The sequence below is a fragment of the Chiloscyllium punctatum genome, chromosome 14, assembly GCF_047496795.1.
Source record: "Chiloscyllium punctatum isolate Juve2018m chromosome 14, sChiPun1.3, whole genome shotgun sequence".
NCBI classification, from domain to species: domain Eukaryota; kingdom Metazoa; phylum Chordata; class Chondrichthyes; order Orectolobiformes; family Hemiscylliidae; genus Chiloscyllium; species Chiloscyllium punctatum.
The window spans coordinates 91,169,807-91,313,985 of record NC_092752.1 but is presented as its reverse complement, the minus strand read 5'-3'; the positions used below and the strand labels follow the sequence as shown (position 1 = coordinate 91,313,985).

Here is a 144,179-nt window from a genome sequence, read left to right as displayed (position 1 = left end):
AGGCTGGCGATGGTGTTGAACGGGTGGTGAGGGTCAGGCTGTGGGCGATGTGTGGTGGGGCATTGAGGTTTATTCTGGAGGTGGTGTTGGACAGCAATTAATGTCAGGTTGTGGGCGGTGTGTGGATGGCCGTGAGGGTCAGGTGGAGGCAGTGTTGTGCGGTGGTGGAGATCAGTTGGGGGGCAGTGAGTGGGTGTTGGTGAGTGTCAGGCTGGGGACGGTGTGTGGACAGAGGTGAGATTCAGGCTGGGTGAGGTGTGTGGACAGTAGTGAGGGTCAGGCTGTGGTGGTGTGTGTGCGTCAGTGAGGGTTAGGTTTAGGGCAGTGTTGGATGAGAGTGAGGTTCATGCTGGAGGCGGTGTGCGGACGGCAGTGAGGGTCAGACTGGAGGCGGAGTTGGACAGTGGTGTGGGTCAATCTGGGGGTGGTGTGAATGGCGGTGAGTATCAGGCTGGAGTGGTGTGTGGACGGTAGTGGGGTCAGGCTGGGGGTGGTGTTGGACGGTGGTGAGGGTCAGGCTGGGGGCAGTGTGTGGGTGGTGGTGAGGGTCAGACTGGGGCGGTGGGTGGATGGCGGTGAGGGCAAGGCTGGGGGCATTGTTTGGACAGGGGTGAGGGTCAGACAATGGGAGGTGTTGGACGGTGGTGGGGGTCAGGCTGGGGGCGGTGAGTGGGCTAGGGTGAGGATCAGGAAAGGAGCGGTGGTGGACAGAAGTGAGAGACAGGGTGGGGGCGTTGTGTGGGTGGTGGTGAGGGTCAGTTTGGGGGTGGTGTTTGGACGGCAGTGAGGGTCAGGCTGGGGGCAGTGTGTGGGCGGTGGTGAGGGTCAGGCTGGGGATGGTGTTAAATGGTGTTGAGAGTCAGGTTAGCAGCGGTGAGGGTCAGGCTGGGGGCAGTGTTGTACAGCAGTGACAGTCAGGCTGGGGCGGTGTTGGATGGAGGTGTGGGTCAGGCTGGGGGCGTTGTGTGGACAGCGGTGAGTGTCAGGCTGGGGCGATGTGTGTGCAGTTGTGAGGGTCAGGCTGGGAGTGGTGTGTGTTTGTGGTGAGGTTCAGGCTGGGGGCGGTGTTGGATGGCAGTGGGGGTCAGTCTTGGGGCGGTGTGTGGATGGCGGTGAGGGTCGGGCTGGGAGCAGTGTGTGGATGGTGGTGAGGGTCAGGCTGCCGGCGGTGTGTGGGCAGAGGTGAGGGTCAGGCTGGGGGTGGTGTGTGCATGGCGGTGAGGTTCAGGCTGGGGGCGGTGTTGGATGGGGGTGGGGGTCAGTCTCTTGGCGGTGTGTGAATAGTGGTGTTGGTTGGGCTGGGGGCAGTGTTAGATGGCAGTGAGGGTCAGGCTGGGGGCGGAGTGTGGATGGCAGTGGGTGTCAGGCTAGCGGTGGTGTGTGAATGGTTGTGAGGGTCAGGCTGGGGGCTGTGTATGGATGGTGGTGAGGGTCATGCTGGGGCGGTGTGTGGACAGGGGTGAGGGCCAGGCTAGGGGCAGTATTGAATTGTGTAAATGGTCAGGCTGGGGGTGCAGTGTTGGACGGTGTTAGGGGGCAGGCTGGCGGCGGTGCTGGATGGCAGTGAGGGTCAGGTTGCCGGCGGTGGGTGGACAGTTGTGAGGGCCAGACTGCGGGAGGTGTGTGGAAGGTGCTGAAGACAAGTCTGGGGTCGGTGTGTGGATGACAGGGAGGGCAGAGTTGGAGGTGGCGTGCGGTAGTGGTGAGGGTTAGACTGGGGGCGGAATTGGACGGTGTTGAGGGTCAGGCTGGGATCGGTGTTGGGCAGTGCTGGGGGTCAGGCTGGGGTGGTGATTGGACATCAGTGAGGGTCAGGCTGGAGGCGGTGTGTGGACAGCAGTGAGTGTCCGGCTGGGGACAGTGTGTGGACGGCGGTGAGGGCCAGGCTGGGGGTGGTATTGAATGGTGGTGTTGGTCAGGCTGGGGGTGCAGTGATGGAAGGTGGTGGGAGGCAGGCTGGGGGTGGTTTGCTGAGGGCCTGTGAGGTTCATGCTGGGGACGGTGTTGGAGGGCAGTGAGGGTCAGTTTGGGGGCAGTGCATGGACAGCGGTGAAGGGCCAGGCTGGGGGAGGTGTGTGGAAGGTGGTGAGGGCAAGGCTGGGGGAGGTGTGTTGATGGCAGTGAGGGCAAAGTTGGGGGCGGTGTGGGGCAGCCGTGAGGGTCAGACTGAGGGCGGTGTTCGCAGTGGTGATGGTTAGGTTGGGGCGGTGTTGTGCGGTGTTGGGGGTCGTGCTGATGCTGTGAGTGGGCATCGATGAGGGTCAGGTTGGTGTTGGCGTGTAGATGGTGGCAAGGTTAAGGCTGTGGGCAGTGTGTGGATGACAGTGAGGGTCAGGCTGGGGCGGTGTGTGGACACCAGGGAATGTCAGGCTGGGGATGGTGTGTGGGCGGCAGTGAGGGTCAGGCTGGGGGCGGTGGTGAGAGTCAGGTTGGTGCAGTGTTGGACACGGTGAGGATCAGGCTATGTGGGAGAGGGTCAGGTTAAGTGCAGTGAGAGACAGGATGGGGCGGTGAAGGTCAGGCTGGGTGCAGCGTGTGGACGGTGGTGGCGTTCATGTTGGGGGTCCTGTGTGGACGGCAGTGAGGGTCAGGCTGAGGGCGGTGTGTGGACTGTGTTTGGGGTCAGGCTGGGGGCGGTTTGTGGGTGGTGGTGAGGGTCAGGCTGGAGGCGGTGAGGGTCAGGCTGGGGGCGGTGTTGGATGGCGGTGAGGGTCAAGCAGGGGGTGGTGTTGGACGGAGGGGAGGGTCAGGTTGGGGGCAGTGTGTGGACGGCAGTGTGGGTCAGGTGGGAGGAATTCCTGGACTGTGGTTCGGGCCAGGCTGGGGGCGATGTGTGGATGGCAGTGATGGTCCAGCTGGGGGCAGTGTGTGGATAGCGGTGGGGGTCAGGATGGTAGTGGTGTTGAACGGTGGTGAAGGTCAGTCTGCTGGCGGTGTTGGATAGTGGTGAGGGTCAGGCTGGGGTGTGTGGGTGGATGGCGGTGAGTGTCAGGCAGTGGGCGGTGTGTGGACGGCGTTGAGGGTCAGGATGGGTGTGGTCTGTGGATGGCAGTAGGGGTCAGGCTGGGGGCAGAGTGTAGACAGCAGTGGGTGTCAGGCTGTGGGCGGTGGGTTGGGCGGCAGTAAGGGTCAGGCTGAGGTTGGTGTGTGTATGGCGGTGGGGTTCATGCTGGGGTCGGTGTGTGGTTGGCGGTGGGTGTCAGCCTAAGGGCGGTGTGTGGATGGCGGTGGGGTTCATGCTTGACGCGGTGTGTTCAATGTCAATGAGCGTCAGGCTGGGGGTGGTGTGTGGACGGTGGTGACGGTCAGGCTGGGGTGGTGGTGGATAGCGGTGAGAGTCAGGATGGGGACGGTGTGTGGGCGGCAGTCAGGGTCAGACTGGGGGCAGTATGTGGATGGTAGTGAGGGGCAGTATGGGGGTTTCATATCGACGGTGGTGAGGATCAGGCTAGGGACGGTGTGTGGGCGGCAGTGAGGGTGAGGCTGGGGGCGATGTGTGGATGGCAGTGAGAGTCAGTTTGGGGGCGACGTGTGGACAGCTGTGAGGGTCAAGCTGGGGGCGGTGTTTGGACTGCACTGATGGTCAGGGTGTGTGCAGTGTTGGATGGCATTGAGGGTCAGGCTTGGGACGGTGTTTGGATGGCAGTGAGGGTCAGGGTGTGTGCAGTGCTGGATGTCATTGAGGGTCAGGCTGGGGTAGTGTGTGGACAGTGTGGGATTCAGGCTGGGGACGATGGGTGGACGGTTGTGGGAGTCAGCCTGGGGTCAGTTGGTGGACGGCGGTGAGAGTCAAGCTGTGAGCGATGTGTTCGACGTCGATGAGGGTCATGCTGGGGATGGTGCGTGGACATCAGTGAGTCTCAGGCTGGGGGTGGTGTGTGGACGGTGGTGAGGGTCAGGCTGGGGGTGGTGTGTGGAGGGAGGTGGTTGTCAGGCTGGGGGCGGTGGTTCATGGTGGTGAGGGTCACACTGTGGACGGTGTGTTTGACATCGATGACGGTCAGGCTGGGGGCAGCATGTGAACAGCGGTGAGGGTCAGGCTAGGGGCGGTGTGTAGACAGCGGTGAGGGTCAGGCAGGGTGCAGTGGGTGGACGGCAGTGAGGGTCGGGGTGGGTGCGGTGTGGGAACAGCGGTGATAGTCAGGCTGGGTCAGTGTTGGATGGTGTTGAGGGTCAGACTAGCGGCAGTGTGTGGATGGCGGTGGAATTCAGGCTAGGATTGGTGTGTGGACGGTGGTGCGCATCAGGCTGGGAGCGATGTTTGGACGGCATTGATGGTCAGTCTGGGGACGATGTGTGGATGGTGGTGAGGGTCAGGCTGTGGGCGGTGTGTGTGCGTTGGTGAGGTTCAGGCAGTGTGCGGTGTGTGTGCGGTGGTGCAGTTCAGGCTGGGGTGGTGTGGGAATAGCGATGAGGGTCAGGCTAAGGACGGTATGTGGGCAGAATTGAGGGTCCGGCTGGGGCGATATTGGATGGCGGTGAGCGTCAGTGTGGGGGTGGTTGGTGGACTGCAGTGAGGGTCAGGCTGGAGGCGCTGTGTTCGACATCAATGAGGGTCTGTCTGGGGGTGATGTGTTGACAGCAATGAGTGTCAGGCTGGTGGCGGTGAGGTTCAGGCTGGCTGTGGTGTTGGGCAGCGGTGGGGTCAGGCTGGGTGTGGTGTGTGGCTGGTGGTGAAGATCAGGCTGGGGTCAGTGTGTGAATGACATTGAGGGTCAGGCTGGGGGCTTTGTGTGGACGGTGGTGAGTGTCAGGCTGGGGGTGGTGTGTGGACGGCTGTGAGGGGCAGGCTGAGGGCGGTGTTGGATGGTGGTGAGGGTCAATTTTGGGTCCGTGTGTGGGCGGCAGTGAAGGTCAAGCTGGCAGCAGTGAGGGTCAGGCTGGGAACGCTGTTGGACGGTGGTGTGGGACAGGCTGGTAGCGGTGTGTGGACTGCAGAGAGGGTCAGACTGGGGTGGTGCTGGACGGCCGTGAGAGTCAGGCTGGGGACGGCGTGTGGATGGCAGTGAGGGTCAGGCTGGGGCCGGTGTGTGGACAGTGGTGATGGTCAGGCTTGGGGTTGTGTGTGGTCGGTGGTGAGGGTCAGGCAAGGGGCGGTATGTGGGCGGCAGTGAGGGACAGGCTTGCACGGTATCGGATGGCGGTGAGGGTCAGGTTTGTTGCAGTGTTTGACTGCAGTGGGCGTCAGCCTGGGGGCAGTTTGTGGACGGTGGTGAGAGTTAGGCTTTGAGTGGTGTGTTCAATGTCGATGAGGGTCAGTCTGGGGATGGTGCATGGGCGATGGTCGGGGTCAGGCTGGGAGAGCTGTGTGGACGGTGGTGAGGGTCAGTCTGGGGATGGCATGTGGATGGCAGTGAGGGTCAGGATGGGGTGGTGTGCGGATGGCAGTGAGGGACAGGCTGGGGGTGGTGTGTGGACGGTGGTGAGGGTCAGGCTGCGGACGGCGTGTTTGACGTCATGATGGTCAGGCTGGTGGTGGTGTGTGGATGGTGGAGAGGGTCAGGCTGTGGTCATTGTTGGACGGCAGTGAGGGTCAGGCTGGGGGCGGTGCATTCGATATCAATGAGGGTCAGTCTGGGAACGGTGTGTGGACGATGGTGAGGGTCAGGCTGGGTGCGGTGTGTTGGAGGTGGTGAGGTTCAGGCTGGGGGTCGTGTGTGCGTGGCGGTGAGAGTCAGGCTGGGGGTGGTGTGTGCACGGCAGTAAGGGACATTTTGGGTGTGGTGAGTGTGTGCCGGTGACAGTTCAGCTGGCGGGCTTGTGTGGGCGGCGGTGAGGGTCAGGCTGGAGACAATGTGTGGAGGACGGTGAGGGTCAGGCTGGGTGCGGTATGTCGATGAAGAGGAGGGTCAGGCTGGGGACGGTGTGTGGCCGGTGGTGACAGTCAGGCTGCGGGTGGTGTGTGGGCGGAGGTGACGGTCAGGCTTGCTGCGGTGTATGGATGGCAGTGAGGTTCAGCTTGGGGGCAGTGTGTGGACAGCAGTGAGGGTTCAGCTAGGGGCGGTGAGATGACGGCAGTGAGGGTCAGTCTGGATGCAGTGTGTGGATGTCAGTGAGGGTCAGTCTGGGTGCGGTGTATGGACGGCAGTGAGGATCAGTCTGGGTCAAATGTGCAGATGGCGGTGAGGGTCCAGCTGGGGACGGATTGTGGTTGGCGGTGAGGGTCAGTTTGGGAGCGGTGTGCGGATGGCATTAGGGCCAAGCTGTGGGCGGTGTGCAGGGAGCATTGAGGCACCGGCTGTGGCAGTATTGAATGGTGGTGAGGGTTAGGCTGCGTGCGGTGTGTGGACGACGATGACGGTCAGGCATGGGTCAGTTAGAATGGCAGTGAGCGTCAAGCTGTGGGTAGCATGTGGACAGCAGTGAGCATCAGGCTGTGGGCAATGTGTGGGTGGAGGTGAGGATCCAACTGGGGGCGATGTTTGGGCATTGATGAAGATCAGGCTGGGGCTGTTGTGTAGACGGTGGTGAGTGTCAGGCTTGTGGTGGTGTGTGGACGGTGGTGAGGGTAAGTATGGGCCAGTGCTGGACGGCAGTGAGTGTCAGTCTGGGGACGGTGTGTGGACGGCATTGAGGGTAGGCTGGGAGCGGTGTGTGGATGGCAGTGATGGTCAGGTTGTGGATGGCGTGTGGACGGCGGTGAGGATCAGACTGAGTCCGGTGTTTGGATGGCAGTGAGGGTCAGGCTGGAGGCGGTGTGTGGACGGCAGTGAGGGTCAGGCTGGGTGCAGTGTGTGGGCAGTGCTGAGGGTCAGCTAGGGACGGTGTGTGGTCGGCGGTGAGGAGCAGGCTGGGGGTAGTGTGTGTATGGCAGTGAGGATAAGGCTAGGGGCGGTGTGTGGGTGATGATGAGGGACAGGCTTTAGGTGGCGTGTGGTCGGCAGTGAGTGTCAGGCTGGGGTTGGTGTGTGGACGGCGGTGAGGGTTTCGTCAAGGGCCGTGTGTGCGTGGTGGTGAGGGTCAGGCTGGGGCGGTGAGGGTCAGGCATGTGGCAGTGTTGGACGGCGGTGGGGTTCAGGCCAGCTCAGTTGGTTGACAGTGTTGGGGGTCAGGCTGGGGGCGGTTGTTGGACAGCGGTGCTGGTCAGAATGTGAGTGGTGTTTTTGACGTCGATGAGGATCAGTTTGTGGGTGGTGTGTGGACGGAGGTGAGGGACAGGCTGGGGCAGTGTGTGGCCTGCGGTAGGGGTAAGGCTGTGGGTGGAGTATGTTTGGAGGGGATGGTCAGGCTGGAGTCGGTGGGGGAACGACGATGGGGGTTAGGCTGGGGGTGGTATTGGATGGCGGTGAAAATCAGTTTTGTGGCAGTTTTGGATGGCAGTGGGGGTCAGGCTGGGGGCGGTTGGTGCATGGCAGTTTGGGTCGATTGGGGGCGGTTCATGGACGGTGGTGAGGGCCAGGCTGCAAGTGGTGTGTGTGCACAGTAATGAGGGTCAGGCTGGGGTTATTGGTGGACGGCGGTGAGGGTCAGGCTGGGGTCGGTGTGTGGATGGTAGTGAGTGTCAGGCTCGGGGCAGTGTGTGGATGGCAGTGAGGGTCAGGCTGGGGGCAGTGTGTGGATGGCAGTGAGGGTCAGGCTGAGGGCGGTTTGTGGATTGTAGTGCGGGTCAGGATCGGGGCAGTGTGTGGATGGCAGTGAGGGTCAGGCTGGGGGCAGTGTGTGGTCGGCGGTGAGGGTCAGGCTGCGAAGGTGTTGGACGGCGGTGAGGATCAGGCTGGGTAAGGTGTGTGGGCGGTGGTGAAAATCAACTAGTGATGGTGTGTGGACGGTGGTGAGGGGCAGGCTAGGGGTGGTGTGTGGACGGCGGTGAAGATAAGGCTTGGGGTGGTTTGTGGGTGGTGGTGAGGGTCAGGCTGGGAAGGTGTTGAACGGCGGTGAGGTACAGGCTGGGGCAGTGCTGGACGGTGGTGAGGGTTAGCCTTATGGCAGTGTTGGACGGTGTTCAGGCTGGGCCAGTTGGTGGATGGTGGTGGGGGTGAGGCTGGAGGCGGTTGGTGCACGGCGGTTTGGGTCAGGCTGGGGACGGTTCGTGGACGGCGGTGAGGGTCAGGCTGCAGGTGGTGTGTTTGCACGGTAATGAGGGTCAGGTTGGTGTTATTGGTGGACGGCGGTGAGGGTCAGGCTGAGTGCAGTGTGTTCGATGTCAATGAGGGTCAGTCTAGGGACAGTGTGTGGGCAATGGTGAGGGTCAGGCTGGGGGCGGTGTGTGGATGGTAGTGAGTGCCAGTCTGGGGGTGGTGTGTGGATGGTGGTGAGTGTCAGGCTGGTGACAGTGTATTTGACATCAATGACGGTGAGGCTGGGAGTGGGGTGTAGGTGACAGTGTGGGTCAGGCTGGGGCTGTATTGAGCGGCGGTGAGGTTTAGCATTGTGGCAGTGTTGGATGGTGGTGGGGTTCAGGCCGGGGCGGGTAGTGGAAGGTGGTGGGGGTGAGGATGGGGGTGGTTGTTGGACGGCGGTTAGGATCAGGCAGTGGACAGTGTGTTTGATGTCGATGACGGTCAGGCTGGCGTTGGTGTGTGGATGGTGGTGAGTGTCAGGCTGTGGTCATTGGTGGACGGCGGTGAGGGTCAGGCTGGGGGCAGTATGTTTGATGTCAATGATGGTCAGGCTGGGGTTGGTGAATGGACGGTGGTGAGTGTCAGGCTGAGGTCATTGGTGCAACGTGGTGAGGGTCAGGCTGGGGGCGGTCTGTGGATGGCGGTGTCAGGCAGGGGGCGGTGTTGGACGGTGCTGTAAGTCAGATTTGTGGCAGTGTTGGACAGCAGTGGGGGTCAGGTTGGGGGCGGTTTGTGCACGGCGGTGATGGGTCGGCCTTGGGGCGATTGGTGGATGGCGGTGAGGATCAGGCTGCAGGTGGTGTGTCTGCATGGCGATGAGGGTCAGGCTGAGGTCACTGGTGGATGGCGGTGAGAGTCAGGCTGGGGTTGATGTGTTGATGGCAGTGAGGGTCATGCTGGGGGAGGTGTGTGGATGGCAGTGAGGGTCAGGCTGGGGGCGGTGTGTGGACGGCGGTGGGGGTCAGGCTGGGGCAGTTTTGGGTGGCGGTGAGGGTCAGGCTTATGGCAGTGTTGGACGGCGGTTAGGTTCAGGTCAGGGCAGTTGGTGTACAGCGGTGGGGGTGAGACTGGGGGCGGTTGTTGGATGGCGGTGAGGGTCAGGCTGTGGGCAGTGTGTTTGATGTCGATAATGGTCAGGCTGCGTTTGGTGTGTGGACAGTGAAGAGTGTCAGGCTGGGGTCATTGGTGGACGGCGGTGAGGGTCAGGCTGGGGGTGGTGTGTGGATGGCAGTGAGGATCAGGCTGCAGGTAGCGTGTGGACAGTGGTGAGGGTCAGGCTGTGTGCGGTGTTTGGATGGCAGTGAGGGTCAGGCTGGGGGCGCTGCGTGAACGGCGATGAGTGTCAGGCTGTGGGTGGTTTGTGGATGGTGCTGAGTGTCAGGTTGGGGGTCATTGGTAGATGGCGGTGAGGGTCAGGCTAGGGGCTGTGTGGATGGTAGTGAGGGTCAGACTCGTGGCGGTGTGTGGATGGCGGTGATGGACAGGCTGTGTGCGGTGTGTGGGTAGTGGTGAGCGTCAGCTAGGGACGGCGTGTGTACGGCAGTGAGGGTCAGGCTGGGGGCGGCGTGTGGCCAGTAGTGAGGGTCAGGCTTTAGGTGGTGTGTGGTCGTCGGTGTGGGTCAGGCTGGGGGTGGTGTGTGAACGGCGGTGAGGGTCTAGCTAGGGGCGGTGTGTGCACGACGGTGAGGGTCAGGCTGGGGCGGTACTGGGCGGCGGTGAAGGTCAAGCTGCAGGTGGTGTGTGTGCACGGTGATGAGGGTGAGGCGGGCGTCATTGGGGGACGGTGGTGAAGGTCAGGCTGCGGTGGGTGTGTGAATGGCAGTGAGGGAAAGGCTGGCGACGGTGTTGGACTATGGTGAGGGTCAGGCTGCTGGCGGAGTGTGGACGGTGGTGGGGGTCAGGCTGAGGACAGAATGGACTGCGATGGGGATTAGGCTAGGCAATGATTTCGTGGAGGGGAGGGTCAGGCTGAGGGCAGTGTGTGAACGACGGTGGGGGTCAGGCTGGAGGCGGTCTGTGGACGGCAGTGAGAGTCAGGCAGGGGGCTGTATTGGACGGGGTGAGGGTCAGATTTGTGGCAGAATTGGATGGCAGTGGGTGTCAGGCAGGGCACGGTTGGTGGACGGTGGTGAGGGTCAGTCTGGGGTGGTATTGGGCGGCGGTGAAGGTCAGGCTGGGGTGTAATTGGACGGCAGTGAGGGTCAGGCTGGTGCGGTTTGGGCGGCGGTGAAGGTCAAGCTGCAGGTGGTGTGTGTGCATGGTGATAAGGGTGAGGCTGGGGTCATTGGGGAACGGTGGTGAAGGTCAGGTTGGGGTCGGTGTGTGAATGGCAGTGACGGTCAGACTGGGGATGGTGTGTGGACGATGGTGAGTGTCAGGCTGGGGGCGGTGTGTGGATGGTGGTGAGGATCAGGCTGTGGGCAGTGTGTTTGACGTTGATGACGGTCAGTTTGGGAACAGTGTGTGGGCGGTGGTGATGGTCAGGCTGGGTGCGGTGTCTGGGCAGTGGTGATGGTCAGGCTGGGTGCGGTATGTGGTCGGCGGTGGGGGCCAGGCTGGGGGTGGTGTGTGGATGGCAGTGAGAATAAGGCTAGGGGCAGTGTGGTGGCGGCGGTATGGGTCAGACTGGGAAGTTGTTGGACAGCGGTGAGGGACAGGCTTGTGGCAGTGTGTGGTCGGCGGTGAGGGCCAGGCTGGCGAGGTGTTGGATGGCGGTGAGAGTCATGCTGGGGACGGTGTGTGGACGGCAGTGAGGGTCAGGCTGGGGGCAGTGTGTGGATGGCAGTGAAGGCCAGTCTGGGTGCGGTGTGTGGATGACAGTGAGGGTTAGGCTGGGTGCAGTGAGTGTGGATGGCAGTGAGGGACAGACCGGTGGTAGTGCTTGGACGTCAGTGATGGCCAGGCTGGGTGCGGTGTGTGGATGACAGTGAGGGTAAGGCTGGGGCAGTGCTGGATGGAGGTGAGTGTCAGTATGGGGGCGGCATGTGGGTGGCACTGATGGTCAGGATGGGGGCGGTTTGCAGATGGCAGTGAGGGTCAGGCTGTGGGTGGCCTCTGAACGGCGGTGAGCAGCAGGCGGGGGCGGTATGTGGGTGGCTGTGAGGGTCAGGCTGGGGCGGTATTGGATGGTGAAGATTAGCCTTGTGGCAGTGTTGGATGGCAGTGGGGTTCAGGCCGAAGCGATTGGTGGACGGCGATGGGGGTGAGGCTGGGGTGGTGGATGGATGGCGGTGAGTGTCAGGCTGTGGACAGTGTGTTTGATGTCAATGACGGTCAGGCTGGGGGTGGTGTGTGGACAGTGGAGAGGGTCAGGTTGGGATCATTGGTGGACAGCGGTGATGGTCAGGCTGGGGGCAGTGTGGTCGACGTCAATGAGGGTCAGTCTGGGGATGGTATGTTTGCAATGGTGAGGGTCAGACGGGGGGACGTGTGTGGGCAGTGGTGGGGGTCAGGCTGGGGCAGTGCTGGATGGCGGTGAGAGTCAGTCTGGAGATGGCGTGTGGACGGCATTGAGTGGAAGGCTGGGGGCAGTGTGCGGATGGCAGTGAGGGTCAAGCTGTAGGTGCTCTGTGTGGACAGCGGTGAGCGTCAGCCTGTGTGCGGTGTTTGGATGGCAGTGAGGGTCAGGCTGGGGGTGGTGCATGAATGATGGCGAGGGTCAGGCTTGGGTCATTGGTGGACGGTGGTGAGGGTCAGGCTGGGGTCAGTGTGTGGATGGCAGTGAGGATAAGGCTAGGGGCGGTGTGTGGACGGCAGTGAGGGTCAAGCTGGGAAGGTGTTGGATGGCGGTGAGGGACAGGCTGGTGGCGGTGTGCAGATGGCAGTGAGGGTCAGGCTGTGGGTGGCAAGTGGATGGCGGTGAGCGTCAGGCTGGGGATGGCGTGTGGACAGCGGTGAGGGTCAGGCTGGGAAGGTGTTGGACGGCGGTGAGGGACAGGCTTGGTGCGGTGTGTGGGCAGTGTTGTGGGTCAGCTAGGGATGGTGTGTGGTCAGCCTTGAGGGGCAGCCTGGGGGTGGTTTGTGGATGGCAGTGAGGATAATGCTAGGGTCGGTGTGTGAATGGCAGTGAGGGTCAGGCTGGGAAGGTGTTGGACGGCGGAGAGGGACAGGCTGGTGGCGGGTGTGTACGTTGGTGAGGGTCAGGCTGGTGCTGGTGTGCGGATGGCAGTGAGGGTCAGGCTTGGGGCGGAGTGCGGATGGTAGTGAGGGTCAGGTTGTGGGCGGCATTTGGATGGCGGTGAGCATCAGGTTATGCGCTGCGTGTGGGCGGTGGTAAGGGTCAGGCTTTAGGCGGTCTATGGTCGGTGGTGAGGGTCAGACTGGGGGCAGTGCGGACAGCAGTGAGCTTCAGGCTGGGAGCGCTGTTGGACTGAGGTGAGGGTAAGGCTGTGGGCACTGTGTGTTCAGAGGGGATGGTCAGGCTGGGGTCGATGTATGAACGACGATGGGGTCAGGCTGGGGGCAGTCTGTGGACGGCAGTAAGGTTCAGGCAGGGGGCAGTAATGGATGGCAGTGAGGGTCACTTTTGTGGCAGTGTTGGACAGCAGTGGGCTTCAGGCTGTGGGCGGTTGGTGGACGGCGGTGGGGGTCGGACTGGGGCTGTGTTGGGCGGTGCTGAGGGTCAGGTTGTGGCGTTATTGGACGGCGGTGAGGGTGAAGCTGCAGGTGGTATGTGTGCACGGTGATGAGGGTCAGGCTGGGTTCGGTGTGTGGATGGCAGTGAGGGTCAGGATGTGAGCGGTGTGTGGATGGCAGTGAGGGTCAGGCTGGCAGCAGTAAGTGGATGGCGGTGAGGGTCAGGCTGTGTGCGGAGTGTGTGCCGAGGTGAGGGTCAGGATGGGGCGGTGCAGGATGGCGGTGAGAGTCAGTCTGGGGAAAGCATGTGGATGGCATTGACGGTCAGGATGCGAACGGTGTGCGGATGGCAGTGAGGGTCAGGCTGTGGGCGGCGTGTGGACGGTGGTGAGCTTCAGGCTGTGGACAGGGTGGGGACAGCAGTGAGCATCAGGCTGGGGGCGGTGTTTGGATGGTAGTGAGGGTCAGGCTGGCGGCGATGTGTGGATGGTGGTGAGGATCAGGCTGGTTGTGGTATGTGGGCAGTGGTGAGAGTCAGCGAGGGATAGTGTGTGGTCAGCGGTGGGGGGCAGGATGGGGGTGGTGTGTTGATGGAGGTGAGGATAAGGTAAGGGGTGGTGTGTGGGTGGCAGTGTAGGTCAGGCTGGGAAGGTGTTGGACGGCGGTCAGGGACAGGCTGGTGGCGATGCATGGTCGGCGGTGAGGGCCAGGCTGGGGCGGTGCTGGACAACGGTAAGAGTTAGCCTGGGGACGGTGTGTGGACGGCAGTGAGGGTCAGGCTGGAGGCGGTGTGCGGATGGCAGTGAGGAACAGGCTGGGAGTGGGAGTGGTATGTGGGCAGTGGTGATGGTCAGGCTGGGGATGGTGTGTCGACGGTGGTGAGTGTTAGGCTGGGGGCGGTGTGTAGACAGTGGTGAGGATCAGGCTAGGGGTGGTTTGCAGTTGGCGATGAGTCAGGCTGGGGCAGTGTGTGGACAGCAGTGAGGGTCAGTCTGGGTGTGGTGTGCGGACGGCAGTAAGAGTCAGTCTGGGTGCCGTATGTCGATGGCAGTGAGGGTCAGTCTGGATGTAGTGTGAGGACGGCAGTGAGTGTCAGGCTTGGGGCAGATATGGAAGGCAATGAGGGTCAGGCTTGTGTCATTGTTGGACGGCGGTGAGCGTCAGGCTGGGGGCTGTGTGTGGTCGGCGGTGAGGGTCAGGCTAGGGGCGGTGTGTGGTCGGCGGTGAGGGTCAGGCTGGGAGCGGTGTGTGGACAGCAGTGAGCGTCAGGCTGGTGGCGGTGAGTGAGCGGCATTGAGAGTCAGGCTAGGGGTGGTTTATGCTCGGCGGCGAGGGTTAGGCTGGGGGCGGTGTGTGGACGGTGGTGAGCGTCAGGCTGGGAGTGGTGTGTGGATGGCAGAGAGGGTCAATCTGGGGACGGTGCGTGGGCAAGGGTGAGGGTCAGGCTGTAGTCGGTGGTGAGGGTCAGGATGGGGGTGTTGTGTCGGCGGTGGTGAGGATCAGGTTTGTTGCAGTGTTGGACGGAGGTGTGTGTCAGGCTGGGGGAGGTTGGTGGATGGCGGTGGGTATCAAGCTTGCGGTGGTTGCTGGACAGGTGTGAGGGTAGGCTGGTGGTGGTGTGTTGATGGTGGTGAGTATCAGGTTGTGGGCGGTGTGTTGACGGTGGTGAGCGTCAGGCTGGCGGTGGTGTGTTGATGGTGGTGAGCGTCAGGCTGGCGGTGGTGTGTTGATGGTTGTGAGTGTCAGGCTGGGGGCACTGTGTGGACAGCGGTGAGGGTCATTCTGGGAGCATTGCATGGGCGGCGGTGAGGGTCAGGCTGGGGGTGGTGTGCGCACAGTGGTGAGGGTAAGGCTGGGCAGGAATGGAGGGCAGTGAGGGTCAGGCTTGTTGCAGTGTTGGATGGCAGTTGGGGTCAGTATGGGAGCAGTGTCTGGGAGGCGGTGGGGGTCAGGCTTTGGCAGTTGGTGGATGGCATGAGGGTCATGCTGGGGGTGGTGTGTACTACGTCGATGAGGGTCAGGCTTGCAGTGGTGTGTGGATGGTGGTGAGGGTCAGGCTGGGATCATTCATAGACGGCAGTGAGCGTCAGGCTTGGTGCGGTGTCTGAACGGCAGTGAGGGGCAGGCTGGGGGTGGTGTGTGGATGGTGAAGAGGGCCAGGCTTGAGTCAGTGTTGGACGGCCAAGAGCGACAGGCTAGGTGCGGTGTGTGGGCAGAGGGGAGTGTCAGGCTGATGGCGGTGTGTGGGGGGAGGGGAGGGTCAGGCGGGCGGCAGTGACGTTCAGGCTGGGGGCCATGTTGGATGGCGGTGGGGTTCAGGCTGGGGACGGTGTGTGGATGGTGGTGAGGGTCAGGCTGGGGTCAGTGAGTGTACGACGGTGTAGGTTAAGGTTTAGGGCTTTGTGTGGACGGCCGTGAGGTTCAGGTGATGGGGGAGGTGTGGATGACAGTCAGTGTCAGGCTGGGGGTAGTGTGTAGATGGCAATGAGGGTCAGGCTGGGTACGGTGTATGGATGGCAGTGAGGGTCAGGCTGGGGGCGATGTGTGGATGACTGTCAGGGGGAGGCTGGGGGTGGTATGTGGATGGCAGTGAGGGTCAGGCTGGGTACAGTATGTGGATGACAGTGAGGGTCAGGCTGGGGGCGATGTGTGGATGACTGTCAGGGGGAGGCTGGGGGTGGTGTGTGAATGGCAGTGAGGGTCAGGCTGGGTACAGTATGTGGATGACAGTGAGGGTCAGGCTGGGGGCGGTGTGTGGATGGCAGTGAGGGTCAGGCTGGGGGCAGTGTGTTTTCTGAAGTGAGGGTCAGGCTGGGTGTGGTGTGTGGACGCCAGTGAGGGTCAGGCTTCGGTCGGAGTGTGGAAGGCAATGAGGGTCAGGCTTGTGTCATTGTTGGATGGCGGTGAGCGTCAGGCTAGGGGCGGTGTGTGGTTGGCGGTGAGGGTCAGGCTGGGAGCAGTGTGTGGACAGCAGTGGGAGTCAGGCTGGGGAAGGTGTGTGGATGGTAGTGAGCGTCAGGCTGGGAGTGGTGCGTGGACGGCGGTGGGGGTCAGTCTGGGGACGGTGTATGGACAGCGATGAGGGTCAGTCTGGGGACGGCGTGTCGGCGATGGTGAGTGTCAGGCTGTGGTTGGTATTAAGGGTCAGGATGGGGGTGGTGAGTGTCAGGCTGTGGCGGTATGGACGGCGGTGAGGGTCGGGTTTGTGGCACTGTTGGACAGTGGTGTGGGTCAGGCTGGGGGAGGTTGGTGGATGTCAGTTGGGGTCAAGCTGCGGGCAGTAGTTGGATAGCGGTGAGGTTCAGGCTGCAGCAGTTGGGGGATGGCGGTGATTGTCAGTCTGGAGACGGTGTGTGGGCGAGGGTGACCGTCAGGCTGGAGGCGGTGGTGAGGGTCAGGAGAGGGGTGATGTGAGGGCGGCGGTGAGGGACAGTATGGGGTGGAATGGACGGTGGTGAGGGTCAGGCTTGATGCAGTGTTGGATGGTAAGTGCAGGTCAGGCTGGGGAGGTTAGTGGACGGTGGTGGGTGTCAAGCGTGAGGCGGTTCGTGGACGGCGGTGAAGGTCAGGCTGGGGGCGGTGTGTTTGAAGTCGATGAGGGACAGGCTGGTGGTGGTGCGTTGGTGGTGGTGAGGGTCAGGCTGGAGATGGTGTGTTGATGGCTGTGAGGGGGCAGTGCATAGGCAGCGGTGAGTGTCAGGCTGGGGGTGTTGTGTACGCGGTGGTGAGGGTCAGGCTGGACGTGGTGTGTGGACGATGTAGAGCAACAGGCTGGGGGCGGTGTGCGGAGGGGAGGGTGAGGCCTGGGGCAGTGTGTGGGCGGCGGTGAGGTTCAGGCTGGGGGTGATGTTGGATGGCGGTGTTGGTCAGGCTGGAGGCGGAGTGTGTTCAGAGCGGAGGATCAGGTTGTGGTTGGTGTTAGAACGATGGTGGGAGTCAGGCTCGAGGTGGTGTGTGGATAGTGGTGAGGGTTAGGCTGGGGGCGGTGTTTCGACAGCGGTGACGGTCAGGCAGGGGGCGGTGTTGGATGGCGGTGATGGTCAATTTGTTGTCAGTGTGTGGGCAGTGGTGAGGGTCAGGCTGGGGGCTGCATTTGGACATCAGTCAGGGTCAGGCTGGGGGCGGTGTGTTTAATGTCAATGTGGGTCAGGCTGGGGATGGTGTGTGGCCGGTGGTGAGAGTCAGGCTGGGGGCGGTGTGTGGGCGGTGGTGAGGGTCAGTCTGGGTACGATGTGCGGATGGCAGTGAGGGTCAGTCTGCGGGTGGTGTGTGGATGGCGTGAGGGTGAAGCTGGGGGCAGTGAATCATCAGCAGTGAGGGTCAGGCTTGTGTCAGTGTTGGATGGCGGTGAACGTCAGGCTGGGGGCGGTGTGTGGTTGGCAGTGAGGGTCAGGCTAGTGGCGGTGTGTGGTCGGCGGTGAGGGTCAGGCTGGGAGCAGTACGTGGACAGCAGTGGGAGTCAGGCTGGGGATGGTGTGTGGGAGATGGTGAGGGTCAGACTCGGGAGGTGGTGAGGTTCAGGAGGGTGGTGGTGAGGGTCAGGCTGTGGCAGTATGGACGGCGCTGAGGGTCAGGCTTGTGGCAGTGTTGAACGGTGATGCGTCTTAGGTGGGAGAGGTTGGTGGACGACAGTAGGTGTCACGCTGGGGGCAGATGGTGGATGGCGGTGAGGGTCAGGCTGGGTGCAGTTGGTGGACGGCGGTGACTGTGAGGCTCGGGTCAGTGTGTTCGAAGTCGATGAGGGTCAAGCTGAGGGTGGTGTGTGGATGGTGGTGAGGGTCTGGCTGGAGGTGGTGTGTAGATGGCAGTGAGAGTCAGGCTGGGGGCAGTGTCTGGACAGCGGTGAGGGTCATTCTGGAACATTGCATGGGTGGCAGTGAGGGTCAGGCTGGGGGCGTTGTGTGGTAGTTGGTGAGGGTCAGGATGTGTGCTACTTTTGGACGTCAGTCAGAGTTAGGCTGGGGGGTGTTCGACGTCAATGAGGGTCAGTGTGCAGATGGTGTGTGGGCGGTGGTGAAGGTCAGTCTGGGAATGGTGTGTGGGTGATGTCTGTCAGGCTGGGGGTGGTGTGTGGGCGGTGGTGAGGGTCAGGCTGGGGGTGGTGCTTGGGCGGTGGTGAGGGTCAGGCTGGGGGTGGTGTTGAGGGTCAGGCTTGGGATGGTGTGTGGGCGATATTGAGGGTCAGGCTATTGGTGATGTTTGACGGCGGTGTGAAGGTGGAGTGTGGATGGCAGTGAGGATCAGGCTGTGGGCGGCGTGTGGATGGCAGTGAGGATCACGATGGGGGCGGCATGTGGACGGCGGTGAGGGTCAGGCTGGAGGGTGGTGAGTGGACGACAATGAGGGCCAGGCATGGGTCAGTGTTGGACAGCGTTGAGCATCAGGTTGTGGCCGGAGTGTGTGCGGCACTGAAGGTCAGGCTGGGGATTGTGTGATGATCGCGCTGAGGATAAGGCTAGGGGCAGTGTGTGGGCGGCGGAGAGGGTAAGGCTGGGTGTGGTTTGAGGACAGCGGTGAAGATAAGGCTGGGGCGGTGTGTAGGCAGCAGTGAGGTTCAGGCTGGGGGCAGTGTGCGGACGGTGGTGAGGGTAAGGCTGGGACATTAATGGCGGGCAGTGAGGGTCAGGCTTGTTGCATTGTTGGATGGCGGTGGGGGTCAGTAAGGGGGCGGTGTGTGGGCGGCGGTGGGGGTCAGGCTGGGGCGGTTGGTGGATGGCATGAGGGTCAGGCTGGGGTGGTGTGTACTACGTCGATGAGGGTCAGGCTTGCAGTGGTGTGTGGTGGTGAGGGTCAGGCTGGGGTCATTCATGGACAGCAGTGAGTTTCAGGCTTGGTGCGGTGTCTGAACGGCAGTGAGGGACAGGCTGGGGGTGGTGTGTGGATGGTGAAGAGGGACAGGCTTGAGTCACTGTTGGAAGGCCGAGAGCGACAGGCTAGGTGCGGTGTGTGGGCAGAGGGGAGTGTCAGGCTGATGGCAGTGTGTGGGGGGAGGGGACGGTCAGGATGGGGGCAGTGTGCGGGCGGCAGTGAGGTTCAGGCTCAGGGCTGCGTTGGGCGGTGGTGGGGTTCAGGCTGGGGGCGGAGTGTTTTGGAAGGGAGGGTCAGGCTTTGTTCAGTGTGTGAACGGCGGTGGGGGTCAGTCTGGGGACAGTGTGTGGATGGGGCTGATGGTCAGGCTGGGGTCAGTGTGTGTACGACGGTGTAGGTTAAGGTTGAGGGCTTTGTGTGGGCGGCCGTGAGGATCAGGCTCGGGGCAGTGTGTGGATGACAGTCAGTGTCTGGCTCGGGGTAGTGTGTGGATGGCAGTGATGGTCAGGTTGGGTACGGTGTGTGGATGTCAGTGAGGGTCAGGCTGGGTGCAGTGTGTGGATGACTGTCAGGGGCAGTCTGGGGGTGGTGTGTGGATGGCAGTGAGGGTCAGGCTGGGGAGTGTGTGGATGGCAGTGAGGGTCAGGCTGGGGGTGGTGTGTTGTCAGCAGTGAGGTTCAGGCTGGGTGTGGTGTGTGGACGGGTCAGGCTTGGGGAGGAGTATGGAAGGCAATGAGGGTCAGGTTTGTGTCATTGTTGGACGGCGGTGAGGGTCAGGCTAGGGACGGTGTGTTGTTGGCGGTGAGGGTCAGGCTGGGAGCAGTGTGTGGACAGCAGTGGGAGACAGGCTGGGGAAGGTGTGTGGACGGTGGTGAGCGTCAGGCTGGGAGTGGTGCATGGACGGCTTTGGGGTCAGTCTGGGGACGGTGTATGGTCGGCGATGAGGGTCAGTCTGGGGACGGTGTGTCGGCGATGGTGAGGGTCGGGCTGGGGGAGGTTGGTGGATGACAGTGGGGTTCAAGCTGCGGGCAGTTGGTGGATGGCGGTGATTGTCAGGCTGGGGGCGGTGTGTGGGCGAGGGTGACCGTCAGGCTGGAAGCGGTGGTGAGGGTCAGTATAGGGTCGATGAGTGTGGGCGGTGGTGAGGGACAGGATGGGGCGGAATGGACTGCGGTGAGAGTCAGGCTTGATGCAGTGTTGGACGGAGGTGCGGGTCGGGCTGGGGAAGGTGTGTGGATGGTGGTGAGCATTCAGGCTGGGAGTGGTGCGTGGACGGTGGTGGGGGTCAGTCTGGGGACGGTGTATGGACGGAGATGAGGGTCAGTCAAGGGACAGAGTGTCGGCGATGGTGCGGGTCAGGCTGGGGGAGGTTGGTGGATGACAGTGGGGTTCAAGCTGCGGGCAGTTGGTGGACGGCAGTGAGTTTCAGGCTGGGGCAGTTGGTGGATGGCAGTGATTGTCAGGCTGGGCGCGGTGTGTTCGAAGTCGATGAGGGTCAGGCTGGGGATGGTGTGTGGATGGTGTTGAGGGTCTGGCTGGAGGTGGTGAATAGATGGCACTGAGTGTCAGGCTGGGGGTGTTGTGTGGACGGCAGTGAGGGTCAGGTTAGCGGCGGTGTGTGGACTGCAATGAGGGTCAGGCTTGGGTCAGTGTTGGACAGCGGTGAGCGTCAGGCCTGGGGCGATGTGTGAGCGGCGTTAAGAGTCAGGCCTGGGGCGGTGTGTGGACGGTGGTAAGCGTCAGGCTGGTAGTGGTGTGTGGATGGTGGTGAGGATCAGTCTGGGGACAGTGTGTGGGCGAGAGTGCCCGTCAGACTGGAGGCGGTGGTGAGGGTCAGGATAGGGGCGATGTGTCAGCGGCGGTGAGGGACAGGATGGGGTGAAATGGACGGCGGTGAGTGTCAGGCTTGATGTAGTGTTGGACGGAGGTGCGGATCAGGGTGGGGGACAAGCTGAGGCCGGTTGGTGTACAGCGGTGAAGGTCAGGCTGGGAGCGGTGTGTTCGAAGTTGATGAGGGACAGGCTGGTGGTGGTGTGTTGGTGGTGGTGAGGGTCAGGCTGGAGGTGGTGTGTTGATGGCAGTTAGGGGCAGTGTGTGGATGGCAGTGAAGGTCTTTCTGGGGGCAGTGCATAGGCGGCGGTTAGGGTCAGGCTGGGGGTGTTGTGTACTCGGTGGTGAAGGTCAGGCTGGACGTGGTGTGTGGACGATGTAGAGCGACAGGCTGGGGGCGGTGTGTGCGGAGGGGAGGGTGAGGCCTGGGGCAGTGTGTGGGCGGCGGTGAGGTTCAGGCTGGGGGTGATGTTGGATGGCAGTGTGGGCCAGGCTGGGGGTGGAGTGTGTTCGGAGCGGAGGATCAGGTTGTGGTTGGTGTTAGAACGATGGTGGGGGTCAGGCTGGTGGTTGCATGTGGACGGCAGTGAAGGTCATTCTGGGGGCAGTACATAGGCGGCGGTGAGGGTCAGGCTTTCGATGACATATGTTATTGCATTTCTCCCATTTCCTTCATCTCCGTCCTGGAGACATCGGAAGGGAAAGGTAATCTAATCGTGACTGTGATTGGTGAAAATCACTTTTTATGGCCCATTCTTATTATGTTCTTTCTTTGTCTCTTTGCAGCATTGTCTGGGAATTGTTGGTGCACTAAGGCTGCAGTATGTTTGAAAGTGTAGTTTGGAATTGCCCTGTTGTTAGTTGTGAGATTACTTTATGGCTCATGCCCCCGGACTGTCTCACATTTAGCATTCATGCTCGCTGTGTCTGAAAATGCATTTGGTTTTCCAGTTTTGTTTGTGTTCCGTGTTAAATGCTTCCTGTTTTTCGATTCGCTCAATACATTACGAATTAACAGGGTTTCTGAGGTAACTTCCAGCTGCAAAAATCCTCAACTGAGAATCTGGGAAAATTTCCCAGAGTATGGTCAGTCGGAGCAAAAGTAAGGAAGTCGTTCGTTTCTGTAGTGTTTCACAATACTACCTTTCCCGCGAGCAGTCGAACAGACTAAATGATTGTGCCACAGATTGCAACGGCAATCTCTGCTAAAAAGTGATCCTTTAAAGCCGTTATAAGCAACACAAAGTTATTGGGGTACACCGCGTGGAAACAGATACTTCGGTATATCTCGTCCATGCTCAGCACATAGCCAAAATTAAACAAGTCCCATTAAACAACGAGCTAATGGAAACAGAAAGGTGAAAGGGAGAATGGCTTCAACTTTCAGTGCTGGATGCCACTGAGCCCCAGCAAGGACGGCATAGGCTTGTTTCTGTGGTGTAGTGGTCATCACGTTCGCCTTACACGCGCGAAAGGTCCCCAGCCCGAAACTGGGCAGAAACTGCTTTGTTGTTCAACTGCAGCCTTTTACATGGACAAGAACGGAGCTTTCTTGCTTGCTTTCCAATCTGCAAACCTGCCTTCGAGTTTGCTTGAACAAATCTGCTCTCGTAGTGAAATGTAATGCAACTCCATTTAATTACTGTGCAAAGCATTGTAAAGTTTTTCTCCAACCTGGTTCTGATCATATGCCATTCTGTTTGACAGTGTCGTAACCCCTTTCTGATCCTTCCATGAAAAGCATTATCGCATTTGCATTCCTTGCGCAGGCGGCCCGGTTCAAAGACAGGGAAGAAGCTGATGCGCTGCTGTCACAGTGCACCACGGATTCCTCAACTAGTCTGTCCTTCAAATGTATCCCGAAGTCGTCTCTGAAAGACCTCATTTAGAAGCTGTCTGTCGTTATTCAACGTGCGAGAATTGGCACCTGAGGTCCTGAATCATGTTATGGAGCAGCTCGCACGTTAGTGGCTCATTCAATCAGCAACAGCAATGAAAAAGATTACACTCTCAGAGGAACCTTTAGACTTTCACCAGAGCTGCAACTGCCTCACTTCCCCACTTGCCCTACCCGTTTACATTTTCCTGCTCCTCAGTGACTTAAAGAAAACCAAATGGATGCCATGTCATTCTTTAGCCTCTCTGTCGATTCCTCCGTTTCAGTTCCAACGTGGCTTAGATCTCGGGGCGCACCGTAATACGAGCGACGCCATGAAAGCACCCCTGTTACCTCAGTGTGATTACATGCCAGTTGTTTGAAAAAAATGTCTGTCTTATTGTAACCCACCCAAACACTTTTCCCGATCATATTTCTTCACATTTATTGCTGACTAATACACATATCCCTGAACACAATGTGCAATTTAGCATGGCCAGCTCACCTAATCTACACATTTTTGGATTATGGGAGGACACCACAGCAAAGTCACATATACTTGTGGAGAACGTGCAAAGTCCCCACAGTCAACCAAGGAGGGAATCAAACCGATGCCCCTGGCGCTGTAAGGCTAACCACTGAGGTAACATGTAATCTTATGCAATAGGTAAAATCAGTGAAAGATACGAAAAAACAAGTTACAAATGAATACTTTCCGATATTGTCAAAGCATGTCAATCTTGCATTCAATACGAATAGGTGTATTGAAAACAAAAAAAAATCCCGGCAATTCATGAATGAACAATAATTAAAAATTGAATTTGATCAAAGGTCATAACAATATTTAGATTATTTGCAATTTTTAATTACAAATGTAGGTAATTAGCTGACTAATGAATAATTGGAAGTGGCATATATTTACTTAACGCCGAAGAAAGCGACTTGTTTTTCCCCTTGTTACACAGCAGAATAACAATGTGTGTGTGTAATCTAAATGTTTGAATCAAGCTCTTTCGAACAAAATAACTGATGACTTATGATCACTTAGCCTTGTCACCTTTAAGACCACAACATTCTCAAATATTTTCCAGGAATTTACAACCAGAAGAACTAATTAATTTCTGTTCATAGGAACCCAAAGAGAATAAGTAGCGGATACTGGGAATTAGTGAGTCTAAGCAAGCAGTCAACTGAAGACAACATCCCTTCATTCCAAAAATGTTCAAAATTTAAAAAATCAAAATTTATTGCTATTGTTGAATGAAAGAGTAAAGAGATGCTAATTCTTTTTCATTTATTTTTGTTGCATGAAACATCCGTAAGTCGTATTATTATTACAAACGCAATAAATGTGAGCATTGAAATCAAATATAATTAATTCAATTCAACTATGTTTCAACAGGTAAAATAAAAATTGATATTTACAATGATTGAGAGATTTTGCACTGAAATATCTTTACAGTGGTTCATGTACTGTGCCGTAAATCCACAGTTGTGCAACCTACTAGATTGAATAATTATTATTTTTTATGAAATAAATCAGCAACAATTTAATTATTAAAGTCTGTCAATGCATTAAAGAATAATGAAAAATCTCTTTTTGCAAGTGATTTAGCAATGTCTGGAACTGAACTGGAATTAGTTCAGTGAAAAGTAATTACATTTTCGTGAATTTTAACGCTGAGATTACCGTGATCATTCAAATGAGCAAACATCAAATATTTGCAATGACGTTGGATGGGAAGTCATTGGTTCCTTTCTGTGGCAGGTGACCTGAAAAATAAAGGCATTTTCATACTGTACTATTAGTACTCAGAAATAATGGATTTAATCTAAATGTGAATCTCACTATACATGTTCAAAATACTTTTTTTATAAATAATTGTGGTATTATTGTAATGGCAATGACTTGATAATGAATGCTGTCTTTTGATGCATTAAAATAATTCAATATTTCAAAAGCACTTTGCTGTGATGTCGATTGTATATTCATTAAGATTAATATTAAGTATTGGCAACAAATCGTTTTGAAAACTTTTATTAATGAATTTAAGAATAATGAGGTATCTCCTCTTCCTATTCCACTGAGTAATGTTCAGAAATGAAGAGAAATATTGCAGTACAAAGTAACTGGTGTTCTCTGAATTTCAATGGCGGACAAGATTGTGATCTTTCAAATGAGCAAAAGTCAGATATTTACAAATGATGTTGCAATTGCAATTATTGGTCTTTTGTGGGTGTATTGGCCTTATCAAACAGGTTTTAATATTGTAGCAGTCACGCTAAGAAATATGGAAGATATTAAAGGCACATGGTGCTTGTTATAAAGCCTAAATTAAAGTATTGCGTAATTATTGTAATTGATAATTGTTTCTAAAATCCTGATAGATAAATTGACTTAATATTTTGAATGCACTTTGCTCTGATGTCGATTGTTTATTCATTAAGATTAATAAACTGAAAATTAGAATATAAAACGTGGCTTTAATAATTAAAAAATCTCAGTAACAATTGAACATAGTTCAACATTTTTTTGGTCAGTTCATGTCTATTTTATTAATGTAACTTTAATCACGATAAATGTTTAGATAAATGTCAGAACTAGGAAGAAAATAATTAGGCCGGGGAAGTGAACACAACATCGAGTTAATGACATTTGGTACAGGAAGTCATTTTGTAGCAAATGACTAATAATTGTGTGATTATTGTTCATTGACAACTAATGTTGGAAGAAAATAAAACTATCTCAAAATGAAATTAAAATGAATATCATTTTGCAGGTCACATGATTTGAAAAACGGAAATTGCCAGTTCATGTGACATTTGAGCTGAAGAATCGTCCTTCTCCCCACCACCCCCCCCCCCCCCACACCCACGTGTAGTCTTTTCAATAATTTAAAATTTAGTATAAATTGAACTAAATAACAAATGGATGTACCTACATTGTTATCTTGCACACAAAAAAAGTTTTAAAAAACATGAAAATGATAATGCTCTGCAAGTAATAATTTCACAGATAATAAGTCTTTGTATTGAATTTAAATGTCCCCATAACTCTGAGTGATTTCCCCTGACAAGGAATGAAGACTGAGGAGATAGGCAGAACTTAGGCAAGGAGGCGAATCTAGGAAGGGAGGTCCATGACACACTGTAAAGTGTACAGTAAAAAGCAGTATTTTTACACACTTTCTGTATTACAATATCCACATGCAATGTGGTTACAGTCCTTCCCTCCTTATACAAACACCCGATCCTTAGAACACCTAATCTCAGATGGACATCGTTATGGATAGCCCCAAATTTCTATTGTTTCATGGTGTTTTACAGGTGCTATAATCTCCAGGCCTTGGGATCTCTCTGTGCGTTTTATTTCCTCAGATTACAAAATTAATTCTGCAGTCCTTTGGGCCTCTCACTCTGCCTTATTTCCGATTCTCAAGAATATGTAATTAGAAACATTTTAAATGTTCTGAGCAACTTTAAAATAGTAACTATTTCTGACAATCAACCCCTGTCTGTTTCCCTAAGAGCAACTGTGGAAGTTAGCTGAGCTCTATCCTGCAGTTGGTGTTTATTCATTCACTGGGACAATCATTCTTTCATTAATGAAAGTCGGGGTTGGTCATTTTTCTGTTTGCTGGAATTCTCTTATCACTATCTGGAATATGACTGTCTGGAATGCCATACTTATGGACTTGGAGTACAATTGTACAAAATGTTCTTTTTTTTTACTTAAGACTGAAACAGACTGTTAGTCTTATTTATCTCCCCTCCACCATTTTGTGTTTTAATTCCAAGGCAGGCTGCTCAGGGCATCCCTACAGCAGCAAATCAATAAGGATTTCAGCACTAAAATACATTCGCTACCATTAGGAAACAGTACCATGCAATATGCTTACGTCACTGAGATTTAATTCCACACTTAAAGCCGACTATACTGATTTGATCAATGATTAAATATTAGATATAAGTAACAATTAGTGTTAAAACTGGTCACTGTAAACTCAAAACGATTAGAAATGTCATATTACTATCCGTAACATGTAGAATTCATAATTAGTTATTGGAGTCTAAAACAATCAGACGTATCTTCATTTGTAAGACCGAATATTAATCCAATGATTTCTGTGAACATTCAAATGAGAAGATATCAGATATTTCCTGTCAGTGTTCGATGAGGAATCATTGCTTGGTTTGTGTTGGTGTTGACTTGGAATAAAAGATCCATTTTCTTTGTAAAATTGGCACTACGAAATAATGATTTAAATTGAAATGCGAATCTCATGATATTTGTTACAAAACCTCAACTGAATTACTGTGTGATTGTTGGACTAACAATGAATTAGAACACTGACACATTAAGTGATTCAATATTTCCAAACTGGTTTGCTGTGATATTGATTACATAATAATTAGTATCAGTGAACTGAGCATTAGAATGCTGGCATGATGTTTTGGAAAATGCATTCGATATGCAGTCATTATTGATCATTCAACATTCTCAGAAATCTTGTAATCTGTACTTGCTGTCTCAGCTTTTCTTCTGTAGAAATAAAATATATAATCCATGCAACTTTTCATGTCATCAATATTCAGACATTTATGTCAGCATTACAAAGAAAATAACTCGACAAGGAACATGGGTATCATAGCAAAAAATAGTCAACATCATTTATAGAGGATATTTTTAAGCATTGTCTCTGAGTGAATACATGAAAAAGTTTAATGGGGATCTGTTACAATGTACTGAGCCGCAATTACATTTTTATCATGATGACTGGGGGGAACCTATCAGAAAACTCGCCTATATTTAAAAACATGTTACTATCAGCATCCTTAGTCATAAATAATGAAGTATGATTAATGGCGTGGGAAAGATGTGTGTAAATTATGAGAAGTTATCTCTTGCATATATTTGGGATGGTGTGAAAGTGTGATGTTTGCTGTGGTTATTCATTTTGAGAACAATACAATAATGGCAAAAGTTTTGCACTGAATAGTAATTAGGTGTCCTTGAATACCATCGTGTGGCTTTCTGTGCAGTGATTAATTTATTTCAAGAGCTTTGAAATATTTTCCATGATTTGTAAAATGATTAATAATTTTGTGACAAACAAACACATGTGGTCATGAGCTGGATTTAAAGAATCCAATGTGTTAGTGTGAAAACCCTTCATTATTGACATTTCCAAGAGAGGTGTATAATGCTCAGGCACTGGCTGGAAGTCAAGGTGCAAGAAAATCTGATTCATCCTGGAGCCGTTTGATTCTAGCTGCTGTTTGATTGAGTTTGATTGATTTTGTATTTGTCCTGATTTCTCTGCCTGTAGGTGAATTTAGAACATCCAATTTCTGTCCAAGAGTCACTTCACATCACTGGAGAGTAAAAATATAATTCACATATTGTGATAACAATGACTTTTCAATTAAAGTTTGTGTTTTAACAAACAAAACGATTTGATGTTTTCCGGGAATTTATACTGATATTAATTAGATATTTATTAAGATAGATAAACTGAGAATTATAATCTAGTTGCAGAATTGTTGAATTTTTAAACCACAGACTTAAGAGTTTTATTTTTTGAATGATTTGGAGGCGCCAGTGTTGGACTGGGCTGCACAAAGTTATAAATCAAACACCAGCAGGTTATTAACCAACATGTTTACTTTGAAGAACTAGCTTTCAGGCTCGTTCATCAGGTGGTTGAAAGAGCAGCGCTCCGATTTCCAGTGCTTCCAAATAAACATGTTGGACTATAGCCTGGTGTTGTGTGATTTTTAACTTTGTTTTTTGGAAGGAATGTTTTCTTTATTCAAATATACAGGCTGTTCAAGAATTCTATCTCGCCTTTCGTGATTTTCTTTTAGAGACCACTCATGTATAATTCATACAATTTGCACTGTAATCAGTAATTCAAATTTCCATCAGATCTGAGCTGAAAATGAGGACTAATTAATGAGGACTTCCATGAATGGAAAGCACAATAAATTCACTTTACAGGGGCAAGATTCATATTTGATCTGAATAAGCAAAGAAACATTTTGAATGGAAAATATCTGAAAATGTTTACATTTAAATTTGAACGAAGTCAAATTACTTCTTTTTGAAATACATGGCCTGAAAACCTGTTTGAAAACATGAACAAATCAGGTCTATCAACATGTCTTGCTGTCAATGTCCTCGGCCAATTGTCATAAAGAATAAATACCACTTTCAGCAACAAGTATCATGTGTAATTACTGAAGTGAAAAGTAAGAGGATAGCTCTTGTATTTATTGGCACGAATGACAACCAGATGTTTACTGTGGTTCTTGCACTCAGTAACAATAAGATCAAGACCAATGGCTGTTAGAATCATTGGCCACTCGTAACGAAGAATAAACACTGCTTTGAGCAACAAGTATCATGGATAATTACTGAACAGAAATTTCAGAGGACACCCATTTTATTTATTTGCTGGAATGATGACCAGATGCTTATTGTGGTTATTAATCTCAGGAACAGTAAGACAATTACTCAGATTATTTCCTGAACAGTAATTAGATGGTCATGAAGACCATTGTGTGGCTTTATGTATCGTGCTTTGTGTGAGCATTGATTTCAATAACATTGTGATGGTATACAAGTGTGCAGTGGAGGTCAGTTGGCCATGCTAAATTGACCATGATGCATGGATGTTTCAGGTTAGGTGCATTATGTTTTGTTAGAGTGGTGCTGGAAAAGCACAGCAGTTCAGGCAGCATCCGAGGAGCAGTAAAATTGACGTTTCGGGCAAAAGCCCTTCATTAGGAATACAGCCTGTATTCCTGATGAAGGGATTTTGCCCGAAACATTGATTTTCTTAAAGTTAACAAAAGCTTTTAAGTTTAGTAAGGTACACTGAAGCCATCATGCATGAAGTGAGATAAGTGAGAGAGAGGGAGATAAATTAAATGTTCAAATGAAAACACGCCAATAGATTCACAGCATATCAATCTTGCATTGAATTTGAATAGGTGAATGGAAAATAAAAATAAATTCCAGACAATTCATGAATGACTTATAATTAGAACTGTAATTTGATCAAAGCAATACCAGTATTTAGATGAATTGCAATATTTAGTTGCAAATGTAGGTTATCAGCTGACCAATGAATAACATTAAGTTGCATTTGGTTATTTTGCTAAAGAGGAATTTCGACTGTTAATATTTTCCTCTTTATAATACCGGAGAATAAGGATTTATGTGCTTTAAATGTTTAAACTAGATTCCTTTAAACAGTAAATCAAATAATGATTACCATATCTTAGACTCTTCCAACTTTAATATTGCAACATCGTCAACTATTTTTCCAAGGAATGTAGAATCAGCAGAATTAGATGCATCAGTTTATTAGTAAACTGAAGAAAATAAATAGGAAATATGGTGATGATTGAAATGCAGAAAAGATTGAAGAATATTATTCTTGATGAAGGGCTTTTGTCCGAAACGTCGATTTCAAAGCTACTAGGATGCTGCCTGAACTGCAATGCTCTTCCAGCACCACTAATCCAGAATCTGGTGTCCAGCATCTGCAGTCATTATTTTTACCTTGAAGAATATCTAATGTTGTTGTGAAAAGCAGTTCAATCTATACTCAGATATTTTCTAAAGAAATTTCCGAGCTGCTCTGACACATCTCCGCTGAAGGTGGAAATTGAAATCATTCCTCCTGATCTTGTCGTAGAGACACTATCAGAGCTCCACAAATACCCGTCATAACGTTACCATCCTGGAAGCGCAGGTGTATAGTCGAATGCTTACGGCGGCAACTCAAATGAAAATTAATCAGATGTTTCTTGTAATTATTTGAATGGGAATTAATTGGTATTTCCTGTGTGTAATGAACTGACATAACGAATTAGTAATTTACAGTAATGATGTAACAAAGCAATAATTAAATATGAATCTCGTGATTATTCATGATAAGAAAAAACCTAATCATTTGATCAGTGTACACTGATGAACGAAACTCAATCAATCAAATAGTTCCATATGTTCAATGCTGTTTGTCACAGAATGAAAATAAAATTAATATGCATTTGCAACATAAATGATTAGGAAAATAAATGAATTAGTCACTCAATGCGGTTACTCATCTGAAGACAACTTCCCTTCTTTCCAGAAATGTTCAACTTCCCAAAATTTAAAATGTACTGTGACTATTTCATGAAACAATAAAGACATGTTAGTTCCTTTTGTTGTACTTCAAACAGTCACAAAAATTTAAATGATTTTGTTCCATGAAAAGTGATTAACTTGTATTGTGTTTATAAATACAGTAAATGTTAACATTGAAGTTAAACATAATTAACTCACTTCAATTCTTTCCAGGGTTACAATAAAAATTGATATGCACAATGCCCACTGCAAAATCTTTATTTAATTTATGAGCCATAATTTCGTAGTCATACCCTGAACTATATTGAGCAATGATTAGATAATAGCAACAATTGAAATGTCAAAATTATATCATTTTATTTCAGAATGCCGACGAAATATCAGTTAATTATTTCACTGTGCAATACGGAGAAACGACCAGGAGTTTTTCTAATGAAAAGTAATTACAGTTCTCTGAATGCTTCAGGCTGAGATTACCACGATCATTCAAATGAGCAATCATCAGATATTTACAACGAGGCATCGAATGGGAAGTCATTGGTTCCATTATGGGAACATTCGCCTGAACAGTAAATTGATTTTTATGTTGTAGTGTTTGTACTAAGAAACAATTGATGCAATTAAAATGCGAATCGCACTATATTTGTTAGAAAGACTAACTCCAATAATTGTGCAATAATTGTCATGGCAGTGACTGGAAAATTACGTTGTAATCTAAAAACATTATTCAATATTTAAAAGCACTTTGTTGTGATGATGATTGTATATTCATTAAGATCGTAAACTGAGAAAGTCGCTAGCTTTATGATTCACAAAAATGAGCCATTCAGTGATTATTCAGCAGAATTGCTTTTGGTTCAAAAATGCAGGATTACAAGAATTACATGTTTCCATCCATTGGTTTGCTTATTGAGATGTAGCTTTAACTTACAACTTTTTTGTACATGAGCAATGTTTAGACATTCATGTCAGACGTAGGAAGTAAATAAGTAGATAGTGAAAGTGCATATTGCAGTGAACATAAGATACAGGGATCTTCCATAATTTTGTGATTATTGCAAATCGACAAATAACTCGGCAGTAAAAAATAATTCGAAATCAACGTGGAAAGCGGTTTTTTTATAAGAAATTGAATGAAATCCTTATACGTTGCACTTGGTTTGAAAACACATGAGTCACAAAAACAACAGTCAGAAATAAAATCAAGGTCATAAAAAGCATCGTTTTAAGACAATAAGACCCTTATGAAGAGTATTCTGCTCAACAGTAATTCGAGGACCTTGAACATCTTCATGTCGTTCTTGCAGAGAAAACTCTTTCATTGTGCATAAAGAGTAAATATCGTAAATATTTTGACATTTGTATCAGAACTAGGAAGAAAATGAGAAGCAATTCACATGATTGTTTTCGTGAAAGAAACTCAAAATAAATTAAATGTACAGTTCCACCTTTCAGTATTTTCTCTGAATAAGCAGATAAAGGTTTTTAATGCGCAAAATCCACATGTTTTCACCTACAGTTGTACTCCGCCGAAATTAAATTATTTTATTTTGCGATACTTCAACTGGAACCTTGATTGGCAAGCTGCTAGATATGTTGATGTTACCATCCTCGGTCATTTGTAATAAAGCATGGTTATTGGTTTTAGCTAAATATTTTGTGTGCAATTACTGAAGCAAAATGTAATAAATCAAATGCATTTATTGGATGGAACTTGTCACCAAATGTTTATTGTGGCTCTTGTTCTCAGGAACGATAAGATACTGACTCCGGTTTTTCTCCTGAGTAGTAATTAGATGACCAGGAAGACATTTGTGTGGCTGGAAGTGCCCTGTTGTGTGAGCATTGATTCCACTTACATTGAGATATTTTGCTTATACAGGAAGGAATTAATAATCGCGTTAAGGTTCTTAATTAAAGTCATATTTTCTTTTTAAAAATTATGAGAATTCCTTTGTGAAACAATGATTTAGAGAAGCCGGAGTTGGACTGCGGTGAGCAAAGTTAAAAATCACATGACACAAGGTTATAGTCCAACAGGTTTATTGGGAATCCCTAACTTTCAAGGTGCTGCCTCTTCATCAGGCGACCTTCATCTCTTCATCTGCTCGGCCAAGAGAATAAGGATTGGTGTACGTGAGGTGTTGAAATGCACAATAGTGATGTGTTAAATGTTTATTGAAACTCTTCTGCAGAATTAAGTTCACAGAATAAATAATATTTGAACAGTCTTGAGCTGACTGGAAGTAAAATCTTGTTGCCCACCATATGGATAACACTTGGATGTATTTTGATTAAATAAAATGATTTTCATTAGTTAGATACTTTAAAATGTTAAAAACTGCGGCGTTCTCAAATCAGAAATTTAGATATAATTTAATGTGATACATACTTTTATTAATGACCTGAAGATAATAAATTGCAGATTGAGAGATTATTGGAATGAACAACAGACAGAAGCAGATGCAAAACTGAATTGAAAATCAATTCAAACTCTGCCTAGATATTTTCTAATCACCATTCTAAACTGCTCTGGCGTATCTCTGTTGGAGATGGGAACTGAAACCACACCTCCTAGTCTCATAGGAGTGACACTACTAGAGATCCACAAGTGTCTTTCATTATGTTCCTAACAAAAAAGGGTGGGATTATAATCAATTGCGGTTACTCAAATGAAAACTAATCAGTATTCATTCCGATAATTGGGCTGGGAATTAATTCGACTGTTTCTGTGTGTAATGGACTGAGAATGAAATGGTAATTTACAATAATGATGGTACTAAGCACATATGCTCTTATTTTAAAATTAAAATCATGGACATTGAAAGGAAGATAAATACACATATCTTGCGCTTATTGCAAATTCATGAAAAATACAACTGCGGAATTATGTTTAAAGCAGTTTTTTTCTTATAATGAAAAGATAACTAGAATGATTAGCAGCAGGATGTAGTCGCAAAAAAGAAATCATTCAACGTGACTATTCAGCTGCAGGCAGCTCCCCTTCCTTACACTAATGTATAACTTCCAACAATTCAAAATTTACTCTGAGAAAGAAAAGAACATATGCATGTAAATTCTTTTGTCTTGTTGACAAAAAAGTCACAAATTTGAAATTGTTTTCAGCTTTAAAATATTTAACTACTACTGTGATCAGAAATACAATAACTCTTCACGTTGAAGAAAAATATAATCAAATTAAATCAAAATACACATCGATATTCACAATAATTGGGAGAGTGAACACAACAATATCTTTCCAACAGTTAATGTACTGAGCCATAATTCCACTGTTTTGCCCCTTACTGGAATGATCAATTATTAGATATTAGCAATAACTAAATTATTAATATGCTGTCAGTGACCTGAATATTAATGAGAAATCTCACCTTGCTGTTTGAATGAGCAATTTGTCGAAATAAACAGTAATTATTAGTGAAATGTCTGAGATATCTCTTAATCGATGAGGCTGTGATTACTTTGATTGTTGAAACGAGTAGCATTCAGATACTTATAATGAGCATTGGCTGGAAATCAATGCTTTTTGGTGTAGACCTGAAAGATTTTGTTATTGTAGTATAGGCAGTAAGAATTAATGGATCAAATGTGCATCTCACCTTACTGAATATTTTCAAGTTTTCTAACAGGTTTCTGGTCCAATCTTCAGTTTAACAAGGGTAATTTTGGGTCAGCACATTAGTAACTGCAAACATTTTCGAAACCTCTCCATCAAATTTATTTATCTGATAATTCAGAACAAATATCAAAAAAACTCTTTTAATTTAACTCACTATATTTTTAGATTGTAGTCAAGTTCGTTCTCGACTTATTTCCTTTCTATTTCTGACACCACTGGCTAAATATTAATTAGATTAAATGTCATATGAGTTAGACGTTAGTTTTCTCTCAAAGATCTGTGCAGCACAGGAATTGGTCATTTGCCTCAAACGTTGTGCTGAACGTAATGCAAAAGAAACTCATCCCTTCTGCCTACTCTTGGTCCATATCCTTCTAAATTATCGAAATGAACATTAAAGAGCCTTAATGTATCTGCCTCCACCACCAACCCTGGAAGTTCATTCCAGACATCTACCACTCTCTGTGTAAAAACAAATTGCCCCTTACGTGCCCCTTGAACTTTCCCCTAACCTTAAACGTGTGTCATATAGTTTTTGACGCTTCAACTCTGGGAAAAACTTTCTGACCGTCAACCCTATCGACGATTCTCATGATTGTACAGATATTCATCAAGTCTTTCCCCAGTCTCCGCCACTCCACAAAAAAGCAATCTGAGTTTTTCTCGCCTCTCCGAATCCAGGAAGCATCCTGGTAAATGCCCTCTGTACCCTCTCCAAAGCCTCCATTCCCGTCCTGTAATGTGGCGAACAAAAGTTAATACAATACTTCAAGTATGCCTTAACCAAAGTCTTATAAAGTTACAACATGACTCCCTGACTCTTGTAACCAGTTTCCTAACCAATAAAGGCAAGCATTCCATTTGCCTTCGTAAACAGCTAATTACTTGCATGGTCACTTTCAGGGAGCCATGGCCTTGAACACCAAGATTCCTTTGAATAATAAAGCTGTGAGGGTGCTGCCATTAACTATCTACTTTTCCTTAACATTTGAGCTTCCAAAGTGAAACACCTCACACTTGTTATGGATTAATCTTCACCTTTAATTTCTCTGCCCAGAGCTGCAATTTATTTCTTTTCCTGCTGCATTATTTGGCAACCCTCGACATTGTCCCCAACTGCACTGAACGCTATATCATCTGCAAACTTATTAATTCCCCAATTAGATTTTAATCCATTTCACTTCTATATAATTGTATCGCAAACAGAAGGGTTCCAGTACAGATCCCTGTGGAAAAAAGACAGAAAATGAGGGAAATACAGAATTTTTGAAGAAATGAGGTTTTTTCAATGACAGAACTATTCTGATGAATAATCTTCTATGGTGTGATTTTTGTTTTTAAATTAACCCAATGTTTTAATTCTCAGTTTTCTGATCTTAATAAATATCCAGTACACACTGCTTTGATAATATTGAATCATTTTAAGTTTTGATTTCTAACATTAATTATTATTTGATTGTTATTTCAATTCTCACACCATCATGAGATTCACATTTTAGTTGAATCCATTATTTCTTAGTGCCAGTATCATAATGAAATATTGACATTCTTTTCAGGTCAACACACCTGCAATCAACCAAAGTTTTCTCATCCAACACTCATTCTAACTATCTCATTCTCTTTGATTTGAATTCTCGTATTAATGGAAGGATCATTAATCAGTCTTATCAATTAAGAGATGGCTAATTATTTTTCACAAAAATATTTCATTTTTTCCCCAATATATTGCACAATTACATTGCAATAAGGGTTTTCTCATTTTTCTTAGATTTGTTATCAGCCATTTTAAAACTAATTATTGTCAATATCGAACCAGTAATCATTGCTGAAATCCAATATCTACAGCTGTCAATGTGGAGCTATGGCTCAATACATCAACTGACGTAAACAATATTGCACTCTGCAATCTCTTAATCTTGGCAAAAATAATTTTAAGTGTGGAAGCTTAGCTGGATTGAATTGATTGTGAGCAAAAGTGCAGTCTGAAGAAAGGTCACTGGCCTAAAAGTATTTCCACTGATTTCTCCCCACAGAGGCTGCCAGACCTGGTGAGTTATTTTCCAGCAATTACTGATTTGTTTGTGATTTTCAGCATCCACAGTTTTTTTTACATTCTCATATTGATTATATTGCACTTCAGTTCTAACATTTCTACATTTCTGATTATTACAATAAGAGCTAAGTATTTTTCATGTTAAGCATTATTTAAATTTCACGAGTTTCTTGTGTAAATAAACCAGAATTAACAAATGTTTGTTCTATGCATTTACGATAAATCTTGAATTCTTCGCCATAACAATTTTTTGAAAATGAAGGAAGTTGTCTTTCGCTGAGTAGCCACATTGAATAACTAATGCTTTATTTCCAATTCATGTGCATTACAAAGCAGGTTAATTTTTATTTATGTAGATGAATAACTGCTTCAAACATATTGACTTACTTGATTCGCATGAGATTTATGTTTACTTAAGACCATTGTTGCTTCGTTCCTTCAATATTAGAAATTACTAATTCCTTTTATTGGCCCATTACACGCTGGAACTGTCTAATACAATCCTAGTCCAATTATAATAATAAATATCTGAGTAGTTTTCCCTGTGAATAAACACACTAAATATCTGATTATAGTCCTGCCCTTCCTGCAGGGGAATATTATGGAGGACTCTGGTAATGTCTGTACTAGTAGACCCGGGGCATGGGTTCAATTCCCACATTCAACAGAGATGTGTCAAAACACCTCACAGTTTATTAGAAAATATCTAAGTGTCGACTGAATTGCTTTTCAACCAACATTGTCTCAACTTGTAACTGTTGTTCATTATAATGATCACAACATCTTGAATTTATTTGCGTCACATCACTGATTAAAGTATGAATGTTATGACGATGCTTCTAAATACCTCTCAACTTTTAATAACTTTGCAGTCTTAAAGATTCTACGGTGTAAATAATATTTAAGGTGAGGGGGAAAGATTTAAAAGGGGTCTGAAGGCAACTTTTCCACACAATGTGTTTCACATATTGGGATGAGCTGTGACAGGAAGGGCAGTGACTGGTACACTTACAACGACTAAAAGACTTTTGGACAGTTTATTGGAGAGAAAACGTTCAAAGGGGTTTGGGACAAACACAGTGAAATGGGACTAGTTTAGTTTAGGAAACCTGGCCGGAATGCCACGTTAGGCTGAATGGCCTGTTTCCGTGCTGTATCAGACTAGCATTCTACAATTCAAAATTCACTGTGATTGGTAAAGGCAACAACAAACGGGTGGTAATTCTATTCTGTGTCCATAAAAAAGTGACATGAATTTTAAATAATTTTGTCATATGAAATAGTTCGCTCTTATTGTGATTAGAAATACAATGAATGTGAGGATTGAAGTGAAATATAATTAAATCAATTCAACTGTGTTTCCATGGTTAAAATAAAAATTGATATTCACAATCATTGTGAGTTTGTACATTGCAATATCTTCACATTACTGCATGTACTGTGTCATTATTACGCATTTATACCCCCTACTGAACTGAACAATAATTAGATATTAGCAACACTGAGATTTTCGAAAATCTATCAGTACACTTAGAAGAAGGAGAAATTTAATTTTGCTACATAACTGTGCAATATGGAGGCATGAACAGCAATTATTGCAGTGAAATGTAATTACAGTTCTCTGAATTCATAAGTCTAAGATTACTGTGATTATTCAAATGATCAAAAGTCACTTTTCAAAACGTGTTAAATGCAAAATGATTGGTTCCATTGTGGGATAGTTGACCTGAAAACAATAGCATTGTTGCAATGGATTAAAATAAATTATGGATTAAAATAATATATGAATCTGACGATACACGTTAGAAAGACAAACAAATTATTCCGCAATTATTATAAGGATAATGAATTCCTAATAAATGTTGTATTCTGAACAAATAAATTCACTCAATATTTTAAAAGCACTTTGCTCTAGTGTTGATTAGACATACATTAAGGTCGGTAAACTGAAGACTGAAATATAATAACTAGATTGATGGATTGAGGACAATAAATGAGCCATTCAATAGTTATTGAAAAGAATTTATTTTTTTTTATCAAAATGCAGACAAAACAGAAGTAATGTATTTCATTCAATTAGTTTACTTGTAGAAGCATATGTTTTTAATTTATGTAATTTTATTCTGATCGATGTTCAAACATTTGTGTCTGAATTAGGAAGAAAATGAAAACATAATGAAAATTAATATCAGAGTGACCAAAGGATACAATCCGTGACATTTGATAGAAAAAGGTATTTGCATTATCTCATGACTATTTAATGTTAATAAATAATTAACTCCTCAGGTACTGAAGCAGTCCAAGTCCAACTAAAAAAAGATCTGGTCAATATCCAGGCTTGGGCTGACACGGGGCAAGTAACATATATGCCACACAAATGCAGGCTATCACGTATAAGAAATAACCTAACCACCATCCCTTGACATTCGATGGTGTTACTATGACTGAACACCCACTATCAACATTATCCGGTGGATAATCCCCATTGATCAGGAACTGAATTGGTCTCACCACGTAAACACAGTGGCTTCAAGAGTAATTAAACTCCTGGCCCCTGAAATCTTGTCCAAACGCTACCAGGCACAAGTCAGAAGTGTGATGGAATACTCCCCACTTGCCTGGATGAGTGCAGCCCTAACAATAACTTAAGAAACTTGATACCATCCGGAATAAAGCAGCCCGCTTGATTGGCAATGCTGCAACTGAGCATCACTGGTGGTGAGGGTGGATGGTTGTGGATGTCCTACCTGCAATCTCTGCCTCTTCTTATTAACAAAGATAAAAGAATCTTACATTGCTCAACTTTCTCATCAAAACCGAGTACAGCATTCACCCCACCCCTCTTTTATACCAACCAGCAGCATTTCCACCACCAATAGCAGCTCCTCTTAAATTATTTTGTCAGTAACTTGTAATTAACTACAACTGAAAATGTATTGCTAGAAAAGCGCAGCAGGTCAGGTAGCATCAAAGGAGCAGGAGAATCGACGTTTCGGGTATGAGCCGAAGGTCCTGAAGAAGCAGTGAACGACATTTTGAAATGATCTTTCTGAACATAATATAGATCAGGTTAAAACTGAAGTCGGTGTCTTACACAACTTGCTGCAAGGACACAGACAGTAGAATCTGAGGTGATCATGAGGATGTGGAGGTGAATGTGGGAGACAAGCTGGGACTGTATTGGATTAGTCACGGTGAGAGGGAACAAATGCTGGATGCAGGGTTTCAGCAGCTGATGGACTGACGCTCAGGTGAGCCATCGGAAACTGAGCAAGTGACCACCATCTAATAGGACAGAGAAACTGATCCATCAGCCTGAAACTGAGTGACCACGTGGCTGCCAGTGACTCCAACACAAGTGAATGGAAACATTGCTCAGAGCCTGTTTGTGTAACATTCAACACAACCAGGAAATGGAAAGTGAATAATTAGCTGAAAACAAGGCCACTGCTCTGTTAGAGTCAAAATCATTCAATGTTCAGTTATTGAATATTACTGACTCTCAGAATATTCGAACCTGCAGAATCACAGTAAAAGGGGAAAGTAAACAACATTCTTGGCAAAAACATAATGAACCAACTGCTTGTATAAAAACAGCTCAGAACAAAGGTGCTGAATCCTCCACAAACTGACAAACACAGGTACCATCAGTTTAGAGATAGACAATGAAATTCTTCAGAAAAACCCTTCCTTGCTGATGGTGTGTGGGAGAAACCATTCTCAGTGAGAACTGCCACTTATTTGCTTTGAAAAGAATCTCTGTTTCCCCTCAGAAAAGCAGGTGTGTCGCTCACTTACAGACTGACTTACAGACAAAGGAAACCTAATCTGAGACTCGCAGGTTAATTAAGCTATTAGTGACAGTCCATTGCACACAACAGATTCTCGTGAAACCAACAATGCAATGAAAAAGGTGAATTACTCTTTATAATCTTGCAGCCTCTTTCAATCAAATAATCCCAGTCAACTTCTAAACATTTTCAAACTATTAATATCAATGTATACATATTTATTTCCTTTCCTAATTTGCTCCACAGAATATATCTGTCTATTCTCTTCAAAATATATTTTAAATGGTCAATCCATAATCACAATTCATTTCGAATTATTCTTAGTGCAAAACAACTTGTAAACTAAAATTGTTTTCACGTCAATAATGACATTGGAAACTTTGTTATGTAGTTCAACCATATTTCCAAATATTGTTTACGTTCATTATTGAAGTGAAGCTAAAATTAAAGTCCATTTATTTTCTCTGATATCCTTCCATTACTTTATTCCCTAATAACAATGCCCATGTGTAATAGGTGACAAACTTTAAAATAAAATTGAATTTTCAATGCAAGATCTAGAACAACTAATCACATATTATTCAGTTCATTCATTGTCGTTGATTATGAGGGTCATTTTCACGGTATGATCACATTAAATTCACTTAAATAATCACAGTACAATTCTCACCTCTATAGATATGTCGAGTGAATGTCAAATTATTCTTATTTCAAGTAAAACCAAATTTACATTTTGATCTGTTTTATTCCAGGAATGACAGAATATCTTACATTATTATGGGAAACAGGAACAAGTGAAGGTGGTGATCCTCAGAAGTGAGGCCTTAAAGCCAAAGGGCCAGGTGTTAGTTACATTGGGGGAGGTACCTAGTGACCCGCTCTCCTCAGAAGGCAGTGAGGATGGTGACACTGACTGGAATGGGTTAGATGACAAAGCGCACACGTATGAACAGAAGGACGGCAATGGGTGGGATCATCCACTGCCCTGTAAGGACCAGAAGGCCATGTCATTGGCACCACTGGGCATCGAAGCTCAACTTGGACTGACCGTAGGGAGCAACAAAGGGAACTGACAGAAACCAAACAGTTCACCCGCTGAATGACAGATGTTGGTGAGTTAACATCCAGCCTGATAGAGAAATGGTAATAATGGGCCTTATTGGGAGAATATGGATGAATTAGTTGAGGTACAGTCTCACCGATGATGGTGTCAGGCCAAAATCTCTCAGGCCAAGATACCCTGACATGTACATCAGAACCTGTCCCTGCGATGAGAATATGGGGGTGTGAGCTGGTTCCCCCCACTGCACAGCCGATCAGTTGCTCCAGGCATATACAGACATTATAGGGACACACTGGGGAGGGGACAGGATGAATGGGCTAAAATAACCTTGCTGGCTCAGGGACACAAGGGTTATATTGAAGATCACACAGAGACGAAGTCTGAGGTGGGTAAGGACCACAGGGGATTACCAAACCACAAACTGTGATGATGATATCAGTTTGTTGTTTTTAAACTAGGACCCCATTTAACTGTAATTATATACATGGGACTCCCAGTGGGAGATCCTTCTGACCACCTTCTGAAGTGGACCATGAGAGCTGAGGCAATCTCAGAAACACAGGGGAATAGCTGCAGTACAGGGAGGGTAACCAGACTGGCAATGTTACAAGTGAAGAAGGAAAGGGCACATAGCAAAGGAACGTAGGCAGAGAGAGGGAGATAGATGTTCACATTGTGTGTGTGCATGTGTTCACTTAGGCACATGAATATTCATTGATGATGTGATTGCGAACCAGCAGAACAAATATTAATAAAAAGGAGTATCTATATCAATAACGGATATGGATTTGCCCCTTACCACCTCAATTACTAAAATGAGAGCAGTTGGAGAGGGAATCGAGGAAGCTGGATGAAATAAACCTCTCCTGACGCAGATCACGGATATGGCAAAACACATTCAGATATGGGTGTGGGAAACTGAGAAAGGGACCACTCTGGGAGTTGTCAGTTTATAACAGATCGGAGCAACTATTGATATAGAGACACAAACTGTAATATGGGAACAACCTGGACATGCTTGGGACAGGAAGCAAAGGAGAGGCGACATCTCGAGAGTAGTTACCTTGCAGGGAGACTGGAACAGTCAGAGAATCTGGGGAGTTATAGCTAGGACCCAAACAGCAGTGTGGATAACTCAAACAGGAATGTGGGTTATTACCTGTAGATACTGTAAAGATTGAGGCCCCTCTCACTCCCCACTCAAACAGGATCCCATTAAAGCTGAGGAGGCAGTAATTGTGACAGTATCAGATTGACGGAACCAGGGAATAATCAGACCGACAGTATCCCAGACTAACGCCGGTCAGCTCATCCCACCTCACTATTGAGTATACCTCCCTCAGTAACCGCCACTAAAGGGTATCCTACATTAGCGAACCACACCACTGTATTTAATGGATTTAAATCGCAACAGGATATAGTGTCAGCCCTTGATATTGTGAATGGGTTTTACCTATGGTCCATACCTGTGCACCTGGAATCCCAGAATAAGGTGGCGTTTACTGGCTGAGGAAAACAGTACACCTGGATCCAGTTACCTCAGGGATCCCACAATATTCCACTATATCCCACCGATATATGGCTGATGGAGTTAGTCACATTGATGTTACCAACACCTCATTACCTCAGTTGGTGTGAAAGAACATATCCAGATATTAAACAGAATATAGGGTCAGGTCAGGCAGGCCGGGCTTAAAATTAACCCACAGAGAGTGGGAAGGTAGGGAGAGATATACCTGGGACATCACATCAGGGAGATCAAATCAGGAAGGGAGAGTGGACAATCCCAGTGGAACGACAGACCATGATTTCAAAACTATTCACCTCCACACCATGAAGGGGGTAAGGCAAACTTTACGATTGTTTAATTACTGTGGGAAGTTTGTGGAGAATTCTCCAGAATTGGCAGAACCATCACCAGCCCTGACAGAAGCATTGACATTAGTCAGGGAGTCAGCATATACACAGACAGTCAGCATGCCTTTGGTATTGTTCATGGCCATGTGTTGGCCTGTGCTCGGTGAGGGTACATCATCATGTCTGGGGGCCACATAGAGCACGAAGTACAGGTCAGAGAGTTAGTGGGAGCAGCTAACTATCCCAGTGAAGCAGCAATAATGAAGATCAGAGCTCACAGGGTCGTAGAAACCCCACACCAACGGGGCAGTAGCTATGTGGGTAAGGCGAGTGAAATACTGACTGAAACAGGGCAGACATTTGGGGACGTGGTAGTGGCAGTAGCTGCAGAAGTGAGTAAGAGAAGTTTAAAGACCTTCGCAGATAGAGCCCCACAATTGAGAATAATTTCATCAATAGGCTTATAATTCTAGATTTGTACTGAAATCAAAATTCCACATCTGCTGTGATGGGATTTGAATCAGTGTCCCCAGAATATTACCTGGGTCTCTGGATTAACAGTTCGGCAACGATACCATGGGGCTGTTACCGAGCTACAAAGGGGCAGTTTTAAGGGTGGAAACCAAATCCTTGATCAAACTGGTAGAAATTAAGGAGAGCTGATAGAATGGAGGAGAATTGGAGGAAATGGGGGAAGAGAATGACCAAGTTTAGGTTCAAGGCAGCTGAAACTAAAGCCACCAACAGGGAGGAGAATAAAAGAAGAAACACTCACACAGCTGGAATTGGTTAAATGCAGATACCTCAGGGAGGTGTGGAACTATGCAGGGAGGACAGGGTAGGTTAAAAAGCAGTGAACCACATTTTGAAATGATCTTTCTGAACATAATATCGATTAGGTTAAAACTGAAGTCGGTGTCTTACACAACTTGCTGCAAGGACACAGACAGTAGAATCTGAGGTGATCATGAGGATGTGGAGGTGAATGTGGGAGACAAGCTGGGACTGTGTTGGATTAGTCACGGTGAGAGGGAACAAATGGTGGATGCAGGGTTTCAGCAGATGATGGACTGACGCTCAGGTGAGCCATCGGAAACTGAGCAAGTGACCACCATCTAATAGGACAGAGAAACTGATCCATCAGCCTGAAACTGAGTGACCACGTGGCTGTCAGTGACTCCAACACAAGTGAATGGAAACATTGCTCAGAGCCTGTTTCTGTAACATTCAACAAAACCAGGAAATGGAAAGTGAATAATGAGCTGAAAACAAGGCCACTGCTCTGTTAGAGTCTAGGCCTTTCAATGTTCATTTATTGAACATTATTGACAAACAGAATATTCTAACCTGCAGAATCACAGTAAAAGGGGAAAGTAAACAACATTTTTGGCAAAGACAGAATCAACCAACTGCTTGTATAAAAACAGCTCAGAACAAAGGGCTGAATCCTCCACAAACTGACAAACACAGATACCATCAGTTTAGAGATAGACAATGAAATTCTTCAGAAAAACCCTTCCTTGCTGATGGTGTGTGGGAGAAACCATTCTCAGTGAGAACTGCCACTTATTTCCTTTGGAAAGAATCTCTGTTTCCCCTCAGAAAAGCAGGTGTGTCGCTCACTTACAGACTGACTTACAGACAAAGGAAACCTGTTCAGGGACTCGCAGGTTAATAAGCTATTAGTGACAGTCCATTGCACACAACAAGAGGTTAGACCACGACGGATTCTCGTCAAACCAACAATGCAATGAAAAAGGTGAATTAGTTTTTATAATCATGCAGCCTCTCTCAATCAAATAATCCTAGTCAACTTCTAGACATTTTAAAACTATTATTACCAATGTATTCATATTTATTTCCTTTCCTAATTTTCCTCCAAAAAATATATCAGACTATTCTCTTCAAAATATATTTTAAATGGTCAATTCATAATCACAATTCATTTCCAATTATTCTTAGAGCAAAACAACTTGCAAACTAAGATAGTTTTCATGTCAATAATGACACTGGACACTTTGTTATGTAGTTCAACGATATTTCCAAATATTGTTTTGGTTCATTATTGCAGTGAAGCTGAAATTAAAGTATATTTATTTTCTCTGATATCCTTCCATTACTTTATTCCCTAATAACAATGCCCATGGTGTAATGGGTGACAAGCATTAAATAAATTGAATTTTCATTGCAAGAACTGGAACAAATAATCACATATTATTCATTTCATTCATTGTCGTTGATTATCAGGATTATTTTCATTGTATGATCACGTTAAATTCACTTAAATAACCACAGTACAATTCTAAATTCTATAGATGTGTCAAGTGAATGTCAAATTATTCTTATTCAAGTAAAACCAAATTCACATTTTGTTCTGTTTGAATCCAGGAATGACAGGATGTGTTACATTATTATGGGAAACAGGAACAAGTGCAGGTGGTGGCTCTCAGACTTGAGGCCTTAAAGCCAAAGGGTCAGGTGGGAGTTACAGTGGGGGAGGTACCTAGTGCCCCACTCTCCTCAGAAGGCAGTGAGGATTTTGACACTGACTGGAACGGGTGAGATGGTGAAGCGCCCACGTGTGGACAGAGGGATGGCAATGGGTGGGATGACCCACCGCCCTGTAAGGCCCAGAAGGCCATGTCTATGGCATCGCTGGGCATCAAAGCTCAAACTTGGACAGACAGGAGGGAGCAACAAAGGGAACTGACAGAAACTAAACCTGAACAGTGCACCCGCTGAACGACAGATGTTGGTGAGTTAACACCCATCTTGATAGAGAAATGGTAATAATGGGCCTTATTGGGAGAATATGGATGAATTAGTTGAGGTACAGTCTGACGGATGACGAAATCAGGTCAAGATCTTTCAGGCCAAGGTTCCCTGAAGTGTACAGCAGACATGTCCCTGCAATAAGAGGGTGAAGGTGCGAGCTGGATCCCCCCGTGCACCAAGATTATCCTGGGTCAGTGACTCCAGGCATTTACAGATATTACAGGGACACACCAGGGAGGGGACAGACTGACTGGGCTAAAATAACCTTGGTGACTCAGGGACCCAAGGGTAATATCGAGGATCGTACAGAGACGAAGTCTGAGGTGTGTAAGGACCACGGGAGATTACCAAACCCCAGCCTGTGATGATGAAATCGGTTTGATGTATTTAATGGATGACATGCGACCCTATTTAACTGTAATTATAAACTTGGGACTCCCAGCGGGACATAATTCTAACCACATTCTGATTTGGGCCATGAGAACGGAGGCAAACGCAGAAACACAGGGGAATAGCTGCTGTACAGGGAGGGTAACCAGACCAGCAATGTTTCAAGTGAAGAAGGAAAGGGCACATAGCCAAGGAACGTAGGCGGAGAGAGGGAGATAGATGTTCACAATCTGTGTGGCCTGTGTTCACGTAAGCACATGCATAGCCCATGTATATTAATTTATGCTGTGTTTGCTGTATTAATAAATATTAATACAGGAGCACCCATATCAGTTACCATTATGGATTTGCCCCCACCCTCTCAATTACTAAAATGAGAACAGTTGGAGAGGGAATCGAGGAAGCTGGATGAAATAAACCTGTCCTAATGCAGATCACCGATATGGCAAAACATATTCAGATATGGGAGTGTGAAACTGATGAAGGGACCATTCTGGGAGTTGCCAGTTTAGAACAGTTCAGAGCAACTATTGATGTAGAGACACAAAGTGTAACATGGGAACAACCTGGCCAGGCCCGGGACAGGAAGCAAAGGAGAGGTGACATCTCCAGAATAGTTACCTTGCAGGGAAACTGAAACAGTCAGGGAATCTGGCGAGTTATAGCTAGGACCCACTCAGCGGTGTGAGTAACTCAAACAGGAATGTGGGTTATTATCTGTAGGTCCTGTAAAGATCGAGGGCCCTCTCTCTCCCGACACAAACAGAATCCCATCAAAGCTGGGGCTGAGGAGGCAGTAATTGTGACAGTGATAGATTGACAGAAGCAGGGAATAGTCAGACCGACAGTATCCCAGGCTCTTTCACAGAAGCCCAACACCAACAGGGCAGTGAGTATGTGGGTAAGGCAGGTAAAATACTGATAGAAACAGTGCAGATATTTGGAGACGTGGCAGTAGCATTAGCTGCAGAAGCGAGAAAGGAAAGTTTGAAGACATGCCCAGAAATAGTCCCACAACAGGCGAAGCAGGAATGGGAAAAGGGTGGGGCAGTAATAGGACAAGACAGAGTCTGGATGAACCAGCAGTGCCACTACACTGTATAAGACAAACATTATTAAAAACATAGCATGGGCTGGCCCATATCGGGCAGGATACAATGCAACATCAGATGACCCACTACAGGGGTGGCCTGGAACAGGGAGAGATACAGCAAGGTTTTGGTGAAGGGGTGTAGAATGTACATAGTATGAGCCAAGGAAAACAATCAGGATAAAATAGAGGCAGTGGCAGCGACTCAGGGGCTCATGGGAACAAATACTGATCGACTTTACCCACACCCCCATCCCAATCCCAGGGAAGGAAATCCTGCTGGGTCATAATAAATAGGCTTACTCAGTGGGTGGAAGCATTCACCTGCAGATTCTGACCAAGGGAACGTAGTTAAACAGCTATTTTGTTTGTCCTCTTTAATACTGAACAGAAATCCCATCCCCATCCCACCCCCAGAGCTCAGGGACAGTAGAAGGAATGAAGCAGACACTGAAAGCTTGTCTGACTAAAGCCCTGACAGAGACAGGCCGGGATGGGTTAGTGTACTCCCCTACATCCTAATGAAACGAAGGTTCAGTATATTTAGAAATATATTCATAAATTTATAAATATTTTTGTAAATATATTTATAAATCTATAAATACCTAACGCCTGTTAGGTATTTCTGCATTTTTAAATTTTTGTTTCAAAGTGTTGTGCTTTTGACCTGTGTTCAGGTTTCGATGTATTTGTAAAACAAATGGTCCCAATTCAGCAATAATTTTAAGCTTAGAAAGAACACAAAACCAGTTTTATTTATTCATTCTTGACATCCTTTGTTGCCTACTGTCGCATTAATTGCCGATCCTTAAAGGTCTGGATAAGGTGACAGTGAGATGCCATCGAGAACTGCTGTCATCCTTGGGGTATAGACAAACCTACATTGCTGTCAAGCAATTCCAGGACTTTCACCCAGTGACATCCAAGTCAGGATATTGTGCAACTTGGAAGGGAACTCAGAGGATGATGTCCCCATGGTCTGGCTCCCATTGTCCTTCCAGGTGGGAGAGATTATAGTTTCGTGAATTGCTTTTGAAGGAGTGTGGGGAAGTTGCTGCAATGCATCGTGTTTTTCATACAAACTACTACCACTGTCCATCAATGATGAGTGAAGTGTTTCTAGCAGGTGGCTGATGGAGTAAGATTCACAGACCGTGCAGTGCATAAGGAAGCCATTTGACCATTGTGTCTGCGTCAGCTGTCACCCAGTGCAATCTCCTACCTCCTCTCTATTAATCCGTACATTGCTCACTGTAAAGAAACAGTCTAATTCCCTGAGTGAATTACTTGATTCATGTACCCAGATTATAGGGTCTGCTTTGTGTTGGATGGAGTTGAGTTTCTTTAGTGTTTTGGAGCTGCACTCATTTAGGAAATATTCCATCACATTCCTGACTCATGTCTTGCGAATAGTGCAAAGGCACTGAGGAAAACTGTTAGGTTGCAATTGAACATGTTTGTTTGAAATCATAAACTTCCTGTGACTGTGTGCTTCCATCCACTTTACCTGACGAAGGAGCAGCACGATGAAAACTTGTGACTTCAAATAAACCCGTTGGATTATAATCTGCTATTGTCTGTCTTTTAACATTGTCCAGCCCTGACCAACACTGGCATCTCCACAATCAGACTTTGTGGAGTCACTGCAGATTTCCGAGCCTCTGACCCCTTGTAATGACAGATTTGAGATGGCTGGTCTGGTTCATGTTTCGGATGATGAAAACAACAAGATGTTGACAGTGGATGACTCCATGATGACAATACCATTGAATGTCAATGCGAGACGATTAGATTCTCTCCTGTAATAGATGAACATTGCCTGGCAATTAAGCGCAATCAGTCCCAGGTTGAATCTTGTGAAGATCTTGCTCCACATAGACATAGACCATTTCGGTGACTGAAGAGTAGTAAATTGTACTGGGCATTGTACAATGATCAGAAAATGCCCCCATTCCCAACCTCCTGATGTTGACAAGGTCATTGATGAAGCAGCTGAAGATGTTTAGGTCTAAGACACCATCCTAAGGGATGCGTGCAGTGATGTTGCAGGGCTGAGATGATTGGACTCCAGTAACCACAATTATGAGGCTTCGTGTTAAGGATGGTTCCAACTATTGACCCTAATTGCAATTTTGCTCCTTGATGCAATACTCCAACCAGTGCTGCCTTTATATCACAGGCAGTTACTTCCCAGCTCTCTCCCAGTGTGACAAAACTGCTGTGCAGTGAGTTGAGATCAGTTTGAACCCAGTCTGGCAATGTGCATACTTTCCTGCAGTCAGAGGAATGTGAAGTCATTCTCGGCTGTGACAAGTCAGTGAATACCCAGTTCAGATAAGAAGACAAGTCTCTCCCATATTCCTCGCGTTTCCAGGATTTCCCACCTTTGTCAGTGCATTTTGGTTCTGATAACACTGAATCATTGTCCACGTGACCGCTCTCTGCCCAATGGGAACAATGATTTTTCTCTGCATGTTCAAAATTCAGGTTACTATAAACTGGCTGACTGTCAGATTCTAATCTGCTGTTTGGTTTGCAGTTGGGAAACACAAACCAAATCATAGAATCCCTATGTGCAGAAGGAGGTCACTCTTCCCGTAAGGTTTGCACCAACCCATTGAACAACATCCCAAACAGACCCACAGTCCCCTACCCTCTTCCCATAACCCTGAATTTCCCCCTGGCTAATCCACCTCACCTGCCCATCTTTGGACTGCGGGAGGAAACCCACACAGACACTGGGAGAATGTGCAAACTCCACACAGAAAATGGTGGGTGGAATCGAACTGGGATTCCTGGTGCTGTGAGGTAGTATTGCAAACTGCTGATGCAGTAACCCCTAAATTCTGCTAATATCCCATGCAGTTTGTTAATCAGATATCAGAAATACCATCAAAAGAATGTGGGAGAACATACAAAAGCTCAAAGTCATGTTGTGAAATGGAGCTGAATGAAACTGGAAATGTCTGGGGCTGGTTGGAGCAGGAAGTCCTCCTGAAAGCTCCTGTATTGTCATTAAAACCCCGCCCACCCATTCAATCCCATTGGCTGGAAGACCAACGACACCCCTCATGCACTCCCAATGGCCGGAGGACCAGCTCCATCGTCGTTCGCTCCCATTGGATGGAGGACCTGCCACATCCCTTCGGTCCTACCACCACACCACACATTCACTCCCAAAGCCTGGAGGACTTCGACTATAACCTGGTGTTGTGTGATTTTTAACTTAAATTGAAGTTTGTCAGGTACCTGGGTGAGCTATGTGGGGTGGGGTTGTTTTGACCATAAACTGACTTACGTAAAAACAAGGACTGCAGTTGCTGGAAACCAGAGTCTAGATTAGAGTGGTGCTGGATAAGCACAGCAGGTCAGGCAGCATCTGAGCAGCAGGAAAATCGATGTTTCGGGCAAAAGCTCTTCATATGGAATACAGGCAGGGTGCCTGCAGAATGGAGAGATAAATGAGAGGGGGGTGTGGTGGGGAGAAAGTAGCATAGAGGATAATAGGTGAATGGAGGTGGAATTGGAGGTGATTGGTCAGAGAGGAGGGTGAAGTGGATAGGTGAAAAAGAAATAGGCAGGTAGGACAGGTCATGAGGGCAGTGCTGAGCTGGAAGGTTGGAGGTGGGGTGAGGTGGGGGAAGGGGAAATGAGGAAACTTGTGAAATGTACATTGATATCATGGGGTTGACGTGTTCCGAGGTGGAAAATGAACCGTTCTTCCTCCAGGCATATGGTGGTGAGGGAGTGGTGGTGGAGGAGGCCCAGGACCTCCATGTCCTTGGCAGAGTGGGAGGGGGAGCTAAAATGTTGGGCCACAAGGCGGTGGGGTTCATTGGTGTGGGTGTCCCGGAGATGTTGCCTAAAGCACTCTGCTTGGAGGCATCCAGTCTTCCCAAAGTAGAGGAGACCACATCGGCAGCAACGGATACAATAAATGATATTGGTGGATGTGCAAGTGAAACTTTGATGGATTTGGAAGGCTCCTTTGGGGCATTAGATGGAGGTGAGGAGGGTGGTGTTGGCGCAGGTTTTGCAATTACTGCTGTGGCAGGAGAAGGTGCCAGGAAGGGAGCATGGGTTGTTGGCGGGCGTGGACCTGACTAGGTAGTCAGTGAGGGAACGGTATTTGCGGAAAGTGGAAATGGATGGTGAGGGAAATATATCCCTGGTGGTGGGGTCCATTTTGAGGTGGCACAAATGTCTTCGGATGATGTGGTTTTTTGCGAAGGTTGGTAGGGGGGAGGGTGAGCACCAGGGGGGCTCTGTCCTTGTTACGGTTGGAGGGTTGGGGTGTGAGGGCGGAGGTGCAGGATGTGGATGAGGTGCGTTGGAGGGCATCTTTAACCACGTGGGAAGGGAAATTGTGGTCTCTAAAGAAGGAGGCCCATCTAGTGTGTTCTGTGGTGGAACTGGCCCTCCTGGGAGTAGATATGGCAGAGGCAGAGGAATTGGGAATACAGGATGGCAGTTTTGCTGGAGGGAGGGTGGGAAGAGGTGTAATCCAGGTAGCTGTGGGAGTCGGTGTGTTTGTAAAAATTGTCAGTGACAAGTTGGTCGTCATTAATGGAGATGGAGAGGTGCAGGAAGGGGAGGGATGTGTCAGAGATCGTCCAGGTGAATTTAAGGTTGGGGTGGAATATGTTGGTGAAGGTGATGAACTGCTCAACCTCCTCGAGGGAGCACGAGGTGGCACCAATGCAGTCATCAATATAATGGAGGAAAAGGTGGTGAGTGGTGCCAGTGTAACTACGGAAGATGGACTGTTCTACGTAGCCAACAAAGAGACAGGCATAGCTGGGCCCCATACATGCCCCTATGGCTACCCCTTTCGTCAGGAGAGTGGGTGGATCCGAGGGAGAAATTGTGAAGTGTGAAGAACAGTTAAGCCAACCGAATGAGTGTAAGTGAAAGGGTACTGTTGGGGACATCGGGAGAGTAAGAAATGGAGGGCTTGGAGGCCCTAGTCATGGTGGATAGAGGTGTAGATGGATTGAATATCCATGGTGAAGATGAGGCGTTGTGGGCTGGGGAAACGTAAGTTTTGGAGGAGGTGAAGGGCGTGGGTTGTGTCTCGAATATATGTGGGGAGTTCCTGGACTGGGGGGATAGGACAGTTTCAAGGTAGATGGAGATATGTTCGGTGGGGCAGGAGCATGCTGAGACAATGGGTCGGCCAGGATGGTCAGGCTTGTGGATCTTGGGAAGGAGGTAGAATCAGGCAGTGTGGCGTTCCCGGACAATGAGGTTAGAAGCTGTGGGTGGGAGATCTCCTGAGCTGATAAGGTTGTGTATGTTCTGGGAGATGACGGTTTGGTGATGGGGAGTGGGTCATGGTCGAGGGGGCAGTAGGAACATGTATCTTCAAGTTGGAGTCTGGCTTCAGTAGTGTAGAGGTCAGTGCAACAAACTACCACTGCACCCCCTTTATCTGCTGGTTTGATGGTGAGGTTTGGATTGGACTAGTGAGTGTGGAGGATGAGAGTTGTGAGGGCGAGAGGTTGGAGTGGGGGAGGGGGTAGACAGGTTGAGGCGGGTTAATGTCTCGGCAGCAGTTGGAAATGAAGAGATCAAGAACAGGTAATTGGTCAGCACGCAGTTTCCAGGTGGATGGAGTGTGTTGGAGGCCGGCAAAGGAGTCCTCGGAAGGTGGGCGGGAGTCCTGATTGTAAAAGTGAGATCGGAGGTGGCGGAAGAAGTTTTTGACATCACGGCATGTATTAAATTCATTGATGCATGAGGTGCTATTGTCATGGAGATAATCCTGATAGACAGCGACCATTCAAAGCCATAAACCACAGAGTACTTTTTCCAGTCACACTGACATTTGAAATATTGATTCACTGATGGAATGCACATCTTTCCTTCCACATGAAAAGGCCAATGATATTCAGATTGGCACAAGAATTAAGATCAGATGTAAGGTTTTGAGACAGCGGGGGAGATGAGCAAGTGTTTCTGCTGACTCTATTCACTGGAAATATGCAGAACATGCTGCCTATTATGGTGGTGCAATGATTGATAAAAACAATTATATCAGATTTGAGTGAAATAAACTTGTAGAGTGTAGGGGACATATGGGGAATGAGAATATGGGATTCTGCGAAAGAGAGCCAGATTGGATTTGATTGGTCTCTTTTTGTGTTACAATGCATTTTATTTGGACTTGCTTAACTTGCTCTGGTCACTTGCCTTCAGGGGTTAAATTATCATGGAGATAAATCTGCTCAGTGTTCCTACTCAGACCAACACAGGCTGTCTTTCCACAGCAGGAGATGATGTTTATTGCTTTATGCTGGGTTGTTGGGGGGGGGGTGGGGGTGGGGGGGGGGGGGTGGGGGTGGGGGGTCCCCAGTTAGGGTACAAAGAACTGAACACCTGCTCCAGGGTGATCTAACCAGGATTGTTAATATCTCAGAACATTTAGACCCACACCAATACATGAAATGCTTTCTGACAGACTGAGGAAATAAACTATGTTCCTTCCACATACAGCAGGGCAATGATATCCATATCCTGGTACTTGGAGTGACTGCACAATGTCTGTTTGGGACTTACAAACCCTTCCCATTTCATAGAGACATGCCTTGGACTGTCCCATTCCTGGAAAGGGCTGTGTGACAGGATTCAGACAAAACCACATACAGCTCTGACAGTCACTGTTTATCAGTGTCAAAAAGTGTGGTGCTGGAAAAGCACAGCAAGTCAGACAGCATGTGAGGAGCAGGAGAATCGACGTTTCAGGCATAAACCCATCATCAGGAATGTGGGGAGGAGGGTCCCACGGTGGCTAAGAAATAATTGGGTTGCGGGGTTTATTGGAACCTAATTATCAAAAGGTTTTCAACAGGAAACAGCAGCATTCAGACTGGGCAGTAACACACCTACACGGTGTGTGTAACAGTCTGCCAGCATTTATCTGAAATGGCAAAACACTCGTCAGCCACACCAGGGAGATACTGTGGAAATATGGGGAATGTCAGAAGGGAATTCTTTACCTATCCCACCTGGAAACGGGCCAAACCAGTCAGACTGGGGGGATGCTGTTCACTTGCTCTGTGTGTATGTGTGTGTGTGTGTTTGTGTGTGTGTGTGGGGGGGGGGGGAGAGATTCACTCAAGCATCCATCCTGCTGAGACACCAGTCAATTTACTGATAGCCACAGTTGAAGGATGTTTTTCCTCTTTTTCACGCCAAGTAATGAACAATGGTTTTGGCAGTTATAATGTTAATAAAGTTTTGTATGTGGAGAACTTAGATTTGGAAATGTTCATAAAATCGTTGAACATGTACAGATTCAGACTGGGTACAGATGTTTATTTCCCTTTATTCATTCACAGGATGAGGTTGTCGCTAGCCCGGCAGCATTTACTGCCCATCCCTATTTATCCAGGGGGCAGGTAAGAGTCGACCACATTGCTGTGGGTCTGAAGTCACAATGTAGGCCAGACCAGGTAAGGATGGCAGCTTCCTTCCTGAAAGGGCATTAGTGATCCAGATGGGTATTTCTGACAATCGATTAATGGTCATCATTAGACACTTAAATTCCAGAGCTTATTTTTATTGAATTCAAATTCCCCTATCTGCTGCAGCAGGCTTTGGACCCAGGTCTTCAGAACGTCATCTGGGGCTTTGGATTAACTGTCTAGTGACCATACCACTCGGCCAATACTTCCCCACATCACTGTCCATCTGCACAGAGTGAACAGTGATTTTCTGGTTAATCACACCTATGTTTGCTCAATGATTGCAGGAGTTGGATGTTAATGGGCTATTGACATCCATCTATGAACAATGTACTCTGGGGTTTGTTTCTGATGATGATTGGAAACCTTGTTATCTTTTGGGGATTAAAAACAGTTTGTTAGCTTTCTGTTAATTGCATCACAATCAATCCGATCCCATAACTCTCAGGCAGTTTAGTTTCTGAAATAGGTTCTGTAGAAGGACTCTCCATCTCCCCAACCTCCTCCATCCTCACCCCCAACAATACAATAATCTAACAGAGTCTCTTTATGACAATGAAGGAGACAATCTGATCAGCTGCTTCTTTCCCTCCTCCTATGTCACGTGGCTCTTAAACACCTCTTGCTGCAGTTGTGATCCTGCATCATTGTACAGTGTTGCTCGTATTTCCTGTCTTGGCCTATCAGTGTTCATGATACTCCATGTAGCGTCTTGTAAAGGGCCTACAGTGTAAGAGTTTAGCTCTTTCCTTCCAACAACAACAGTAGAGTTGTACTCCAACAAAGCTTACAAAATCACGGCCAGCATGCCCCCAACTTACCTCTTACCATCAAACCACAGGATCAGCCCTCGTTCAACTGAGAGAATTCAGGAGGGTATGCCAGTAACAGCAGCATGAATACCTAAAAATGAGGTGTTAACCTGATGAAGTTACCAAAGAAGACTACTTGTGTGCCAAACAGCATAAGCAGCAAGTGATAGACAGAGTGAAGCAATCCAGGAAACAACGGAACAGATCTAAGATCTGCAGTCCAGCCACATCCAGTTGTGAATGAAGTCAGAGCACAGCTGGAGTTCTGAGGACAGTTCTCTTCAAGATATTAACCAACAAGAATGTCAGACAAATGGTGGGGAATCCCTGTCTCATGGAGTGCACATCCTGTTCCATGTGGGAAAACCAGGACACTTCTTGTGTGAGCAAAAACCACACGAACATGGAGGTCAGCAACACTTGTGTGACCACGGCCAATATACTGCACTCAGTTCTGTTCCCCACATTCTAGGGTGATGTGTTCTCACCAGAGAGGATTGATCAGAATGTTTCTCCAATTGGAGAATTTCTGCTCTGAGGAAGGTTGGATAGGCTGGGGATGATTTCCAAGGAGGATGAGCTGACCGTTTATTTAAGTGATAAGATGCTGAGGAATCCAGATCGAGTGGATAGGAAGGAGCCATCCATTAACAGATGAACCAGTAACTGGAGATTTTAGGTTGTAACTAATTCTCAGAAAGAAGGGGAGGGGAGAATGTATTTCACTCAGGGATGATGGGGAGCAGAAACTCACTGATGGGGTGGTAGAGGCATTAACAAGCATCACATTAGTATAAAAGGACATGGATGTAACTGAAATGCTGGAACATGCAGGGCCAAGGTTGAAGGTCTACAGTATGGGATCATTATGATTTATTTGATATTTCTCCAGAATATTAAACTCCAGTCCAATTTGAGAATTTATGAACATCATCAGACCTGAGCTGCAAATGACAGAATAAATTTATCAGCAAGGTACAGCACAGATTAAGGCCACTTGGCCCATCCTGCATGTGTTGGCTGTGATAGAACTACCCAGGCTTTACTGCGTTCTGTACTCACCAATGAGAGCAACAATTTCAGACTGTAAACTCTGCCCTCTATGTTGTTATAATCTGTTTTTATAATGTATATCTTTCACAGCTGCACGCATTGTTTCCTTGTTTCTTTCCCAGCCCTAACTCCATTCCCTGTCACCTTGAGGGACTATCATTCCTGCTGTTTAATCTCTCCTGCCTTCCCCGTGTGACAGACTGGCTGTTTGTCCTTGTCGCACCCCACCTTCCTCACAACCTGTTACATTTCTGATGGTTCCCAGATCTCTGTAACTTTCACTGTGTCCCCTGGGTCAGTGGCTCGAGTTTGGAATTCTCTTCCTCTAGAGATAATTGGAAATCTTTCTGGTTGCAGTTTCCACCAGATTTTAATTTCTAAAACGCAGCACTTGAGTCAGAGAAATGTATTTGTGAGCCTTCATCGAAAATTCCAAGCATTTGGATGTAATCTGTGACCCTCCCACGGACGTGCAGAGTTACTGGATTGGCCATGTTACATGGACTGTGGTGTGCAAGTTAGGTGGGTTGGGTTAACCAAGGTTAATATGGGGTTATGTGGGTAGAATAGGAGAGCAGGTCATTGCAGACTTGATGGGCTGGATTGCCTCGCTGTGCACCCACGAGATTCTGTGACTCTAACTAGTTTTGATTGTCGTCACATTTTCCTCATGCCAGGTTCAATCAGCTCAGGTACACATGCTGCCTTTGTGTTTCTGTGGGTGCTCACTCACTCCTTTCCTTCTGTTTTACATCAATTTCACACTGTACGTGAGGGTGAGAATGAATTTGTAAATACAAATACTCCAACCAAACCCCCTCACAGGTCAGGACCTGTTTCTGATGCTGGCATCACTCACAAGGGACAGGAAAATAAAGGTTCAGTCACAAACCTTATAGGAACACAGAGGTTGTACTCACCAGGAAAGGCTAAATAGCTTAAAACTCTTTTCTCAAGAAAAGAGGAGACTGAGAGACAAGCTGTCATAAGTAGGAAGCTTTGTGCCTGTGTTTTCAAAGAGTTGAGATTGAAATCATTGGGATGTAAGCATGTTTCATTGCCCCAGCTCATCAAAGGTGCTATCTAAAAGTGCATCTTTCTTGTCTGAGTTAACAATCAGATGGACAGGTCATTGTCTGAGTGTTTTCCCAAATCCCCGATTGAATCTGTCTCCCCCAAAATCTCAGGTGCCTCACCACTCACTGGGTCACGGAGAAACTCTGCCGTTACAATGAGAACTGTCTTTGCTGTCACCTCTCCTCGTGCTTCCGCCTAATCCCCACTGCCCTTCATTAAATCCCAGCTGCCTCTCGTCCACCCACATGGACATGTTGAAGAGCATGACAGGAGAATGGATTGAAACCGAGAGTTCAATCGCCAGAATGAAAGAGGAAGGAGGAAATAAACGGTGATTGTGGATCCCAGGGGATACAGACTCCAGACTGAGTCCTTTGTGGCATTCCCGCAGTAACACGAGACAGCATTCCATGATGAGAGTTAAATCCGGGTGGCAGTGGAGAGAGCCACTGACCATGAGCAGGTTTAGTTCAAACACAGGAAGTTTGTTCAGTCAGTAACAGTGTGTTCGACATGGATGTGAAGTGAGCATTGAGGGGAAATCTTGCCAAAAGCTGCAGATCGACAACTTTCATTGGAACAGGAGGTGGCCATTCAGCCCCTCAACCCTGCTTTGCCATTCAATGGATCATGGCTGATTTGTGGCCTAACTTGCAATGTTCAAAACTCTCCAAACTCATCAATAAACTCCTCTGCAACAGACAAGATCAATATTGAAAATCCCAACATCTGCAAATGCTGGGAAATCAGGAACAAAAAGAGTCATTACTGAAAAAAATCAGCAGATCTGGTAGCATCTGTGGAGAGTGAACCGTTGGGTCCAGTGACTGTTTAGGGGACTAGCTGCAGCTGACCATTCTGCCTTTTCTGTACACTCTCTGAACAGGTTCTGGTGCGAGGGGAATGAGACTGTCAATAACAACTGAGAAAAAAGGAGGACGTGCTCAATCAGAATAAAACCCATTTTGGTCTTTCACTTTTAAATCAACTGCAATTATTCAGCATCATTTCAGAAATAGGATAATAGGCCAGAAATCAATTTTTCGTGTCAGTGGGTCTGGGAAACTGCATTAATTCTGACCTGGTCCAGCCGACATGTGAATCCAGACACTGAATAATGGGATTGACTCTGAACGATCTCTTGGGCCGTTAGAATGGATGACAAATGCTGCCCCAGCAAGTGATGCCATGATCCCATGAACAAACAAAACAAATCTGATCGCTGTGGTTAGTTGTGAACTCGCCGGTGTTATTGGAAGAGGACGAATGGGAAGGTTTATGGGGTAAAGGGAGAAGAATGGCATTCAGTGAGGTGATCCTTTGGAGAGCTGATGAGCCAATCAGCCTCCTTTTGTGCAGTAACAATTCAGTGAATATTTCATTCTGAACCCTCTAAGGAAATATCCGGGCAGGGTTTATAAAGAGGTCAGATTGAATGAGTGTCTCGGTGAACACAAGTGAGACACAGGGATAGAGAGGTTTTGGGATGGATTAAATTATATTTTATATATTTGCATAGTCATCAACATTACAGCAGTTAAAAATGGGAGTGATCAAGAGAGTGGAATTAGAGCAGCAAATAAATCTTAAATATTTATGCAGCTAAAGGGGATGCTGGGTAAAGATACAGTAGTTAGTGTTTATTTTATCCCAGGCACACCAGCCTAGGAGCTCAACCTTCCTGTATCTATCCTCTCAAGCTCCTGAAGATTTTTGTTCCTTTGAAGTGTTTCATGTTTATATACTCCAGAGAAGACAGCTTCAAGCTCCTCAATCTTTCCTGCCAGGGCAATGCTGCTGTTAGAATTCAATTCACTGGTGCATGTTACTGGCTGCTTCATGGACTGGAACTGACAACTGAGACTGAAAGGTTACTGTGTAAAATATCTTCAATGGTATTGCCAGACGTGAGTGGTTTTAGGAAAATGACCTTGACTTACGGGCATTGAGTGTCAGAGCACTTCCTGTTGTGGGGCATCCCGTTTAGATTCAATCTATTGATAACTATTCGAACTGACTTGCACTGGCTCCGTCAAAGTGGTCAGAGCATTATGGCTGTCATCGAAGCTGGTAACAAACTTCCCATGGGTTAAAAATCGTAAATGATAGAGTAGGTCCGTGGTCTGATGGCACTGTTGGAGTATTGATGTTGTTGTTAATCACATTAACTCTGCTGGAGTTGACTGAATTTATATTGTCGATTTCTGAATCTCAGGATGTCTCTCTGGGCAATGCTCTCCTGCCACACTGTCGGAATTTTATTCTATGATTGAGGATATATGCTACACAGCAGGGTGTCCTTGGAGAAGGAGCATGTGGTATGTATCAATGCTCTCGATGCCTTTAAATAGAGGTAGGTAGCGCAGGGGATACAGTGCTTTACCTCCACTGCTGCCCCCTTACCCCCAACTCGACTTTGATTTGGTTCATTCCCACTCTGTCATTTGCTTTGCCCATAATGGACTTCGTTTGTAAATATCCGATTGGTTACATGGGTGGTTTACTGCTGGTGATTATATATTAACAAAACCTAAAATGGCATAATGATGAACGTGGGAAGGTTGCTCAGCTGTGTGCGATAACACTTCTGGGTAGTAGAAATGGGGGAAAAGAACAACACTTCACAGCTCACAGAAGGAGAACTGAAAAGCAGTTAAATCAAACCAAAGGTTCAGACAGGGAGGGAATATTTCCCTGGAGTTTGAGTAACTGGAAAGCGATGGAGTCCGGGAATAGACAGGATTTTATTTTACAGGGCGTTTGAAATTTTTAAAAATTGTTATATTCAGATAGTTTCATTTCTTTTCTTTTAGTTTTATTTATTGTGGAATAAATAGCTACAATATTTTAAAACCAAATTCACAAACCTTGTGTTAAAGACAAATGTTAAATAAAACCCATCAAACCATCTCTCACTGAAAACTGGTGTGGAGGTGAAATCTCCTGGAGAATTCCTGCCCTGCCCACTTATTCCTACCCGGGCTCCATGGCTATATACACATCTGGGGGAGAGCAGCAGGAGGCCATTTGGCGTTTCAATCCTGCTCCACCATTCAAGGGGAAACAGCTGACCATCCAGCTCAGTCTCCTGTTCCTGCTGTGTTCCAATCCCCTTTCATGACTTTACCTCAAAGAACTATATCTAAGTCCTCCTTGGGCTTCACTGCCTTTTGCTCCAGTCATGTTGCTGTGTAACTGTGTGGGTGTAGGCGGGGGAAATGTGATGGTGATGCCTCCTGGAGGATGCACTCAGCATCCCTCATCATCCTGCAGTAACATCAACTGGGTTTCAGCAACTAGAGATAGAAACCATTTCCAGGATATGGGCATCACTAGCTCAGCCAGCATTTATTCCCCATCTCTAGTTACCCTTCAGAAGATGGTAGTGAGCTGCTGTCTTGTACCATTCACAGTCCATTTGGTGCAGAGACACCTACAATGCTGGGAGGGAGAGTGTTGCAGGATTTTGGCTGAGTGATTCTCCATCTTTGGTTCATCAAATTCTGATTAACTTTATAACGATCGACACATGATGTTGAGATTTCAGTCTGCAAATCTTCACCATCTAGCACCCTGTATAAAGGAATATGTACAGATTAGAAATTCAGAACAGACAATTCTAGTTTCTCTGGAATATCTTTTTCCCCTTTCTTCCCTCAAAGCTGTAACCCTCCAGCCCACTTACTCTCTCTCACCATTCTGACACTACTACCCCCTAATGTACACCCTCCACATTCTCATGGAGTTGTTGAGAAACAGGTCTATACCACTTCCCGCCCCTGGTTAGACATTGCACCCTTTCTGGGTTCATTTCCTTTCCCTACAGTTGCTGCAAGTCAATAATGTAACAGCAGAATGAAACAAAAGGAAACAGAAAGGGAGATGGCAGATCCTGGACAGAAGAGGAACCTTCAGGCTGTGAGAATGGCTCACATCCTTCTTTGTTTCTCATTGGTCAATTCCAGTGTTATGACAAGTTGGGAATGTAACTTGGTCCCATGTACGTGTGATGACACTTTGACCCTCCAACAGATCAATACTACAAGCAAATACGTTCCTCCTCCAGACAATCACAGTGTGAAATACTTTCCACGAGTTACCCCAAAGCACATGCTCCAAAACTCACCCACATTCTGTACTTGTGCAGTGCCAGGTTTCCCCACGTATGGTCCCTTTCTCGGAATTTGGGAGTTGCAGTCCTCATGCAGCCACTGGAGCCCTGTCTCTGGAACGAGAATGAAAAGTGTGGGATGGAGAATGCTGTGTATTTGATTCCCATTCAGACACATGGAATATGTGGACGGTCAATGGGATTTACTGAGACATCCCCTTAGACAACCTGATTTCTGACGTAAGGAACATAGATTCAGCCAATTGGGGGATAGGGAGGTTAATAAGATGCAGTAGGTTTTAAGCAGAGGGAGCTCAGTGGCTAGCACTGCTGCCTCACAGCGTCAGAGACCTTCGGCGACTGTGTGGAGTTTACACATTCTCCCCATGTTTGCATGGTTTCAAGCAGTTCTCCAGTTTCCTCAGACAGTCCAAAGATGTGCAGGTTAGGTGGATTGCCCATGCTAAATTGCTGATGGTCTCCATGCAAGACCGGTTAGACAATTAGTCCTTGGAAATGCAATGTTACAGGGAATGAGTGGGTCTGAATGGGATGCGCATCATAGGGTTGGTGTGGACTCGATGGATGAATACCCTGTTTCTGCACAATAGGGACTCTATTCTATTCTCATGAGGAAGAATGTACTTATCTCAATGTGTTGTGAATCTGTGGAATTCCCTATTCAAAATGCGGTGGATGCCAGGACAATGAGCCAATTTAATAAAGAGATACAGATGTTGAATTTGCAATGGGTTGAAGGGTGAGAGAGAGCAGGCGGGAAAATCCAGCTGAGACCGATGTGAGCGCAATTATCACCGTATTACATGGTTGGGCTGGTTCTCCTGTACCCAGTGCTTATCTTCTTACAGTAATAACTGGAAAGCTGAATCCAAAACTCACCACTTTCACGAAAGGAGATTTTCAGAAAATGACAGATAGTCAGGTGGATTAGCATTCCAAGCTTAGATAGTGAGGTAGCGTGTAGGAGATAATGATTTTGCAGTTTTAAACTGAGGGGAGACAGTGGTTTATGGTTTTAGATTGCGTCGTACTTTTGCAGTGTCCAGAGTACGCTGTTGTGAATATCTATCCTGTACTTTATTACAAAGCCAAGGTCACTGACAATGAAAACCAAAACACCCAGGAAACATCGCCTCCCCTCATAATCTGATAAAAGAATTCTGAGAAGTCTGGTTGAACTTAGAACACAGATGGAAAGCTGGAAGATTAAATCCACTCCCAAGATCCCGTGCTTAAACAAAAGGAGACGACAACAGGATGAGGCAGGAGTTGGTTAATGTAGACTGGAAACAAAGATTTTATGGTGGGAAAGTTGACAGACATTGGGGGAATATCAAAGCCATTTTTCGAAGTGCTCAGCAAAACTATATATCAGGGAAAAGGAAGGACTGTAGGAAAAGGGATAATCTGCCGTGGGTGGCTCAGGAAATAAGGGAGTCTATCAAACTGAAATAGAATGCATACAAATTTGCAAAGACCAAGGAGATTAGAAAAAAACTTTAAAGATCAACAGAAACCTAGATGGGATTGGGGGGAGAAAAGTGATGAGACGCTGTCCCCAGGGCCAGAATAGCATTTTACACTGGTAGAGGGGAACCTATTGTGTGGGGAACATATGGCCTCTAATTGCTGAAGTACTTAACTGTTAGCATAGAGATAATCCTGATCAAGTTAAAAGTCACAGGACACTCCAAAAGCTTGTACTTCCAAATAAACCTGTTGGACTATAACCTGGTGTTGTGTGGTTTTTAACTTTGTCCACCCCACCACCGGCTCCTCCACATCAGAATCCTGATAGATACCCCACTGAAACTGAAGCACCTGTCAGATACTTGAGGGAGCCACAGGGGTGTGGGGGAGGGGTGTGTGGTTTAACCACAAAGTGCTGAACTGAACTAGACTTTCTAACTGCCGTTGCCATGGAGATAATACTGAGAGACAGTCTCTATTCAAAGTCCCAACCACAAAAGGTATAAGAGTGGGAGCGGCACATCGGACAGGCGGGGAGTTACCTGATGCTGCCTGGAGGTGTTTTGTATGTAAACTATCCAGAGAGCTGCCATGTCTCATCAATAAAGACTCAAAGAAGACCTCTCAGAGTTCTGTGCCTAGTTATTCCTATCGAGCAGGGTTTAGGAATGAGTACACAGCAGTCAGTCTTCACAATGGAGGATACGATGAACATGGCAGTAATTGATAAGGAGACTAAGGAAGGTGAGGACCTAGATAATAACCATTATCGTGAAAGAGTTAGAGCTGGGTAAGTTAATGGAGCTAAAGGTACACAAGTCTCATTGCCCTGATGGAATATATCCCAGGATACCAAGAGAGTTAGTGGGAGAAATAGCAAATGCACTGAGAATTGTAGAATCCTGCAGCAGAGACAGGCCCTTTGGCCCAACTGGCCCATGCCGACCAGAATGTCCATCCACGCTAACCCCATTTCCCTGCACTTGGCCCATTTGCTTTTGACCCTTTCCTATCCATGTATTTGTCCAAATGTCTTTCACCTGTTGAGAGTGTTCCTGCCTGAACCACTTCCACTGGCAGCTCATTCCATATACATACCACCCTCTGTGTAAAACAGTTGCCCCTCAGCTTCCCTTTTATTATTTATTCTCTAAGCTTACACTGATCCAGTCAAGCCGTCCAATCCTTGAGTTCCTGGGAAAAAGACTGAGTGCATTCACCTTATCCAGGCCTCTCATGGTCTTTTACACTTCTAGAAAAGAACCCCCTCAGTTTCCTCTGCTCTAAACATAAAATCCTCACTTGTCCAACCTCTCCCTATAACTCAGACCCCTGAGCCCTGGCAACATCCTTGTAGATTGTTCTGCACTTTTTACAGTTTAATACCTGAATCCTACATTACATTCCTCATATTTCCAGTGTTTCCCCGCGGTGCTGGAACCGACGGGACAATGCCAATGGATTACAATCCATGATCGAGAATGAACTCCTTTACAACAACCCCGTTTTCATAGTGTTCCCCATGGTGCAGGTATCCTTGTGTCTTTCTGGTTGTATGGTTAATTAAAGACTTGTCCTTCTACAAATCAAAGTTGTGGCTTAATTGTTCCTGGGAAATGTGCCATGATTTTTCAGACTTCCAAAAACAAATGAAATCTCTCTCCACACTCACCATGCTGACATGGACTTGGCTGTGTCTCAGTACTTTTGCAGTCACACTGAGATTTGAAATATTCGCCCATGGACAGAATGCACACCTTTCCTTCCAGATGAAAAGGCCAATGATATTCAGATCAGCACCGATCAAGTAACCATCAGATCGGAACATAAAGTTCAATTTGTATTTCTCATCCACAAATCCACCCTTTCAGTACCATACAACAGAGCACACAAGTTGCCACTGTTAATACAGGATGGAAATTCATAAGACAATTGTAGTATTAAACTGTAGTTTCCTTGTTCCCCCAAAGCTTTAAACCTCAGTCTCAGTTTCTCTCTTCTGTGAACTGAAATCCAAACCAATCCCCCCACTCCTTTCCTCCACACCCAGTTCTCACACATTCTCTCTTCGAATACAGTTTCCCAGCTCCTGATGAGAACCATCCTGCATACACTGCTTCCTGCACACTCTGGCCAAGACCCATCTGACTAAAATGAGCCAAATTAGAATTCTAATTGCAGGCCCATCCCTTTCCATAACAACTTTGAATCTTCACAAAAGAGTTCTTATAACTTTCTGAAAAACGCTGCCCCACTGATAGTCTGATCACATGTCAGGGTAGCAAGGGAAGGGCCATTCCTCTGGGTCCTTCTCCCAGAGGGATGAAGCTGCTAATGATAGATTAATCCCTCACACCCACAGCCTCCTTCCCAGGCACTGACCGATAGTGCACATACTCCCACTGTTGGCCAGCACTGCGCCCGTGCACATGTCTCCCCTCCTACAGCACGAGCTCCCGATGAAACAGGAGTCCGGGTGATTGACAGCATTTGCTGCCCAATATATCAGAATCCCTACAGTATGGAAACAGGCCCTTCGGCCAAACAAGTCCATACTGACCCTCCAAACAGTAACTTACACAGGCCATGCCCCCTAAGTAATGTAACTAAATACTATGGGCAATTTAGAATGGCCAATTCACCTGCCATGCACATCTTTGGATTGTGGGAGGAAACCCGCTCAGACACGGGCAGAATGCGCGAACTCCACACAGACAGTCGCCCGTGGTCGGAATCGAACCAGGGTACCTGGTGCTGTGAGACAGCAGTGTTAACCACTGAGCCGTCTCTACCAACGGGAGGGTCAGGGCGAGAGGACAGGGACAATGGGATTGTGAATAGTGGATGAATGTGGAGGACACTGGGGGATGGACAGGTCAGTGAGGGACAGGAGCAGTGCAGCACCAGGAGGGGATCCTGGACAAACTGAGCAATGGGAGAGTCTGACAGGAGAGAAACTACAGGAAGGTTCTGTTTGGAGACTCAGGCAGGGACAGCTGGGAGACAGTATGGCCTGGTGGCTTGGGCAGGTTTACTAATCAGCCTCTTCAAAGATGCTGTTACTCAACTCTGAGCCTGATCCTCCTAGTCCAGAGGTAAGGACACGTACATTATTTCCTGGTGGGCAAGGGATACAGGGACTGCCTTTCAAAAGGAACTCACCTGTGTTGGTGACATTAACAAGACTCAATACAGAGTCACTGACAAAATGCTGGCGTACTTGAACTTCATCCAGAATATTAACACCGATAACTGGGCAACGCCGACCCCAATGTTCAGAGTTAAATCCTGGATACTAATAACAGTTTTGTGCATGGGAAATCATATAGAACATAGAACAATGCAGCACAGAACAGGCCCTTCGGCCCACGATGTTGTGCCGAACTTCTAACCTAGATTAAGCACCCATCCATGTACCTATCCAAATGCCGCTTAAAGGTCGCCAATGATTCTGACTCTACCACTCCCACGGGCAGCGCATTCCATGCCCCCACCACTCTCTGGGTAAAGAACCCACCCCTGACATCTCCCCTATACCTTCCACCCTTCACCTTAAATTTATGTCCCCTTGTAACACTCTGTTGTACCCGGGGAAAAAGTTTCTGACTGTCTACTCTATCTATTCCCCTGATCATCTTATAAACCTCTATCAAGTCACTCCTCATCCTTCGCCGTTCCAACGAGAAAAGGCCGAGAACTCTCAACCTATCCTCGTACGACCTACTCTCCATTCCAGGCAACATCCTGGTAAGTCTTCTCTGCACCCTCTCCAAAGCTTGCACATCTTTCCTAAAGTGAGGCGACCAGAACTGCACACAGTACTCCAACTGTGGCCTAACCAAAGTCCTGTACAGCTGCAACATCACTTCACGACTCTTGAATTCAATCCCTCTGCTAATGAACGATAATACTCCATAGGCATCCTTACAAACTCTATCCACCTGAGTGGCAACTTTCAAAGATCTATGTACATAGACCCCAAGATCCCTCTGTTCCTCCACCTGACTAAGAACCCTACCATTAACCCTGTATTCCGCATTCTTATTTGTTCTTCCGAAATGGACAACCTCACACTTGGCAGGGTTGAACTCCATCTGCCACTCCTCAGCCCAGCTCTGCATCATATCTAAGTCCCTCTGCATCTGACAACAGCCCTCCTCACTGTCCACAACTCCACCTATCTTCGTATCATCTGCAAATTTACTGACCCACCCTTCGGCTCCCTCATCTAAGTCATTAATAAAAATTACAAACAGCAGAGGACCCAGAACTGAACCCTGCGGAACTCCACTTGTAACTGGGCTCCAGGCTGAATATTTACCATCTACCACCACTCTCTGCCTTCGACTGGTTAGCCAGTTTTCTATCCAATTGGCCAAATTTCCCTCTATCCCATGCCTCCTGACTTTCCGCATAAGCCTACCATGGGGAACCTTATCAAATGCCTTACTAAAATCCATGTACACTACATCCACTGCTCTACCCTCATCCACATGCTTGGTCACCTCCTCGAAGAATTCAATAAGACTTGTAAGGCAAGACCTACCCTTCACAAATCCGTGCTGGCTGTCCCTAATCAAGCGGTGTCTTTCCAGATACTCGTAAATCCTATCCCTCAGTACCCTTTCCATTACTTTGCCTAACATAGAAGTAAGACTAACTGGCCTGTAATTCCCGGGGTTATCCCTATTCCCTTTTTTGAACAGGGGCACAACATTCGCTACTCTCCAGTCCCCAGGTACCAACCCCGTTGCCAGTGAAGACGAGAAGATCAATGCCAACGGTTCTGCAATTTCCTCTCTTGCTTCCCACATAATCCTAGGATATATCCCATCAGGCCCGGGGGACTTGTCGATCCTCAAGTTGTTCAAAATGTCCAACACATCTTCCTTCCTAACAGGTATCTCTTCTAGCTTAACAGTCCGTTTCACACTCTCCTCTTCAACAATACGGTCCCTCTCGTTCGTAAATACTGAAGAGAAGTACTTGTTCAAGACCTCTCCTATCTCTTCCGACTCAATACACAGTCTCCCGCTACTGTCCTTGATCGGACCTACCCTCGTTCTCGTCATTCTCAGGTTTCTCACATACGCATAAAATGCCTTGGGGTTATCCTTGATCCTATCCGCCAAGGATTTTTCATGCCCTCTCTTAGCTCTCCTAATTCCTTTCTTCAGGTCCCTTCTGCCTATCCTGTATCCCTCCACTGCTCTGTCTGAACCCTGTTTCCTCAACCTTATGTAAGCCTCCTTCTTCCTCTTTCCTAGACATTCAACCTCCCTCGTCAACCAAGGCTCCCTCACACGACCATTTCTTTCCTGCCTGATAGGTACATACATATCAAGGACACGTCGTATCTGCTCCTTGAAAAAGTTCCACATTTCCACCACATCCTTCCCTGACAGCCTATGCTCCCAACGTATGCTCCTCAAATCCTGTCTTACAGCATCGTAATTTCCCTTCCCCCAATTGTAAAATCTACCTTGTTGTGCGCACCTATCTCTCTCCATAACCAAGGTGAAAGTCACAGAATTGTGGTCACCATCACCAAAATGTTCACCCACTAACAAGCCCACCACTTGTCCCGGTTCATTACCGAGTACGAAATCCAATATGGCCTCCCCTCTGGTTGGACACTCTACATACTGCGTTAGAAAGGCTTCCTGGACACACTGCACAAACACCGCCCCATCCAATCTACTTGATCTAAAGAGCTTCCAATCAATATTTGGGAAGTTGAAGTCGCCCATGACTACGACCCTGTGGCTTCTGCACCTTTCCAAAATCTGTTTCCCAATCTGTTTCTCCACATCTCTGCTGCTATTGGGGGGCCTATAATAAACACCCAACAAGGTGACTGCAACTTTCCTATTTCTGACTTCAGCCCATACTACCTCCAGAGGCAGGTCCCCCTCAAACTTCCTTTCTGCAGCCGTTATACCATTTCTAATTAGTAACGCCACCCACCCCCCCCCCCCCCCCCCACTTTTTTACCACCCTCCCTAATCTTACTGAAACATCTGTAACCAGGAACCTCCAACAGCCATTCCTGTCCCTCATCTATCCATGTTTCCGTGATGGCCACAACATCGTAGTCCCAGGTACCGATCCACGCCTTAAGTTCACCCACCTTATTTCTGATACTCCTTGCGTTGAAGTATATGCACTTGAGCCCATCTCTGTGTCCGCAAGTAGTCCCTGTCAGTGCTACCTGCTCCACAGCCTCCCTACAGTCTTGGGCATCCTGACACACAGCTAGCTTACTTGCTGGACTACAAGTCCGGATCCCATCCCCCTGCTAAATTAATTTGACTCAGTTTTTTTGAAGAAGTAACAAAGAGGATTGCTGAGCTCAGAGCATGGACATGATCGACATGGACTTCAGTAATGTGTTTGACAAGGTTCCTCATGGGAGACTGGTCAGCAAGGTTAGATCGCATGGAGTACAGAATTGGCTCGATGGTAGAAGGCAGAGGGTGCTATTCAGGTTGGAGGTCTGTGACCACGGAGTGTCACAAGGATCGGTGCTGGATCCACTACTTTTCGCCATTCATATCCATGATTTGGATGTGAACATATGAGGTATCGTAAGTACGTTTGCAGATGACACCAAAATTGGAGGTGTAGGAGACAGTGAAAAAGATGACGTCAGAGTACAAGAGGATCTGAATCAGATGGGTGAATGGGCTGAGGATTTCAGTTTAGAAAAATGCGAGCTGCTGCATTTTGGAAAAGCAAACTTTAGCAGGACTTATACAGTTAATAGTAAGTTCCTGGGGAGTGCTGCTAAACAAAGAGTCCTTGGAGTGCAGGTCCATAGTTCCTTGATAGTAGAGTAGCAAGTAGATAGGATAATGAAAGCCACAGTTGGTCTGCTTGTCTTTATTGGTCAAAGCATTGAGTATAGGGGTTGGGAGGTCATATTGTGGCTGTACAGGACATTGCAAAAGTTCCCGAATCAATATTCCATAGAATTCTGTTCTCCTTCCTATCAGATGGATGTTCTTAAACTTTAAAGAGATCAGAAAAGAATTAAAGCATGTTCCCAGGGTTGTACAGGCTGTTTTCCCTGGAGCGTCAGAGGCTGAATGGTGACCTGAAAGAGATTTTTAAAATCAGGCTGGGCATGGATAGGGTAAGTAGACAAGATATTTGCCCTGCAGTGGGGGAGTACAGAACTAGGGGACTGGGAGGGAGGGTAGGCAGATCAAGAGGGGTGGGACCCAAATGGATGGGGAAAGAGAGGGGGGGGAATAGAGAGGGGTGGCACAGAGCCGGGTCGGGACAGAAAGTGGGATGAGAGAGGAGGGAACAGGGGTGGGGGTTGCAACTGACAGAAAGGGTGAGGGGAACAGACTGGGGGGGGGAGGGAGGGGGAACAGGCTGACAGAGGGCGGAGGGGAACAGGCCGATTGGTGGGGGGTAAGAGACAGATCGGTGGGGACAGGCCGACAGAGGGAGGGGGGGACAACAGGCCGACAGAAGGAGGGGGACAGGCCAACGGGGGGCGGGGGGAGCAAGCCAACAGAGGGGGGGGCACAGACAGAGTGGGGGGAGCAGACAGAGCGGGGGGAGCCGGGGGGGGGGGGGGGGAGCAGACAGAGCGGGGGGAGACGGGGGGAGCAGAGGGGGAAGATGGAGAGTTATTTTATAGATCTAAAACTTAACTCTGTTCCAGTTTTCTCCTCCTCACCTTATTTCCCTCTGAAGGGCTCAGAACAACTGCATAGTTCTTGGAAAATATAGTTTCAGGGAGATCAGGTGCCGAACGTGGCATTTGGGACACTAACATTGAATGGAATGTGCTGATCAATAAATGTACTCTGGTTCGATTCCACTGTCTGTGTGGTGTTTGCACATTCTCCGTGTGTCTGCGTGAGCTTCCTCTGGGTGCTCTTAATTTCCTCCTACAAATCCAAAGACATGCAGGTTAGCTGGATTAGCTTTGGGTAATGGTAGGTTACAGAGTTAGGGTGGAATGCTGTTCGGATGGTTGGTATGGTCTCATGGGCCGAAAGGCCTGCTTCTACACTGTGGGGATTCTGTCACTGAGTATAGGGATTAGGTGGTCACGTTGTGGCTGAATAGGGCATTGGTGAGGCCAGTTTTAGAATACTGCATTCAATTGTGGTTTCCCTGATTTCAGAAAGATGTTACCAGAATAGGACTCAACCTCTTAATGACAAGTTCCTGGGAAGTGTTGACAGACAAACAGACCGTGCAGTGTGGGTTGATAGTTCCTTGAAAGTGTGGTTGACGGTAAACAGGTCAGTGAAGATGGTGTGCGGTATGCTAGCTGTTATTGGGTAGTGCATTGAGTATAGGAGTTGGGAGATCATGGTTCAGTTGTACAGTTTATTGGCTCAGCCACTTTTGGAATCCCCAGACAGCTTTCAATTCCAGTCTCCCTGTTACAGGAATGATGTTGGGAAACTTGCAAGAAAAGTTTTTCCAGGGTGTTGCCAGTATTGGAACATTTGAACCATAGGGAGAGGCTGAATAGGCTGAGGCTATTTCCCTGCAGCACTGGGCACTTTAGGTGGCTTTATCGAACTTTATAAAATTATGAGGAGCAATGATGGGGTGACTAGTCATGGTTTCTTTTTTCCCAGGGTAGGGGAGACCAAGCAAATTTGAATCTTTTTTCCAAGGTGGAAATGACAAATTCTAGAGGAGAGATGGCAAGTTTAAAGGATATGAAAACCGAAGCAACTGAAGATGCTGTAAACCAGGAAGAGAAACAGAAGTTTCTGGAAAAGCTCAGCAGGTCTAGCAGCATCTGTGAAAAGAAATTAGAGTTAACGTATCTGAGGAAGAGTGACCAGACCCGAAACTTTAACTGATTTTTCTTCACAAATGCTGCATAACCTGCTGAGCATTTCCAACAATATCTGTGCAAGTTTACGGGGAGTTGTTTGGAGTATATACCTGAGAGGAACTTTATAAAGTGCGAGTGAGACCACATCTGGAGTAATGACAGAAGTTTTGGACACTTTATTTAAGGAAATACATCATTTCATCAGAGGTATTTCACAGAAGATTGACTGGGATGATCCCTGGTTTTCAGGGATTATCTTTTAAGAAACGGCTGAAGACGTTGGGACTCTACTCACGGGATTTGGGAAGAATGAGAGGGGATCTCATTGTAACACGTAGGATTCTTAAGGAGTTTGACAGGGTAAATACTGAGAGGATGTTTCCCATCACGAGGGAGTCTGGAACCAGATTCTGGGATAGTCGCGGAATCACGGGTTCTGTTTTGGATTCGTTTTAGGCAACTCCGACACGGGTCAGGGGTTTCAGTAGCAATGGAGCTGGGGTGAGGTGGAGACAAGCAACATTTTAAGAGATTGGAATTCCTGGTGTTTGGGATTGTGCAGATGTTTGATCAGAAGGTCACCTTGGGGTCAGATATGAGAGCAATATTTTCAAGTTCTGTCTCAGACAGTTCCCAGGGAGAGGGAGGGGCTCAGCAGTAAGGGAAAGTAATTTGTAATAGTAACTGAAGGCAATGGGTTTAACCATTGCAACGTTCCGTTGCAGGAAATTGCAGCCAATCCCGTAGTGGGAGTGTGATGAGCAGTTTGATAACTGAGTAATGGAGAGGGATGATGGGGAGGGAGAGCTGGGCATTGTCAGTGTACATGTGAAACCTAACACGGTGCTTTTGGAAGATGTCACCTCCTGGCAGTATGTAGGTGAGAAACAGGAGGGACCAAGGAGAGATCCTTAAGGGACACCAAATAGAAGGAATTCAGAAAGGAAAGGGAGGGTTGGGATGGAGCAAGTTTTTCCAATATTAGTTTGTAGCAGAATGGGAGAGAAGGACATAACCAGAAAAGACAGACAGGTAGAACAAGGAACAATATCTGTGAATTGGGGAGGGGGAGTGATGAAGAGGAGGAGCAGCCCAACTCCAAAAGCACGATCCCTACATCAGTGACATCACCCAACTCCACCCTAGTCTCAGCCCATTTACTGAAATACTCGTCCATCCCCGTGTTATCTCCAGACTTCATTATCCAAACACACTCCTGGCCAGCCTCCCACATTCAACTTCCATGTAATCTCTAGAGTATCTAAAACCCTACTGCCCAAGTGCTCACTTGTACCAAAACTTGTTGATCCATCAAAAGGCTCGTATTAACAAGCAACAATTTAAAATTCTCACCCTTGATGTAATTCCTGGCTGTGAACATCCCTGTCTCCCTGCACCACACAACCTGTGACACCTCAACATCTTATTTTCTTTCAGACTCCCAACGATGTGTTTATTCATTGCTTCACCTGTCTGGCTGTTTCTACTGTTGCCAAGGCAACACGGTCTGGAATTCCCACCCTTACCCCCTCAGACCTGCTTTCCTCCTTTAAGGTATTCCTGAAAACCTGCTTATTTAGCAATTCTTTTGATCACCTGACCTAATATCCCCATCTGTGGCCTTATGTCAGAAGTTCTCAATAGTATTTCTGTGGAATTATAAACATGATAAAAAAAACAAACTGTTGTTGATTTGCACACACAATGTCAACTCTTCAATGTTACTGAGTGAATAATCTGTAACAGCTCTTACCCAAACACATTGTGGGAGCACCTTCACCACAGGAATTGCAGCTGTACAAGGAAGTCAAACATCACCTTCTCCACAGGCAATGGGGCTTTGGCATTGATCACTGGTATCTGTGGAGAGAGAAACACACAGTTGATATTTCAGGGAGCGCAAAATGCATTATAGGGAGGGAAAATGGTGCAGAATTTGGGATTTTCAAATTTGTGTTTTACAAAGTGCACTAAGTTCTGTAAAACCTCTCATTCCATACCGTGAAAATTTCCTCCTCTTCCTGGTCAATATGTCTTTCCTTTCCCCTGTCCTTCACCTTCACACATTTCCAATGCCTTGGTCACAACAACACTGTGCTGCCAGTGAAGTTTATCACGTGGTTGAGTATTGTCCCGCCCCTCATTCACTCCGATTGGTTGAAGGACCAACTAGCACCTCTCGCCCCCTTTCCCCCACTCTTATTGGTCCTGCACTGACATCAATAATCCGAGGCTCATTGTGGGCTGGAGCATGCTCAGTGCTTCCTGCTTTTGCTGTTCATCAGGTCTCAGAGAGAGAGAGAGAGAGGGCTCATTCCTGTTTCTCCTGATGTCAGACAATAACAACAACTACCTGCATTGTATGGAGCCTTTCACATTGACAAATCTCCTAAAATGCTTCACGAATGATGGAAACGTTGATTAAAGAGAACGATTTTTAGATACATCTTTCAGGCGGAGAGAGGGGTTTAGGGAAGATATTCCAAAGGTTTGTGTCGTTTGTGTCCTCGGCAGCTCCAATCGTGGAGTGATATTGGTGGGCAACAGCTTACAATGGAGACAGTTAGTGGCTAACCATAAGTTAACAACCTCATGTCGAAGCCCCCTACCCCACACACCAGGCCTTGTTCTCACAGCCTGCCATTACACACTACCTATGGTTAGACACTAACAGTCTCCATTAACAGCTAATCACCCTCCCCCAGCCAGATCGTTATCACTCCTTTATCCAACCACTCTTCTCACTCTATCCCCACCTATCCTTTACTCCTTTATCTTCCCCCCACACTAACTTCTGCACATAAAGTGACTTTTTTTTCTCAGTAATATCTCTTCTGTGGAAGGGACACTGAGTCTGAAACTTTAACTCTGATTTCTCATCACAGATACTGCCAGACCTGCCGAGCTTTTCCAAAACCTCCTGGTTGTTGTTTCTGATTTACATCTTCTGCAGTTCTTTTGGTTTTAATTTACCGGGAGTTTGTAATTCAGGTCCCACAGCCTCTGTCCCAGTCTCTGCTGTCTCTCCCAACCCCAAACAGTGACACTGCACCTGCACAGCTCATCGACAGGTGTTGTCTTGCTGGCCACACCCCTCATTCAATCCCATTGGCTGCAGGACTACACAGATTCTCCTCCCATTGGTCTGGAGCTGCCGTCAATCAGCCGGGCCCCATTGTGATGAGAGTGGAGGGCTAATCCCTCTCTCTGCCCTGGGATGAGCTTCATCATTCAGAGTGAATGGGGCAGTATCACAGAGCACAGGGCCTGGGGGCTATTCAGCCCATTGGGGCTGTACTCACTCCCTCTGGAGATGCTGCAAATCTGTCCCAAGTCCCCTCCCATGTGCCCACGGCCCCCCAAATCTTTCCTTAAAAAGTAAAATTCCAAGTCTGTTTCAGAAGACCTGCTGAATCTGTGTCATTCAGACTGTTCCAGATGCTCAGAACTTACTGAATAAAATAGTGTTCACATTTTCACCTTATATTATTTGCCAATTACTTGAAAGTTACTAAAAATTGTGACAGTGTGAACAATTCCTCTCTCTCTCTCTCTGCAAATTCAAAGCCTTGGAACCAAATCTGCACCAGGTCAAAATCACTGCTTCACCTTCTCAGCTCCAAGGATAATTATCTGTGCTTCAGCTCGTTCTCCACAAAAGAGAGGAATGCATCTTAATTTATTAAGATCAAAGAAACAGACCTTCCGTCCAATTCGTCCGTGCCAACGAGGAATCCTAAACTAATGGATTCCCATTCACCATCTATTGGCCTGTATCCATCAAAACCATGTACCCAATTGGAAGCCTTTTAGATGTTGTGATTTTATCAGCCTCCACTACTTCATCTGGTAGCCCCTCCCATACACTCACCACACTCAGCTTGAAAACATTGCCATATAGATCCCTTTTAAATTGTTTCCCTCTCAACTTAAACCCAGGTGCTCTAGTTTTGGACCCACCTCACCTGAGGAAATAGGACCCCGGCTGCTCACCTTATTCACACCCCTCGTGATTTTATAAATCTCCATGAAGTCACCTCTCAGTCTTTGACTCTCCAGAGAAAATAGCCCCAGCCTATTCAGGCTCTCCCTGTAGCCCAAATTCTCCAATCCTGGCAACGTTTTTGTAAATCTTGTCCAAACCTTTTCAAGTTTCACAACATCCGTCCCAGAACAGAGTAATTCAAACTGAAAACAGAATTCCAGAAGTGGCTTAATCAATGTCCTGTCCAGCCACAATATGACATCCAAGGTTCTGTATTCAATGCATTGACCAATAACGGAGAGCGTTAATGGAGTCCCATTTGGCAGCAGTTCACCCTCTAAAAACATTTCTCTTCATGTACCCAATCAAATGCCTTTTAAATGCTGCAATGGTACTAGACTCCACCCCTTCCTCTGCAGTTCATTCCATACTTGCAATGCCCTCAACATGAACAAGATGCCCCTTAGATCCCTTTTAAATATTTTCCCTCTCACCTTATGCCTGTACCCTCTAGTTCTGGACCCACCGAACTTGGGAAAAAGTCCCTGACTGCTCACCTTATCCATGCCCTTCATGATTTTATGAGATCACCTCTCAGCCTCCAACTCTCCAGGGAAAATAGTCCCAGCCTATTCAGCCTTTCCCAATAGCTCAAACCGTCCAACCCTGGCAAAATCTTTGCAAATGTTTTCTGAACCCTTTCAAGTTTCTCAACATTATTCCAAGAACAGGGAGATTGGAACTGTAAACAGAATTCCAGAAGAGCTGTAATCAGTGCCCTGTCCACCCACAATATGACATCACAACAGCTGCATTCAATGCATTGACCAATAACGGGGAGCGTACCAAATGCTGCATTCACTCCCCTGCTTCCCTGTGACTCTACTTTCAAGGAACTATGAACCTGCACTCCAAGGTCCCTTTGTTCAGCAATGTTCCCCAGGACATGACCATTAAGTGTATAAGTCCTGCCCTGATTTGCCTTTCCAAAATACAACAGCTCACATTTATCTAAATTGAACTCCGTCTGCCATTCCCTGCTCCACTGGCCCATCTGATCAAGATCCTGTTGTATTCTGAACTAACCATCTTCATTCTACACATCCAATTTTGGTGTCTTCTGTAAACCTACTGACTATACCTCATATATTCACATCCAAGTCATTTATTTAAGGGCCCAATATCCATCCTTGCAGCACACTGCTGCTCACAGGCCTCCAGTCCGCAAAGCAACCCTCCATCATCATCCTCTGTCTCCTACCTTCAAGGCAGTTTTGTAATGGCTTGCTCTCCCTGCATTCCATGTTATCTAACCCTGCGAACCAGTCTGCTTTGTGGAACCTTGTTGAATGTCCATATAAACAACATTCACCGCCTGGCTTAATCAATTTTCTTTGTCACTTCAAAACACTCACTCAAGTTAGTGAAACACAATCGTGCATGTACAAAGCCACATTGACTCTCCCTGTTATTCCTTACCTTTCCAAACAGATGGATATCCTGTCCCTCAGAATCCCTTCCAACATCTTGACTTCAAATTCACTGATTTCTTGTTCCATCGCCTCTCCTTAACACTTTTTTTAAAATAATGGCACTTCACCTGTCGCTATCAACGATACAAATACCTCAGGAGAGGCCCAACAATCACTTCCCTAGATTTCCAGAAAGTTCCAGGATACACCTGATCAGGTTCCAGGGCTTTATCCACCTTGATGCGATTTAAGACATTCAGTACCACCTCCTCTGTAACATGGACACTTTTCAAGTTATCACTGTTTATTTCTCCAAACTCTCGAGCTTCCATATACTTCTCCAGTAAAAATGACGTGAAATATTTGCATATCTTTCACACCCCCTGTGGTTCCATAGACAGCCTTGTTGACCTTTAAGGGGTCCTATTCTCTGGTCCAGTTAATCTTTTGTCTGTGATATATTTGTTTAATCTCTTTGGATCCTACTCCAGCACATCCCAGAACGGCCTACTTCAAGGACCATAATTTTCCTCTGACTTGATCAACAATGCCCTCCAACACATACCCTCCACTTCCCGCTCCTCCGCCTTTACCCCACCCCTCCAGCCACAATAAAGAATATAACCCTGCGGTCTTCACCTTCCACCCCACTAATCTCCAGATACAGCGCATTCACCTTGGTTATTTCTGCTACCTAAAGTCAGACCCTACCACCAGAGACATATTTCCCTCCCCACCCCTATCTGCGTTCCGCAGAGACCATTCCCTCTGCACCTCGCATGTTCGGTCCACACCCTCCCACCAACCCATGCTCCACACCCTTGACCGTCCCTTGCCGCCACGGGAATGTAAAACATGCGGCCACACCTCCCTCTGACCTCTGTCCAAGACCACAAAAGGATCTTTTCACATCAGGCAGAGATTTGCCTGCACATCCCAAAACCTCATCTACTGCATCTGGACACGATGGGAAATTTAACATGGTTCATCCAACTAACCTACACATCTTTGGACTGTGGGAGCAAACTGGAACACCCGAAGGAAACCCTCACAGATACTGGGGAGAATGTGCCAACTTGAACACAGACAGTCACCTGAGGCTGGAATCAAACCCAGGTCCCTGGTGCTGAGGCAGCAGTGCTCACCACTGAGCCACAATACTGTGGGATCTTTGGTGCTGATGTGCTGCTCCACTGATACCTCAGTCACTCACCCTGCCTCATGTCCTGATGATGGAGTGAAATTATCGCTAGACCGTTAATCCAGAGACCCAGATAATGATCTGGGTTTGAATCCCATCACGGCAGATTCCTCCCCTTTGAGAAGATTCTGAACCATCTCGGAGTCATTCTTGAACCAGGCACCACCCCATTCTGATGTCTCACGGTCAGCTGCAGAAACAGCAGACTGTGCCCCTGACTAGAGAGTCCCCTATCACCATTGATCGTGTGGAACTGGATATACCTCACATTACAGTAGAGCCAGTCTCAGTCACAGTAACTTGACTGTCAGTGTTACATTCCCCTGAAAGTCTATTACCAACTACATTTTCCCAAACAGTATACTTGTTTGAGAGGGGGGATAGCCATAGAAGACTGGTGTACTATCTGCCTACCCCTCCTAGCTTTCCTGGAGGTAACCCATCTACCTGACTGTTACTGCAGTATCCTGCATTCCTGAGACTGCCCCTTATCACACCCCCAGGCTCCTGTCAATTCCTCACTGCCTTTAATCACTCCTCCACCAATCCATGCGATCCAATAGGATTTACAATCACACTTCCTGCAGACATAATCACAGGATCATGGAGACTCTCCCTAATCTCCCACATCCGACAGGAACAGCACGCCACTCTACAACAGGCCATCTCTCCACCTTAAGAATCTACAGACCAAGAAAAAGGCACCGTCTTACTGCTGGAAAAATACTGCCCGAGAATAACAATGCTTATGATTTATATTTCAAACATTTATTCAAGAGACTGTAACACATTAAAAAGAAACCCTCACCTTACTCACTATTGTAGATTTAATAAAGTAGAACAGACTCCGGCCCCACCACCCTCCCTGTCTCTGTAATCCCCCTCCAGTTTCACCACCCTCCCTGTCTCTGTAATCCCCCTCCAGCCTCACCACCCTCCCTGTCTCTGTAATCCCCCTCCAGCCTCACCGCCCTCCCGGTCTCTGTAATCCCCCTCCACCCTCACCACCCTCCCGGTCTCTGTAATCCCCCTCCGGCCTCACCACCCTCCCTGTCTCTGTAATCCCCCTCCGGCCTCACCGCCCTCCCTGTCTCTGTAATCCCCCTCCAGCCTCACCGCCCTCCCTGTCTCTGTAATCCCCCTCCAGCCCCACCACCCTCCCTGTCTCTGTAATCCCCCTCCAGCCCCACCACCCTCCCTGTCTCTGTAATCCCCCTCCAGCCCCACCACCCTCCCTGTCTCTGTAATCCCCCTCCAGCCTCACCACCCTCCCTGTCTCTGTAATCCCCCTTCAGCTTCACCACCCTCCCTGTCTCTGTAATACCCCTCCGGCCTCACCACCCTCCCTGTCTCTGTAATCCCCCTCCGGCCCCACCACCCTCCCTGTCTCTGTAATCCCCCTCCAGCTTCAGAAATTACATGTCCGTGATGTAAGATTTTTATTTGGATTCATTTTTGTTTCTTTTACCTCAAAAATGAAAAATAATAAAAAACCCCAAAAAAAAGAGTGAAATATTTTCACCCCAAACAGATTTCTGTTGAGTGACCTTTTGGAGAGGCCGACACATGGACATTTGAGTATTTTATCACAAATTGTACATGTAGAATGAGGGAACTTTTTTTTAAAAACTCTGCTAAAAAGGGAGGTAATGGCCAGATGGTATTCTTGCTAAACGAGTAATATATGTAATGTTCCGAGGATTAGGGTTAGAATCCCAACATGGCTGATGGTGGCATCGGAATTCAATACAATTGAGAATGAAAAGACTAATGATGACCATGAAACTATTGTCGATTGTTAGAAAACCCCCATCTGATTCATTAATGTCCTTTAGGGAAAGAAACGGTCATCCTCACCTGGTCAGGCCGACAAGTGACTCCAGACCCACAGCAATGTAGTTAACTCTCAACTGCCCTCAGGGTAAACACCCACATCAACTGAGTGAATAAACAAAAAGAGATTTATTTTTAAATCGAGGAGGAGAGCTTTTTAAAAATAAAATTGTGTTTTCAAAATTTAAAAAATGATCACCTTGGTCGGATGGCACTACAGACGCCGCAATAATCAGAGTGAACTAAAGGAACATACAAAGAGATCTCAGATATAAATTCAGAATAATAAGGTGGTTATAGTAGACGATTCAATTTTGCAAACATTGACTGGGACAACCATAGTGTGAAAGGTTTGGTTGGGAAAGAATTTGTTAAACGAGTCCAAAAAAATGTTCTTTATCAATATGTAAATGTTCCTATCAGAAAGCAAGCAACACCTGACCTTTTCTTGGCTGATCAGACAGGGCAAGTGACTGAAGTGATCGGATGGGAACAGTTTGGGTGGGAGGAAATTGTGGGCACAATGGAGAAATATTTGTGTAATCGATAACTACGGGTGAGCTACCTGATGGCTGGAGACTGGATAATGTTGTACCTTTGTTTGTGAAGGGACAGAAGGAGAAGCCTAGGAACTGTAGACCTCGGAGTCTGACTTCAGTGGTGGGTGACCTGTTGGAGGTCATTCAGAAGGATAGGGTTTACATGTATTTGGAGAGTTAAGGAATGATTAGGGACAGTCAACATGGTTACACAAGAGGGTGTCTCACAGACTTGATTGAGCTTTTTATGGTAGTAACCAAGAAGATCGATGAGGGCAGAGCGTTAGATATTGTTTATTTGGACTTTAGTAAAGCCTTTCACAAGGTTTTGCACGGGAGACTAATTTGTAAAGTTTGATCACATGGGATTCAGGAAGAGCTTGCCAACTGGATACAAAACTAGCTTAACGGTAGGAAACAGAGTGTAATAGTGGAGGGTTGCTTTTCAGACTGGAGGCCTGTAACCAGTAGTGTTCTACAGGAATCGGTGCTGGGTCCATTTTTGTTTGCCATGAGTGTAGATGTTTTGGGTAAGAATATACAAAGTATGGTTTGTTTGTGGGTGCCATCAAAACTGTTAAAGTGGACAGTAACAAAGGTTATTTATGACTACAAAGGGATCTTGATCAATTGGGTGAATGGGCTGAAGAGGGGGCGGATGGTGTTTAATTTGAATAAATGTAAGCTATTACATTTTGATAAAACAGACATCCCCTTTAGCCTCATTAATTAATTTCACTAATTAAAAGTAAGGCCTTGAGTCGTGACATAGAACAAACAGACCGAAGGGTTCAGGTCTTGTGTCATATGTAGACAGGGTGGTTCAGAAGGTGTTTAGCACACCTACCTTCATTGCTCAGACCTTTAGGTAGAGGAGTTGGGACGTAATATTGAGGCTGTACAGGATGCTGATGAGGCCTTTTCTGCAATACTGCGTCCAGTTCTGGTTCCCCGTTATAGGAAGGATGTTATTAGAGAAGGTTCAGAAGATATTTCCCAGGATGTTGCCATGAATGGAGGGGTGGTGTTGAAGGAGTGGCTGGATAGGCTGAGATTTCTGTCAAAGGAGTATAGGAGGTTGAGGGGTGAACTTATTAGAGGTTTATAAAATCATTGAGAGTGTAGATAAGATGAATGCCCGGGGGGTCGCAGGGGGATTGAAGACTCGGGTGCACACATTTTGAAGAGAGATGAGAAAGGTTTTAAATAGATTTTAGGATGTTTTATAGATATCCTAATAGATATTAGGATATTTTTACATTTGTGGAATGAACGACAAGGGGAAATGGGAGCTGTGAATACAATTACAATCTTTAAAAGACATCGGCTAAAGTTCATAAATAGGAAATATTTGGAGGCAGGTGCAGTTAGTTTCATTTGGAATTATAGTCGACATGGATTGGTTAGACCACAGGGTCTGTTTCCATGCTGAATAACTTTAAGACTCTAACTCTCGGTGTCTCTGTAAATTGCTCCATGCTCACAACTCTCTCTATCACTGTCACTTCATCAGCTTCACAACTCTTCCTTATCTCTCTAATTCCTCTCCAGCCTCAGAACCCTCACTATCTCTGGTATCACAAAACATCTGTCTCTGTAACATCATCCATTCTCACAATCCTCCTTGTATTTGTAAGCTCCTCGAGCCCCACAAATCTCTGTGCTAAGTGCCTTTCTCTAATTCCAGCCTTGAGGATAGCCCATTTTTAATTCAGATTCATGCACCCTGAGCTCCAGAAATTATTACTAAACCTCTCTGCTCATTTTCCTCATCAAAACATTAACTAATCATGTATCATCTATTCTAATATCAAAAGGTATTAGATGATCACACTGGGTACGTGTGCTTGATGACCAGTATGGATAAGATGGGGGCACTGTGTTAAACAGTTTTATACCAGAGACTCTGACCCCATTTTATTCCGTGTTTTTCTGTGATTCTCTCTTTTCGAAGCAGATAGGAGTGGGAAGCAGTGGAGAATGTAAATGATCCATGGTCTTCATAGTGAGAAGATTCCACCACCATGGGCTGTTTACCCTCCAGCTCCACAATGTCCGATAGCCTATCCAAGCTATCGCGGATCCTGGCACCAGGGAGGTAACATACCATCCTGGATTCATGTCTGTGGCCATAGAAGTGCCTGTCTGTGCACCGACTATTGAATCCCCTGTCACTTTAGCCCTGCCACTCTCTTTCCTCCCACTCTGTGCAGTAGACCTTTCTGTGGTGTTATGAACCTGACTGTTGCTGATTTCCCGAGAGGCTACCCCACCCATAACCTCCCAACAGAATCCCAAGTGGTATATCTGTACCTGTTTGAGAAGGGGATAACCACTGGGGACTCCTGCACTCCCTTCCTGTCTATTTTCTTGATCTGATGGCCACCTATTCCCTTTCTGCCTGTGTAACCCTCACCTGCAGTGTGACTAACTCACTAAACATGCTGACCATAACATTCTCAGTATTGCAGATGCTCCACTCACAGCTCCAGGTCTGAAAAGCAGTTTCCCAGTAGCTGCAGGTGGGTCCACTTCCTGCATACATAGCCGTCAGGGATACTTGAAGCTTCCCTTATTTCCCACATTGTGCAAGAGTAGCACACTACGGGTCTGAGGGCTCCGATCTCAATGTCTCTCTTTATTCATTTAGTTACTCCCATTAAGAGAATTTAAATGAACTAGCAACCTTCCTTCACACAAACATTTCTATTAAAATCAAAAGCACCAATCTTTACTGAACCTGTTATGTTATACTTTAAAAACTGTTAAGAAATAGTCCGCAGGTACCACATAAAAACTGGCTGTTCCCATTGGGATCATGTGAGTTTCTGAAAGGCCTGAACTAAAATGGAGTTTCAGCTTCACCTTCTCCCTGTCTCCCCTCGCTCTGTTTACACCCAACTCCAGAACACTCTCATTGAGCCAAGCAGCCCTCACAGTACAGCCCTGTCATTTTCATTGTCTGCTCATACCTACACTGCCCTCAGTCTCCTGTACTGCTCTAATGCATCTCAATGGGAGCTCAGGGACAGCACCTCATCTTTCAGCTCAGCCCTTTGTAACCCCAGAGTCAACATGGACCTCAGCAGTTTCTGAATGAACAGACAGTTGGTAGAATCTGGAACATTCCACCTGGAAAGGTGCTGGAATTTGAGTCCAAAAGGAATTTTAATGAGAAGTTTGCAGGTAATTGAAAATAAAGAGTTTATAGGTTAACATCATGAAGTGGGTGACTGGATCGAAATCTGACAGTTCTTACAGAGATGAGGTGTAGTTTGGATAAATCTGTGTTCCCTCTCAGGCCAATATCTCCTTCCTCAGCTGCATGGCCCAGAAGGCAGCACATACCCAAAGGGTGATCCAACCACGTATTTGTACATCTTTCTGCGTAACAAAAATATTAGAAATATTTTCCCGCAAACAGAACAGACAAACCTTTCTCCTTCCACATTTAAATGCCAATGATATCCAGATCCTGATGACTCCATCGACTGTAAAAACTTGCTTTTGAGATCCCAGCCTCAATTATTCTGATTTAATATCCTATGAAATGAATTCACAAAACAAAACTCACAGTCAGTGCATGAAGAATATAAAGACATACTTTTCTCTTGGTATGTGCTTGATGTGTAAATGCCTCTCTTCAAATCGCACCCCCCATCCTAGGAAGGGGACATGCACATGCACCTCATCTGTACCTTGCCCCTAATAAAGATGGCGACCATATCCCAGGTCCTATCACCGGCTGAGGGCCGCAGCCATTTTCCCATCTGCTGCAAACGCGGGACTAAGAGTTTCTAATTCAGACTAATGACCCGCACAGAGGGTAATTAAAACTTCCCAGTCTAAAGTGACTCATTATCTCCCTGTCCCCGAGGCCACTCTCCCCTTCCCTGTTTGCATCTCCCACATTCACCAACGGCCAACTCACGTGGCACTGTATCAGCAGAGTTACTGGTGACGTGTCATCCCACTGGCCACGCCCCTCACTCACTCCTATTGTTTGGATGACCAGCTGGTTCCACTTGGTCCACCAGTCCCACCACCTTTTCCTATTGGTCTGAAGCTGCCATCAATCAGCTGGACACCATTGTGAGGTCAGTGGTGGGATCCTCCCCCTGTCCGAATCAAACCCAGAAGGTGTATGGATGGGGTCAATCAGGGACAACGAGCAGAAGGTGCTAGGAAAGCTCAGCAGGTCTGGCAGCATCTGGGAACAGAAATCTGTCCAGTGGCCCTTCCTCAGAACTGATGGGAGCTGGGAAAATTAGAATCCTGACAGTGTGAAACTGCAACAAGGATAGAACCCTCCCCAAGTCCTTACCTTCCACCCAGATACAACACATCATCCTCTCCCATTTCCACCACCTACAATCAAACCGCACCACCAGATTCTTAAGGGGTTTGACAGGATAAATAGTGAGAGGGTGTTTCCCATCATGGGGGAGTCCGAAACCAGATTCTGTGTCAGTCACGGAATCAAGGGTTCCGTTTCAGATTCATCAAGTTTAAGGCGACACCGACGCGGGTAAGGGGTTTCAGTAGCAATGGAGCTGGGGTGAGGAGGAGACAAGCAACGTTTAAGAGATTGGAATTCCTGGTGTTTGTGATTGTGTAGGTGTCTGATCAGAAGGTCAGCTTGGGGTCAGATATGACAGCAATACTGTGAAGAGTGTAGTTCTGCCTTAGACAGTTCCCAGTGAGAGGGAGGGGCTCAGAAGTAAGGGAAAGGAATTTATAAGGCAATGGGTTTAACCATTACAATGTTTCATTGGAGGAAACTGCAGCTAATCGAGTAGTGGGAGTGTGGTAAGCAGTTTGATAACTGAGTAACAGTGGAGTAATGGAGAGGGATGATGGGGAGGGAGAGCAGGGCATCGTCAGTGTACATGTGAAACCCAACATGGTGCTTTTGCATAATGTCACCTCCTGGCATTGTACGTGAGCTACAGGAGGGGCCAAGGACACCAAATGCAAGAAATTCAGAAAGGAAAGGGAGAGCGGAGATGGAGCAGGATTTTGGAAGAGAAGGGCATAACGAGAAAAGACAGAACAAGGAACAATGTCTGTGAATCGGTGAGGGGGACTGATAAGGAGGAGGAGGAAAGAGAGTTGGAAAGTCTATGGTTTAGTGAGATTAGGGTAAAGGGTCAAGATGAGCTCTGATGAGGCTTGACATGAGATTGGAGAAAGATGTCAGTTTAGGACAAAAACCAGGAACACCACGTGAGGCAGTTTGGCTCCGTGGGCTAGTGGGAGGGAGGGAAGCAGCAGATCGGATTATCTCAGTCTTAGTGACAGAGAAAGTCCATGTGCTCCAAACTCTTGTTGTTGGAGAGAAGGATGGAGGAGACAGGATGATGGACAGTGTTTCACAAAGAAACAAAACCTGGTTAATTGATATTTAAAACCAATGAACAAACCTGATGTATTTAACTTTTATCCAGAATATTAAAACAAATGACTGAAGTCCTGGTTCGAATCCCATCTTGGCAGATAGTGAAATCTGAATTCAAGAAAAAAAAACTGGAATTAGGAATCTCCTGATCTCCATGAAACCATTGTCAATGGCGGAAAAAACCCTGCCAACCTGACGGTGGCCCAGCAATCTCCTCACTGAAATAATCACTGCAGAGTTTCAACAAAGGAATAAAACTGGATAGACCATTCGGCATCTAACAAGGCATTAGGAAATTCAACCATAGAATCAGCCCTCTCGATGGTGCAATGTCCTCCAGACTAACATCTGGATTTTGGTGCCAAAATGTGCAGAGCTGTCTCACAGACCAATCAACGAACAGCCTGACATAGTCATACTCATGAAATCAACCCTTACAGACAATGACCAGACACCATCATCACCATCCCTAGATAGAGATTGTGGTGCAGGAAAAGCACAACAGTCAGGCAGCATCCAAGGAGCAGGAGAATCGACGTTTCGAGCCTAAGCCCTTCATCAGCCTGACCTGCTGTGCTTTTCCAGCACCACACTCTTGACTCTGATCTCCAGCATCTGCAGTCTTCACTTTCTCCTGAAATCTCTGGATATGTCCTGTCCCACTGGCAGGACAGACCAGGCAGAGAGGGTGGCACAGTGGTGTACAGACAGGGAGGATTTGTCCTGGGAGTACACAGCATTGGCTCCGGAACTTGCCACCCACCAAGCCAAGTACCCCTCCAGCACTGGCATCGACCAACAATGTAGAACAGGCACGTTCAACACAAAACCAAAGGGCAATCCAACCCAGACAATTTCTTTCTATCAGTCCACACTCGATCAGCAGTAAAGTGATGGAAGATGTCATCAACAGGGCTACCAAGCAGCAGCTGAGTGACACTCATTTTAGGCTCCACCAGGGCCACTCAGCTCCCGATTGTGATACTGCCCTGATTCACAACCTGACATCCAGCTGAATCCCAGAGGTGAGGAGAGTGTGATAGCTCAGTCCCAGTCCAAGACCACTATTTCTAGCTGATTCCACCCTCATCTCAGCTCATATACTCTCATCTACCTTGTGTTATCTCCAGACTTCATTATCCAAACACACTCCTGGCCAGTTTCCCACATTCAACCTCCCTGTAATCTCAAGAAAAACTAAATCTCTGCTGCCCAAGTACTCCCTCGTACCAAACTGTTTGATCCATCAATAGGCTCCTATTCATAAACAACAACATAGATCCACAGAGATGTACAGCATGGAAACAGACCCTTCGTTCCAACCCATCCATGCCAACCAGATATCCCAACCCAATCTAGTCTCACCTGCCAGTACCCGGCCCACATCCTCCAATTTAAAATTCTCACCCTTGATTTAATTCCTTGCTCGCTGCATCACACACCCTTTGAGACCTCGACAACCCATTCTGTTCAAGACTCCCAACGATTTGTTAAATCATTATTTCACCTGTGTGGCTGTTTCTACAGTTGCTAAAGCAGCAAGGTCTGAAATTCACAGTCAAAACCTCACAGATCTGCTTTCCTCCTTTCAGACTTTCCTTAAAACCTGCTTATTTGGCAATGCTTTTGGTCACCTGACCTAATATCATCCTTCTCTGGCCTCATGTCTAAAGTTCCCAAAATATATCTTTGTGAAATTATAAGCATGTTCTTGATTTAGACATTATCTTCAAATCATCACTGTTGCTGAATGAATACTCTGTAATGTCTCTTACCCAACCACATTGTGGGAGCACCTTAACCACACAAACTGCAGCTGTACAAGGAAGTCAAACATCACCCTCTCCACAGGCAACAGGGCTTTGGCATTAATCACTGGTATCTGTGGAAGGAGAAACACAGTTGATGTTTCAGGGAGTGCAAAATAGATTACAGGGAATGAAAATGGTGCAGAATTTGATAGTCAGAAACAGAAGGAAAATACACTTGCTTATTGGAAAAAAGAATTCTTGACTGTTAAAGATTTTCTAGAAAAAAATAATCTGATAATAGAGCAGCACATGGTCAGGGGCTGGGCAGCAGTGAAAAATTAACTTACAAGAATCCCTTTTAAAGTAATAGTAAAATACTAAACAGACCAAAAATACACCTACTGTTCAAGACTGAGGAAGCTAGATTTTGACAAAGTGGCCATGAGCGAGCCCAGAGGTGAATCAGAGCAATATTAGCTGTTATGATCCCACAGTCATAGAGATGTATAGCACCGACACAGACCCTTCGGGCTAACATATCCATGCCAACCAGATATCCTAACCTAATCTATTCCCATTTGCAACTACTTGGCCCATATCCCTGTAAACGCTTCCTAATCATATTATGTATCTATTTAGAGGCCTTTAACATGTTTTAATTGTACCAGCCTCCACCACTTCCTCTGGCAGCTCATTCCACCCACTGCATTAAAGAGTTGGCCTTAAGGCCCCTTTGAAATTTTTCCCCATTCACCCTAAAGCAATGCCTTCTACTTTTGGACACCACTACCCCAGGAAAAACACCTTGTTCATTTACCCTATCCATGCCCCTCATGATTGTATAAACCTCCATAACATTACCGCTCAGCCTATGGTAGTCCAGGAAAAAACAGCCCCAGCCTTTTATGCCTCACCATGGTTAATTAAATACTAATTTTAGTGTGTAATTATTATAAGTTTCAAATAAGTTCAATGTTTAAAATAAAGTTCAAATAAGTTTTGTTTAAAACTTGTGTTTTCAGCAAAACGCTGAGATAACCAAAATGCTTGAGCTATACAAGTCAATGAAATATGCAGGGATGCAATGTACCAGCAGAGTTGATACAAAATGTTGAACCAGATCATGATGTACCTGTGGATAATGGTCAATGGACAAGTGAGAAGGAACATCAATATATAGGTTTAGCCTTGTGTCAGCACTTACAGAGGAGAAAGTTGCCAACTTGGAGAGAAGGGGGCAATAAGGGTGGAGCATAGCTGGGCATTAATAGAAATCAATAAGAAAGATCGTTTAGTATAGGAGCCAGTCATAGTCGGGAGAGATGACCTCACACAATTCAAAGGTACAACTAGTGTAGTAATTTGAATTTTTCCTCACTTCAATTGTTCTGTACAATTGGAGTCCGATTCTTGCAAGATCGTAGAATAAATTGTCTCGCTTCTAGTTTTGGTGGTCTCGTCTAAACTATTGATTTTGTTTTTAACACTATGAACCTGCAGTCCAAGGTCTCTTTGTTCCGCAAGACTCTCCAGGGCCTTGCCATTCAGTGTATAAGTCCTGCCCTGAATCGCTTTTCCAAAATGCAGCACCTCACATTTATCTAAATTAAATCCCATCTGATCAATATCTCATTGCAGTCTGAGGTAACCTTCTTCCCTGTTCACAATACCTCCAATTTTGTATGGCCTGTAAACTTATTTACTTATACCTTCTATGTTGACATCCAAATCATTTAAATGAATGACGAACCAAATCCAGAAATAAACACCCATCTCTCTAGGTTTGAATATGGTCTGTGTAAATCCTGCCCCATGACTTACCAGAGAAACGCTGCACCTTGCCCCCTACAAAGATGGCGGCTCCGCACGTGTCCAGTGAATCGTTGCCCCGAATAAAGATGGCAGCGCTCACTCAGCCCTGGACCCGCGCTGAGGTAATTCCCCGTTTACTGCAAACGCGGGACTGGGATGCTCAAATTTGTGTTTTCCGACATGCACAATTTGTTTATGAAACCTCCCCTCTCATAGGAACACAATTTTTCTCCCGTTTCCCTGTTTATTTCTTTCCTTACCGTATCCTTTCGCTCCATAACTTCCCGAGCATTCATAACGGCGACTCTGCGCCGCGCGCAAGGGTGATCACGTGGTTAAGTCTGGTTCCGCCCATCATTCACTTTGATTGGTTGGAGGACCAACCGCCCCGCCAGGTCCTCCAGTTCCGCCCACAGTCCTTTCATTGGTCCGGTGCTGACATCAATCACCCGGGGTCCCTTTGTTGGCTAGATCATGCGCAGTGCATCCTGCTTGAGCTGATATGTTGGGTAATGTGATGGGAGAGTTGACTGAAGGGAACAATTGGAGAAAGTGAGGACTGCAGATGCTGGAGATCAGAGCTGGAAAATGTGTTGCTGGAAAAGCGCAGCAGGTCAGGCAGCATCCAAGGAGCAGGAGAATCGAGGTTTCGGACATTTCCCCTCCCCCCACCACCTTATATCAGTCCCAACCATTTCCCCTCCCCCCACCACCTTATATCAGTCCCAACCATTTCCCCTCCACCCACCACCTTATATCAGTCCCAACTATTTCCCCTCCACTCACCTTATCTCAGTTCCAACCCTCAGACTCAGCACCGCCTTCTTGACCTACAATCTTCTTGCCGCCCTCTCCGTGCTCGCCCCATCTCCGGCCTATCACATTCACCTTGACCTCCCTGCACCAATCGCACTCCCAGTGCCCCTCCCCCAAGTCCCTCCTCCCTACCCTTTTATCTCAGCCTGCTTGGCACACCAGCCTCATTCCTGAAGAAGGGCTGATGCCCAAAACGTTGATTCTCCTGCTCCTTGGATGATGCTTGACCTGCTGCGCTATTCCAGCAACACACTTTTCTGCTCTGAAGGGCAGAATTCCCTTTGTGTGAGCTCTGCAGTAGATTTCCTTTATTCATGGAGGGAATTCCCTTCCTACTCCTGACTGTATAGCTGTGATTGATTCATCAATGCCATCTGAACCAGTACATAAACACCCCATTTTCACAACATCGGAGATCTTTAGCACATAGTATCACGCTCATCTTTTGAGACAAAAAAGCATGAAATGGAGGCTCAAGGAATCGGAGCATGAGTAGGGCATTCATCCCCTTCAGCTTGTTTCCCCCATTCTGTCAGATCATGGCAGGGCCAACACCTCTTTTATGCTTGATTCGCATAGCCCTCAACTTTAGCAAATTTGCTGATGATACAAAGCTGGGTGGCAGGGTGAAATGTGATGAGGATGTTCCGAGATTACAGGGTGACCTGGACAAGTTAGGTGAGTGGGCAGCTGCATGGCAGATGCAATTTAATGTGGATAAATGTATGGTTATCCACTTTGGTGGCAAGAACAGGAAGGAAGATTACTACCTAAATAGAATCAATTTAGGTAAAGGGGCAGTACAGAGAGATCTGGGTGTTCTTGTACACCAGACAATGAAGGCAAGCATGCAGGTACAGCAGGAAGTGAAGAACCTAATAGCATGCTGGCCTTCATAACAAGAGGAATTGAGTATAGAAGCAAAGAGGTGCTTCTGCAGCTGTACAGGACCCTGGTGAGACCACGCCTGGAGTACTGTGTGCAGCTCTGGTCTCCAAATTTGAGGAAAGACATTCTGGCTATTGAAGGAGTGCAGTGCAGGTTCACAAGGTCAGTTCCTGGAATGGTGGGATTACCTTACACTGAAAGACTGAAGCGACTGGGCTTGTATACCTTTGAGTTTAGAAGACTGAGAGGGGATCTGATTGAGACATATAAGATTATGAAAGGATTGGACACTCTGGCAGCAGGAAATATCTTTCCGCTGATGGGTGAGTGCCGAACCAGAGGACACAGCTTAAAAGTACGGGGTAGACCATTTAGGACAGAGATTGGGTGAAGAAGTTTCTCCTCGAGAGTGGTGGCTGTGTGGAATGCTCTGCCCCAGAGGATAGTGGAAGCCCAGTCTCTGGATTCATTTAAGAAAGTGTTGGATAGAACTCTCAAAGATAGTGGAATCAAGGGTTATGGAGGTAAGGCAGGAAGAGGATACTGATTAGGAATGATCAGCCATGATCATATTGAATGGCGGTGCAGGCTTAAAGGGCAGAATGGCCTACTCCTGCACCTATTGTCTATTGTCTAGAATCACAGATTCCCTACTCTGTGGAAACAGGCCCTTCAGCCCAACAAGTCACACTGACCCTCCAAAGAGTAACCCAAGACCCATTCACCTACCACATTTAGCTTTCACAATTCCTTGGGCTGGAAAATTCTAGCAATTAACTGAGAAAAAAGAATCTTTACATTTTGTTTTAAAATGAATGTTCCCTTCTGTAATGTCCCCTGATTTGAGACTTCACTTATGCTAGAAGATCTAGTCAATATCTTGTTTCCACAAGATCACCCCTTATTTGTTGAGATTCTATTGAATAATGACCTAACCTGTGTAGCTATTCTTGATCGGTCAACCTTTTCATCCTTGAAGCAGCTAAGTGAATCTTTATTGAATGGTCTCCAATGCTGGTTTATCCTTTATTAAATATGGGAGCTAACATTGTATACTGTACTCCAAGTGAGGTCTCAGCAACAGCCAGTGTGGTTAACCAATCCTCAGTCCATACTAATACATTACGCCGATACGGTGAGCTCCTATATTGTGCAATTAACTTTTATGTAGCACCTTATCATTTGTATTTTTTAAATCCAAATGCAGAACATCATTTGCTTGCCCTTTATCAGCCCTGTTTGTTATCTCCTCAATGAACTGTCACAAATTTGTCAAATACCATTTCTCTTTCACAAAACCCAGTCTACCATGTTTCAGGATAAGCTTTTCGAAATGTCCTCCTATTTCTGACTTTTATATTCAACTCTGTCGTATTACCAAAATAGATATTAAACTAACTAACTGGGTGGCGCGGTGGCACAGTGGTTGGCACTGCTGCCTCACAGCGCCAGAGACCCAGCTTCAATTCCCGCCTCAGGCTACTCTCTGTGTAGAATTTGCACATTCTCCCCGTGACTGCGTGGGTTTCCTCCGGGTGCTCCGGTTTCCTCCCACAATCCAAAAATATGCAGGTTAGGTGAATTGGCCATTTTTAAATTGCCCGTAGTATTAGGTGAAGGGGTGAATGTAGGGATATCAGTCTGGGAGGGTTGTGCTTTGGCGGGTCGGTAGGGACTTATTGGGCCGAAGGGCCTGTTTCCACATTGTAAATAATCTAATCTAGTCTATAGTTTCCTGATTTCTGTCTCCCTTTCCTTCTTGAACAGGCTCATCAATCCACTGGATGTTCCCTGTATCCCTTGATTCTGGAAAATTCCAATCAATGCCTTAAATATCTCTGCAGCCAGTTGCCTTAAAAATGTTTGATCCAGGCCATTAGGTCCTGTCTGCCTTTAGTCCTATTAGTTGGTCAATACTTTGTCCCTTGTGACAAAGACTGTTATAACATTTTACTTCCCATGTGTAACTCGTTTATTTGCTACCTTTAGGATGATAACGGTATTCTCCTTCATGAAGATCAATGTAAAATATCGGTTTAAATTATCTGCTGTTTCCCTGCACCCATTATCAGTTCCAGAGTCAGAACCTCCAAGGGTTCAATGCTGATTTTAGATACTCCATTTTTCATATACCTGGACAACTCTTGCCATTCATTTTTGTTTCTTGTCAATTTAATTACATGGTCAGTTTTCTTCCTTTTTACTCATCTGCTGCTATGTCATTTTTTCCTTGTGGGTACTGCCCTTGACTGCCTTTAATACCAACGGGTGGTTCACCTTTCTCTTCGAGTTCTCCATTTTGCCCTAAATTAACTTTTGCTCAGCGTTATGTTTAAAAAACCCATCATATTACAGTGTCCGAGCATGTGATTTGTTTAAAATATTGGATGCTTCAATGTTCTGATTGGGTTTTACTGTTTCAAAGTAGAACTGAGATCATCTGGAAAGGAGGTGGCAGCTGATTCACTGTTAATTTCCAAAATTAATTTGAATACTTGCAAAAAGAAATTATTTGCAACACTGAGAGCAGGGGGCTAGCCAAGTAGCTATTTTAAGAAGGCAGCACAGTTGTGATGGGTTGAATAGGGGCCTCTGATTTCAAAAGCAAAATGTGATCCAAATGGTTTCCTCCCACAATCCATAGAAGTGTAGGTTCGGTGAATTGGTCATGCTAATTTGCCCATAGTGTCCAGCGATGCACAGGTTCGGTGCATTAATCAGGGGTAAACATTGAGGAATAGGTTTGATTGGAATACTCTTCGGAGGGTTGGTGTGGATTTGTTGGGCTGAAGGGCCTGTTTCCACAATGTAGGGATTCAATGCTCTGAGTAATTTTGGGGATCTAACAGAATCCTGGTATGCAGAGGGTTCTCTGTTAGTTAAAATAGTGTTGTACACTCAGCTTATGTTACCTTCTGAAGCAATTTGAGGTTGACTGCTCTGTACAATTTCTCAGAACAGATGCTCTGGAACCAATCAGGGATCATCTGATAATGTGATTGATTAATGAGCTCAAAATAAGTGAAGCTTTTGGTAAGATTCAATGCAGCGTGATAGAATTTAGTTTTAGGGTGAGGAATTTGCTTCTTCAACTAGTATCCAAATTTAAAGGCATTCACAAGGGTATAAAGTAGCAGTTAGCTAAACTGGAATAGGACTATAGTTAGAATGTTAAAGCAGAAGAATATATTCAGTTATTTTATAATTCTCAACAATATCTATTGACTTGTAAAAGAAATGCACGATGAACAGCAGTGCACAGCTGAGGGAATTATGAGGGACATCAAGTTGAAAGAAAAGATGCACAAAACTGCAAAGGTGATAGTAGACCAGAAGGTTTAAAAATTTCAAACTATCGAAGGATGAACAAAAAAAGATGGAAGATAATTTGTCCCTTGTTAGGGAGACTGTTATAACATCTTTGCTCCCTTAATACCTTGCTTATTTCCCATCTTTAGGATGGTAGCAGTATTTTCTGGATTAATAAAATAATTGGGCAAATTAACCCACGAGTTACTCAGCCTAAAACAAGGTAGGGTTTAAAGGGATATGGGCCAAATGCTGGCAAATGAGACTAGATTAATTTAGAATATCTGGTCAGCATGGATAAATTGGACCAAAGGGCCTGTCTCCAATTTGTACATCTGAGTCTAACTGGCCATCTGTTTTTTTGAGAATCATTTTATTTCATTGTTGGTTGATGCTCCATACCCTTGCTTGGTGAAACCCTTTTTCTCTCCCATGTTGTTGCACATGCTGTAATAAAGGTTGTTTAGCTCGGTTGGCTGGATTGCTGGTTTGCAATGCTATGATGCCAACAGCGTAGGCTCAATTCCTGCATCGGCTGGGGCTCCATCTTTTCAAACTTGTCCCTCACCTGAGGTGCGGTGACCCTCAGGTTAAACCACCACTTTTTCTGTCATGACAGAGCAGCCCTACTGCCTTCCAGGGCTATGGTGACTTTACTTTTACTCAGTTCCAAGTGATTAGAAATTTTATCCTCTTTATTGTTTGGTGTATTTCCTTTTGGTGACTTTTGTTATCAAACCCAGCGACAGGGAAGGAAAATGTCTGATCATGAAAAGTTTGGATAAAGTAGGCTTGCAGGGAGGAGAAAATAAGGACTGCACATGCTGGAGATCAGAGTCAAGAATGTAGTGCTGGAAAACACAGCAGGTCAGGCAGCATCTGAAGAGCAGGAGAATTGACGTTTCGGGCATAAGCCCTTCATCAGGAATGAGGTTTGTGGGTCGGGGCTGAGAGATAAATGGGAAGGGGCGAAGTTCGGGGGAAGGTAGCTGGGAAAGCAATAGGTTGATGAAAGTAAGGGAGAACGTGATCAATCAGAGTGGGGAGTGAAGGACGGGTCCTGAGGGCGGTGTTGAGTTGCTACAGCAGGAAGTGCAAAACCTGTGTCCACACCATCCCCGCACCTCCGTCCAAGGCCCCAAGGGATCCTTCCACATCCATCAGAAATTTACCTGCACCTCTATCAATGTCATCTATTGCATCCGTTGCACCCGGTGTGGTGTCCTTAACATCGGATAGACGGGACACCTTCTTGCGAATCATTTCAGAGAAGGTATCTGGGACACCCGCACCCAACCCCACTGCCCCATAGCTGAACACTTCAACACCCCCATCTAATCCATCAAAGACATGCACGTCCTGCGCCTCGTCCACCTCCAAACCGTTGCCAACCGACGTCTGGAAGAGGAACGCCTCATATTCTGCCTTGGGACCCTGAAACCACACGGGATAAATGTGGATTTCCACAGCTTCCTCATTTCCCCTTACCCCACATTATCCCAGTCCCAAGCCTCCAACTTGGCAACGCCCTCCAGATCTGTCCATAACTCCCCCTCTGACTTATCACCTTCTCCCCAACTTTCCTCCACCTATCGCTTTCCCAGCTACTGTACTCCAACCCCACACCCTCCCTTTTATCGCTCAGCCCCTCGACCCACAAGCCTTATTAATGATGAAGGGCTTAGGCACAAAACATCGATTCTCCTGCTCCTCGGATGCTGCCTGACCTGCTGTGCTTTTCCAGCATTATACTCTCGACACTTGCCTTCACATCAAAATGCTACGAGTTAACTGTCAGTTTCATAGATAATTGTGGAATTGATTTTGTTAATTGAGAAATTTGGGCTACTCCACCAATCATAACAGCCCTTAAGGTGAACAGTTCTTACAGGAAAAATAGCACTTAAAGGTCACGATGCTAAATGGGACAAATGTTTGAGCCAATTTTAAAACTTGAGACCGGGCAATAATGAGGCACTGTGGGCCATCAGCAGCAGCAGAATTGTACTCTTCAATCTGTAGTCTCATGGTTTGTCATATCACACACTCAACCATTAGCATCAAACCAGGAGACCAGCCCAGGTTCAATGGAGAGTGCAGGAGGGCATCCCTGAAGCAGCATCAGGCGGACCTAAAAGTGAAGTGCCAACCTGGTGAAGCTATCAAACGGGACTACTTCCGGACCAAACAACATAAACAGCAAGTGATAGGCAGAACTAAGCGATCCCACAACCAGTGAATTAGATCTACATTCTGTAGTCCTGTCACATCCAGTCGTGAATGATGGTGGAAATCCTTTTATTTAAAGAAAAGCTTGCTGCAGGAGAACACTCTCAAGTATCCCTATCATCGGTAATGGAAGAGCCCAACACATTAGTGCAAAAATTCAGGCTGAACCAATTGCAGAAATCTTCAGTCAGGCATGGATGATCCATTTTGGCATTCTCCAGCGGTCCCCAACATTGTAAATACCAGTCTTTAATTAATTTGATTCATTCCACACGATACCAAGGAACGGTTAGAAGCACTGGATACTGCAAAGATTATGGGCCTGACAATATTCTTGCATCAACCCGACAATATAGAAAATTGCTCAGATATGTCCTGTACACAAAGCAGAACCAATCCAACCTGGCTATTTCCTGCCCTATTACCGTCGCTCACCAGTAAAGTGATGGAAGGGGTCATCAACAATGCTAACACGCAGCATCTGCTCAGCAATAACCTGCTCAGTGATGCAGAGTTTGGGCTCTGCCAGGGCCACTCAGCTCTTGAGCTCATTACAGCCTTGGTTCAAACGTGGACAAAAGAGCTGAATTCCAGCGGGGAGGTGAGGTAACAGGTCTTGTCTTCAGAGCCGCATTTGTGGCACCAAGGAGGCTGAGCAAAATTGGAATCATTGGTTTTTGTGGGCAAATTCTCCTCTGGTGTCATACCGGGGAAGTAGGAAGCTGGTTGTGGTTGTAGTAGGTCAGTCATTTCAGCTCCAGGACATCTCTGCAGGAGTTCCTAAAGGGTACTGTCCTGGTTCCACTAATCTTCAGCCATTTCATCAATGACCTTCCCTCCATTATAAAGTCAGAAAGTGCACTCACTGCTGAACATCCCCAATGTTCAGCACTATTTGTAACTCTTCAGATACTGAAGCTAACTATGTTTAAATGCAGCAGGGGCTGATTAATATACAGGGTTGTGGCAAGAAATATTTGTACAACCCCAGTTAAAGACCATCTGCAATAAGAGACAATCTAACAACCATCCCTTGACATAAATTTCCATCACTGAATTTCCTTCTATTAAAACCCTGAGGGTTACCATTGACCAGAAACTCAACAGGACATACCACACCAACACAGAGTGGCGACAAGAGCAGGTCAGAGACTAGGAATACTGTGGTGAGCAACTCACCTCCAAAGTCTGTTCACCATCTCCAAGACACACGCCAAAATGGCGATGGTACGCTCGCCGCTTGACTGGAATGGTGGGGTTCCAACAACACAAGAAGCTTGACACCATCCAGGACATGCTAGCTGTTTGAATGGCACCACATCCACATGCACTCACTCCCTCCACCGCTAATGCTCAATAACAGCAGTATGTACGATGTAAAGATGCATTGCAGAGATTCACCAAAAATCCTTAGGCAGCAACTTATAAACCTACAACCACTTAGATCTCAAAGGACAAGGCCAGCAGATCCATAGCAGTTTTTCTCATCTGGTAATCCCATAACAGGAATTATTTGCATTTAAGACAGTATATAATTAACTAATAATTTGCAAAATTCAGTGTTACTAATTCAAATAAAGAACCTTCAGATAACGAGTGGACCATTGTGATATTTCTGCAGTGTTGCCCCCTTGCTGAAATAACATGCATATGTCTGGAACCTGCCTTATTTAACCCTAACACATCTGTTTTCAACTTGTATCTGGCACGATAAATGTTAACAGATGATTTATGTGCAATGGTACTATAAAATCTAGACTAGAAATCCTAAATATCAATTTCCAAAATATTCCGTGATGGATTTTGAATTGATTGTTTCACACCCCACTGCGAAAGAGTGTAATGGAGTGTTGAGACCAGACCTATAATTCCTCACCTGATAACTGGGAATTTATGATCGTCAAGTGATATTTGAAGATCTGTACTTAACGTGGAAAGATAAAAATCCGAAGCCCTAAATCAAATTGGTTAACTTAAACTGAAAACACACGAGGTGTATTGCTATATAACTTTCTCTTAAGTTAGAGATTAATTTATGACATGAAGGGGCGGGGAAATACATTGTGTCAAGTGGATCAGAAGGTTTCAGTTATGATTTTCTGCAGATCTTTACAAAATGTGGGGTAAGTCCCTACTTGAGGTCACAACATGAAGTTTTGGTGTCATGAGCTCCAAGGTAGCAATGGTCAAACCTTTCACCGCCCAGACACTCTGAGTTTTAACAATTTACAAGCCTTAAAATGGTGTCACGGTGGGAACAGGTTTGAAAAACTCTGACCTACTAAATCTTTTAAATAATTGACATTGAGTTGTGTTGGAGTTTATATCAAATTCTTCATTGTTTTTAATCCTTTTAGACTTGGAAGTATTGTGATATCCTTTAATTCCATGACCTCCCACTCGTTTCAGGCCCTGTTTTAGTTTTGTAAAATGAGAGTCATGTTTATGCAAACCTTACTATGTGAACTGAATGTCACAGTTCCAACATTGAAAGAGTGAAAGATGGCAATTCTCTGGTTGCTCAGTGAGCTGCGGTCTTACATCTGCCTTGTCAAGTCTCTGCAGTCAGATCAGCAAAGATCAGAATCCCTGGGACATTTCAGGAAAGTTCAGTAATACAGATGAAAGACTAAACGTTTCCCTCTTTGCCAAACATGCTGGTTGGTTGGAGATGAAGTACTCTGTCCTTATTCACATGACTGATTAGTGTGTTTGTGAGGTTGGGTGTGAAGTGGGATAGTAAATCACAGTGGTGTGAATTAGGAATATTGATTTAATTCACCCTCTTCTATTTTCTTTGCCTCATTCCAAAAGATTTGTCAACAGACAAACAGAATTTAACTTTGCTTGTGAGTGTATCATCGAGGAACATTTCTTTATTCTGTATCCCAATGCTGCTGACATGCTCGCCCTTTTTCAGAGGGATGTGTAAGCTGTGGTTGGACCATTTGGAAGGTAGTGCTTGAGATTCTCCTCCTATCCAAGTCAGAAAGAGAAATGGAGCTGGTGTTGGCGTTACTGAGCTCTGTTGCTATTTGAAGTTAACGAATCTTAGCAGAAGGAGTTGTGTTGAGGCAGGTGTCGGGAGGTTGGATATAAATTGTTGTATGGAATACTTGGAATTTTTGTTTAAAATGTGTCAGTTTAATTGTCCTTTCAGATTTTAGATTTTTATTTAGAATTGAAATTACCGATATCAAATATAATTCAGGGCTTAGTGCTGCATTTAGTGGCATACTGGACAAGCTCACAAGCATTTTGGATGATTTTAGCAATGGCAGGAAATCTGTGTTGATTTCTAATTTGAATTTCATCTTGCTTCAGAGCTATTTAATTTCCCCTTTTTTATCTTTTCTTTTAAATTGCATTCAAAATGAAGTTTATTACTTTAATGCTTTTCTGCAGCTCCTTCGTAGATTCCCACAGAAAAGGCAATTCCATCTCCCTCTTTTTTGCTTTGGGAGCAGTATTTTTGCAAGTTGACTGTTGGTATTTCTATCTGTAACTGGGTTGTTAATCTACCATTTTCTTCCTGTTCAGAGAAAAAGACATGGCATTGATGGAAGGATAACTTCATTGGGATTGTAACTGGATGAGCGACACAAATACTCTGGCTGTATGAGCAGCTCAGCGGCTGGACAATCTGCAATGAATAACTGTCCAAAGCCTGAGAGGCACTTTTTGGGAGAGTGATGGAACAGTCTCTATGTGCTTGGATGAATACTGCTCCAACAGCAAGGAAAAAGCTTGACATTGTCCTGAGCAAAGCAGCCCACTTGGTTGACACCCCACCCATTGACTTCTTTCTCAATGGCACACATTTGCAGCAGTGTCTACAATACATAAGATGCACTACAGCAAGTAACCAAGGCTGTTTTGACAGCACCTTTTTAAACCCATTATCTGTGCCATCTTAAGACAATGGTAGCTACTGCTCCCTTACTAATGCTACCACCACCCACTTCCCCTCCAAGCTGCATAACATTTGACTTGGAATCAGATCATCAAACCTGTACCACGTCCTGACTACACTGTGGGTGTACCTTCAAGAGGGCAGCATACCACCTCTTAAGGGCAATTGGGAATGAGCAACAAATGCTGGTTTCATTGGCAACCCTCTTATTCCATGAAACCATCTTCAATAAAAACAAGTAATGTAAATATATCCTGTGGTTACAGTGCAGCTGTGTACACAATCTGCAGACACTGTGCTTTGAACTAACCTGTTTTAATAGTATTCTTGCTAGAACGCTACATTTAACTGAAAATTTACTCACTAATCAATCATGAGAGGGGAAACAGCTTTGTCATTTTGAAGCAATGTCATGGTATTTCATGACAATCCAGTTGAATTGAAGACCTCTTTGTCTTATACAGTGTGATGTGAAAGTTTCGGTATAATGGCCTTGATTATATGGTAGGCTGGACTACATTTCTGAATAAAATTCACCCAGAATTACTGGAATTATTGAAAAATCATGCAGAATTTTAAGTATGAATTATGTTTGTTGTGTGAATATTGTAATATTGGAAAACTAATAGAAACAAGCACCCTCTCCCAGGGTGAATTAAATACCAGTGGAACTTTGTAATGATTGTGTTTATATAAATCTTTAAAGAGGCTGTTAAAAAAATGAAGATTTTCTTTTGTGATCCAGATAAGAAATTGACATGTTTTAGAAATATTTGACTTTGTTTCCTGTTTGAAACATAAAAAACAAGTGTTGTAGTAAGCTGCTTGAGCCTGCTCTGTCACTCAATATGATCATGGCTGATCATCCAAATGCAGACCTTGTTCCCACTTTCACCGTATACTATTTGATCTCTTTAGCCCTAAGAACGATATCTAACCATTAAAACTATTCAATGTTTTGTCCTGAAATACATTCTGTGACAGACTATTTTGTGAGTTCCCCCCTATCTGGATGAAGAAATGTCTCCTTCTCTCCCTTCTGAATACCCTAATCTTATATCCTTCAGACGATGCCCACTGGTTCTGACCTACCCCACGATGAAGGCCAACAGACCATTTGCCTTCACTGCCTGCTGCACCTGTATGCTCACTCTCAGTGACTGGTGGACAAAGACACCTTTAGTTGCACCTCCCCTTTTCCCATTATATTCAGATAATTTCCCTTTCTGTTTTTGCAACAAAAGAAAACATTCATCTTATCCAAATCACACTGAAGCATCTCTGTATCGTCCTCACAGTCCATCCTCCTCACAGTTCACCCTTCCACCCAGCTTTGTGTCGTCCACAAATAGAAATAGTAATAGATCCTGTATATATTGTAAATAACTGGGTTTGAACCATTGATCTCTGTAGTACCTCACTGATTACTGGCTGCCACTCAGAAAATTACCTGTTTGTTCCAGCTCTTTGTTTCCTGTCTGCCAACTAGCTCCCTGTCCATTGAAATACACTAACCCCAATCTCAAACCTGTTCTTTGGTCGGATCACCTGGTAGTTGTCTGTAGTGTATCTGGTTGTGCAGTTGTTGGTACACTTCCTTGCAGTAATCTGTTCTGAATGACAATGGCTCCTCCTTTATCTGCTGGTTTGATGGACAATGTTGTGATTGGTTTTGAGAGCCTGGATGGCATTGTGTTGTGAACGGGTGATGTTTTGCTCTACATGGCAGGTACTCATGTGACTCAGCCAACGTTGTCTATCTTATAAGTTGCAGGCAAGGATGCCCGGAAGCACGGTACATTGGGGAAACCGAGCAAAGGCTATGACAACGGAAGAATGGGCACCATACAACAATCAACAGACAGGAGGGTTCGCTTCCAGTTGGGGAACACTTCAGTGGTCCAGGACATTCGACCTCGGACCTTCGGGTGACCATCCTCCAAGGCGGACTTCAGGACAGGCAGCAGCGAAAAATGGCTGAGCAGAGGCTGAAAGCTAAGTTCGGTACCCATTGGGAGGGCCTCAACCGGGACCTTGGGTTCATGTCACATTACAGGTGATCACCATTGTACTATACACATACACAGATATTCCTACAAACATCATGGCATAGACAGAGAGCACAGGGGTGTAACACCTTCAACATATTGTCTACCTCTCACCATTGTTAACAGCTAACCTGAGAATGCAACTTTTTAAAAAATGGTTTTGTGATTTACACATGAAAGAAGTGAAACTATCATGATATTCTAACAGATGAAAGGCTTAACAGACAATCAATTTTTCAATGTATAATTTCAGTTACATCACACTGTAAATTTTTACTATAAATTCTGTGTGTTAGGATTGAGCACTTCACTACCACCTGATGAAGGAGAGACGCTCCAAAAGCTAGTGTGCTTCCAATTAAACTTGTTAGACTATAACCTGGTGTTGTGAGATTTGTAACTTTGTACACCCCAATCCAACACTGACATCTCCAAATCATTCCAAATTCTACTTTCTTTCTGCTTTGCCTGTATGTTATATTTAGCGAGAACAAGGTCATTGACCAGAAAGATTAATACTGCCTGAGCTTTACAGTGCTTCCAGATATCGCGGAGCTGCAGTATTTTGTTTTGCACTCAGCCATTTATTGTTCTCACTTGTTTCTTTGTGAAAGTTCACAAAATTAACTTGGATGGATGAATTTAGGATTCCCTTTACCAATGCTGGGAGAAAAAATGTCAGTGTTTCAAGTGCTGATAAAGTAAAATAAACTGATAATTAGTAGAAAGGGTTTAGAGGGATATGGAACAAATGCTGGCAAATGGGACTAGATTAATTTAGGATATCTGGTCAGCATGGGCAAGTTGGACTGAAGGGTTTGATTGAATGTTGTTCAACTGTGATTTCATTCTCCCAATTATTCAAGAAGTTGAATACTTCGAGGAGGAAATGGAGGATTTATGCAGAGAATGCACTTGAAATGATGATTGAGGTATATCAAACTCACATTATTTCATGACCTTTTCCTCTGGGTTCTTCAATGACCAAACTTGTTTTGTTATCTGAATAACTATGTATCATGTGATTTTATTTGCACAAAATATTTCATGAGGATCTAGTGAACTGTTAAGAAGTGTTCATTTTTAAAATTTAGGCAGCTTGATTGTTAAGCAAGAAAAGGTTGGTGTTTTACTCCCACTGATTCATTGTTCTATAAAAGATAACAAGCTTTGTATCTGTTCTGGGCACTGAATATATGGAAGTCAATTCTGAAGGAAAAAATCCTCGTTGGTAATGTTCCCACATATGTGGAGTAATTGCTTCTGGTCACTCTTCAGGCTATAGAGGCTCAGAAAGAAATGAGTTGGCCAAAGTTAGCAACATCATTTGGATGGACTGTACTCATTGGGGAAACTTGCAGGATCTGTAGAAGAAACATGTGTTTCTGAGCATATGCAATAAACCTGAACATTGTTATTTTTTCACACAGCTTGGGACCTGATCGGAGCAGCAATGAAGCTAGTATTGTTTTTTTTTTATTTCAGAGCTTGCCAAATTAATGTTGGTAAATGTAGGTAACATTATCAAAGCACTTTCATAGTCCCCAGCTAGAAATTTGGTCCCAGTTTTGTCGGTCCATCCATTCCTATGGATAACAGGTATTTTAAATGTGAGCACTCCATTTAACTATTTGAATTGAATACTTCAGTGGTTACGTCCTCTTGGATTCTTAATTTCAAATCACTCAATGTGATTTTTTGTCCCCTCTGAATTTGCCAAGCAGTGGGCAGTTCTGGAATATTCCAAATATTTACAATAGATGCATTCACACTATTGAAGGCAATCTGGTAGATTTGAATACCATTCAGGTAGTCAAAAACAATACATAAATAACTTTATGAATTGCTTACTGTACACCAACAACGTAAGCCAAGTACTATTGAAACCACCGATTGTCTCCCATGGATTCCCAAATCTAAACAGTGCATTCCAGATATGCTCACTATCACCATCTGGGAGCAGTCTCCCAAAGTGCTCCCAGAACTTAGGAAGTGAACACACTGCCCTTCAAAGCTAAATCTGCTGTCACAGGCTTCACTCTTATTGCATACAATGCCATTTATTGTCCAGTTCTTTAACGTGACAATTGATTTTACAAACAATTTACAAAATTCTTTAAATCCTGAAGAAATGTGATGTCAGCCCTTCGTCGAAGTGAATGGAAAGTGTGATGTTTGTTTGACCTTTGGCTCTATGTATCAGACCGAACTGAACCTTTAGCAAGATTGAGGATGTTTCCCACACGCTTTGTTTAAAAAAGCAAAGATTATGCTCTGAGATTTAAATGTTCAATCAGGTTCGATCAAAAAGCTTTCCAAAAATTGAGAGATTGATTTCAGCCCCTTTAAAGAGACATGCTCTTGGCCTTCAATTTTGTGACATGTGATCATTCTTTGGTAAAGGTGGCTTTGTGTAACACTGCAGGATGTTGTGCTGAAGTGCCTCATTGGGTGGTTGAACTTTTTATCCTGGTGGAACTTGGCTAATTTTGAGATGGAATGTTCCTTTGAGTTAAATCTTGTTTTTAAACTGAGGTGTGCTTGTGTAACGCAAGTGTCAACACTACACTCATGTTTACAATGAACCTTTCACTTTTGGAGATTAGTCATTTTCCGACCTGTTTTGTAAATAAAGTTCAATATAGAAAGCACAGTGCTGGAGAACCGCAGGTCCAGCAGCATCTCTGAGGGGAAAAACTTTGTAAGTTCCAAGTCCAGTGACCTTTTGTCCGTTCAGACAAAGAGTCAGTGAACTTCAAATGTAACATTTTTTTGTCTTCACAGATACCCTCAGAACTGCTGAGTTTCTCCAGCACTTTATTTCTGAGGTTCAGATCTCCAGCACCTGCAGTTTATTGTTTTGTTATCGATCCTATGATTTGACTTGGGGAGCGAGAGGCAGCAACTGTAATCTATTCGGATAAAACTCCCCAACCATGGAAAAAAAACACATATCTTTATACTTTGCAAAACATTACTGTAAATAAGAAATGCAATTAAGCTAAATGCAAAAAGGCATACCACCTGCCGTGTCTCAAACTTGCTACTCATCTTTGAGGACTAATCTGTCAGAATTGTGTTTGCTCCCTTCCTTTGAGATCACAGTCCACAAATGTCCCAGTTCCAATTCCTGGGCTGGGCCCGGTTACCACATTGCAGTGGGGTGTGGAGCTTTGTGTCAGCCTGAAGTTTTTGTTAAGAGCAACATTGCAGGTTGAAGTTGACGATTTTGACGAATATTGCGTCATTAAACTTGGAGGAAATCCTTCCGAATGTATTGATCAACTGGACTGAGCCTGTTTACATGCAGTCCTGTTAGTAGTGCTGTAATATTCTAAGTTGAGAATCACACATGTGCGAGATAAGTGGCTGTCCAGCCCCATCTACGGCACTTTTTATTTCCCTTCCCAGGAACAAAGACACGGAGGAGTCTGTCCAAAACTTTTTCATTCAACTTTGCAAAGTCGGGTGCTGTTCCCAAAGGTACACACACACAAGCATCGTAATCTCCACGCATTATATACATGTATATGTGGGCTGGGTCTACTACTGCTGTCTTGACCAACGAGTGCTAGGATTCCCCACTGTTTTCCTTATTTGGGTTCTGGTGCCTGCGATTATTTTGTTATTCACTTGGCCAATCAGTGTTCAAGCTTCCCGTTCTTTCCTTATATGGATGATGTTGTACAACTGTGGTTAAGGGGGGTCTCTCAACTATCGAGGAAAGCTGTTACAACTGTTTCATTCATATAAACGTGGGGGAGGTCCGGCAACAGTTTCGAGTGTCTGCTTGTGTTTACTATAAGGTAGAAAAGACTAAAAGGCAGCTAACCATTTAAAAATTACACTACCCCCTACACACAACACCAGGTTATAGTCCAATAGGTTTAATTGGAAGCACACTAACTTTCCGAGGGCCGCTCCTTCATCAGGTGATTGTGCAGTGCACAATTCAAAGGCACGGAATTTATAGCAAAAATTTACAGTGTGATGTAGCTGAAATTATCCATTGAAAAATACCTTGATTGTCTGTTGAGTCTTTCATCTGTTCGAATCCCATGATAGTTTCACTTCTTTCATGTGTCAATCACCAAACCTGTTTTTAAAAGTTGCATTCCTGACACTGGCCCATCAAATCACTCATTGTATTAATCACTGCACAGTCTCAACAAAGGAATGAAACTGGGTGGGCCACATTACATCTACCAATGCACTGGAAAATACAACAACACAATCAGCCCTCTTGACCCTGCAACTTCCGCCTCACTGTGGGCCAACAACAGCAACAGAACTGTCCTCCAGCCCAATCTGAAATCTCATGGCCTAGTATATCCCCCATTCAATTATTAACATCAAGTTGGGGATCAACCCTGGCTCAATGGAGAATGCAGGAGGGCATGCCAGGAGCAATTCCAGGCATACCTAAAAATGAGGTGCCAACCTGGTGGAGCTAACCAATGTGCATGCCACACAGCGCAAGCAACACCAAATAGAACTATGTGATCCAACAATCAATAGATCACATCTGAGCTCTGCCACACCTCGTCATGAATGGTGATGGGCAATTAAACAACTCACTGGAGGCAGCATCACAGATATCCCCACCCTTACTAATGGAGGAGCCTAACACATTCATGCAACAGATAAGACAACAGCATTTACAGCAATCTTCAGCCAGCAGTGCCAAGTGGATGAGCCTTCTCCATTGGTCCCTGACATCACAGATGTGAATCGAATTGGTTGAAAACTTATTTCAAATCAGATCAAGTATTGTAAAGGCTATGGGTCCTGCCAACACTGTGGCAATAAGACTGATTGCTGTGCTCCAGAACTTGCTACACACCAAGATAATTACTGCTCCAGCACTGGCACCTTCCGACATTGTGGAACATTTCCCAGTGTTGTTCAACACAAAAACACAGGACACATCCAACTCAGCCAATTCCCCTCCATCAGTCCACACTCGCTCCGCAGTGAAGTGTTGGAAGGTGTCATCAACAGTGCTGTCAAGCACATACTCAGCAATAACCTGCTCAGTGATGCCCAGTTTGGGTTCTGCCATGGCCAATCAGCTCCTGAGCTTGTTACAGATTTGATTCACAAACTGACAAACAGCTGAATCCTAGAGGTGAGGGTGATAGCCCAGTCCCACTCCAAGACCACTATTTCGACTTCAGTGATATCACTGGACCTCATCACAGTCTCAGCTCATTTTCTGAAACTCTCATTCATTCATTTTGTTAACTCTAGATTTCATTATCTAAACCCACTCCTGGCCAGTATCCCACAATCACCCTCCCTATAATCTCCAGAATCTTGAAAGCTCTACCGCCCAAGTGCTCACTTGTACCAGAACTTGCTGATCCATCAAAAGGCTCCCATTTATAAGCCACAACAATTTACTTTCACACCCTTGGTTTAATTCCTGGCTGTAATCATTCCTATCTCCCTGCACCACACATCCTGTCATATCTCAATAACTCATTTTAGTTTAGACTCCCAATGATGGGTTTATTTTTTAGTTCAGCTGTGTGACTGTTTCTATAGATTCCAAGGCAACATGGTCTGGAATTCCCACCCTCTAAGATCTGCTTTCTTCCTTTAAGGCATTCCTGAAAAATTGCTTATTTGGCAATGGTTTTGGTCACTGGACATAACATTCTCCATCTGTGGCCTTATGTCAAAAGTTCTCAATATTTTTGTGAAATTAAAAACATGTTGATTTGTACAGATATCTTCTACTCTTCACTATCGCTGAGTGAATAATATGTAATGTCTCTTACCCAACCACATTGTGGGAGCACCTTCACCATACCAACTGCAGCAGTACAAGGAAGTCAAACATCACCCTCTCCACAGGCAACAGAGCTTTGGCCTTGATCACTGGTATCTGTGGAAGGAGAAATACACATGATGTTTCAGGAAGTGCAATATGATCATAGGGATTGAAAATGGTGCAGAATTTGACTGTCAGAATGGAAGGAAAACCCACTCAGTTATTGGAAAAAAGAATTCTTGACTGTCAAAAATATTGTGGAAAAATAACCTGATAATGGAGCAGCATACGGTCAGGAGTCAGGCAGCAGTGGACAATCCATTTATGAAAAGGTCTGTGTACGTAATAGTAAAATACTAAACATGGCAAAAATACACTCATGTGAGTCTGAAGAAGCTAGATAACGAACAAGTGGATATCAAGGAGCCCTGAGGTGAATCAGAGCAGTGTTCACTTTTATGATCCCACAGGCAGAGATGTCTAACACAGAAACAGACTCTTCAGTCCAACCCATCTATGCCAACCAGATATTCTAATCTAATCTATTCCCATTTGCCAGCACTTGGCCAACATCCCTCTGAACCCTTCCTATTCAAATGCTTTTTAAGGGTTACAATTTTAGTTACCCTTTAGGCTCCTTTTGAATTTTCCCCTCTCACCCTAAACCTATATCCTCTAGTTCTGGGCTCCACCACCCCAGCGTAAACTCCTAGTCTATTTAGGAGAAAGTGAGGACTGCAGATGCTGGAAATCAGAACTGAAAAATGTGTTGCTGGAAAAGCGCAGCAGGTCAGGCAGCATCCAAGGAGCAGGAGAATTGATGTTTTGGGCATAAGTCCTTCATCAAAAAAACATAGATTCTCCTGCTCCTTGGATGCTGCCTGACCTGCTGCGCTTTTCCGACAACACATTTTTCAGCCTTTATCCTAATCCAACACCAGCACCTGCAAGTCAAGAGTGAGGGAGGAATTCAAAATATAAGAACCAAAGAACTAGGAACAGGAGAAGGCCATCCTGCCCTTTGAGCTTGATTTTCCATTCAATAAGATTATGGCTGATCATTTCGTGGACGCAGAACGATTTACCCATGTTCTCGCCGTATCCCTTAATTAATTATTTCTTTTTAATAAAATCTACCTTAGCTTTAAAAACGTTTCCTGAACTAGCATCAACTACTTCCCTGGGCAATGAATTCCATCGAGGTCAAGACGTTCCTTCTCAATTCAGTCCTAAATTTGCTGCCTCTAAACTTGAGGTGATGCCCTCTTGTCCTAGCTTCACTTGCCAGTGGATGCGGTCTCCTCTATATTGAGGAGACTGGACGCCTCCGAGCAGAGCGCTTTAGGGAACATCTCCGGGACACCCGCACCAATCAACCACACCGCCCTGTGGCCCAACATTTCAACTTTTTCTCCCACTCTGCCGAGGACATGGAGGTCCTGGGCCTCCTTCACCACCGCTCCCTCACCACCTGACGCCTGGAGGAGAAACGCCTCATCTTCCGCCTCGGAACACTTCAACCCCAGGGCATCAATGTGGACTTCAACAGCTTCCTCATTTCCCCTTCCCCCACCTCACCCCAGTTCCAAACTTCCAGCTCAGCACTGTCCCCATGACTTGTCCTGACTTGTCCCACCTGCCTATCTTCTTTTCCACCTATCCACTCCACCCTTCCCCCCGACCTATCACCTTCATTCCCTCCCCACATACCTATTGTACTCTATGCTACTTTGTCCCCACCCCCATCGTCTTCTCACTTAGCTATCCATGCTTCAGGCAGTCTGCCTGTATTCCTGATGAAGTGCTTTTGCCCGAAATGTCGATTTTACTGCTCCTCGGATGCTGCCTGAACTGCTGTGCTCTTCCAGCACCACGAATCCAGAGTCTGGTTTCCAGCATCTGCAGTCATTGTTTTTTACTAGTGGAAACATCCTCTTTACTTCTATTTTATCAATTCCACTCATTATTTTATATATTTCCATTTTTCTGAATTCCAATGGATATAATCCCAATCTACTCAGTCTCTGTTAAGCCAACCCCCTCAACTCCAGAATCAACCTAGTTAACCTCCTCTGCACCCCCTCTCGTGCCAGTACATCCTTTCTCAAGTAAGATGGCAGAAACTGCATGCAGTATTCCAGGTGTGGCCTCACCAGCACCCAATACAGCTCGAACATAACCTTTGCTTTTAAACGCAATCCCTTCAGCAATGAAGGACAAAATTCCATTTGCTTTCGGAGTTGATTGTTGTACCTGGTGACCAACCCTCATGCAGAAAGCTCCTCAGGTGCCTCTGCATAGCAAATGATGCAACTTTTTAAAACTCAATTCATAATCTCTTCTTTAATGTTACTTCAACCAAACAGTATGACTTTACATTTATGAACATTATATTCCAAATGCCACACCATTGCCCACTCACCCAATGTATCTCTGTTCCTCTGCAAAGTTTCCCAGTCCTCCACACACTTTGTTCTGCTACTCATCTTAGTCTCATATGCAAACTTTGACACCCTACATGTGGTCCCCAACTCCAAATCATCTGTATCAATTGGATATAATTGCAATCCCAACACTGATCCCTGAGACACACTGCTAGTCACTGATTGCCACCCAGAAGAGTACTCATTTATCCCCACAGTTTGCTTCCTGTTAGTCAACCAATCTTCTATCCATGCTAATACTCTACTCCTAACGCCATGCACCCTTATATTATGTAACAGCCTCTTGCTCAGCACCTTGTTGAAGGCCTTTTGGAAATCCGGGTACACCGCATCCACTGGGTCCCCATTGTCCACCTTGCTCGAAATGTCTTCATAGAATTCCAAAAGATTTGTGAAGCATGACCTGCCCTTCATGGACCCATGCTGTGTCTGCCCAATGGGACAATTTCTATCGAGATTCCCTGCTATTTCTTCCTTGATAATAGACCCAAGCATCTTTCCCACTACAGAGAATAAGGTAACTGTTGGGTAATTCCCCATCTTTTTCCCACCTACTTTTTAAAACAGTGGCGTCACTTTTGCTGCTTTACAATCTGCTGGGACTGCCACAGTGTCCAGTGAATTTTGGAAAATTACTGCCAGTGCATTTGCTATTTCTCCTGGCATCTCTTTTCGTACCGTGGGATGCATTCCATCAGGGTCAGAAGACTTTTCTGTCATTAACTCAATTACCTCCAACCGTCCAACACTAGCTGTTCCGTAATAATGATCGTTTCCAAATCCTCATCTACCTTTGTCTCTTTACTAACTATTGGCAAGATATTGGTATTCTCCACTGTGATATCTCATAACTTAATGCTCCTTCTCATTTTCCAAAGGACCAACACTTACTTTCACCACTCTTTTCTTGTTCAATATAAAATTTTGCTCTCTGTCTTTATAGTCTGTGCTCATTTATTTTTCTCATGTTCTATCTTACATTTCTTTGTAACTCTTCTGTTGCTTTTTGTTGACCTTTAAAGTTTTCCCAGTTCTTGTTTCAGACTGTTTTTTGGCCACTTTGCATGCCTTCTTTTTCAATTTGATCGTTTTCCTTAGATACCCATCGCAGAATATGTCTCTTCTGACAGTCCTTCCATTTCACTGGAATATACCTTTGCTGAGCACTTTGTAAAGTGTCTTTGAAAATCTTCCACTGCTCATCAACTGTTCCATAAAATCTTTGTTTCCAGTCTACTTTATCCAGGTTCTCCCTCATTCTATTGTAGTTCCCTGTGTTGAAGCACAGGACCCAGGTATTAGATTTTATTTTCACACTCTCCATATGTATTCTAAATTCAACCATACAGTGATCACTTCTTCCAAGAGGATCCCTAACCCTGAAGTCATTAATTATTCCTGTCTCATTGCACAGGGGCCAGATCTTGGATAGATTGCTCCCTTGTCAGTTCCATGTCATACTGTTCAAGAAAACTATCATGGATACACTTAATAAACTCAAGGCTACCCTGACTGAGCTGGTTTGACCAATCTACATAGAACATAGAACATAGAAGAATACAGCGCAGTACAGGCCCTTCAGCCCTCGATGTTGCGCCGATCAAAGCCCACCTAACCTACACTAACCCACTATCCTCCATATACCTATCCAATGCCCGCTTAAATACCCATAAAGAGGGAGAGTCCACTACTGCTACTGGCAGGCCATTCCATGAACTTACGACTCGCTGAGTGAAGAACCTACCCCTAACATCAGTCCTATATCTACCCCCCCTTAATTTAAAGCTATGCCCCCTTGTAATAGCTGACTCCATACGTGGAAAAAGGTTCTCACTGTCAACCCGATCTAACCCCCTAATCATCTTGTACACCTCTATCAAATCACCCCTAAACCTTCTTTTCTCCAATGAAAACAACCCCAAGTGCCTCAGCCTTTCCTCATAGGATTTTCCTACCATACCAGGCAACATCCTGGTAAACTTCCTCTGCACCCGTTCCAGTGCCTCCACATCCTTCCTATAGTCTGGCGACCAAAACTGCACACAATATTCCAGATGCGGCCGCACCAGAGTCTTATACAACTGCAGCATAACCTCAGGACTCCGGAACTCAATTCCTCTACCAATAAAAGCCAGTACGCCATATGCCTTCTTCACTGCACTATTTACCTGGGTGGCAACTTTCAGAGATCTGTGTACATGGACACCAAGATCCCTCTGCTCTTCCACACTACCAAGTAGTCTACCATTAGCCCAGTAATCCATCTTTTTATTACTCTTACCAAAGTGAATCACTTCACACTTAGCTACATTGAACTCCATTTGCCACCTTTCTGCCCAGCTCTGCAGCTTCTCTATATCCCGCTGTAACCTGCCATATCCTTCCTCACTGTTTACAACTCCTCCGACTTTCGTATCATCCGCAAACTTGCTCACCCAACCTTCTAACCCTTCCTCCAGGTCATTTATAAAAATGACAAACAGCAATGGTCCCAAAACAGATCCTTGCGGAACACCGCTAGTGACGGCACTCCAAGATGAACCTTTGCCATCAACTACTACCCTCTGTCTTCTTCCAGAGAGCCAATTCCTAATCCAAACCTCCAACTCACCCTCAATGCCATATCTCTGTATTTTCTGCAGTAGCCTACCATGGGGGACCTTATCAAACGCCTTACTAAAATCCATATATACCACATCTACCGCTTTCCCCTCATCTACCTCCTTAGTCACCTTCTCAAAGAATTCAATAAGGTTTGTGAGGCACGACCTGCCCTTCACAAAACCATGCTGACTATCCTTGATCACATCATTCTTATCCAGATGTGCATAAATCCTATCCCTTACAATTCTCTCTAAGACTTTGCCCACAACAGAAGTGAGACTCACTGGCCTGTAGATGTAGATTAAAATCACCCATGATAATAACCGTACCATTTTTACAGGCATTAGTTATTTATTTGTTTATTGCCCATCCCAATGTGATGTTATTATTTGGCAAACTGCACACTAACCTGTCATTGACTTTCTTGTTAGAATTTTGAATGCATCATTCCTGTTTCTCATAATTTTCAGCAATAACAACAACTACTTGCATTGTATGGAATCTTTCACAATGGCAAATCTCCTAAGGTACTTCATGGATGATCAAAATATTGATTAAGGAGAATGATTTTAAAATACACCTTAAAAGGAGGATAGAGAAGGTTAGGGAGGCTACTCCACAGACCTCTGCCCGTGACAGCTCCAATTGTGGAGTGATGCAGGTGGGGTGGGGTGGAAAGGGAACATGCAAAGGCAAAATGGAGGACCGCAGGCAGTGCGTAAGGTCTTAAGGACAGAGGAGGTTCCAGACTGAGTCTGTCTGTCACAGAGAGTATGGCTGCCTCATGGAGTTTGAAATACTGCAATGGGTCCATGCATATCATGTAAGTCAAGGAGAGTATAACGGTGGCTGAGAGAACTTTTGATGAGGACTCGTTTCCTGAGGTAGTGTGGGCTGAGGTTAGAAACAGTAGAGGAGAGGTCACACTGCTTGGAGTTTTTTTTTTAAAGGCCTCCACAGAGTTCCAGGGAGGGGGAAGAGAGGATTAGCAAAATTATTCTGGGTAGGAATGAAAGGAACAGTGTGGTCATTATGGGGGACTTTAACTTCCCCAACATTGACTGGGACTGGTAGAACTCTTGTACGTCGGATGGATCAGTTTTTGTCCAATGTATACAGGAGGGTTTCCTGACACAGTATGTCGAAGGGCGGACAAGAGGGGAGGCCACACTGGATCTGGTGCTTGGTAATGAACAAGAGTAAGTGTTTGATTTAGTTGTAGGTGAGCACTTTGGAGAGAGTGATCATAATTCAGTTATGTTTAGTTTAGCGATGAAAAGGGATAGATACATGCCACAGGTCAAGTTGTCGATGGGGGAGGGGCAATTAGAACGTGATTCAGCAAGAATTAGGATGCATAGAATGGGGTAGCAAAAGGCAGGAGGTGCAGACTATTGAATTGTCGAGCTGGTTTAAGGAACAGATATTGTGTGTCCTTGACAGGTATGGTCCTGTCAGGCAGGGAGGAAGTGATAAGGTAAGGGAATCGTGGTTTACTACAGAAATTGGATCTCTTGTTAAGAAGAAGAAGGAGGCTTATGTGTTGATGAGGCAAGATGGTACAGATGAGGCGATGGAGTGTTACAGATCAGTTAGAAAGGATTTAATGAGAGAGTTAAGAAGAGCAAAGAGAGCACACAAGCAGTCTTTAGTGAATAGAATAAAGGAGAATCCTAAAGCTTTCTATAGTTATGTGTGGAACAAAAGCATAGGGTAGGAAGAGAGCCAGTCAAAGTCAGAAGTGGGAAGTTGAGTGTGGACCCTGTAGAGATCGGAGGTGCTAAACGAACATTTCTCATCGGTTTTCACTCAGGAAAGGAGAATATTATAGAGGAGAAGAATGTGGTACGAGATATTAGACTAGAAACGATCGAGGTTAGTTACGAACAGGTGTTATCAATTCCAGAAGGAGTGAAAGTAGACAAGTTCCCTGGGCTGGATGGGATTTATCCGAGAATTCTCTGGGAAGCTAGGGAGGAGATAGCAAAGCCTTTGGCTTTGATACTTGAGTCATCACTGTCTCTGGGTTTGGTACCAGAGGACTGGAGGTTTGCAAATGCTGTGCCTTTGATCAAGAAGGGCAGTGGAGATGACTCCAGGTAACTATAGACCAGTGTACCTTACTTCTGTTGTTGGAAAGGTTTTGGAAAGGATTATAAGAGATAAGATTTATAATCATCTAGCGAATACCAATTTGATTTCAGATAGTCAACATGGTTTCGTCAAGGGCAGGACATGTCTCACAAACCTGTGAGTTTTTTGAGAAGGCAGCCAAGCATATAGATAAGGGTAGGACAGTTGATGTGGTATACATGGACTTCAATAAAGCCTTTCATAAGGTTCCACGTGGTAGGCTGTTGGAGGAAATGCAGGCACATGGAATTGAGGGTGATTTAGCAGTTTGGATTCGAGACTGGCTTTCTGAAAGAAGACAGGGAATGGTGGTTGATGGAAAATATTCAACCTGGAGTCTGGTTACGAGTGGTGTGCTACAAGGACCTGTTTTGGGACCACTGCTGTTTGTCATTTTTATAAATTACTTAGACATAGGCATAGGTGGATTGATCAGTAAATTTGCAGACGACACTAAAGTCGGTGGAGTAGTGGACAGTGTGGAAGAATTTTACAGGTACTCAGGCGGACTTGGATAAACTGCAGAATTGGGCTAAGAGGTGGCAAATGGAGTTCAATGCAGCTAAATGTGAGGTGATGCACTTTCGGAAGAATAACAGGATGGTAGAGTACTGAGTCAATGGAAAGATTCTTGGTGGTGTGGGTGTGAAGAGGGATGTTGAAGTCCATGTCCATAGGTTCCTGAAAGTTGTCACCCAGGTGGATGTTACTGTTAAGGCAGTATGCAGTGTAATAGGTTTTATTCGTTGAGGGATTGAGTTCCGGAGCCACAATTTCATGCTGCAACTATACAAAATGTTGGTGCGACCATATTTGGAATATTGTGTGCAGTTCTGGTGCTCATAATTCGGGAAGGATGTGGAAGCATTGGAAAAGGTGCAGAAGAGATTTACCAGGATGTTGCCTGGTCTGGAGGAAAGGTCTTTTGAGGAAAGGTTAAGAGACTTGAAACTGTTCTCATTGGCAAGGCGGCGGCTAAGAGGGGATTTTACAGAGACTTACAAGATGATCAGAGGATTAGATAGGTTCGACAGTGAAAGTCTTTTCCCTAGGATGATGACATTAGCGTGTTCGAGGGGGTATAGCTACGAATTGAGGTGTGATGGATTCAAGACAGATGTCAGAGGCAGATTCTTCACTCAGAGTGGTTAGGGCGTGAAATGTACTACCTGCTAATGTAGTTAACTCAGCCACATTAGAAAGGTTTAAACAATCCTTTAGATAAACACATGGGTGATTTTGGGATAGTGTAGGGTGACGAGCTGAGAGTAGTTCACAGGTCGGCGCAACATGAAGGGCCGAAGAGCCTGTTCTGCACTGTATTGTTCTATGACGAAAGTGCTACAAGAGATTTCTACTGTCTTCAACAGTGATGAATGTTGTATTGTGGGCTTACGAAACGTCACTGATCTCTACCAAACGAGGCAAAGCCAGGGCAATAATAAGATGCTGCGACAGGAGGGGAACTGGTACCTCCATAAAAATCCCTACTCCTTCTCACCTATTTCACCTCCAAAACCGAGCGCGTTCCGGAAAAGCACCTCTATCTCCCACCACGACACTTTTCCCCACAACCGTGGTATCTGGCTGTGCACTAGGAGTGCAACAGTCTGTACTAGGACCCACTGGGGTCCTGAAACACTTGGTAAAGGAGAAAATATTTTGGGCATTGAGAGCCCCACCACATTGTGCATGCATTTTCTATGTTTTTAACTCTGTTCCGGACTTCCCTTATTTTTCCGAATGAACTTGGTCAAAGTTTTTATTACACACACCTGCACAAGCTATGAATTGAACTCAAGCCTCTCGGTCCAAGATTTGGGATATTTTCACCGCATCACAAGGCATCGACTCTAACTTCCCTTCTCCCTTCGCCTGCTGAGTCACGCGTGAATCAACTCTGCAATTGGGAGGAAGGGGCGGGACTGGAGGACCGAGTAGCGGCCGATCCTCCAAGCAGAGTGAGTGAGGAGCGGGGCCAAACCTTTCTCCAGGAGTGAACGCTTCAGGATTGGTCAGAAAACAAACTGTTTTGCAGGATTGATCGTTCCCACCACATAGTGGAGTATTAAACCTCTCTCACAAATCAATGTGAGATTTTAAGAAATAATTGAGATGTAAATCTGATAACGTACATATTTCCAATGGATTTGCACAACTCGAGTAAGAAAGTTCTTTTCAAACTTCCAGAACGATTGCTAATTTAAATACCTAGCCGGTATGGTTGAGTTGGAGAGAACAGCCTATTCACATGCTAGAAAGCTCTATGACTACTCGACAAAGCAATTGTTAATGACTAATATGTTACCCATCAGTCTGTGCAGTTATGAATATTCTCTACAAACTCACCGATAACCTCAGACGCACGCGCAGTTTGGTTTCTATGCGGAGCATGCGCAGTGTCACATTGATCACAACAGGGAGAGCGACGTGGAGCAGCTTTCTCCGGCAGCGGCTGCGATCGGCTCCAGAGAGCGGCGCTCGGAGCCGGTATGTGGGAGCCTCGCTGGGAGAAAGGAGCGGAGAGAATTCACAAGTCCCGGATAAAGGTTAAAAAAAATCGTAAAGACCCTCCAGGCCCTGGTCAGGATGTGGCGGTCTCTGATCAGGGAAACGGCCCAGGATCACGGCCGCCATTTGTTTGAGGGAAGAGGGAGCGCGGGCCTGAGGGCCGCCATCTTGAGAAGGTCAAGGTGCAGGAGGGCGGGGCTCTCGGGGTCTGTAGAACAATCAGAGGAAAGGGAAGACCCATTGTTATTGATTAATTCCACGAACACAGCGTCACTGGGGGATCCTGCAGGAATATCCTCTCTCAGTCCTGCTGGGATGTTTCACCCAATCAGAACCAGCAGCTCTCCTCCTCTCTCAGCTCCCCTTCTGTCCTTCCTGCAGCATCTGTCCCTGGAACATTGAGCTGCCTGTCCTGTCCCTCCCTCAGCTGATGTTTCTGTAATACCTGTGATATCCCAGTCCCGTTTTAGATTATTTCACTAAAGACAGGAATGCACCCGATAGATTTTTCTTAACATCAGTAATTGTTTAATACTCACTTACAGGTTTTTAATTACATCTTTTTTTGAAGCATTTTATTCACATTTAATCATTTGCAATGGTGGGATTTGAACCTGTGTCCAGAGAACACTTGCCCAGTTTCTGGATAAATTGCCTCTATACCACTAGGCCATTCAACTTGCCTGATCACAGGTTGCGCATCCCAGTGTAACATGAATCAAAACCCTTTCTTTCCGCACAATTATTTGATCCTGAACTCTGATGATATCACTCAGTATTTCTCCATGTGGGATCCGTCACTGTGTGGGTCTAATTGATCCCTCTGTCAGCGTCTCTCACTCTTGCAGCTACTCCAAATCCTGAGCCAACAGAATTCTCCACTACAGAGAGATGAGGCAGTACAGGCCAGGATTGGAGACTGGAATTTTCCAGATCTCGGTGGGCTCAGTGCCATTCTACATCTGTAATCCTCACAGCATCAGTCTAATTTCCCATTCTGCTTATTTCTGTGTCCTCCACAGGTACTCAGGGAGTTCCTGACTCAATAGACTTGCCAACTGCTAGTTGGGAGGATGATTGGTCAGCCAGAGAGACGCAGGTCAGGGAGGTCGGGAGCATTTAATAAATTCTGCCGCCAGGTAAGATCACTCACAGTGCACAGAGCAGAGAGCAATGAGAGGGCTCCAAACATCAGCTAACAGGACATGACATAGACATAGTGCTGGAGGGGGAGCACAGTACAGACACACCTCAGGGTCAATCACCAGCCCTACTTTAAGTTTTGTTGTACTGAGATAGCGTTGGGAGTTCCCAGTTTTCAATCCAAGTTTTTGCTCTCTTGGTGAGCACCAGGATAACAGAGGGGAATGCAGGCCTGCAATGAGAGTGTAGTAATGCTGCCTGGGATCTTTCTGTTCCCTATTCCCTCTCCAACACTGTATCTATGGGTCATCTTGTGGACCAGTGTCTTCAATCATTCTAACTCCCATAACAGTTCCTATCTCTGTCATCTCCTCCCCTCTCACCAATTATTTGTCACATTTTAAACCTCCAGTCCAGACGATTATCCATATCGATGTAACTTGCTTCAGTCTCTACAATATGTCTTGTCTCGATAGTCTGCTCCTCCAACAATTGGAGACATAGAGTCTGTTTCTGTGCTGCATGACTCTTTGTTTGCAGTTTCCGAAATGGAATGAGTTGCATTTGCCTGTGTTGGCCCATATCCCTTCAAATCTTCTCCTCTCCATGTAACTGCCCAAGTGTCTTTTCTATGTTGTGATTGTACTTGTTTTTACCATTTCCTCTGGCAGTCCATTCCGTCTATGCACCATCCTCTGTGGATAATGTTGCCCCTCAGCTCCCTCTTTAAATCCTTGCTCTGTCACCTCACGTTTATGCCTCTAGCTTTGGACTCACCTACCCTTGGCTATTCACCTTACTTAGGCCCTACATGGTTTCATAAACCTTTATAACATCACCCCGTGGCCTCCTCTGCCCAGGAGAAATATTGACGACAATGTTACAAATATCTCCAACTTATGTACTCATTGCTCTGACCAATGAAGACAAGTGTCCCAAATGCTGCTTTCCCCACCACTCTGTCCACCTGTGATGGCACTTCCAACTAACCATGTTACTGCACCCCTTGGTCTCTCTCTGTTTGACAACACAGTCCAGGGCCCGACCACTAACTGTGTTAATCCTCCCTGGTTTGACTTAACTAAATCCAACACCTGAATTAAACTCCATCTTTCATTCCTTGGCCCACTGGCCCAGTTGATTAACATCCCCTTCGATAACTATATTCCCTGCCCACTCTTCCACTAATCTTGGTATCCACAAACATAATAACAGGGGCTCCTAAATTTTCACTCAGATTGTTTATGTAAGTGGTGCACAACAGTGGTCCCAGCACCAATCCTTACAACACACGGCTGGTCAGAGGCCCCAGTCTGAACAACAACCCTCTCCCACCTCCCTCTGTCTCCCACTGTCATCCCATTTTGTATCCAGTTGGCTAGCTCTCCCTGATCCCTTGTGATCTACCCTTACTAAACAATGTATCATGCTACACCCTAAACAAGGGTTTGCTGAAGACAGAAACAGCGTCTGTTGCTCTGCCTTCATCTATCTTCTTGGTCACATCTTGAATAAACTCCAGTCAAGTTTGTGGGACATGTTTTCCCACGCACAAAACCTTGCTGGCTGCCGTAATCAATCCTTGTCTTTCCAAATGCATGTAAGGCCTACCTCTCAGAATGACCTCCAATAACTGACCTACCCTGATGTCTCGCTCATCAGTCTGTAGTTCCCTGGCTTCCTCTTGCAGCCTTTCTTAATTAATGACACATCATTATAATCATAGTCAGAGAGTCATACCGCACTGCTTGGTTAACGCTAACCATACTCTAAAACTGATCTAGTCCCACCTGCCTGTTCGTTGATCATATCCCTTCAAACCTGTACTAATCCTAATGTCTTTTAAACATTGTAATTGTCCCCAAGTTCACCACTTCCTTGGGAAGTGTATTCCACACACAACCCACTCTCTGTGTAACAATGTGCCTCTCATGTCTTTTTGTTAAATGTCTCTTCTCTTACACTTAAAAATGTAGCTCCTAGTCTTGAAACTCCCCTGTCCACTGGAAAAGACAACTCCTATTAATTCTATCTATCCCCCTCATTATTTTATAAACTTCTATGAGGCCATCTGTCAACATTCAGGTTTCAATGAAAAAATACCAACCTATTCATCCTTTCTTTACAACTGAAAACTTCCATAACCAGCCACATCCCAGTAAATCTCATCTGAATCCTCTCCAACTTAATAATATCCTTCCTATAACTGGGCGACCAGAACTGAACACAGTATTCCAGAAGAGGACTCACCAATGGCTTGTATAATCTCAATGCAGCTTCCCAACTCCTATATCCAAAGGACTGAGCAATGAAAGCAAGTGAGGCAAGCACCTTTTTTAACCATCCTATCTCTCCATGTTGCAAACTTCAAAGAATTATGTTTCTGAACCTCGGGGTCCCTCTGTTCTACAACACTACCGAAGGTCCTACCATTAATTGTATAAGTCCTGCCCGTGTTTGTTGTACCAATTGCATTACCTGGCATTTATTCAGATTGAACTCTATCTACAGTGTTTCAGCCGTTCACGCATTTCATCAGGATCCCTTTGTAATCTCAGAAAACCTTCTTCACTGTCCACAATGCCACCCTCCAGTCTAACAGCCTTTCACACATGGTACAGATATCTCTGCTAGGGGCCCTACAGTTTCTTCACCAGCTTCCCACAATGTCCTGAGATACATTTGATCAGGGCCTGGGGATTTATCCACCTGTGTGTTTTAAAACTTCCAGCACCTCCTTTTGTATAATGTGGATTCATTCCAAGACATTCAGTCACAGAGATGTACAGCACGGAAACAACTTTGGACCAACTCCTGCATGACGTATCTAGTCACTTTTGCCAGATCTTTGCCAGTATCCCTCTAAACCCTTCCTGTTCATACATTTAAAAGGCATGTGGATGAGTGTATTTCTATCAGCCTCCACTATTTGCTCTGTCAGCTTATTCCATCCACTCAGTGGAAGCCAGTTGTCCTTTAGGTCCATTTGAAAAGTTTCCCTCCCACTTTAAAGCTATGCCCTGTCAGTTTGGAATCTCCCAGCCCTGTGGAAAAGACCTTGTCTATTGACCCTATCGATGACCATCATGATTTTAAACACCTTTTATCGGTTAACTCCTCAGCCTCCCATGTTCAAGTGAAAACAGCCCCAGCCTATTCAGGCTTTTCCCTGAAGCACAAACCCTCCAACCCTGGCAACATCCTTGTTCATTTCTTCTGAACCCTTTCATGTTCCACGACATCCTTCCGATGGCATTGAGACCAGAACTGCACACAGTATTCCAATAGTGGTCAGGCCAAACACTGTTTAGTTCCCTGAGCGCCCCAGTCTTTATCCACAGTAAGTTCCAAAGTGAAATATTTGTTTTGGATCTTGTAGTTTCACACATTGTTGCCTTCATTGATCATTAAGGAGACCGGGTTTGTCCCGAGCTCTTCTTTTGCTCTTAATACACTTGTAGAGTCTCTTTGGATTCTCCTTAACTTTCTCTGCCAAAGGTATCTCGTGTCCCCTTTTTACATTCCTGATTTCCATCCTAAGTGTATTCCTACAGCCCCGATGCTCCTGAAGGGATTCCCTTGAGTCAGCCAGTTATATCTGACATGTGACCCCTTTTTTTCTTGACCACAGCCTCGAAACTCAGCCAGTGTTTCCTAATTCAGTCAGCATTGAGCTGCACACTAACAGGAACACGCTGGCACCGAATGCTCCTTTTATCTCGGTTTTAAAATATTCCTACTTGCCAGACTTCCCTTTACCTGCAAATAGCCTCCCCAGATCTACTTTAAAAATTCATGTCTAATACTATCTTGCTCCATTTTATAACTTGAACTTGTGGACCAGGCCTGTCCTTTTCCATCGCTATTTTCAAACTAATACAATTGCAGTGACTTTCCAAAAAGCTCCCCCACTAACACCTCAGTCCCGTTCCCGACCTTGTTTCCCAAGGGGAGGTCAGGTTTAGCCCCATTCTCCAGTTGGGCCACTTACATAATGACTGGGAGTTTTCAGAACACACTTAACAAATTCCTTCCGTCCAAATGCTTAACTTAGTGGCAATCCCAGTCCAGGTTTGGAACGGTTAAGATCCCCTATCATTACAACCCTATTATTCTAAGAGATATCTGAAACCTCCTGACATATTTGCTCCTCCATCTCCCATTGCCTATCGCTGTAGTCCGACCGTAGAAAACTAATGGCCAATTTTTATATCTCAGTTCCACTAATATCGTTTAACTGGGCGATCCTACATGAATCCTCCCTCTAGGTACTGCTGGGATGTTCCCCCCCAATCAAACCCACCAGCTCTCCTCCTGTTTTCCCTCCTGTTCTATCCTTCCTGTAGTATCTGTCTCCAGAACATTGAGCTGCTGGTCCTGTTGCTCCCTCAGCTGTGTTTCTGTAATATCTATGGGATCCCAATCCCATGTTCCCATCCATGCTCTGGGTTCATCTGCCTTATCTGTCTGGCCCTTTGCATTGAAATAACTGCAGTTTAATCCACCAGTTTTCCCTAATTGTCTGCTATGTTCTTGCCTGCCTTGTCTATTTAAATTGCTCTCTTGAACATTTGTACCAGCCTCAACTTTCTTTCTGGCCTTACGACTCTTTGGGGTCACACAGCCCTGCCAGACGAGTTTAAATCCTCTCGAGCAACTCCAGCAACGCTCCCAACCAGGATGTGGGTCCCCCTCCTGCTCCCAGTTCAGGTGTATTCCCCACCCTGTCTACCTGTGCTGACACCTTCAGAGATCTCACGAGTTGCCCACCAAGATCCCTGTGTTCCTCAGTACTCCAGGAGGACCTACCATTCATGATATATACCATTTGTTTATTAGACTTCCCACAGTGCATTACCTCACAGTGAAGAGAAGTAAACTCTGTCTGCCATTACTCTGCTCAGTTTATCATCTGATCGATATCAACTGCAGCCTGAGTCCATCCCCCTCACTGTGGACAACGTCTCACCATTTTTGTCATCTGCAAACCTAATAATGATTCCTTCTGCTTTGATATCCAAGTTATTAATGTACGTAATAGTCAGGAATGGTTCCTGCACAGATCCCTGTGGTAAATCCGCTGGGCAAAGGTTTTCAATCACAAAAACAACCCTCCACCAATTGTGGAGCCAATTTACCAACTTTCCTTGGATCCCATGGGATCTTCCCTTTTGGACCAGCCTTCCGTGTGGGACCTTGTCAAAGACCTTAATGAACTCCATATAAACCACATCATCTGCACTGCCCTCATCAATATCAGAGGACAGTCGTCGAGCAAATCCATACAGACAATCCCGTATGAAATTGTGCGGGTATCCGTTTTTGGCGAATGCCTTGTATAGGTGTTCTTCTTCCTCTTTTTGCAGTTCTGGTGTACTGCAGTGTGTTGTGGCCCTTTTGAACAGTGTCTTGGTGCAACTTTTCTTATGTGTGTTGGGGTGGTTGCTTTCATAGTTTAGGACATGGTCTGTGAGTGTGGCTTTCCTGTAAAACTTTGTGGTGAATTCTCAGTTCAGTGTTCTCTGTACCATCACATCTAGGAATGGGAGTCGGTTGTCCTTTTCTTCCTCTGTAGAGAATCGTATTCCTGTGAGTGTGGCGTTGATGATCTGGTGTGTGTTCTCTATTTCTGTGTTTTTAATTATTACAAAGGTGTCATCCACACATCTGACCCAGGGTTTGAGTTGAATTTGTGGAAAGACTGTTTGTTCTAATCTTTGCATTACCGCTTCTGCTATGAGTCCAGAGATGGGTGAGCCCATGGGTGTGCCGTTGATTTGTTCATATATTTGATTGTTGAATGTGAAGTGTGCTGTGAGGCACAGGTCCAGTAGTTTGAGTATGCCGTCTTTGTTGATAGGTTCCCGGTCTTGTTGTCTGTTCTGTATGTCCAGCAGGTTGGCTATTGTTTCTCTGGCTAGGGCGTTGTCGATGGAGGTGAACAGTGCCGTTACATTGAATGAGATCATAGTTTCTTCCTTGTCTATGTGTATATTTCTGATGATGTCTAAGAATTCCTGTGTTGACTGTACAGAGTGTCTGGATCCGCTGATCAGGTGTTTCAGTTTCTGCTGTAGTTCTTTAGCCAGTTTGTGTGATGGTGTCCCTGGTAGTGATACTATGGGTCTGAGTGGGATGTCTGGTTTGTGCACTTTAGGTAATCCATAGAATCTGAGGGTGATGTTGCTTTCAGTTTTCATTCTCTGTTGGTCATACCTGGTTATCTGTCTGTTTTTGTTTTGTAGGTTTCTCAGTGTGTTCTTTATCCTATTGGTGAGCTGCGGGGTGGGGTCAAACTCCACACAATTTCATCCACAGATGCCTCAGGGAAAGACAACGGAACGAGGACATGCCACGACCCAAAGGACTAGCCACACTACCATACATCAGGAGCATTTCGGAACTGACAGCCAGACTACTGCGACCACTAGGACTCATAACAGCACACAAACCAACAGCCACTCTCAGACAACTCACCAGGACGAAGGACCGATATCCAGCATGAGCAAAACCAGCATAGTGTACAAAATCCCATGCACACACGCAGATGACAAGCAATGTGAGTTCGACTGGGACAACACTACTATTATAGGACAAGCCAAACAGAGAACAGCCAGGGAAATCCTGGAGGAATGGCATTTATCCACAGTTTCAATCAATAAGCACATCGACCTGGACCCAATATACCGGCCACTGCAGCAAACAGCTGGAACTGACAACCGGAAGCGACAGATGCAAATCACTATAAATGCCGGAGGAAAGATCACAGAAGCGCTTCACAGGAGGCTCCCAAGCACTGAGGATGTCACCTAGACAGGGGATGAAACGTCTGGAACACAAATTCCCAGCTCCGCGAACAGAACCACAATAATGAGCACCCGTGCTACAAATCCTCTCACAAACTTTGAAGCCCTTTAGACTCTACAAAGCTCCGTCATGAACAAGCCACCATCTCTCTGTTTCCTTTGCCTTCAGTGTCCGCAACTCTCGTTGTATCTTCCAGTAACGTTCTTTAGTTACTGCTGGTCTGCCTATCTCCCCAGATAACCTGTTTCATCCCCTACAGTTCCCTCAATCACTGTAACACCCTCTGCTCTGTCTAATCCTCCTCTTCCCCATTGTCTTCCAGGCACAACGGCGATCCTGTAAGAGAGCAGTGCGGAATGGAATGTTATAAATCTCAGCTGAGGCTTGAGACCTACCATTACCTGGGAGTCACAAAGGGAGAGAACCTGAGCGAGTGCAGCACAGAGCAGGAGAATATAAATCAGCAGCGAGGGTCAAGGCCGACTGGAACTTGTATTTGGATAAAAAGCAGAGCAGGAGGCTCGAAATCAGCACCGAGTCACAGAGGGAGGGACCGTGTGAGGGAGCAAGTTGGAGCAGGAGCATGAGGCTAACTCCCACCTGGGAGAATATACATCAGCACTGAGGATCGAGGCCTAGTTGTACCTGGGAGTCACAGAGACGGTGACCCTGTGAGGGAGCAGACTGGAGTGAGAGCTGGACGATTACACGTCCGAGGAGACACATCACTGTGTGTGCACGTGTCCCTCCAACGTTCTGTGTTTGTGTGTGTGTGTATGCGTGTGCCCCCTTCCCTCGCTGTGTGTGTGTGTGTGTGTGTGTGTGTGTGTGTGAGTGTGTGTGTGTGTGTGTGTGTCCCCTCTCGCTTTCTGAGCACATGTCCCACCCTCGCTCTGTGTGTGTGTGTGTGTGTGTGTGTGTGTGCGTGTGCCCCTCTTCCTGTGTGTGTGTGTGCCCCTCTTGCAGTGTGTGAGGGTGTCCTCCCCTCGCTCTGTACGTGTGTGTGTATGCGTATCACTCACTCTGTGTGTTCCTCCTTCGCTGTGTGAGTGTGTGTGTGCGTGTCCCTCTCTCACTGTGTGCGTGTCGCTCTTGCTATTTATGTGTCCCTCATGCTGTGTGTGTATGTGTACCTCATGCTGTTTGTGTGTGTCCCTCCCTCGCTGTGTGTGCATGTCCCTCCCTTGTTTTGTTTGTGTGCTCCTTCCTTGCTGTGTGCATGTCCCTCCCTCGCTGTGTGTGTGTGTGTGTGTGTGTGTGTGTGTGTGTGTCCCTCCCTCGCTGTGTGAGTATGTGTGTGTGCATGTCCCTCTCTCACTTTGTGCGCATCGCTCTTGCTGTGTGTGTGTGCGCGCGTGTCCTTCCCTCGCTGTGAGCGCGTGTCCTTCCCTCGCTGTGAGCGCGTGTCCTTCCCTCGCTGTGAGCGCGTGTCCTTCCCTCGCTGTGAGCGCGTGTCCTTCCCTCGCTGTGTGCGCGTGTCCTTCCCTCGCTGTGTGCGCGTGTCCTTCCCTCGCTGTGTGCGCGTGTCCTTCCCTCGCTGTGTGCGCGTGTCCTTCCCTCGCTGTGTGCGCGTGTCCTTCCCTCGCTGTGTGCGCGTGTCCTTCCCTCGCTGTGTGCGCGTGTCCTTCCCTCGCTGTGTGTGTGTGTGCGTGTTACCCCCTCGCTGTGTGTGTGTGGGTGTGTCCCTCCCTCACTGTGTGTGTGTGCGTATTACCCCCTCGCTGTGTGTTTGTGTGTGTCCCTCCCTCGCTGTGAGTGCATGTCTCTCACTCTTGCAGTGGATGCGTGTCCCCCTCACTGTGTGTGTGTGTGTCCCTCCTTCGGTGTGTGTGTGCGTGTTACCGCCAAGCTGTGCGTATTACCCCCTCGCTGTGTGTGTGTGTGGGTGTGTCCCTCCCTCGCTGTGTGTGTGCGTGTTACCCCCTCTCTGTGTGTTTATGTGTGTCCCTCCCTCGCTGTGAGTGCATGTCTCTCACTCTTGCAGTGGGTGCATGTCCCCCTCACTGTGTGCGCGAGTACCCCCCTCGTTGTGTGTGTGCGTGCCCCCCTTGGTTTTTGTGTGCATTTCCCCCCTTGCTGTGTGCGTGCGCGTGTGTCCCCCTTGGTTTTTGTGTGCGTGTCCCCCCTCGTTGTGTGTGTGCGCGTGTCCCCCCTCGCTTTGTGTGTGTGTGTGTGTGTGTGTGTGTGTGTCCCTCCCTCGCTGTGTGTGTGTGTGCGCGCGTGTCCCTCCCTCACTGTGAGTGTATGTCTCTCACTCTTGCAGTGGATGCGTGTCCCCCTCACTGTGTGTGCGTGTCCCTCCTCACTCTGTGTGTGCATGTCCCTCCCTCGCTGTGTGGGTGTGTCTCTCCCTCGCTGTGTGGGTGTGTCCTCCCTCGCTGTGTGGGTGTGTCCCTCCCTCGCTCTGTGTGTGTATGTGTATGTCCCTCCATCGATCTGTGTGTGTATGTGCCTCTCCCTCGCTGTGTGTGTGTGTGAGCATGTGTGTCCCTCCCTCGTAGTGTGTCTGCGTGTATCCCCTTTACTGTGTGTATGTGTGTGTGTCCCTCCTTCTTTGTGTGTGTGTGTGTGTGTCCCTCCCTTGCTCTTTGTGTATATTCCCCTCACTGTGTGTGCTCATCTCCCCGCGCTGTGTGAGTGCATGACCCCCTTGCTGTGTGTGCATGTGTCCCTCCCTCGCCGTGTCTGTGCGTGTCCCCTCTCGCTGTGTGTGTTTGTGTATGTCACTCCCTCGCTGTGTGTTTGTGTGTCCCTCTCTCGTTGTGTATGAGCGTGTCCTTCCCTCGCTGTGCGTGTGCATGTCCCTACCTCGCTGCGTGTCTCAGCAAGCCTCTTGCTCACTGTGTGTGTGTGTGCGTGTCCCTTCCTCGTTGTGTGTGTATGAGCCACACCGTCACAGTATGTGTGTCCCCCCTTCACTGCGTGTCCCTCACTCACTGTTTGTGTGTGTGTCACTCCATCGCATTGTGTGTATGTGTCTCTCTCTTGCTGTGTGTGTGTATGTCTCACCCTCGCTCTGTGTGTGTGCGTGTCCCTCCCTCGCTGTGTGTGTGCATGTCCCCCTCGCTTTGTTTGCGAGTGTCCCTCTCTTGATCTGTGTGTGTTTGTGTGTATGTCCCCCTCTCGCTGTGTGTTTTTCTATTTGTGTGCTTGCGCATGCGCCTGTCCATCCCTTGCTCTGTGTGTGTGTGTGTGTGGGTGTGTGTGTGTCTTGCTGTGGGTGTGTGTGTGTCCCTCTTGCAGTGTATGTGCGTGTCCCATCCTCGCTTTTTGTGTGTGTGTCCCTCTGGCTGTGTGTGCGCGTGTCACTCCGTCACTCTTTGTGTGTGTGTGTGCATGTGTCCCCCTCCATTGCTCTTTGTGTATATCCCCCTCACTCTGTGTGCGCTTCTCCCCTCGCTGTGTGTGTGCATGTCCCCTCTCACTGTGTGTGCGTGTCCCCTCTCAATTCCTGTACACATGCTTTCCCCCTCGCCGTGTGTGTGCTTGTCCCTCCTTCCCTGTGTGTGTGTGCGTGTGTGTCCCTCCCTTGCTGTGTATGAGCATGTCCCACCTTCGCTTTGTGTGCATGTCCTTTCCTCGCTGTGTTTGCGTGTCCCTCCCTCACTCTGTTTGTATGTGTGTGTGTGTGTGTGTGTGTGCTCGCGCGCGCATGTCCCTCCCTCGCTGTGTGTGTCTCTTGATCGCTGCGTTTGAGTGTGTGTCCCTCCTCGCTGTGTGTGTGTATCCCTCCCTCACAGTGTGTGTGTGTCACCCCTCGCTGTGTGTGTGTGTGTGTGTGTGTCCCTTCCTCGATGTGTGTGTGTGTATCCCTCCCTCACAGTGTGTGTGTGTCCCTCCTCGCTGTGTGTGTGTGTATCCCTCCCTCACAGTGTGTGTGTGTCACCCCTCGCTGTGTGTGTGTGTGTGTGTGTGTGTGTGTGTGTGTCCCTTCCTCGATGTGTGTCTGCGGGTAACCCCCTCATTGTGTGTGTTTGTGTGACCCTCACTCGCTTTGCATGTGTGTGTCTGTCTCCTGTGCGTGTGTGCATGTCTCTCCATTGCTCTGTGTTTGTGTATGTGTGTGTGTCCCTCCCTCACTTTGCGTGTGTCCGTCCCTTGTGTGTGTGTGTGCGCGTGTGAATGTCCCTCCCTTGCTCTGTGTGTGTATGTGTGTGTGTGTGTATTTGTGCATGTCCCTCCATCGCATTGCGTGTGTGTGCTCCTCTCAATTTCTGTACACATGCCCTCCCCCTCGACATGTGTGTGTTTGTCCCTCCCTCGCTGTGTGCGCACATCTCTCCCTTGCTCTGTGTTTGTCTCTGTGTGCGCGCGCGCATGTCCCTCCTTCGCTTTGTGTGTGTGTGTCCCCGTCCCTCGCAGTGTGTGTAATGTCCCTCCCTCACTGTGTGTCTGTGTGTGTGTTTGCGTGTCCCTCCTTCGCTTTGCGTGTGTGTGTCCCTCCCTCGCTGTGTGTCTGTGTGTATCCCCCTCACTGTGTGTATGTGCGTGTCCCTCCCTTGCTCTGTGTGTGTGTATGTGTGTGTGTATTTGTGCATGCCCCTCCCTCGCTGTGCGTGTGTGTGTTCTCCCTCGCTGTGCGTGTGTGTGTTCTCCCTCACTGTGTGCGTCCCTCCCTCACTGTGTGTGTGTGTGCGTCCCCCCTTGCTGTGTGTGTGTGTTCCTCCCTCGCTGTGTGTGTGTGTCCCTCCCTCGCTGTGTGTGTGTGTCCCTCCCTCGCTGTGTGTGTGTGTCCCTCCCTCGCTGTGTGTGTGTGTCCCTCCCTCGCTGTGTGTGTGTGTCCCTCCCTCGCTGTGTGTGTGTGTCCGTCCCCCCTTGCTGTGTGTGTGTGCGTCCCTCCCTCACTGTGTGTGTGTGTGCGTCCCCCCTTGCTGTGTGTGTGTGTGTCCCTCCCTCGCTGTGTGTGTGTGTCCCTCCCTCGCTGTGTGTGTGTGTCCCTCCCTCGCTGTGTGTGTGTGTCCCTCCCTCGCTGTGTGTGTGTGTCCCTCCCTCACTGTGTGTGTGTGTGTGTCCCCCCTTGCTGTGAGTGTGTGCGTCCCTCCCTCACTGTGTGTGTGTGCGTCCCTCCCTCACTGTGTGTGTGTGCGTCCCCCCTTGCTGTGTGTGTGTGTGTCCCTCCCTGTCTCTGTGTGTGTGTGTGTGTCCCCCCTTGCTGTGTGTGTGTGTGTCCCTCCCTGTCTCTGTGTGTGTGTGTGTGTCCCTCCCTCACTGTGTGTGTGTGTGCGTCCCCCCTTGCTGTGTGTGTGTGTGTCCCTCCCTGTCTCTGTGTGTGTGTGTGTGTCCCCCCTTGCTGTGTGTGTGTGTGTCCCTCCCTGTCTCTCTGTGTGTGTGTGTGTCCCTCCCTGTCTCTCTGTGTGTGTGTGTGTCCCTCCCTCACTGTGTGTGTGTGTGCGTCCCCCCTTGCTGTGTGTGTGTGTGTCCCTCCCTGTCTCTGTGTGTGTGTGTCCCTCCCTCGCTGTGTGTGTGTGTGCGTCCCCCCTTGCTGTGTGTGTGTGTGTCCCTCCCTGTCTCTGTGTGTGTGTGTGTGTCCCTCCCTCACTGTGTGTGTGTGTGCGTCCCCCCTTGCTGTGTGTGTGTGTGTCCCTCCCTGTCTCTGTGTGTGTGTGTCCCTCCCTCGCTGTGTGTGTGTGTGCGTCCCCCCTTGCTGTGTGTGTGTGTGTCCCTCCCTCACTCTGTGTGTGTGTGTGTCCCTCCCTGTCTGTGTGTGTGTGTGTGTCCCTCCCTGTCTGTGTGTGTGTGTGTGTCCCTCCCTCACTCTGTGTGTGTGTGTGTCCCTCCCTGTCTCTGTGTGTGTGTGTCCCTCCCTCGCTGTGTGTGTGTGTGTCCCTCCCTCACTCTGTGTGTGTGCCGCTCTTGCTGTGCATGTGTGTGATCCTTCCTCGCTGTGTGTGCATGTGTCACCCCCTCGCTTATTGCGTGTGTGTGTGTGTGTCTCCCTCCCTCACTGTGTATGTGTGAGTTTCGCACCCTTGCTCTATGTGTGTGTCCCTCTTGCTGTGCGTGTGTGTGCGTGGCCCTCCCTCGCTGTGTATGCATGTGTCGCTCCCTCGCTGTGTGTGCGCGTGTCCCTCTCTTGCTCTGTGTGTGTGTGCATGTCTCTCCCTGGCTGTGTGTGTGTCCCTCTCTTGCTCTGTGTGTGTGTGCATGTCTCCCCCTGGCTGTGTGTGTGTCCCTCTCTTGCTCTGTGTGTGTGTGCATGTCTCCCCCTGGCTGTGTGTGTGCGTGTCCCTCTCTCACTGTTGTGCTTCCTCATACGCATGTCGCTCCCTCACTGTGTGTGTGTGTGTCCCTCCCTCGCTCTGTGTGTGTGCATGTGTGACACTTCCTCGCTCTGTGTGTGTGTGTATGTGTGTGTCTCCCTCGCTGTGTGTGTGTGTCTCTCCCTCACTGTCTGTGTGTGTGCGTGTTCTTCCCTCGCTGTGTATGTGTGTGTTACCCCCTTGCTCTGCGTGTGTTACTCTTGCTGTGTGTGTGTGGCCCTCCCTCACTGCGTATGCATGTCCCTCCCTGGCTGTGTGTGTGCGTGTCCCTCTCTTGCTGTGGGTGTCTGTGTCCCTCCCTCTCTCGCTGTGTGTGTCTGTGTTAGTGTGCTTCCTCATGCACGTGTCGCTCCCTCGCTGTCTGTGTGTGTGTGTCCCTCTTGCTGTGCGTGTGTGTGCATGGCCCTCCCTCGCTGTGAGTGCATGTGTCACCCCCTCGCTGTATGTGCGCGTGTCCCTCTCTTGCTCTGTGTGTGTGTGTGTCCCTCCCTCGTTGTGTATGCATGCCCCTCCCTGGCTGTGTGTGTGTGTGTGTGTTTGTGTGTGTGTTTCCCTCCCTCACTGTGTATGTGTGAGTTTCACCTCCTTGCTCTGTGTGTGTGTGTCCCTCGCTGTGTGTGCATGTGTCTCCCCCTCGCTGTGTGTGTGCGTGTCCCTCTCTTGCTCTGTGTGTGTGTTTTCATGTCTCCCCCTCGCTGTGTGTGTGCGTGTCCCTCTCTTGCTCTGTGTGTGTGTGTGTTCATGTCTCCCCCTCGCTGTGTGTGTGCGTGTCCCTCTCTTGCTCCGTTTGTGTGTGTGCATGTCTCCCCCTAGCTGTGTGTGTGCGTGCCCCTCTCTCACTGTGTGTGCTTCATCATGCGCATGTCACTCCCTCACTCTGTGTGTGTGTCCTTCCCACGCTATTGGTGTGTGTGTGTGTATGTCTGTCTGTCCCTCACTGTCTGTGTGTGTGCGTGTTCTTCCCTCGCTGTGTATGTGTGAGTTACCCCCTTGCTCTGTGTGTGTGTGTGTTACTCTTGCTGTGTGTGTGTGTGTGTGTGTGTGTGTCCCTCTCTCGCTGTGTGTCTGTGTTAGTGTGCTTCCTCATGCACGTGTTGCTCCCTCGCTGTCTCTGTGTGTGTGTGTCCCTCCCTTGCTCTGTGTGTGCATGTGTGTCCCTCCCTTGCTCTGTGTATGTGTGTCCCTCCCTCGCTCTGTGTGTGTGCCGCTCTTGCTGTGCATGTGTGTGCGTGACCCTTCCTCGTTGTGTGTGCATGTGTCGCCCCCTCTCTGTATGCATGCGTGTGTGTGTGTGTTTGTGTCTCAGTGTGTCTCCCCCCCTCCCTCACTGTGTATGTGTGAGTTTCGCCCCCTTGCTCTGTGTGTGTCCCTCTTGCTGTGCGTGTGTGCATGAGTCGCTCCCTCGCTGTGTGTGCGTGTGTCCCTCTCTTGCTCTGTGTGTGTGTGTGTGTGTGTGTGTGTGCGTGTCCCTCTCTCGCTGTGTGTCTGTGTTTGTGCTTGACCATGTGCGTGTCCATCCCTCGCTGTGTGTACGTGTCCCCTCTTGCTGTATGTTTGACCCTTTTACAGTGTATGTGAGTGTCCTTCCCTCGCGCTGTGTGTGTGTGTGTGTGTGTGTGTGTGTGTGTGTGTACGCACGCGCGCATGTGTGTCCCTCCCTCACTATTTATGTATGTGTGTTACTCTTGCTGTGCGTGTGTGTGTATGTAGCCCTCCCTCGCTGTGTGTGCATGTGTCTTCCCCTCCCTGTTTGTGCGCATGTCCCTCTCTTGCTATGTGTGTATGTGTGTGTGTGTTTGCGTGTGTCCATGTCCCTCCCTGGCTGTGTGTGTGCATGCCCCTCTCTCGCTGTGTGAACGTGTTTGTGTGCTTGAGCATGCACGTGTCCATCTCTCGCTGTGTGTACATGTCCCCTCTTGCTGTGAGTACGTGTGACCCTTTTACAGTGTATGTGAGTGTCCTTCCCTCGCTCTGTGTGTGTGTGTGTCTGTGTATGCATGTCACTCCCACACTGTGTGTGTCCCTCCCTTGCTGTGTGTCTGTGTGTATGTGTGCGTGTCCCTCCCTTGCTTTGTGCATGTGTGTGTGCGCCTCTTGCTGTGTGTGCGCGTGTCACTCCCTCGCTCTGAGTGTGTCCGTCCCTTGTGTGTGTGTTTGTCCCTCCCTGGCTGTGTGTGCGCGTCTCTCCCTTGCTCTGTGTGTGTGTGTGTGTGTGTTTGTGCGTGCGTGCGTGTCCCTCCTTTGCTTTGCGTGTGTGTGTCCCTGTGTCCCCGTCTCTCCCTCGCTGTGTATCTGCGTGTATCTCCCTCACTGTGTGTATGTGCGTGTCCCTCCATCACTATGTCTCTGTGTGTGTGTGTATTTGTGCATGTCGCTCCCTCGCTTTGCGTGTGTCCCTTCCTTGCTGTGTGTGTGCGTGTCCCTCCCTTGCTCTGTGTGTGTGTGTGTGTGTGTGTGTGTCCCTCCTCACTGTATGTGGGTGTGTCCCTTCCTCACTGTGTGTGTATGTGCATGTCCCTCACTCGCTGTGTATATGTGAGTTACCCCCTTGCTGTGTGTGCGTGTGTGTCTGTGTGTTCCTCTTGCTGTGCGTTGTGCGTGGCCCTCCCTTGCTGTGTGTGCATGTGTCGCTCCCTCGCTGTGTGTGCGCGTGTCCCTCTCTTGCTGTGTGTGTGTGTGTGTGTGCGTGCCCCTCTCTCGCTGTTGTCTGTGTTTGTGTGCTTAGGCATGTGCGTGTTCTTCCCTCGCTGTGTGTACGTGTCCCCTCTTGCTGTGAATCTGTATGACCCTTTTACAGTGTATGTGAGTGTCCTTCCCTCGCTCTGTGTGTGTGTGTGTGTATGCGTGTCACTCCCACACTGTGTGTGTGTGTCCCTCCCGTGCTGTGTATGTGTGAGTTTCCCCCTTGCTCTGTGTGTGTGTGTGTCCCTCTTGCTGTGCATGTGTGTGTGCTTGGCCATCCCTCGTTGTGTGAGCATGTGCCTCCCCATTCGCTGTGTGTGCACATGTCCCTCTCTTGCTGTGTTTGTGTGTGTCTATGTCCCTCCCTGGCTATGTGAGTGCGTGCTCCTCTCTCGCTGTGTGTCTGTGTTTGTGCTTGAGCATGCCCGTGTCCATCCCTCGCTGTGTGTACGTGTCCCCTCCTGCTGTGAGTATGTGTGTCCCTTTTACAGTGTATGTGAGTGTCATTCCCTCGCTGCGTGTGTGTGTATGCGTGTCACTCCCACACTGTGTGTGTCCCTCCCTTGCTGTGTGTGTGCGTGTGTGTGTGTATGTGTGCGTGTCCCTCCTTTGCTTTGTGCGTGTATATGCGCCTCTTGCTGTGCGTGCGCGTGTCACTCCCTCGCTCTGTGAGTATGTGTCCATCCCTTGTGTGTGTGCGTGTGTCCCTCCCTTTGTCTTTGTGTATATCCCCACCATTGTGTATCCGCATCGCCCCTCGCTGTGTGAGTGCCTGTCCCCCCTTGCTGTGTGTGCGTGTGTCCCTCCCTCGCCATGTCTGTGCATGTCCCCTCTCGCTGTGTGTGTGCGCCCCCTCTCAATTTCTGTGCACATGCCCTGCCCTTCATCGTGTTTGTTACTGTCCTCCTTCCCTGTGCGGGTGTGCGTGTCCCTCCCTTGCTGTTTATGTGCATGTCCCTGTATCGATTTGTGTGTTTGTGTATTTCCCTCCCTCGCTCTGTGTGTGTGTGTGTGTGTGTGTGCGTGTGTGTGTGCGCGTATGTCCTTACCTCGCTGTGTGTGCATGTCCCTCCCTCGCTGTTGTGTGCATGTCCTTCCCTCCCTGGGTGTGTGTGTGTTTGTGTGTGTGTCTCCCTTGCTGTGTGTGCATGTCCCTCCCTGGCTGTGTGTGTGCGTGTCCCACTCTCTCTGTGTTTGTGTGCTTGCACATGCGCATGTCCCTCCCTCGCTGTGTTGTGTCCCCCTCTTGCTGTGAGTGTGTGTTCCTCTTGCAGTGTATGTGAGTGTCCCTCCCTCGCTCTGTGTGTGTGTGTGTGTGTGTTTGTGTATATGTATGCGTGTCAATTCCTCACTGTGCCTGTGTGTCCCTCCCACGCTGTGTGAGTGTGTGTGCGTGTCCCTCCCTTGCTTCGTGTGTGTGTGTCCCTCTTGCTGTGTGTGCATGTCACTCCCTCGCTCTGTGTGTGTGTGCGTGTGTATGTGTGTGTCCCTCCCTTGCTCTTTGTATATATCCCCCTCGCTGTGTGAGTGCATGTCCCCCATTGCGGTGTGTGTGTGTGTTCCTCCCTCGCCGTGTCAGTGTGTGTCCCTCTCTCACTGTGTGTGCGTGTCCCCTCTGAATTTCTGTAAACATGTCCCCCCGCCATGTGTGTGCTTGTCCCTCCTTCCCTGTGTGTGTGTGTGTCCCTCCCTTGCTGTGTATGAAGGTGTCCCTCCCTCGGTGTGTATCTTTGTGTATGTCCCTCCCACGCTGTGTGTGCATGTCCTTCCCTCCCTCGCTCTATATGTGTGTGTGCGTGTGTCCCTCCCTCGCCCTGTGACTGTGTGTATGTGCATGTCCCTTCACTGCGGGTCTGTGCGTGTCCCTCCCTCGCAGTGTGTGTGTGTGTGTGTGTGTGTGTATATTTGTGCGAGTCCCTCCCTCATTTTGCTTGTGTGTGCCCCCTCTCAATTTGTGTGCACATGCCCTCCCCCTCGTGGTGTGTGTGCTTGTCCGTCCTTCGCTGTGTGTCCCTCCCTCGCTGTGTTTGTGTGTGTCCCTCCCACCCTCCCACGCTGTGTATGTGCATGCCCCCTCCCTCACTGCATGTCTCAGTGTGTCCCTCCCTCTCTGTGTGTGCATGTCCTTCCCTCATTGTGTGTGTGTGTTCCTTCGCTGCGCGTCTGTGCGTGTCTTTCCCTTGCTCTGTGTGTGTCCTTCGCTATGTGTGTGTGCGTGTCTCTTCCTCGTTATGTGTGCATATCCCTTTCTTGCAATGTGTGTGCGTGTCCCTCCCTCACTGTGTCTTGTGTGTGTGTGTGTGTGTGTGTATCCCCCTTCACTGTGGGTCTGTGCGTGTCCCTCCCTCGCTGTGTGTGTGTGTGTGTGTGTGTGTGTGTGTGGTGTGTGTGTCCCTCGCTATGTGTGTGTGCGTGTCTCTTCCTCGTTATGTGTGCGTATCCCTTTCTTGCGATGACTGTGCGTTTCCCTCCCTCGCTGTGTGTATGTGTCCCTCCCTCGCTGTGTGTGTGCGCGTCCCCCCTTGCTGTGTGTGTATGTGTCCCTCCCTCACTGTGTGTGTGCATGTCCTCCCCTCACTCTGTGTGTGTGTGTGTGTGTGTGTGTGTGTGTGTGTGTGTGTGTGTGTCCATCCCTCGCTGTGTCTATGTGTGTGTGCGGATGCATGTCCCCCCTTCACTGTGTGTGTGTGTCCCTCCCTCCCTGTGAGTGTGTACCTCCCTCGCTGTGTGTGTGTCTGTGTGTGCGTGCGTGTCCTTCCCTCGCTGTGTGTGCCTGTCCCTCCCACGCTGTGTGTGCATGTCCTTCCCTCCCTCGCTCTATATGTGTGTGTGTGTGTGTGTCTCCCTCGCTGTATGTGTGTCTCTCGCTCGCTGCGTGTGTGTCTGCGGGTAACCCCCTCACTGTGTGTGTTGGCGTATCGCTCCCTCGCTGTGTGTGCACGTGTCCCTCCCTTGCTCTGTGTTTGTGTATCTGTGCGTGTCCCTCCCTCGCTTTGCGTGTGTGTGTGTCCATCCCTTGTGTGTGAGTTTGTGACCAGACTGATGTGTCCCACCTTTGCCATGTCTGTGTGTCCCTCTCGCTGTGTGTGTGTGTGCCCCCTCTCAATTTCTGTGCACATGCCCTCCCCCTCGACATGTGTGTGCGTGTCCCTCCCTTGCTCTGTGTTTGTGTGTATGTGCACTTGTCCCTCCTTTGCTTTATGTGTGTGTGTCCCCAGCCCTCGCTGTGTGTATATGTGCGTCTCTCCCGCGCTGTGTGTGTGTGTCCCGTCCCTCACAGTGTGTGTGTGTCCCTCCTTCGCAGTGTGTCTGCCTGTATTCCCCTCACTGTGTGGGTGTTTGCGTGTCCCGCCTTGGCTTTGCGTATGTGTCCCTGTCCCTCACTGTGTGTGTCCCTCCCTCGCCCTGTGTGTGTGCGTGTCCCACCCTCGCTGTGTGTGTGCGTGTCCCTGCCTCGCAGTGTGTGTGTGTGTATTTGTGAGAGTTCCTCCCTCGCTTTGCGTGTGTGTGCCCCGTCTCAATTTGTGTGCACATGCCCTCCCCCTCGTGGTGTGTGTGCTTGTCCCTCCTTCGCTGCGTGTCCCCCCTCACTGTGTCTGTGCGTGTCCCTCCCACGCTGTGTATGTGCATGCCCCCTCCCTCACTGCATGTCTCAGTGTGTCCCTCCCTCGCTGTGTGTGCATGTCCTTCCCTCATTAAGTCTGCGTGTGTGTGTGTGTGTGTCCCTTCGCTGCGGGTCTGTGTGTGTGTGTGTGTGTGTGTGTGTGTGTGTGTCCCTCCTCGCTGTGTGTGTGCATGTCTCTTCCTCGTTTTGTGTGCGTATCCCTTTCTTGCGATGTGTGTGCGTGTCCCTCCCTCGCTGTGTCTTGTGTGTGTGTGTGTGTGTGTGTGTGTGTGTGTGTGTATCCCCCTTCGCTGCGTGTCTGTGCGTGTCCCCCCCTTGCTCTGTGTGAGAGTGTCCCTTCCTCACTGTGTGTGTGCGTGTCCCCTTCGCTGTGTGTGTGCTTTTCCCTCCCTCACTGTGTGTGTGCATGTCCTCCCCTTACTGTGTGTGTGTGTGTGTGTGTGTGTGTGTGTGTGTGTGTGTGCGCGCGCGCGCATGTCCTTCCCTCGCTGTGTCTGTGTGTGTGTGCGGATGCATGTCCCCCCTTCACTGTGTGTGTCCGTGTCCCTCCCTCCCCTGTGTGTGTGTACTTCACTCGCTGTGTGTGCGCGTGTCCCACCCTCTCTGTGTGTGTGCGCGTGTCCCACCCTCTGTGTGTGTGCGCGTGTCCCACCCTCTCTGTGTGTGCGCGTGTCCCACCCTCTCTGTGTGTGCGCGTGTCCCACCCTCTCTGTGTGCGCGTGTCCCACCCTCTGTGTGTGCGCGTGTCCCACCCTCTGTGTGTGCGCGTGTCCCACCCTCTGTGTGTGTGTGTGCGTGTCCCACCCTCTCTGTGCGCGTGTCCCACCCTCTCTGTGTGTGTGCGTGCGTGTCCCACCCTCTCTGCGTGTGTGCGCGTGTCCCACCCTCTCTGTGTGTGCGCGTGTCCCACCCTCTCTGTGTGTGTGTGTGCGTGTCCCACCCTCTCTGCGTGTGTGCGCGTGTCCCACCCTCTCTGCGTGTGTGCGCGTGTCCCACCCTCTCTGTGTGTGCGCGTGTCCCACCCTCTCTGTGTGTGTGTGTGCGTGTCCCACCCTCTCTGCGTGTGTGCGCGTGTCCCACCCTCTCTGCGTGTGTGCGCGTGTCCCACCCTCTCTGCGTGTGTGCGCGTGTCCCACCCTCTCTGCGTGTGTGCGCGTGTCCCACCCTCTCTGCGTGTGTGCGCGTGTCCCACCCTCTCTGCGTGTGTGCGCGTGTCCCACCCTCGCTGCGCGTGTCCCAGCCTCGCTGCGCGTGTGCGCGTGTCCCAGCCTCGCTGCGCGTGTGCGCGTGTCCCACCCTCACTGCTAGTGTACCATGCTAAACCCTGTCTCAGGCCTTGCTGAAGTCAGGATAGACAACGTCTACTGCTCTGCCTTCATCCATTTTCTTGGTCACGTCTTGAGAGATACGACTTTGTATGCACAAAGCTGTGCTGACTCTCCCTAATCAAGTGTTGCCTTTCCAAATGCATGCAAGTCCTGTCCCGTGGAATTGCTTCCAACAACATTTGCACCACTGACATCAAGCTAATTGTTGTTTATGTCCCTAGCTTTCCGTCGCAGCCATTCCTAAATACTGGCACAACATGAGGTAACCTCCAGGCTCCCAGCTCACCACCCGTGGCTGTCAGTGATAGAAATATCATTGTAAGTGTCTTCCCTAACTTACCCCAATGTCCTGCGATATACTTGATTAGTTCCCAGGGACTTGTCTAATTTTAATGTGTTTGAAAGCCTTCAGCACCTCCTGTTCTCCAATGTGGACTCGTTTGAAAATATCACTGTTTATTTCCCTGCTTCCCCAGTGTGTTTTCCACAGTAAGTTCTGACGTGAAGTGTTTGTTTTGAATCTCACCCATTTCCTGTGGGTTCACACATAGATGACTTTAAGGGGTCACATTCTGTCCCGAGTTAATCTTCTGTTGTTAATATACTTTTAGAATCTCTCTGAATTTTCCTGAACCTTCTATGCCAAAGCTCTGTCAGTTCCCCTTTACGCTCTCATGGTTTTATCCTTTTCTGCTGTCGGGCCAGTTACGTCCTGATTGAGACAGTTTTCTTGAACACACTGAACAAATCCCTCCCATCCAAGCTGTGAACATTATGTCAGTCCCAGTCTAGGTTTGGAAAGTTAAAATCCCCGACCATTACATCCCTATATTTCTTACAGATATCTGAGATCTCCGACATATTTGCTGCTCAATTTCCCGCTGACTACTGCGGGCTTGTAGTACAGTCATATCAAACTGATTATTCATTCGTATTTCTCAGTTCCATTGCATCGGTTCTCTGGGCGATCCTCAGGGATATCCACTCTCAGTGCTGCAGTGATGTTTTCACTGATCAAAAACTCCACTCCCCCTCCTCCCTTGCCTCCCCATCTATCCTTCCTGTTGAATCTGTGCTCTGGAACAATAATCTGCAAGCCCTGTCCCTCCCTCAGCTGTGTTTCTGTAATTCCTGTCATTTCCCAGTCCCATGTTCCCATCTATGCCGTGCGTTCATCTGCCTGACCTGTCAGGCATTTTACATCAAAGTAAATGCAGCTTAATTCATCAGTTTTCCCTCATTGCCTGCTGTGCCCTTGCCTGGTTATCAATTGAAATTACTCTGTTGAAATTCTGTCCCAGCCTCAACCTTCAGACTGTAGCCTGAGACCATCCCCCTCACTGTGGACCACGCCCTCACCTTTCATGTCATCTGCAAACCTAATAATGATACCTTCTGTTTTCATATCCGAGTGATTAATGCCCCTAAGGAATAGCAAAAGCTCCTGCCCAGGACTCTGTGGTGCACTCGCTGGGCAAAGGTTTTCAATCACAAAACCAACCCTTCAGCAATTTTGGATCCAAATTGCCAACTTACCTTGGATCCCATGGGCTCTTCCCTTTTGGACCAGCCTTCCATGTGGGACCTTGTCAAAGGCCTTAATGAACTCCATGCACCCCACCTCATCTGCACTGCCCTCATCAATATTTTCAGACACCATTTCAAAAAACTGAACTGATTTCACCAGATAAATCTTCCTGTATCAAATCCGTGCTGACTAACCCTAATTAATCCCTGCCTTCCAGTTATGAATTCAAACTGTCCCTCAGAATTGTTTCCAATAATTTCCCTCCCCCTGCTGTCAGACTATCTGGTTTGTAATTACCTGGCCTATCCCTGCTGCCCTTCTTGAACAAAGGAACCACATTAGCGATCCTCCAGTCATTCAGCACTTCACCTGTGGCCAGCAAAGTGTTAAATATATCCACCAGGGCCCCAGCAATCTCCTCCCTTACCTCCCATAGCTGCGTGGGATACATTTCATTGGGCACTGGGGATTTCTTCACCTATTTATGCTTGTGAAAACATTTAATACCCCCTCCTTATTGATCTTACCATGTTCTAGAACTTCACCATCACGACTGAAAGCCCCGGCTACAATGACTTTCTCCTGTGTGAATACAGATGGGAAGTATTCATTTGAAGACCTCATCTACATCCTCTGGCTCCATGCACAGATTGTCCCTTTCGTTTCTAACAGGCCTCACTCTTTCGCTGGGAAGCCTGTTATGCTAACGATGTTGATGAAATACCTTGTGGTTTTTCCTCAGTTTTATCTGCCAAATGTACTTCATGACCATTGTTTGTCCCTCATTTTCTACAATCCCCTTGCCCTCTCTATACTTGTGAAGGGCTTCACCTGATTTTATTGAACTGTATTTTCTTTATCAAACTCACGATATCGCTTGATCAGTATTCCGTGGACTTGCTGCCTTTACTATTCGCTCTTCAAGGAACACACTGGCCCCGAGTTTTCACAGCATCACTTTTAAATACTCCACCTTCCTGATATCAACCCAACTGCAGGGAGTTCCTCCCTGTCTCTGTTTGCTTGATCCTCTCTAATGATCGCAATACTGATCAGAGACTCGGTTGTGAGGGGGAGGCAGGAGACTGTGTGGCTGCAGAAGAGACCCCAGGATGGTGTGCTACCTCCCGGGTACCAGGCTCAAGGATGTGTCTGAGCGGTTACTGAACATTCTGAAGGAGAGGGTGAACATCCAGAGGTCATTGTGCACATCAGCCCACATGACAGAGGTAGACAAAGGGATAGACCCCTGTGAAATAAGTACAGGGAGTTAGGTAAGAAGTTAAAAAACAGGATATTGAGGTTAATGATCTCCAGATTCCTCCCATGCCACATACCAGTGAGGATAGAATTAGAAAGATCGGCCAGGTGGATGTGTGGCTGAGGCGCTGAGGCGCTGGTATAGGGCTTTCAGTTCTTAGGTCATTGGGATTTCTTCTGGGGTAGAGGTGACGTGTACCAGGGGAATGGGTTGCACTGGAAGCAGAGAGGCACCAGTATCACTGGGAAGAGATTTGCTCGTGTTACCGGCAGGATTTAAACTAGTTTGGCAGGGAGTTGAGACTCTGAATAAGACAGGAGCCATCAACTAGTCAGGGGAAAATACATCAGCCATCGATAGCAAATTTCCTATCCAGGATATCCAGGGCACAGTATAGGGAGGGAAAAGACTTGTGGTTTAAAAGGCATTAATTTCAACGCACGAGGTCTGACTGGTAAGGCAGGCAAGTTCAGACCATGGTTTAGCTCTGGGGACTAGGATATTATAGCCATAACAGAAACATGGCTGAGAGAAGGGCAGGACTGGCAGCACAGTGTTCCAGAATACAGAAGCTACAAGTATGACAGAAGGACAAATAATTGAGGAGGGGAAGTTGTCCCTTTGATTAGGGAGGACAGGAAAACAGTGCTGAGAGACAATATTGTTAAGTGGTCATCAAATGAGGCCGTACTTTTAAAAGTTATAAACAAAAAGGAGGTGGTCAGTCTGCCGGGATGGTGTTCTGGATGCCCAAATAGCCAGCAGGTACGAGAGGAGAAAATGTGTCGAGAGATTGCAGGTACCTATAAAAATAATAGAGTAGTATTGGATGGAGATTTTAACTTCCCATGGATTGACTGGGTCACCCAGAGTGTAAAAGGACTGTACAGGGTGGAATTTGTCAAATATGTCAAAGAATGTTTCCTAAACCAAGATGTAGAGGGCTCCATGCTACTCAGACGGATGCAACACAGGACCTCCCCTCAGAAACCGAATTCGGGCAAGTGACTGAAGTGTCAGTCAGAGAGTACTTTGGGTCCAGTGACCACAACTGTCTTATTTTTAACATAGTTATGGAAAAAGATCAGACAGGTACACAGATTCAGGTCT

The 144,179-nt window shown here is 47.0% G+C and overlaps 1 long non-coding RNA gene across 2 annotated transcripts; it reads right to left on the bottom strand.

The window, feature by feature from the left end:
- Positions 1-35,081: 35,081 nt before the first annotated feature.
- Positions 35,082-90,090, bottom strand: LOC140485508 (uncharacterized). Of its 2 annotated transcripts, XR_011962373.1 has the most exons (9): positions 90,025-90,090; positions 87,977-88,083; positions 86,227-86,309; positions 84,239-84,346; positions 80,464-80,506; positions 80,289-80,369; positions 73,527-73,633; positions 61,480-61,578; positions 60,152-60,926 (listed from the first exon to the last, which is right to left on the bottom strand). It is a non-coding gene; the product is annotated as an uncharacterized lncRNA (long non-coding RNA). The 2 variants fall into 2 exon arrangements; XR_011962374.1 differs by lacking the exons at positions 60,152-60,926; positions 61,480-61,578 and adding an exon at positions 35,082-35,152.
- Between the last annotated feature and the right edge of the window lie 54,089 nt (positions 90,091-144,179).